This window comes from Lagenorhynchus albirostris, chromosome 9 (assembly GCF_949774975.1).
Source record: "Lagenorhynchus albirostris chromosome 9, mLagAlb1.1, whole genome shotgun sequence".
In the NCBI taxonomy this organism is placed as follows: Eukaryota; Metazoa; Chordata; class Mammalia; order Artiodactyla; family Delphinidae; genus Lagenorhynchus; species Lagenorhynchus albirostris.
The window spans coordinates 46607564-46723153 of NC_083103.1; the positions used below are offsets into that span (position 1 = coordinate 46607564).

Sequence of the window (115590 nt, forward strand, 5' to 3'; positions counted from 1 at the left end):
TGAGAACATTTAAATTCTAGTCTCTTAGAAAATTTCAATTATGTAATAAACACAGTGTTAACAGTAGTCACCATGTTATATATTAGATCCTTGGACCTTTTTCATCTTATAACTGAAAGTTTGTATCTAATACGTGAGATGGTGAATGTGTTAATTAATTTGATGAGGGGGAATCCTTTCGCATATACGTTTATCAAATTATCACGTTGTGTATTTTAAGTACCTTAAAATTTTATTTATCAATTTTTCCTCAGTAAAGTGGGAAAAGAGGAGTATTTTCTTTTAAGCATCCTGGATGGAGCACTGCTGAGTGTTCATGCCACAGTTCTCTGAGTGGTTCTTCTTCTCTCCTAGAGTTTCTTGGCAATGTTGTGTTTTCTGGCTGCCTTAGCTACATGTGGGCCCATTTACTCACTCTTCACCTATTATCCTCTGATTTAATGAGTGGGAAGACAGACAGACTTCTGTTTTCTTACAGTGTCTTTTCTTTCTCACTTAATTTAGCTTTTTCCTTTCTAGCTGAGCACTACTCCTCCAGCCTGGCGCCTCATCCCCTTCCTCCTCCTCACTATCACCCTGCGCCTGTGGTAGAGCTTGGCTGTGCTGCTCTGTTAAAGGTGAAATTCAGATTGACCGAGGTGAGTTTTGGGGCTGTAACCAGTTTGGCCTGCTCTGCGGTAGGAAAGCGGGATCCCCATTATAAAATTGAAACCTCCACAGTAGAGGTGAGGTCACCTATCACTTCGGTTCCTTTAAATGTCTGCTCCATCCACCTCAGTTGATCATTAGGAGTGATTCATCTTTGTAGACTTTTAGGACTAGGAACCTCAAGACATCCTAGTCTATGCTTACGTATCATCTATGGTTTCTTGCTAGCTGACCTTCCAACCTCTACCTGGACACTTGTAGTGATGGAGATAGTCTTTCCTTTTATCTTTGACAGTTCTAAATGTTAGGAAGTCCTTTGTATCAGCCTTAAATTCGCATGCAGGCTCTTTGAATCGTGCAGAACTCTAATTCCCGTGCCTAACCCTCTTCACATCTATGAAGGGAACCCTGACATTCCCTTTGAGTTTTTCCTCCTCCACATGACCCCCTCCTTTCTTTGATAACTCTTCTGTACACCTGCCTATTTTTCTGCCTAAGTGATTTGTGATTTTGGCTCTTCCCCACAAAATGAACACTCAGAAATTTTCGTTGAGTGTCTATTATGTACAAGGATAATTCTGAGCTGGCATAAATGTCCCTGACTTCAGGTTGCTTATAATGTATCAATACATGGGGAAAAGATACTGGATAATAACAGGAAAGAATCAGGGAGAGGGTCTCTCCAGCCTCTTTTTTTTTTTTTGCGGTATGTGGGCCTCTCACTGTTGTGGCCTCTCCCATTGTGGAGCACAGGCTTCAGACGCGCAGGCTCAGCGGCCATGGCTCACGGGCCCAGCCGCTCCGCGGCATGTGGGATCCTCCCGGACCGGGACATGAACCCGTGTCCCCTGCATCGGCAGGCGCCACCAGGGAAGCCCTCTCCAGCCTCTTTAAGCCAAACTTTCTTGGTAAAATCTCTGTTCTTACCTTAAACTGTCAGGATGGGGACCACATTTAAGATTGTCCCTTCAGATTAGAGCTTAATCAGTGAGGAATATTATGCAAATTAAAATTTAAAAACTGATAGCATGCATTAGCTGTTAAACATTTTTTAAATGTCTGAAATAATGTAAAATTTAAACATACTGTAGATCCTTTCATAAGACAACACAGACCGGTTTCCCTAATCATGACCTTAATGGAAATAGTAAACAAGTGCTCGTCTCATTTAAAATTAACAACACTATGATCTAGAAAGCTCATTTGGCCCCTATTTCGGTTCTGTAAGCATGTTATGAAAACAAGTAGTTGAAAAGTGAATATACAGTCATTCTGCTTGGTCTGCATCGTCAGACAATCCATAAGGTTTTTTTCTTCACTTGAATAGAACACATTTTTTACTGAATTGACTGACAGTTAGGTTCCTTGTAGACACAGTCTTAGCAAAGAAAACTAAAAAATTGCTTTTGGGGAAGAAAATTGTAGCTAGTTATATCTCATAAAACCATTCTTGTGTTCATTTTCTTGAGGAAATTACTGTAAGTGTATCTTAGAGGGCCAGTGCGTAAGAGACCTTTTTATGCTTAAATGAAAGCTCAGAGAGTTTCCATATCAGAGTTGTTCCATTGATTTGTCTTACTCCTGAAAATAAAATGAAAACCTTAGCCAAAGGAGAGCTCACATGTTAGTTAAGCATTGACATGATTTGACCTTATTTTATTTATTTGCATATGTTTAATACCTATGCATGTCCAGTCTTTGGAGACACAAAGAAACACTATTATGTTAGAAGTTTCTTTGGTTTTCTGATATTTTTTTTATATCAAAAGTCCTGTTTAAATGTAATTCCATGATTCTATAGAAGAAGAGCTATTCATCTTTGTGTTTACATAAAGATATGCTAAGTTTGCAATACCTGATTCATTTTATGCCCCTAAAATATGAATGACATCATTTGGCCTGCTCGACAGTAGATTTATTTTAGTAACAAATCTTTCAGATAAATTCATAAATGAAAAAGAAAGAAATGTGAGTAAACGTTTGTTCTATTTTGGTTTTTAAGCTAAAATAATTGGAATTCAGCCAGCCAAAAAGAAATTAAATTCGAAATCCAATCCTTGTCAAGAAATTTTGCATGCAGCTATTCAACCTATTGTTTTAGACCTGCTGGGGTAAGAGAGTAGAACATTACGCTGGGAAATGTAATAGTAAGTTGGAGAGTAGAAATGTAGCTTGTCAGTGAGTACCAGGAACTCCTATGCTTTCTGAATATAGCTACCAAATACTTCTAGGGCAATGGATATGTCAGAAACTGAAGCAAGAAAGTACTCGTCAGAGGGCGGAGTCAAGATGGCATATTAGGAGGATGCGGAATTCGCGTCTCCTCACAACTAGGGCACCTACCAGGCACTGGTGAGGTACCACGGACACCTAAGGGGACAGGAGGAAACCCCAGTGACCGGGTAGGATGTGGGGTGTGGGGGGAGTGAAGGGGGAGGAGAAGTGGGGGCGGGACGGGACTGGCGCCCCTGAGGGGTGGCTGGGGGAGGGGAAGGGATCCCACGCCCGAAGGGGGAAATTGGGTAACCACTGGGAGGGCAGAGGATCAAAAGGGAACGTGGCCAGGTTTCCCCTGACCACCTAGCCCCCTTCAGCCACGCGCGTCCTGAGGGAGTGGGAGGGAGTGAAGGGGGAGCAAAAGTAAAGGGTGGACCTCTGGGACAGCACCCCTGAGGGGTGCTGGGGGAGGGGAGGAGTTCCTATGGCCAGCGGGACCCACCCACGGTTAGGGGCCTAGTGAAGTAGGGGGAGACCCAGGGGGAGACGGTGCAGGAGGGGCGCAGAGGAACGGAAGGGAATGGGCCAGTGCTTTCCCTGTCCACTTAGGCACCGGGGAGCCTGTTGGGCTCCCGGACCTAATCCTCTGCCCTCAGAGCCTCCCTCCTGCCGTGCAGAGCCCAAGCCCTGCCCCTACGCCCTCACCCAGGGCCCTACCTCCAAACTCCGGAACTCCACACTTCAGAGGCCCTCCTTTCCACATGCTGCCTCTCCCCTTCCTCACAGGTCCAAGGCAGAGGCCCGGCTCCATGCTTCAATGTTGCCCCGCCTAGGCCCCGCCCCCAAGGCCTTTTCGGCTGCGTGGGTCCTGAGCCTAGGCCCCGCCCCAAGCTCAAATATCAACCCCCCGACTGGCCTAGGTCCCACCCCACCCTAAACCCTGCCCCTGCCTAAGTTCCACCCCCCCCAGCCTAAACTCCACCCCTGTAGCTAAGACTTTTTTTTTCTTCCTATTTTCCTCTTAGATTGGGGTTCTGTTTTATCTTGATTCATTGTTGTTGATTCATTTATATTTTTATTTTTCCTAATAAATTTTTATTTTTATAATTTTGTTTTATTCATTATGCTTTGTTATTGTTCTCTCCTTTTGGCTTGTTCCCCCACTCCCCCCCCCTTTTTCTTTTCTTTTTCTGTTGTGGTTTTATTTTACCTTGTTGCAGTTGTTTCAATTATACTTTTACTTTTCCTAATATATTCTTTATCTTTCAACTTTTATTTGTTTTTTACTCTTTGATATTGTACTGCTCCTTTTTTCTTTTCTTTTCTTTTTTTTCCGTGCCACGCAGCTTCCGGGGTCTTGGTACCCAGGCCGGAGGTTGGACCTGAGCTCCTATGGTGGGGGCTCTGAGTCCAAACTGCTGGACTAACAGAGAACCTCAGACCCAAGGGAATATTAATTGGAGTGAGGCCTCCCAGAGGTCCTAATCTCAGCACCAAGACCCAGCTCTATCCAACTGCCTGCAAACTCCAGTGCTGGGCGGCTCAGGCCAAACAACCAGTAAGGCAGGGATACAGGCCCACCCATCAAAAAAATAAATAAATAAACAACAAAAAAATATGTTACAGATGAAGGAGCAAGGTAATGCCTACAAGACCAAATAAATGAAGATGAAAGAGGCCACATACCTGAAAAACAATTCAGAATGATAGTAAAGGTGATCCAAAATCTCGGAAGCAGAATGGAGAAAATAAAAGAAACATTTAACAAGGATCTAGAAGAACTAAAGAGCAAACAAACAGTGATGAACAACACAATAACTGAAATTACAAATATTGTAGAAGGGGGCTTCCCTAGTGGCACAGTGGTTGAGAGTCCGCCTGCCGATGCAGGGGACACGGGTTCATGCCCTGGTCCGGGAGGATCCCACATGCTGTGGAGTGGCTGGGCCCGTGAGCCATGGCCGCCGGGCCTGCACGTCCGGAGCCTGTGCTCCGCAACGGGAGAGGCCACAACAGTGAGAGGCCCACATACCAAAAAAAAAAAAAATTCTGGAAGGAATCAATAACAGAAAAACTGAGGCAAAAGGATGGATAAGTGAGCTGGAAGATAGAATGGTGGAAATAACTGCCAGGGAGCAGAATAAAGGAAAAAGAATGAAAAAAATTGAGGACAGTCTCAGAGACCTCTGAGATGACATTAAACACACCATAATTCAGGTTATAGGGGTCCCAGGAGAAGAAGAGAAAAAGAAAGAGTCTGAGAAAATATTTGAAGAGATTATAGTCGAAAACTGCCTTAACATGGGAAAGGAAATACTCAGTGAAGTCTAGGAAGTGCAGAAAGTCCCATACAGGGTAAACCCAAAGAGAAACATGCCGAGATTCATATAATCGAACTATCAAAAATTAAATACCAGAAAAAATATTAAAAGCAGCAAAGGAAAAGCAATAAATAACATACAAGGGAAACCCCATAAGATTAACAGCTGATTTTTCAGCAAAAACTCTGCAAGCCAGAAGGGAGTGGCAGGACATATTTAAAGTGAGGAAAGGGAAGAACCTACAACCAAGATTACTCTACCCAGCAAGGATCTCATTCAGATTTGATGGAGAAATTAAAACCTTTACAAACAAGCAAAAGTTAAGAGAATTCAGCACCACCAAACCAGCTTTACAACAAATGCTAAAGGAACTTCTCTAGGCAGGAAACACAAGAGAAGTAAAAGACCTACAAAAACAAACCCAAAACAATTCAGAAAATGGTAATAGCAACATACATATCGATTATTACCTTAAATGTAAATGGATTAAACGCTCCAACCAAAAGACATAGACTGGCTGAATGGATACAAAAACAAGACCCATATATATGCTGTCTACAAGAGACCCACTTCAGACCTAGGGACACATACAGACTGAAAGTGAGGGGATGGAAAAAGATATTCCATGCAAATGGAAATCAAAAGAAAGCTCGAGGGCTTTCCTGGTGGCGCAGTGGTTGACAGTCTGCCTGCCGATGCATGGGACACAGGTTCGTGCCCTGGTCCGGGAAGATCCTGCATGCCGTGGAGCGGCTAGGCCCGTGACCCATGGCTGCTGAGCCTGCGCGTCCGGAGCCTGTGCTTCACAACAGGAGAGGCCATGACAGTGAGAGGCCTGTGTACCGCAAAAAAAAAAAAAAAAAAAAAAAAAGAAAGCTTGAGTAGCAATACTCATATCTGATAAAATAGACTTTAAAGTAAAGAATGTTACAAGAGGGCTTCCCTGGTGGCACAGTGGTTGAGGGTCCACCTGCCGATGCGGGGGACGCGGCTTCATGCCCTGGTCCGGGAGGATCCCCCATGCTGTGGAGTGGCTGGGCCCATGAGCCATGGCCGCTGGGCCTGTGCGTCCGGAGCCTGTGCTTCGCAACGTGAGAGGCCCGCGTACCGCAAAAAAAAAAAAAAAAAAATGTTACAAGAGACAAAGAAGGACACTACATAATGATCAAGGGATCAATCCAAGAAGAAGACACAACAATTGTAAATATTTATCCACCCAACATAGGAACACCTCAATATATAAGGCAAATGTTAGCAGCCATAAAAGGGGAAATTGACAGTAACACAATCATAGTAGGGGAGTTTAACACCCCACTTTCACCAATAGACAGATCATCCAAAATGAAAATAAATAAGGAAACACAAGCTTTAAATGACACGTTAAAAAAGATGGACTTAATTCATATTTATAGGACATTCCATCCAAAAACAACAGAATACACTTTCTTCTCAAGTGCTCATGGAACATTCTCCAGGGAAGATAATATCTTGCGTCACAAATCAAGCCTTGGTAAATTTAAGAAAATTGAAACCATATCAAGTATCTTTTCTGACCACAGTGCTGTGAGACTAAATATCAATTACAGGAAAAAATCTGTAAACCATACAAACACATGGAAGCTAAACAATACACTACTAAATAACCAAGAGATCACTGAAGAAATAAAAAAATACCTAGAAACAAATGACAATGAAAACAGGACGACCCAAAACCTGTGGGATGCAGCAAAAGCTGTTCTAAGAGGGAAGTTTATAGCAATACAATCCTATCTCAAGAAACAAGAAAAATCTCAAATAACCCAACTTTACACCTAAAGCAATTAGAGAAAGAAGAACAAAATCCCCCAAAATTAGCAGAAGGAAAGAAATCTTAAACATCATATCAGAAATAAATGAAAAAGAAATGAAGGAAACAATAGCAAAGATCAATAAAACTAAAAGCTGGTTCTTTGAGAATATAAACAAAATTGATAAACCATTAGCCAGACTCACCAAGAAAAAAAGGGAGAAGAATCAAATCAACAGAATTAGAAATGAAAAAGGAGAAGTAACAACTGACACTGCAGAAATACAAAGGATCATGAGAGATTACTACAAGCAACTATATGCCAATAAAATGGACAACCTGGAAGAAATGGACAAATTCTTAGAAAAGCACAACCTTCCGAGACTGAACCAGGAAGAAATAGAAAGTATAAACAATCACAAGCACTGAAATTGAGACTGTGATTAAAAATCTTCCAACAAGCAAAAGCCCAGGACCAGATGGCTTCACAGGCGAATTCTATCAAACATTTAGAGAAGAACTAACACCTATCCTTCTCAAACGCTTCCAAAATATAGTAGAGGGAAGAACACTCCTAAACTCATTCTATGAGACCACCATCACCCTGATACCAAAACCAGACAAAGATGTCACAAGAAAAGAAAACCTCAGGCCAATATCACTGATGAACATAGATGCGAAAATCCTGAACAAAATAGTAGCAAACAGAATCCAACAGCACATTAAAAGGATCATACACATGACCAGGTGGAGTTTATCCCAGGAATGCAAGGATTCTTCAGTGTATACAAATCAATCAATGTGATATACCGTATTAACAAATTGAAGGATAAAAACCATATGATCATCTCAATAGATGCAGAAAAAGCTTTTGACAAAATTCAACACCCATTTATGATAAAAACTTTCCAGAAAGTAGGCACAGAAGGAACCTACCTGAACATAATAAAGGCCATATATGACACACCCACAGCCAACATCGTTCTCAATGGTGAAAAACTGAAACCATTTCTTCTTAGACCAGCAACAAGACAAGGTTGCCCACTCTCACCACTATTATTCAACATAGTTTTGGAAGTTTTAGCCACAGCAATCAGAGAAGAAAAAGAAATAAAAGGAATACAAATAGGAAAAGAAGAAGTAAAACTGTCACTGTCTGCAGATGACATGATACTATACATAGAGAATCCTAAAGATGCTACCAGAAAACTACTAGAGCTAATCAATGAATTCGGTGAAGTTGCAGGATACAAAATTAATGCACAGAAATCTCTTGCATTCCTATACACTAATGATGAAAAATTTGAAAGAGAAATTAAGGAAACACTCCCATTTACCATTGCAACAAAAAGAATAAAATACCTAGGAATTAACTTACCTAGGGAGACAAAAGACCTGTATGCAGGAAACTATAAGACACTGATGAAAGAAATTGAAGATGATACAAACAGATGGAGAGATATACCATGTTCTTGGATTGGAAGAATCAATATTGTGAAAATGACTATACTACCCAAAGCAATCTACAGATTCAATGTAATCCCTATCAAATTACCAATGGCATTTTTTACAGAACTAGGACAAAAAATCTTAAAATTTGTATGGAGACACAAAAGACCCCACATAGCCAAACCAGGGAAAAAAACAGCTGGAGGAATCAGACTCCCTGACTTCAGACTATACTATAAAGCTACAGTAATCAAGACAAGGTGCTGGCGCAAAAACAGAAATATAGATTGATGGAACAGGATAGAAAGCCCAGAGATAAACCCATGCACCTGTGGTCAACTAATCTATGACAAAGGAGTGAAGGTTATACAATGGAGAAAAGACAGTCTCTTCAAGTGGTGCTGGGAAAACTGGACAGCTAGATGTAAAGGAATGAAATTAGAACACTCCCTAACACCATACACAAAAATAAACTCAAAATGGATTGAAGACCTAAATGTAAGGCCAGACACTATAAAACTCTTAGAGGAAAACATGGGAAGAATACTTTTTGACATAAATCACAGCAAGATCTTTTTTGATCCACCTCCTAGACTAATGGAAGTAAAAACAAAAATAAACAAATGGGACCTAATGGAACTTAAAAGCTTTTGCAAAGCAAAGGAAACTACAAACAAGACGAAAAGACAACCCTCAGAATGGGAGAAAATATTTGCAAAGAAATCAACAGACAAAGGATTAATCTCCTAAATATATAAACAGCTCATGCAGCTCAATATTAATAAAACAAACAACCCAATCCAAAAATGGGCAGAAGCCCTAAATAGACGTTTCTCTAAAGAAGATATACAGATTGCCAGCAAACACATGAAAGGATGCTCAACATCACTAATCATTAGAGAAATGCAAATGAAAACTACAATGAAGTATCACCTCACACCAGTCAGAATGGCCATTATCCCAAAATTTACAAACAATAAATGATGGAGAGGGTGTGGAGAAAAGGGAACCCTCTTGCAGTGTTGGTGGGAATGTAAATTGATACAGCTGCTATGGAGAACAATATGGAGGTTCCTTAAAAAACTAAAAATAGAACTACCATATGACCTAGCAATCCCACTACTGGGCATATACCCTGGGCATATACCCTGGGCATAATTGAAAAAGAGTCATTTACCACAGTGTTCATTGCAGCACTATTTACAATAACCAGGACGTGGAAGCAACTTAAGTGTCCATCAACAGATGAATGGATGAAGAAGATGGGGCACATATATACAATGGAATATTATTCAGCCATAAAAATAAACAAAATTGAGTTATTTGTAGTGAGGTGGATGGACGTAGAGTCTGTCATACAGAGTGAAGTAAGTCAGAAAGAGAAAAACAAATACCATATGCTAACACATATATATGGAATCAGAAAAAAAAAGTTCTGATGAACCCAGGGGCACAGGCCAGGGATAAAGATGCTGATGTAGAGAATGGACTTGAGGACACAGGGAAGGGGAAGTTTAAGTTGGGACGAAGTGAGAAAGTAGCATTGACATATATACACTACCAAATGTAAAATAGATATCTAGTGGGAAGCAGCTGCATTGCACAGGGGTATCAGCTTGGTGCTTTGTGGCCACCTGGAGGGGTGGGATAGGGAGGGTGGGAGGGAGACGCAAGGGGGAGGGAATATGGGGATATATGCATACATATGGCTGATTCACTTTGTTGTGCAGCGGAAAGTAGAACAACATTGTGAAGCAATTATACTCCAATAAAGATGTTAAAAAATAAAAAAATGGACAGTATAAAAAAAAAAGTACTCGGCGGTCTGTGTCAATGTCAGTGATACAGTGATAATATGACTTAGTGAGAAATTGAGAGAAAAACTAAAGGAAATGCTTTCTGAACAGAGCTAAGAAAAAGATAACTATTTTTGATGTTTTTAATAAAGTTTTTTTCTGTTTTTAATAAAGTTTTCTTTTAAGTACAACTTTGCTTTCATTCTGTAAGGTTCATGGTCAAAAGTCACATGGCCATCTGCAAGCTGCAAGGGATGCTAGGAAATGGAGGATTTTAATTAGCATACTGCTGTCCCAGACAAAAATGAGGATTCTGTTAATTAGGAAGAATGGGGGAATAAACATTGGATAAACTACTAGCAGTATCTTTCATAAAATCCTAAAGGCCTGGGAGATTTTCCTGTAGATTCCCATGCTATACAGATTGTTACAAAGCATTGCGAGATGGAAAGATACCCAATTTATTTTATAAAGCTGCCAGGATCTTGTATCAAAACCTGACAAAGATGAGTGAAAAGGAAAATTATAGACCAGTTTAACTTATGAATATGACTGTGAAAAGTCAAGATACAAACATTTCAACTTCTCAGCACATTGAAAGAATCATCCATCATGATCATGTAGGGTTCATACTATAAATGTAAGAATGCTTTAATATTAGGAAAGCTTTTAATACAATACAGCATATCAAAAGATCTAATAAGAAAAAATATGGTAATCGCAATAGATAAAGATTTGATCAAGGTTAGCCCTTGTTTCTGATTAGAAAATCAGTCTTAGACAATTAAAACTGGAACTATATTTCTTTAATGAAATAAAGATATCTAACTCCTATTCTGGTCAAGTTTATTCCAGTACAAAGAACAAAGGTATAGTCCATATACCCCAGCCTTATCAATCTATGACTTCAAAATACACTTTTAAGTAATACCTGAAGTAGGATGGCACAAAACCATAACGATGTACTCCCAGTTCCTTCTGGAAGTGTCTCAAAGTATTCTCTTTCACGTGCTGCAGAACACATCCCCCTCCTTCCTCAGGTCACATCTCTCTGACTTGCCACCATACAGCTGCAGTAACTCTAGTTAGGTAGAATGATGGGCGTACCTGTTCTTCACTCAGGGGAAAATAGTACCCACTCGTTCCTATTTTTCTGTTTGAGAATAAAAATGAGGATACTTCTAATATTGCCTTTGAACTTTTAGAATTAGATAGTTTTATAAAATCAAATTATCTACTCCTTTGTAAAGTGTGTGATATGGCTTTGCTCTGATAATAAGTGGACTAAGGCTTATTAACTTCTGAAGCCACAGTAGTGTACGTTTTATATCAGTATTTTTAAGTCTTTTTTCTTTTTACCACAACCCACACTAAGAAATACATTTTAAACTGTGACCAAGTGTACACACACGCACACACACACATTCTGTACATTCATATCTATAATTTTTTTAAGTTTCACAAAACTTACCAAGGATCTATGCAAAATACTCTCATATATATCTATTCTATTCTAATTCATTAAAAAAATTGATATCAACCCACCAAATTTCCTTAGACCATGCTTTTTTAACAGTTTTATGATTCTGTGCAGAGGGTGATTCTTTCGACTCTTAAGTAAATAAAATGTCTAGAGTTCAAGAATTCAATTTTGGAAGATGAGAATGTATTGGTTTTTAGAAATGTGTTCTAATTTTGTTGTAAATATTAACTTTCATGTATAGGCAGGATGCTTTTGGTGCTAGTTGCTAGTTTTTCTTTGATTTCTAGGAGGGTGATTGGATAAGAAAGAATTTTCTAAATGGTGATTTCTTTTCTGCCTGCAGCTCTCACGTGTGACTGTAAGTCTAGTGCATCATTAACCTAAGGACCTCACCACTTGGAAGTTACACTTTTCGTCATCAGCTTACCTTATCCTTTTGGTCTGGTTGTTTTCCTTAAACACTGGAAACATCTTTCTTTCAAGTTGCTTTTGTTGAAGAGTTAGGCAAATGGCTGATAGCAGCTGTGGTAAAAAATCCACAAAATGCCCCAACTGTTCATCTGCTTCTCAGAGAAATGTGCTTTGTGTATGTTCTTGTAAAACAAAGCTTTCTCCAATGTCAGTGGTGGAAATGTCACAGACATCGAGCACTGGTAGTTCAGAATTTACAGTTTCACCAGAGAGAAAAAAAGAAAGACAAGCCAGCAAAGATAGTACCTCTGGAAAAGATTTGGTAAATATTGAAGATTCAACACAAGTGGATGTCCCATTCCCTGATCCCATCCCTAGATTCATCCATATCCCATGGACCCTTGTCAGCCAATTCATTGCCTTCTTAACTATTAAAGTAACATTTCTTTCTTACATAAGAGGTGAGAAAAGTTGGTTGGTAATTTCTTTTATGCTCTTTCCAACAACTGCCCAAATTAATGATTTCTCAGGATTATGAATAATTCAGAATGTTATTCCAGCTTCTTTTTTAAAAAATGGTTTATATGGAAATGAATTGGTTTTCAAATTGAATTCAATCTGAATTTTGGGGCATTTTCTTCAACTGATGCAGAATGAGATTTATGGTTGTGGTTAAATATAGGGTGGTTATTACTTAAGACAGTTCCTGGTTATCTAGATGGAATATCAAGTATACCTTACAAAATTGACTTGCATTAGTTACAATCTATGACTACCCAGTTGGACAGGTTTTCGTATATTCGCCTTTATAGAGGAGAGGCACTATGGAAGATTGTCATTGATATAGCACAACTTTGGAGACAGAGAGCAGTAAGTTTAAGAAAAGTTAGGTTCTCAGCCCTCAAGTTTGTACCCTTTTCACATTTTCACCCTAAACTGTTATTTCTGATTTGTATTATGGTATAGTTTTTTCCATATAGGTGTCTCTGAGTGAATTATTGCTATGTTATCTTCATTCAAAGCATATTTTGTGAATGTCTGGCCAGTAATTTTTTGTGTATAACCTATTTGAGATGACTGTTATGTTTTGAAACAAGGGTGATTGAGAAAGCTGTGAAGTTGCTTTCTTTTGTGGTGTTAAAGATTTTAAGTCCTGATTTATCTTCTATGCAAGTCATCATGTAGACTTGCCTGGATAGAGGAGATTAGATTGAATAACTTCTTAAGGCCTCTTTTAGCCTAATGAGTGAATGAATTATATAGGGCTTAGAATTTGAAAAAAACAGTAAACTGTCTTGTACACAATAAATATCTTGACACACATTAAAGATTTGTCAGATTATTATATCTTAAAGTTAATATTAAAATTTCTTTTTGGTCCAAGCCCTCAGAAACCTCAAGTGTAGAGAGAAAATCATCTCAACAACAGTGGGGTCGAGGCAACTTTACAGAAGGAAAAGTTCCTCACATAAGGATGGACAATGGAGCTGCTATTCAGGTATATAGAGAGCAAACTGAAGCTACTAGAAATTTTCCAGTTTCTTCTAAGTCAGTGTTAATGGCAAAAATGATTTAAAAGTAAGTCTCTAAGGAAAGGAAAGAGGAAATTTACCATTTTTAAGTATGTCAAAGTCTTTACTAAAGAAAATGCAGATTAATTATTTTTTCTGTTCATAGAGGTGCAAATGGACTTTAATAATTAAAGTGGAGAGCATTTTTATTAGACAAAATGAGAACATTTTGGTCTCCAGGTCTTGCCTGTTGCTGAGGGCAGTTGTGGAGTCTTTGTATAGACCTATTCAGGATGCAGACAGAGACCAGGTGACTTAGATGGTTTGGCTGTTCACTTCTTTGATGACCAGTAGTGAGGCTAGAATTTCCCTCATGGACCCCTCCATATTTTTCCAGCCTGTGACTGAGTGAATACCAATATTATTATTCCCAGGATTCTAATTCTTATATACAAATATGACTTAAATATTAGTACCATTTTAGAAATTAAAATGTGTTCCTTTAACACCAGATTAAAGGAACTGCAACAAGAACAACAAGAAGAAAATTGTGTTAATGTTAAATAACTTTAAAAAATTACTTTAAGAAATATTTGGCAATTTACTTGAAGAGATCAGAAAAACTTTCTGAGAACTTCTGACCTGAAAAGTTTAAATCTTCCCCTGTAAACAAAAGACCTGAATTTTAAAAAAATCCACAAATTTACTGAGTTTTAAATTTAACCATAAGAGCTTTTATAAAAGCAAAATGTATGTGTTTTGAAAAATTAGGAAAATATAGATAGAAAAGTGAAGAAGATAAAAATCATGAGCCAGACATAACCAATTTTAACATTTATTGTCTTTACTTCATTTTTCTAGGCATGTATAAGTCTTACCCTATTTTTTGTTTTTGTTTTTTTCCTGGTTTAAATTGTAAAATATTTCAAATATACACATATTTTTAAGAAATAACATTAAATGGTATAGTGGAAGTTTCTCTTCCCCTATTAAATAGACAGGCTCATTTTAAAGATATCAAACATTTCAGAAGAGTATAAAAAAGGAAGCTACAGTCATCCAAAGTTCTACTACCTAATGATAACTATTCTTAATATTTAGATGAACAACTTTCCAGACATCAATGTAAGCACCTCCACATATACAGATTTTTCGTAATGGGATCATATCATGCATGCTTTCACACTCTATACTATATCATGGATTTCTTATATGTCAGTAAAAAGAGATCTACGTTACCATTGTAATAGCATCCTCTTAAAATTATTACAAACAAGAAGTCATTTTCTCCTTATTGTCATCACTATGTAATGATGCCAAAGCAGTTAGTTGAAGAAGAAGATTAATTTATAAACAACTAGTTGGGCAGTTGGACTATTTTTCTACCCATTCTTCATTTTAAAAATCCTATAAACAGTATTAAAATACTGTGTCCAAATTGTGGTTCTATATGTCTAGAGATGAAATGAGAGGTTAATTTTTAAAGGACAAGAAAAGTTGGGGAAGTGGTTAGGGATTATTGAGATTATTTTGTTCTGTGGGAATAAAAGGTTTAAGTGGAGATTTAACTCATTTTACATAGTGTATAGTTGGGAGTTGCAGGTACATATAATAAAATGTTTTGTCTTATTTTAATCATCTTAGTTTTTTGACTTTAATTCTCACTATCAAGTGGTAATGGGAAGAGGGAAAAGCCAAAGTAATTATAAGTCATCAGAAGGCAGTGTCCTGAGGACAATCGCCTGGACAGGATGTGCCCTGCCTGAGTGGGGGTCACCATTCACAACATTCAAGACCTCAGATCTGGAGCTCCTTCTCCAGGGTTCAACTCCATGTACCCAGTCTCTCACTTCTCTCAAATATGCATATGTATAGAAGGTTCCTGACTGGCTGGCTTGCTGACTAGATTGATTTATTGATTCAGTTCATTTATCAGCTCACTCATTCGTTCCACATTTGCACTGCTGTTCCTTTGAAATGCCTTCCTTGCTGTGATTGGATTATAGAAAAATATTCTCAGTTATTTTTTTTTGCCTTTGTTCCCTCACATGCCTGTCTCAGAAGCCATGTCTTTCATAACGTTTTCCCTTATTCTCCCAGTATTTTAGCTCTGGTCTCTGGCCCCAGTGTCATTTTGTATTTTTTTTTTAACTTAAGATTTTATGACTTAAGTAATAATCTTGTCTTTTGAGTAGACTACAAATTATGAGAAAACAATAATTATGTTTTATTCATCTTTGTAGCCCCCAAAGTATGTATCACAAGGAAATATCCAAGGAAAATCTAACATGTTGAAGCTGAATATTTTTCTTTTCTTTTCCTTTTCTTCTCTTCTCTTCTTTCTTTTCCTTTCTGTCTCTCCCCATCCCTCCCTCTATCTCTTTTTTCTTTCCCTTTCCTTCTTTCCTTTCTTCCTCCCTTCCCCTTCTCTCCCCTCCCTTCCCTTCTTCCTTCTCCCTTTTCCTCCCATGCACTAAGCATGAATATTTTGCCTACAAGGTTTCAGGCAGGCTTTTTAAAGGATACAAAAGAAACAGCTTCTTCATAAGGTGTTTCTAGACCATCTTGGAAGGAAAAAAATGAGCCAAAATGTTTGTAAGCAAGAGAGTAATAATAGTGTTTGAGGACCAATGCATACATGTTGAAGGAAGTCAAACAAACAATTACCATGGTGCAGAGTTAGGCAGAGAAGCCCTTCATAAGGAGGTAAGTAATTAGTTGGATACGGATCTTCTTTTACAAAACTAAGAAAGGAATGTAAGCAGTAGAAAACATAAAGTCTAGCAGTAACTTACCTGTTGCATGGTGAAGATGAAAGTAGTCACGCAGAGGGAACATGGCATCTCTAAGGCAGGCTTTGGCTGGCTAACCCAACAGAGGCTTCCCCGAGCAGCATTAGCTCAGGTGTTCTCTCCTGTTCTAGTCCCTGTGCATCATGGGTCGAGAAACTCTTGCTACTGCCCTGGAGTTGATTCAGATCAAGGAGACTGACTCCCTCCAACCAAATTCACAAGAAATGAAAGTGTAAATGAGTTACCTGCTTGTTATTTTACGACATGAAGAGGAATGCTGGTTGCAAGACCACGCATTCTGTCCTTGTAAGCAGGAGTAAAACGATAAGCAGAAGGATCCTTGGTCTGGATAGTGTTACTGTGGAAGGTTTTCATTTTTTTTACAGTGCTGATTTATATTAATATTTTGGTCATATATTCCTTTTCCTAAAACAAAAGGAAATAAAACAACAAAAGTGATTTTTTTAATAGAAACAGTGAAGATAAAGAAAAAGGGTTACTTGGTAAACAGGAGAGCAGTTGTTCAGTGGTTAATATGTGCTGATTTTATAGTGTAGCTCTCAGAGTTTGGTGATAATTTTTTGGTTGAATGTATCTTATACACACACATATATATTTGCATGTATGAATGTTCCATTCCTCCTTTTTCTTATGAAGACATTTCATTAATATTGTAGTTTATAAGAGGTTCATTTTTTATGCTTTTGAAGTTTTTTACATTTCTTTGTAAGGATTTTTATGGTTTTCCTCTAAAGGATATTTAATAAAATTCATCAAAACTTATTTTTGTTTAATTAAGATGTGTTTATTAATATTGAAGCAAATATGGGGTGTCTTCTGTTTGATTTTACCCTGGAGCAGAATCACTCTTCCCTTGGGTGGATATCTGTCAGTATTATATGTTTATTTGTAATCCTGATGAATGGCAGAGAGAGACAAAGGAACTCATGTTTTTTATCCAGGAAATCTATACCTTTGGAAGAATACTGGGAAAAGGGAGCTTTGGAATGGTCATTGAAGCTATTGACAAGGAGACAGAAACTAAGTGGGCAATTAAAAGAGTGAGCAAAGAAAAGGTAAGGCATATCGGCAGCGTCCTACCGAGAGCACAGTGCCAGTGCAGGGTGGGGTAGGCAGTACAGTTTTTCACACTAACACAGCTGACCCTGAGGGCCAGGGCCTAGGCTGTTCCCCTGGAGAAATGTGGATATTTCTCTAGCCTTCTGGGACGGGACCAGTTCTTAAACTCAAGTAGACAGGTACTAAAAAGTAAATGAAAGGATTACCTAACATAACCAGCATAACCAAATATAGATAAAGTTTACCAGAGTGAGCTGAAGGTGAGGGCTGATCATCAGTATGTGTAGATGGAGGGCTGTGGGCTAGCGATGTCTTAGTGAGAAATGGGTCCCGGTAGTCTCTCCCAATGTGGTTCTGATATACTTTGTCCCTATCTTTGCCTTTCCTTTGATTCCCTATTTCCTCATTGGTAGCTAACTCTGTTTATTCATCCTACCTACTCTTTCAGTTTGAACCACTTTTCCCCCAACTCTCTTCTGTACTGTTTACTTGTAATCACTGTATGTCTCACTAGATTTCATTGGAGTGAAGAACAACTGGGCTTCTTTTTAAGGGAGAATCTAAGTCCTCAAGCTTTATATCTGATCGTTTCATCAACTTTAAAACACTTTCTATGCCCGAGGAAAAACAAAAGACAGCATTAGGTGTTTTCCCCTTGGATTTGCGATGATAAATATTACACTTACAAAAGGAAATACTAGGTTTTATGTATTCTTTAAAACAAGCCATAGGAAATTATATACCATTTCCCCCTAAAGTTTAATACAGTAACATTAAATCTTAATAAAGGGAGATCCAAAAAAATAAAGGGAGATCCAGAGCCCTTCTAGAAATCTTTAGAATTAACTAAATGAACTGTCGGGGCTTCCCTGGTGGCACAGTGGTTGAGAATCCGCCTGCCAATGCAGGGGACACAGGTTCTATCCCTGGTCCGGGAAGATCCCACATGCCACAGAGCAACTAAGCCCGTGCGCCACAACTACGGAGCCTGTGCTCTAGAGCCCGTGAGCCACGACCACTGAGCCCACGTGCCGCAACTACTGAAGCCCACATGCCTAGAGCCCGTGCTCCACAACATGAGAAGCCACCGCAATGAGAAGCCCACGTACCACAACAAAGAGTAGCCCCCGCTCGCCACTACTAGAGGAAGCCTGCGCACAGCAATGAAGACCCAACCCAGCCAAAAATAAATAAATTAAATAAATACATTTATTAAAAAAAAAAAGACTAAATGGGATGTTATTTCCTTTGCTTTGCTCCTATCCCAGATTGGGTTAGGGGTTAGGTTTTAGGGTTATATAGTCAGGATACCTGCTTGCAACTTTAGGAATTCATAATCTTGCACATACCTATTGATGCTGAGAGTTTTCAGGACACTAAGTAAAATAAAGTTATATAGTCAGTATATGAATTGGACAGTATCTTACTGCATTATATACAGGTCAAATCATTTGTGGAGGGAGGTAGGAAGAGGATTGAGATGGATATTGTTATAACTCTCCATATCTAGTCTGTATAGGAATTCACTCCTCACAATCACTATTTCTCTTGACCCTCTAGGATAACCTTAAACTGTGACTTTCATCCTCCATGGGTGAGGCACAAAGGGTGGGCAGTTTCCTATCCCTCCTGAGATGGTAATGGTTGAAGGGTAAAGGTAATTGGAAGCAGGGATGACACTAGGAAAAATTTTAACTAGGTAAAATTTGCCTTATGATCAATCCCTTTCCAGTCCTTCAGGAACTATTATGTCTCTCCCAAACTTGGTGGGGGCAGGGGTTAGGGGTAAGGAGGGAGGAATAAGAACTTTATTATCCCTTTCAGGGATATTTTCATGTGAATGAGGACAATGTTTATCCTTGAATAATGATGGTAATTTAGATATCAAGAGGGGTGATGACTGGGTTGGTGGTAGTGGTGGTTAGGGTGGAGAAAGCCCTCCTGGAATTTCTTAGATGACATTGTAGACAGTTACTTACACCCTGAATGAAGGCCTGGTCAGGTGTGGTTAAGGGTTACATGTAAGGAGATAAATTGGAGTTAGGTTGGTCTGAAGGCAAAATCTCCATCTCCATCTTGATCGAGCGTGCTCTCTCTCCTCTTTCTCTCTCTCTCAAATTTTTTTTTTTTTTTTTTTTTTTTTTTTTTTTGCGGTACGCGGGCCTCTCACTGTTGTGGCCTCTCCGAGACGTTGTGGAGCAACAGGCTCCGGACGCGCAGGCTCAGCGGCCATGGCTCACGGGCGCAGCCGCTCCGCGGTATGTGGAATCTTCCCGGACCGGGGCACGAACCCGTGTCCCCTGCATCGGCAGGCGGACTCTCAACCACTGTGCCACCAGGGAAGCCCTCTCTCTCAAATTTTTGAGGCTGGGGGACTAGGAAGTAATATAATGCAGGGCTAAGTGTAGAATCTCACTGCCTGTTGTTTCTTTTGATATGTATATAAATATAATCAAAACAAAACAACAATAAAACAAAAACATTTTATTTTAACAATTCTAACATTTAATGAGACAGATGCTTTATATCCGTTTTCTAATTGATGTCCCGGGAAAGTAGATTTTGTTTTTATTATGCTAACATCAAAGGATCAATACGATTTTGAAGGAAATTCCAAAAAGGCTATTAAAAATTGCAATAATTTTGTGACATGACAGAGACCATGTTGTAGCTAATTTATAGAAACAGTCCAAGAAACGTGGTTTGAGGCCAAATTATGTATCTTTTAAAATTGGACAAAGGATAAGATGGGGCATACTTTAATCTTAACACATAGGTAAGTTGCATGTTATCTTTTGAAAAAGGAACTTCTAAAGAAAATGTAGGAAAAATATTAAATAACTTTAACTTTTATATTGAGGTATGCAGTAATGAAATTCATATGTGAAATCTATGTTTCCTCATCATTGAAGGCTGGAAGCTCTGCTGTGAAGTTGCTTGAACGGGAAGTGACCATCCTAAAAAGTGTGAAACACAAACACATTATACATCTAGAACAAGTATTTGAGACGCCTAAGGTAAAGCTTTGTTAGGTGCTGCATTTTGAAAATTGTTGTTATTACAAAATGAACATCATTCCCTTGGGAAGTAATCCTTTTGGGACACAGTGGCTCATGTCCTTGGCATGAGTCTGTCACTGGAGATTGATGAGAGCATTCTGGAGGACTTTTTATTGTTGATTTTATAGTTAGGTGTCTGATGATTAGATTGACGTTTTTAGTGAAATTTCTGGTGGCATGTTGAAAACAAATGTTTAAAATTGAAACAACCTCAGATATAACCCATTTGTGACCAGAGCTTCCTTAGAAGTGTCTTTCTTTTTGCTTTGGTCCTTGGTTCTCCATTAGAGTCTCTTGGAATATTGTCATAATTTTGCAAGTCTAGCTTCATAGTAGAGTTGGTATGGGCATATTTGGCACTATGTAGAAGATATTTTGTCATCTGTGTCTTAAACTAATATGTTTAATCTTCCTTCTTTCCTAGATGTTTTCATTCTTGTCTTTCAATGCTTGTAATTTCCATTTAGAGTTGTTCTGAAGCCTGGGTTATTTGCCATTCTGCCTTCAAGTTGTTTATGCACGTGGGCTTGGGTATTTCTCTGCTCGGAGGCAGTATGATACAGTGGTTATGCACGTGGACTCTGGGATCAGATTGCCTGTGCAATATAATCCTGGCTCTAACACTTATTAGCTCTGAGACCATGGACAAGTTACTCAACCTCTCTATACTTAAGTTTCCTCATCTGTAAGATTGGTTTAATGATAGTATCAAACTCATTTGGTTGTTGAAGGATTAAACGGGAAAGCGAATATAAAGCATACATCTCATCGACTGTTAGCTATTGTTCTTTGTTTCCTTCGACAGTCTCTAAGGCAGCAATAGTCAACTTGCGTTATGCGTTATGCTTGATTCATTAGAAGTGCTTGATAAATGTTAGCGACCACAGTTACCTTTTATGGGAGCAGTATATGGCAGTGGTGCCAGAAGCCTTCTCTACCTTTTCAGTTTTAGAGCTGTGACTTATTTTATCCTCAAATCTGCTTAGAATAGTTTTGCTCTTTATCATCAGTTTTAACCAGTTTCATTATGTTGTGCCTTGGTATAGTTGTCTTCATGTATCCTGGCTTGGGGTTCATGGAACTTCTTGAATCTGTGAGCTTATGGTTTTCATCAAATTAAGGAACATCTTGGCCATTATTTCTTCAAATATTTTTTCTGCCTTCTCCTACTTTTAGGACCTCAAGTACACATGAGATTGCCTGACATTGTACAAAGCTCACTGATGCTCTATTCATTTTTTTCCAATCTTTTTTCTCTCCCTGTTTAGTTTTGCAGAGTTTCTATTGTGATATCTTCAGATTCAGTAATCTCTTTTTCTGTAACATCATATGTGCTGTTTATCCCTTCCAATGGAAATTTGCTTTGGATCATTTTTCTATCTTCCATGTTTCTACTTAACGTGCTCACTGTTTCCTCCTCCTTAAATATAGTTACAATAACCTTTAATGTCCTTTTCTCTTAATTCTATCGTATGTGCCATTTCTAGGTCAGTTTTAATTGATTGATTTTTTCCCCTTCGTTATATGCCTGCTTCTTTAGATGCCTGTTAATTGTTGATTGGGTGCTGGCTATTTTTTATACTCTTACAACTATTTTTGAGCTTTATTCTGGAACATAGTTAAGTTATCGGAAATGGTTTGATACTTTTCAAGCTTGCTTTAAGCTTTGTTAGGTGGCACCAGAGCAGCCTTTGGTCTAGGGCTAATTTTTCCAGACTAATGAGGGAAGACCCTTTTGAGTATTCTACCCCATGAATAATGAGATTTTCCACTCTGGCTAATGGGAATACAAACCCTTCCTGGCCATGTGTAAGCGCCAGTGATTGTTTCTTCTGATCTTTTCACATGGTTCTTCTCCCAGCTTTGGGTAGTTTCCTCATACATATGTGCTAGTTGGTACTTCGCTGAAGAGTCGAGGGGGGGCTGTCTGCAAATCTATGGAGCCTTCTCTCCATAGATTTCTCCTCTTTGGTAATCTTCTCTGTGAACTTCAGTTGTCTTGGCCTTCAGGGACTCCCAGCACCATCTCCTCAGTTCATGTAGACTGCTGGGCTCTGTTTGGATTCCTTTTCCCTTCTCTGTGGCTTGGAAACTCTCCAGACAGTAAGCTAGGATAATCACGGGGCTGGCCTCCTAGGTTTCCCCTCTCTCAGGGATCACTGCCCTATGCTGTCTGATGTCTGATGTCTGAAAATTGTTATTTTATGTATTTTGTCCATTTCTTAAGTTGTTTCAGGAGGGAGGGTAAGTCTGATCTGTTACTTCATCAAGTGGGAGTCCAAATCTAGGATAATTTGAAGGCCAAAGAAACCATCATCTGTGATTGTCTTTTTTATGTATTGTTTGCCCTTGACTCACATAGGTCACATCTGACTCCCCATCTTCCCAACTCACACAAATGCCTAGACCTTCCGTTGAAGCCATCTTAAGGATGAATGGAAATTGCTACCTGAAGGGTTAGGCTAAGATAGTAATGCTGATCATGCAGTTTGACTATGTATGGTTTCCTGTGAGTCTAAATGTTCTACACAATTACTTTTAATAATTGTATAAAGAGTTGTAAAAAACTTCTGTTGATATAACTTTTATCAACGTACACATTTTAAAATGACATCAATTTATATTGTAAGCACTGCTAATATAACTTTGCCTTCCAAATAGTTCACTTACCATTTCATTTCATGATCCTACAGTGTTGTCAGTGGAAAAACTACGGCCTAGTTCAAAAGCTTATTTACGTGTTAGACTTGGCAGCATTCTGTAGTTACTTTTGAAATTCTAAACATCTTGAGATTGAGTGAGTCAGAATTTTGACTATAGGAAGAAAGGTTGTTAGCCTTGTCCTCCTGTATTCGTGCTTGCTGCCTGAACACAGAAGTTGCACTAGTAGTGGTAATAGAATAGGATCAGATTCCAGAATCTTAAAAACAGCAGTGAAAATGTGGTATAGGATAAAATGGAGACATGGAGGGTAGTCTGTGTCTGAATAGCATAGGTATGAAAAAGACACGCATTTTAGTTGACTGTGAATCTTTTTGACTTAATAGATGACTTGGCTATCGGAATACCTAAGGTGATCTTAATATGTATGCACAGAAACAGAAAATATGGAAGAAGCATTTCATTTGTGGCTTTTTACGATTTATACCCAATTAGTCACTAAGTCCCACTATTTCTCCCTCCAGGTATTTTCACATCTTTTTCTTCTTTCTTCTTTTCTCCATTCTGTGCCTCACATCTACCCTCTTATAATCAGAGGTCAGCTTACGCAGCATGTGAGCCAGTGGCATGTGGCCTGTTTTTTTATGGCCCATAAGCCAGGTTTTTTACATTTTTAAATGGTTGGAAAAAACGTAAAAGAGTAAAATTTCATGACATGTTAAAATTATATGAAGCTAAATTTCAAAGTCCATAAATAAAGTTTCGTTGTATTGTTTATGGATGCTTTTATGCTGTAACAGCAGAGTTGAGTGGTTGCAAGAGATTGTGTATGTTCCTCAAAGCCAAAAATGTTTACTACCTGGATCTGGCCTTTACAGAAAAAAGTTTGTTGAACTCTGCTCCTCATTACTGTTAGAGTGTTCATTTAGAAATGCAGAATTGATAGTAGCACATACCTTTCCCCCCACTCCAGACATCAGCTTAAAAATCTTCAGTGGCGGGCTTCCCTGGTGGCACAGTGGTTGAGAGTCCGCCTGCCGATGCAGGGGACGAGGGTTCATGCCCCGGTCCGGGAAGATCCCACATGCCGCGGAGCAGCTAGGCCCGTGAGCCATGGCCGCTGAGCCTGAGCGTCCGGAGCCTGTGCTCCACAACGGCAGAGGCCATAGCAGTGAGAGGCCCGCGTACCGCAAAAAAAAAAAAAAAAAAAAAAAAAAAAATCTTCAGTGGCTCCTTATTGCATATGGGAAAAAAGAAAAAATCCCAGCTCCTTTGTGTGACATCCAAGACTCCTTACAGCCTGACACCAACGTGTTCTTTCTGGCCTCACCCCTCACCATCTCAGTCTTCTCTGACTTACCAAACTCCCAGTGCTATTAACACTGAGATACTTGTTATTCTTTAACTGCCAGCACTGGTTTCTTTCTTTCTTTCTTTCTTTCTTTTTTTCTAGTCTTGCAGCGCTGGCATGCGGGATCTTAGTTCCCGACCAGGGATAGAACCCGCACACCCTGCAGTGGAAGGGCGGAGTCTTAACCACTGGACCGCCAGGGAAGTCCCACCAGTGCTGTTTTGAGCTTTGGAGTCTGCAAATGCCATGTGCTATGCCTGTTCTTGCCCATATTCTCTACCCATAAATCCCTATTCAGTCATCCAGACGTGCCTGTATGTTGCCTCTTCAGTGAGCATTCTTTAGGCAAAGGCTCCCCTCCTCTGTAACCTCATCACATTTCGGACATTCCTCTTCTGTTAGCCATTACCCCATGGTATTGTGATTATAGCGAAACTCTGAACTCCTTGAAGGTAAAGACTATGTGTCTTATGCTTCCTTTTTCCTCTAGTATCCTGCATAGTATCTTGTACATGATAGATAACAAATAGTTTTGAATGAAAAGATCGATTGTAACCATATTTCTGCTATACATATACCATATATAACATTTTAAAGATCCTCAGCTAAATAATTTGTGCTCTCTGTCTCTCTTTTTAAATTTATAATGTCAGAAAATGTACCTTGTGATGGAGCTTTGTGAGGATGGAGAACTCAGAGGAATTCTGAATAGGAAAGGTCATTTCTCAGAGAATGAGACCAGGTGGATCATTCGAAGTCTTGCCTCAGCTATAGCCTATCTTCACAATAAGGGTAAGAAGAGGATCCAGCTCACTGACTCCATGAGCGCAGACACCACTTTTGTTTAAGGGCAATTGTATTCAGGGTTCATAGTCACAGAAATAATGCCTACTAATATGGAAGATATTCTTTTAAAAATTAAAAAAATTTTTCCTTTTTAACTTTATAGATATATTTTAATTAGAAGCAAGGCAGGTATGCAATTACATTGTACACAGACAAGACGAAATTATGAATGTTTCTACAGAACAGTTTGAAAAGAAGCTAATATTATCAAATCAAACATAGAAAATCAATAATAAAAGTGAAATTTCTAAAAACACATATATTAATAATGTTAAAAGTCTATATATTCTAGGCATTTAAAATTTTTTAGATTAATTATTAGAGCAGTTTTAGGTTCACAGCGAAATGGAGAAGTTACAGAGAGTCCCAGATACCTCTGCCCGTGCATGCACATCCTGCCCCGTTATTAGCATCCCCCATCAGAGTGGTACATTTACTACAATTGATGAACCTACACTGACACATCATTATCACCCAAAATCCATAGTTTGGATCCATAGAATCCAAAATTCTATGGATTTTGACAAATGTATAAAGATACATATCCCCCAGTATAGTACCATATGGGAATCGTTTCACTACTTTAAAATCCACATTTAAATATTATTCTAATTCTTCTAATTGCTTTACTGTTCTTTGGTGTTATTGCTACTGTTTTTCCTCATGCTCCTGCTTTTTTTTCTTCAGTGTTAGTTTGGCTTACATGTGACTTTAGAAACTTCTCATTTTATAGATGAGAAAAAGCTTTGTTCCAGAGAGGTGAAGTGACATGGTTAGGTGTGGCAGATCCGGTACTGGAACCCAGGGGTTCATTCAGCAGATATTTCTTGAGCACCTACAGCATTGTGGTTAGTTCTAGAGTTACAGAAGTTAAAAGACAAGGCACCTGCCCCTCAAGGAAATTGAGAGGCAGATGGGTGATGGAGTACAGAAAACAAACTGTAATGCAACATGATAATTTCTGAAAGCCATATAAAGTGCAAGGAGCATAGGTATATTAAGCGCCTCATTTGATTTGGAAAGTCAGGGAAGAATTCACAGAGGAAGCAAAACCTGAGCTGAGGAATACAAACTCAGACGAAAAAGGGAGGGCTTTCCAGGCAGAGGGCAACAATTTTTGCAAGGGCAGGAAACCAAAGGCTTAATATTATGCTAATGTCGATTCTCCCACATTAAGCTGTAAATTCAGTATAATTTCAAACTAAATCTTAACAGGATTTTTCATGGAACTTGATAAAATTATTTTGAAATGGGTGAGACTAGTAAAGAAAACAATGAAAAAGAAGAACAGCGGAGGCAGCAGAGAGACTTGTCCTGCCAACTACTAAAACATAAAGATAAATTAATATTAAAATTTTGTGGTATTTATGTAAGAAGAGATAAGGAGAACAATAGAAACAATAAAAATTCCAACACAGGCTGGAACTGGGTAAGGGAACTGTAACTAATTAGGTATAATTGCCAGTCCAGGGCTCATTCAGCTTCATTTTTCCAGAAATTATGCCTATAACTTTTTAAGTTTAGGGAAATGATTGCTATGGATATGAACTGAATCAGTTATTTGCAAAGGAAATATTTGGTACATGAGAGTATTTGCATGTACATAAAAGTCCTACCTGAGCTCTGACATGTTCAACTGGAGATTTTGTGTCTCAGGGGTTTTTGTTTTTAATTTTGATGTATGGAGTAGGAAAGTGGTACTGATGTTGTAGAAAAATATACTGAAGTAAGTGTAGTTTATATACGTGTTGCCAGGTTGCAGTATGTTAAATGTTTATACTGGCAATAACATATGCATAGAAGTAAAGAAGTAATCCTCTATTTGAAGAGCGAAGGACATGGGAAACCTTCCCAGGCTTGTAAGTATACGTGTCTCCCTCCTCCAGGGAATACCTAACCTTGGACAGGATCCTCTTCCATACTTACCAGGCCACTTGTCATGAAGAGCGGCCAGTTGGAGCAGCAGGGGATTGGGGAGAGGTGAGGGAGCCAAAGAAAATGGCTCCTTAAGGTTAGAAACATGGAGAAAAGGGATCTGAATATCAGGGAATAGAAGAGGGCAGGGTTACACCTGGCCCTCCTCAAATTTTTCAACAGTGGATGTTAACTGGTCAAGTATATTTATTTGTTCTATTTGTGTCCTCTCTATTTTTTCATTATCTATTTCATTTGATTTGTTGTTTATTTTCTTGGTAGATATAGTACATAGAGATCTAAAACTGGAAAACATAATGGTTAAAAGCAGCTTTATTGATGCTAATGATGAAATGAACTTAAACATAAAGGTAAGATATTAGAAATGGTCGTAATTTTTTGCCTATAAACAATTTGATAGCGAAGTGGCAAAGTACATCCCCTTTTTAGATACATTTTGAAAGCTTTTAAACAGCCAAAACTAAGTGCTTGTGCTAAAAAAATTAAAATTTCACAAAAGAGGTGGTGACTGACAAGAATAATTTTACAAGTTAAGTGGTGCTATTGAATTTTTCTAAAGTACATATTCATTTTGATAGTTCTAAATCATTAGTTAATAGCAAACAAACAGATGCTCTGAATTCTAATTAATTTCAAAATTATGCCTGGTAATTTGATGTAAATGTGTTACAGATCTAGAGAAAAAGTACACCTTGGCTGTGCCTTTGATACTAAATTAATGCTAAAGTCTGTATTTCTCATTTAAAAATACCCAAACTTAATAAGTTGGGTATTAATATTTATGTCCTAAGAAAAATTAATGTGCCAAGTATTTATTCTTGAAGACTTTATTCAAATTAAGTGTTCCTTAATGTCAAATAAATGATAGGATACATTATTTATTACTTAGCACTTTAAAAGTGGCTGCTTTCAAAATATATGAATGTGTTAATTTAGGAATAAAATGTTGTCTGTGAATAACTTGCTCTGTTGCATTTAAATAGGTTTAACAGCATTGTTGTTTTACCCAAGTAAAGTAAATGTTCTTAAATATTTCCACTGTAAACTCTACGAGAACAGGAATTCTGTGTGTCTCATTCACTGTTGGTACCTGGAGTAGTGCCTGAAGCATAGTATGTGCTCAATTAATATTTGGTGCATAAAGGAATAAATGCTCTCCAAAGAACTGAATTGGATCATGAAAGCTTTTATATATTTGATACCTGTATAAATTTTCCGTGGAGAAAGATATGTATCATAATGCTCCAAGTAGGATCGTTGTGAACACTCCTGGAGAAATTTATTAATCTCTTTAGAAAAATAGTGATATTACATTGTTGACAGGAATATTTTCTTACTCCATGCGGTACTGGAAACTTTCCATTCAGTGTCTGTGGACCAAAAGCCTATCTTTGATTGTGTGATCAATAAATGTGCCTGTTTTTCTGCTTTCAGCCCAAGGCTGTTCCAACTTGGGAGACAAGACCAAGGGCACGTACTGAATATGTAATAACCAAATGTTTAATGACCAAGATTTAGAACTGAGCAGAAAGCCTGCAGTTGCAGCAGTAGGCCTCCTGTGTATTTGTAGCTATATTGTGTTTTTTTTCCTGTTAATTTGCTTCTCGTAGTTTTTAATAGTGTAATAATTTTTTAAATTAATATACTCTAGAAAACAAAGGAAATATTAATAAAGAAAAGATAGCATTTACTAGAGATAATGTTTTGTAAATAATTATTAAAGGGGGGAGTTTCCTTGAGTGCTGACAAGGATAATGATTTGCATTTATAACAGCACTTTAGACTGGAACATAGCTTGAGCATCAGAAAAATAGATGATAAACTTACTAAGGCCAGAATGTATTTTACAGTGAAAGAACTTTATAAAAATAACTTTTTTATTTGAAAAAAAGTTAAATGCCTTCTTGCAAGAACAACTTCCTATGTTGAACTGGTGAATTTAATTAGAAGGAATGAACAATCAACGTCATGGGTGTTTTCTCAAGATTGGACAAACCAAGCTTCTCTTTACCAAGTTTCTTCTTCAAAAGGAGGGGTGGGTGGAGAGGGGAAGCAAGGTCCTTATTAGTAATACAAGCAAAGCCCCTCCATCCTCAAGAATCCCTGAATTAAATGCAATACAATGCGGTGAAAGTCCTATTTGCAGAATGAGTGAATTCTGGGACTGGAACACAGGTAACTCCGTATGAGTTTCTTCTTTTAGGTGACTGATTTTGGTTTAGCGGTGAAGAAGCAAGGAAGGAGTGAAGCCATGTTGCAGACCACATGTGGGACACCTATCTATATGGGTAAGTTAGTAGACTTAAAATGATTCTTTTTCTATATGAAAAAGTAGAACAACTAGTATGGATTAAAACTTGAGCAGTTCAATTTCACGTCATGACTTAATGGCCCTGATCAAGCTACCTTTTCTTAGGTCAAATAATTTTAATTGTTTTAGCAGATTTCTCGTAGTTCTTATCTTCAAAGATTATAGTTTTCATTATTTCTCTGGGCTCTTCTTATAGCTGTTTATGTCTCTTAGGTAATCATACACCCAAACTTAATTATTGTTTTATTAATTCATGCTAAAATCATGAGTATGTTTTGCTTCTTTCCATTTTTTATCCAATTTCATTGCCATCCAGTGGTTTTTCAGAGTACTGATTAAATATATTTTATAAACCAAGTTGCCCATTTTCCTAAAGGTGATTTTTAACAGCTTTCCTGAAGTATAATTTAAATACCATAAAAATGTACCATTCAGTGATTTTTTTCATACATTCATAGAGCTGTGCAACATCACCACAATCCAGTTTTAGAACAGTTCTACCCCCAAAAGTTGCCTCATGCCCGTTTGCACTCAATCTCATTCCCATCCCAACCCCAGGTAACCACTAATCCTTATCTCTCTAGATTGGCTGTTTCTGGACATTTCATATAAATGGGATCATGCAATATGTAGGCTTACATGCCTGGCTTCTTTCACATAGCATGATGTTTTTGAGGTACATCCCTGTTGCAGTCTGTTTCTTTATATTGCTGAACAGTTGTCCGTTGTATGTTGTTTATATATTTATTAGCTGATGGGCATGTGGATTGTTTCCAGTTTGGAGCTATTATGAATAATCCTGCTATGGACATTCGTGTACAAGTTTTTTTTTTAAGCTTTTTGTAAAATTTATTTACTTTATTTTATTTATTTTTGGCTATGTTGGGTCTTCATTGCTGTGCACAGGCTTTCTCTAGTTGCGGCGAGGGGGGGCTTCTCTTCATTGCAGTGCGCAGGCTTCTCATTGTGTTGTCTTCTCTTGTTGCAGAGCACGGGCTCTAGGCGTGTGGGCTTCAGTAGTTGTGGCTCACGGACTCAGTAGTTGTGGCTCGCTGGCTCTACAGAACAGGCTCAGTAGTTGTGGTGCATGGGCTTAGTTGCTCCATGGCATGTGGGATTTTCCCGGACCAGGGCTCGAACCCATGACCCCTGCATTGGCAAGCGGATTCTTAACCACTGCGCCACCAGGGAAGTCCCTCGTGTACAAGTTTTTTTTGTGGACGTGTGGTTTCATTTTCCTTGGGTAACTACCAAGGAGTGAAATTGCTGGGTCATATATTATTTATGTTTATACTTTGTAAGAAACTGCCAAACAATTTTCCAAAGTGGCTCTAATATTTTTCCTTTGCACTAGCAATGTATGAGAGTTCCAGTTTCTTCACATCCTTGCTAACTCTTTATATTACCTATCTTTTTAATTATAGCCATTCTAGTGGTTATGAAGTAGTATCTCATTGTGATTTTTAATTTGCATTACCTTAATGACCAATGATGTTGAGTATCTTTTCATGTACTTATTAGTCATTCATATATCTTCTCTGATGAAATGTCTATTCAAATCTGTACCTATTGAGATGATCATATATTTTTTCTCTTTAAATTTATTAATGAAATAATTACATTAATAGATTTTTAAAATGTTGAACCATCCTTGTACTTTTGGATTAAACCCCACTTGGTTTAAGGTACTGCCATATTCAATTTGTCACCACTTTATTTAGGAACTTTGAGTGTAGCTTTCTTTCTTTCAGCTGCCCTTGTCATTTTGATGTTAGGGTTATAATATCTTCATTTTAAAAATAAAATATTTTCACTTTTTTTATGCTCATGAACCACTTAAGCAATAGAAATTACCTGTTCATTAATTATTTGATGAAATTTCCCCTTAAAATTTTTTGGTCCTGATACCCTTTGGGGGATAAAGTTTCTATTATTAATTTATATTAGGTTATTCAAGTTTTTCACATCTTCTTGAGTCATTTTGATAATTTGTTTTTCAGAAAATTTCAAAATATCCAGTGTAACATTTGCAAAAATGAATCCTGTGTTCAGTCACAGAGAAAACTCCTAAAAGTTGGAAACCTTTAAGTCACAATTACCTAGTATAATGAAGAAAGCTAGACAGAAAAACCAAAAGGCTAGATAAATTAACACACATTCACATGAGCATCAAACACATCCCAACCACCTAGAAAATTTAACCCCCCCCACCCCCCTGGCAACCACCCATTTGTTCTCTATATCTATGAACCTGTTTCCATTTTGTATTATATTGTTCATTTGTTTTGTTTTTTAGATTCCACATATAAGTAAGATCATACAGTATTTGTCTTTCTCTTTCTAGATTATTTCACTTGGCATAATAACCTCAGGAACCATCCATGTTGTTGCAAATGGCAAGATTGAATATTTTATGGCTGAGTAGTATTCTATTGTATATGTAAACCACATCTTCTTTATCCATTCATCTAGCACTTAGGTTGCTTCCATATCTTGGTTATTGTACATAATGCTGCATTGAACATAGGGGTGCAGACATCTTTTCAAATTCCTGGTTTTTTGTTTTTTGGGGGGTTTTTTCCAGAAAAATACCCAGAAGTGGAATTGCTGGATCGTATGGCAGTTTTATTTTTAACTGTTTGCAGAATCTTCATACTATCTTCCAGAGCGGCTGCACCAATTTCCATTCCTACCAACCAGTGCATGAGGGTTCGCTTTTCTCCACATCCTCACCAACATCTGCTACTTGTTGTCTTTTTGGTGGTAGCCATTCTGACAGGTGGGAGGTGGTATCTCATTGTAGCTTTAATTTGCATTTCCCTGATAGTTAGAGATGTTGAGCACCTTTTCACGTGCCTGTTGGCCCTCTGTATGTCTTCTTTGGAAAATGTCTATTCAGGTCCTCTGCCCATTTTTAAATCGGGTTGTTTGGTTTTTTGATGTTGAGTTGTATGATTCTTGGTATATTTTGGTTATTAACCATTATCAGATATATCATTTGCAAATATCTTTTCCCATTTAGGAGGTGGCCTTTTCACTTTGTTGATAGTTTCCTTCTCTGTGCAAAAGCTTTTTAATTTGTTGTAGTCTGATTTGCTTATTTTTGCTTTTGTTTCCCTTGCCTGAGGAGACACATCCAAAAATTATTGCTAAGACCTGTGTCAAAGAGCATACTGCCTATGTTTTCTTCTAGGGGGTTTATGGTTTCAGGTCTTACATTTAAGTCTTTTATCAATTTTGAGATTATTTAAATTGTATATGGTATGAGAAACTAGTCCATTTTGAGTCTTTTCCATGCAGCTGTCCAGTTTTCCCAACATCATTTATTGAAGAGGCTGTCATTTCTCCATTGTATATTCTTGCCTCCTTTGTCATAGATTAATTGACCATATAAGTGTGGGTTCATTTCTGGCTCTCTATTGTGCTCCATTGATCTATGTGTCTATTTTTGTGCCAGTACCATACTGTTTTGATTACTGTCACTTTGTATTATAGTTTGAAATTGAGCAGCATGATATCTCCAGCTCTGTTCTTTCTCAATATTATTTTGGCTATTCAGGAGGGTCTTTTGTGTTTCCATACAAATTTTAGAATTATTTGTTCTAGTCTGTGAAAAATACCATTGTTATTTTGATAGGGATTGCACTGAATCTCTAGATTGCCTTGAGCAGTATGGTCATTTAAATAATATTAATTCTTCCAGTCCATGAGCATGGTATATCTTTCCATTTGTGTCATCTTCAATTTCTTTCATCATTGTCTTGTAGTTTTCTGAGCACAGGTCTTTTACCTCTTTAGTTAGATTTATTCCTAGGTATTTTATTCTTTTTGATGCAATTGTAAATGAGATTGTTGTCTTTTTTTTAATTGACATATAGTTGATTGATTTACAGTGTTGTGTTAATTTCTGCTGTACAGCAAAGTGATTCAGTTATACATATGTATACATTCTTTTTTATATTGTTTCCTTTATAGTTTACCATGGGATATTGAATATAGTTCCCTGTGCTATGCAGTAGGACCTTGTTGTTTATTCATTCTATATATAATAGTTTGCATCTGCTAACCCCAAGCTCCCAATCCACCCCTCCCCTACTCCCCTTCCCTCTTGGAAACCACAAGTCTCTTCTCTATGTCTGTGAGTCTGTTTCTGTTTTGTAGATAGGTTCATTTGTGTCATACTTTAGATTCCACATATAGGTGATATCCTATGGTATTTGTCTTTCTCTTTCTGACTTACTTCACTTAGTATGATAGTCTTTAAGTCCATCCATATTGCTGCATATGGCATTATTTCATTCTTTTTTTTACTGCTGCAAAGTATGCCATTGTATATATGTATGACATCTTCTTTATGTATTCATCTGTCAATGGACATTAGGTTGTTTCCATGTCTTTGCTATTGTGAATAGTGCTAGTATGAACATAGGGGTGCATGTAGCCTTTTGAATTAGAGTTTTGTCCAGATATATGCCTGGCAGTAGGATTGCTGGATCATATGGCAGCTCTATTTTTAGTTTTTTGAGAAACCTACATACTGTTTTCCATAGTGGCTGCACCAATTTACATTCCCATTAACAGTGTAAGAGGGTTCCTTTTTCTCCACACCCTCTCCAGCATTTGTTATTTGTATTTGTAGACTTTTTAATGATGGTCATTCTGACCTGTGTGAGGTGGTACCTCATTGTAGTTTTGATTTGCATTTCTCTAATAATCAGCAATGTTGAGCATCTTTTCATGTGCCTGTTGGCCGTCTGTCTCTCTTCTTTGGAGAAATGTCTATTTAGGTCTTATGTCCATTTTTTTATTGGGTTGTTTGTTTTTTTGTTGTTGTGTTGTATGAGCTGTTTGTATATTTTGGAAATTAAGCCCTTGTTGGTCGCATCATTTGCAAATATTTTCTCCCAGTCTGTAGGTTATCTTTTCATTTTGTTTATGGTTTCCTTTGCTGTACAGAAGCTTGTAAGTTTGATCAGGTCCCATTTGTTTTTTTTTTTTCTTTTATTTCTATTGCCTTGGCAGACTGACTTAAGAACAGTTTGGTATGATTTATGTTAGAGAATGTCTTGCCTATGTTCTCTTCAAGGAGTTTTATGGTATCATGTCTTATATTTGAGTCTTTAAGCCATTTTGAGTTTATTTTTTGTGTATGTTGAGAGGGTGTGTTCTAACTTCGTTGGTTTACATGTGGCTGTCCAACTTTCCCAACACCACTTGTTGAAGAGACTGTCTTCTTTCCATTGTACATTCTTACCTCCTTTGTCAAAGATTAATTGACTTTAGGTGTGTAGGTTTATTTCTGGGCTCACTATTCTGTTCCATTGATCCACATGTGGGATTGTTTTCTTAATTTCTCTTTCTGATAATTTGTTGTTAGTGTATAGCAATGCAATAAATATCTAAATATTAATTCTGTATCCTGCAACTTTACTCAATTCATTTATTCTAATAGCTCTTTGTTGTCATTTTTAGGATTTTCTGTATACAGTATCATGTCATCTGCAAACAGTGATGGCTTTAATTCTTCCTTTCCAGTTTGGATTCCTTTTATTTCTTTTTCTTATCTGATGGCCATGGCTAGGACTTCCAATACTATATTGAATAAAAGTGGTGAGAGTGGACATCCTTGTCTTGTTCCTGCTCTTAGAGGATATGCTTTCAGCTTTTTACCATTGAGTATGATGTTCACTGTGGGTTTGCCATTATGGCCTTTATTATATTGAGGTATGTTCCCTCATACCCACTTTCTGGAGAGTTTTTGTCATAAATGGATGTTGAATTTTGTCAAAAGCTCTTTCTGCATCTATTAGGATGATCATATGATTTTTACCCTTCAATTTGTTAATGTGGTGTATCACATTGATTGATTTGAAGATACTGAACCATCCTGAGTTCCTGGACTAAATATCACTTACTCATGGTATATGATTCTTTTAATGTATTATTGAATTTGGTTTGCTAAGATTTTTTTGAGAATTTTTTACATCTGGTTCATCAGTGATATTGGCCTATAATTTTCTTTTTTGTGGTATCTTTACCTGGTTTTGATAGCAGGTTGACACTGGCCTTGTAGAATAAGTTTGGAAATCCTCCTTCCTCTTCAGCTTTTTGGAATAGCTTGATAAGGATAGGTGTTAATTTTTCTTAAGTGTTTTATAGAATTTACCTGTGAAGCTATCTGGTCTTGGACTTTTGTTTGTTGGGAGTTTTTAAATTACTGATCCAATTTTATTACTGGTAATTGGTCTCTTCATATTTTCTATTTCTTCCTGATTCAGTCTTGGGAGAGTGTACATTTCAAGGAATTTATCTGTTCCTTCTAAATTGTCCATTTGATTGTTATATAATTGTTCATAGTAATCTCTTACGATACTTTGTATTTCTGTGGTGTTGGTTGTAACTTCTCTTTCATTCTGATTTTATTTGTGTCTTCTATCTTGTTTCTTGATGTGTCTTGCTAAAGGTTTATCAATTTTATCTTTTTGAAGAACTAGCTCTTAGTTTCATTGTTCTTTTCTATATCTTTTTAGTCTCTATTTCTTTTATTTCTGATCTGATCTTTATTTTTTTTCCTTCCACTAATTTTGGGTTTTGTTTGTTCTTCTTTTTCTAGTTCCTTTAAGGGTAAGGCTAGATTGTTTATTTGAGGTTTTTCTTGTTTCCCGAGGTAAGGCTTGTGTCTCCATAAACTTCCCTCTTAGAACTACTTTTGCTGTGTCCCACAGATTTTAGATCATTGTATTCCCATTTTTATTTCTGTTTAGGTATTTTTGATTTCCTCTTTGACTTATTCAATGGCCCACTGATTGTTTAATAGTATATTATTTAAACTTCATGTGTTTGTGCTTTTTGCGGTTGTTTTTCATTTTGCCCAATTCTCTGTGTCTATTTCTATGTATTAGGTATGTTGGTTGCATTTTCTGATCTTGGAGAAGTGGCCATATATAGGAGATGTCCTGTGGGGCCCAACAGCATGCTCCTCTCTGGTCACTGGAGCTATATGTTCTCGGGGCAACTCCTATGTGGGCTGCATGCACCCTTCTGCTGTGGTAGGGCTGACTACTGTGAGCACACTGGTAGGTGGGACTGGCCCCCAGCCTGGTTGGCTTTGAGGCTGTGTCATGTCCAGTGGCTCTGGGCCTGCTAGAAGGTGGGGTAGGCTTACTGCAGGGTTAACTGCATGGGGCTGCTGCTGGCCTGCTGGTGGGCAAGGCTGGGTTCCCACATGGCGTCTGAATGGTGTGGGGGGCTTAGTGCTGGTGTAAGTCTGCTGGTGGGTGGGCCAGGTCTTGGCAGCTGCCTACCAGGGGGTGTGGAGCTGGTGTGTGCCTGCTGGTGGGTGGGGCAGGTCCTGGCGCTAATAAGCTAGGGGGAGGCATCCAAAATGGTGCTTACCAGCACCAGTGTCCACGTGTTACAATGAACTCCCCAAAATGGCTGCTGCCAGTCAGCAGGGGGAGTCCTAGTTGCTCCCTCCCTCTCTGGGAGGTTTTCCAAGATCAGCAAGTGGGTCTGACTCATTTTCAAAGTACTGCCTCTGAGCTGGGCTTCAGAGTGGATGAGATTTTGCGTGCACCCTTGAAGAGTGGAGTCTCTTGTTTGCTGTAGCGCTCCAGCTCTCCCAGACATAAGCCCTGCTGGTTTTCAGAGGGAGATGTTCTGGGGGCTTTGTATTCCTGGTGCAGGACCTCCTGGGCTGGGGAGCCTGATGTGGGACCAAGAGCCCTCACTCCCTGGGGAGGACCTCAAGACTGTGACATTCCTCCTGTCTGTGGCTCGCCGATCTGAGAGCGTAGGTCCTAACTCTACTGTGTCTGCGCCCCTCCTATCCATCTTCTTGTAGTTCCTACTTATGTCTTTAGTTGTGGAAATTGTTTTCTGCTGGTTTTCAGGTCATTCCTATAGACAGTTGCTCTGTAAGTGGTGGTAATTTTGGTGTGTCTGTGGAAGTTCACGGTCTTCCTGCTCTGCCATCTCGGCCACCTAGTCAATACTGTTAATTTAATCGTGCTTGCTTCCTCTGTTGATTTCTAAGAGAGTTATTAAAGTCACACACCAGCGCAGAGCTTTGATAGATTCTTTTTGTACTTTTAGTAGTTTTCTTTAAAATATACTTTATTGAAACATAGTTTACATATAATAAAATGCACAGATTTTAAGTGTAAAGTTTAATGAGTTTTGACAAATACCTATACTTGTACAATTACCGCCCCAGTGAATATATAGAACATTTCTATCACCCCAGAAATTTCCTTTGTGTCCCTCTCAGTCGATTCCTCATCCAGACCCCAGCAACCACTGATGATTTCCATTACCTTAGTTTAGTTTTGCTTGTCTAGAATTTATATAAATTGAATCATAAGTATATATTCTTTTGTGTCTGTCTTCTTCTGTTCCATGTAATGATTTTGAGACTTACCCGTGTTGTTATATCAGTAGTTTATTCATTTTTATGGCTGCGCAGTATACCTAGTTCATTGTTTCTTTGTCTACTTGATGCATAAAGCTTCTAAATTGTTTTATCTTATTTGAGAAGAGGCTACTTTAGATTCTGTTCATATCCTCCTGTTGGCAAAAGACATCTGGTCTGTAGTTACATGGGAAAATATATCCAAGCACCCTGAGTTTTATGCCTGCTTATTAGTTGTCTGCACTGTGAGACAAGTGAGAGAACAAGAGAGAAGGCAGATGGTTTGTGGAGCTTTGCTGACTTCCTAAATGGCTTCTTGGCCCAGCCAGTCTGGCCTTTGCCTCCCTGTGAGAGCTGAGATGACAGTGCAAGTAGAAATGCCCCTGATAATTAAGGTGACTCCGAAAGAGGGAGTGAGGGCTCCAAATTCCGGGCTCCTGCTGTGTGATGCACCTACATGGAGATCTGTCAGGGAATCGGATCACGGAATCTGCCCTTGTCGTAGACATGCAGCCATAGAACAACTTGAGCTTTAATGATTCCATATTTTAAAAGTTTAAGTAGAGTTAAAGAATACAAGTAATTGCTTAAAGGAAAATATTAATTTTAATTTTCAGTGATTTAGAGAAGAATTATTCAATTTGTTAATTATCTACAGTTGAGCCTGTTCTCTTTCTTCTGTTTACCTTTTAACTCCTTTGTTGTTGCTTTTTAGTTCCTTTAACAATAGGCAGAGGAAATGAAATTTCATTTGCTTTTAGTAGTTATAAAGGCTGTGTGTATGTTGGGGGGGTGATTGAAACTGTTTTCTAAAGTAAAAACACCTTTTACATGGGAGGCGCTGTGTAACAGTGTTGCTTTAGGTGAGTCGCTTCATATGTGTACCTGAACCTTAATATCCTCGCTGGCAAAGTAAGTCATGACTACATACCCGTCTCACATGATTCTTAACATAATTTACACAAATAACATCATCTATACAAAAGTGCTTTGGCAATTTTAAAGTTCTATTCAAATACACGCAGTTGACCCTTGAACGACGCAAGGGTGAATCCACGTATAACTTACAGTCGGCCCTGTGTGGTGCTACCTAGCTGTAGAAGTATAATAGACATATTCCTGGAATATCATATGTGACTTTTTAGAAAGCCAGCCATTATAAAAAACCTAATCATTAAAAAATGTGCTACCTCAAAGTAAAAAAAAAAGTTCTACTTTGAGAAGATTGTTTAAAGGAACCCTATTGTGGACACATTGTAAGTAAGTAGCCCAGAGTTGGGGAGTCAGGAGTGCCTGCATCCTAGTCATCATCCTGGGACTAATTGGCTTTTTGATCAAGTTATGTTATAGGAGCTCTCTGTCTTAGTTTTCTCATTTAGAAAATATGGAAGATAATTCATACTGCCATAGGAGTGCTATGATGTTATTATTACTACTGTTATTTTACTGAAGTGATTTATAACCGTTTATCTTAGTTTCTCTGTAAATCCAGATTTCTACCTATTGGGCTTGTTTTAAATTGTATCTATTTAAGGTATGTTTTCAGTTCTATTTTTGGCAAAGAACTGAGATATTGTTGTCTTCTACTATAACTACACAATCTTTGCAAAATCATTTCTTAACAATTTGAAAGAGATAAAGAGTTGTACATCTAGCTATACAGTGTGTGCCATTGTTCCATTAGAAGCTGAATAGCAGGGGTGAGGATACAGCGACGTCAGTTGTTAAGCCTATACATTATTCACTTAACATCTGCTGTTGGTTCTCTTTTTCCCTGTGGGGGAATAAATTACAGCACATCAGCACATTTTTCATGCTTTGTGTTTAAGCATTTAAGAGTCATTTATTGTATTATTAATATTATTTTATTTCTGCTTATTTGGCAGCCCCTGAAGTTATCAATGCCCACGACTATAGCCAGCAGTGTGACATTTGGAGCATAGGTGTCATAATGTACATTTTGTAAGTACCCTGCTAAATGTACAACTTAAAATGAATGGATGATCCCTAACAGTAGAATTACATAGACTTTAAATTAAAACTAAACCATATAGTTTTAAGAAAGCGACTAAAGAAACAGTTGGGAAGTCATTCTAAAAGGTGTCTTATTAGTTGTCAGGTACATCCATTAGGTATTTTTTTAATACAATCAATTTATAACTTTCAGCTTTTCTTTTCATTGATCTATAAATGCTACAATGCACTGTATGATCTGAGCCACATGAAAAACTTGCCTCAGCACCTCCCTGATCCTTTGCTACAAAACAAAAGCTTCTTTGTATTTTCTCAAGAGATTCACTTATAGAGCATCAGGTAGAGGGAGGTCCTGGGACCTGGCACTAGAGCCACCTGATGGACAGGGCACGTGTGAGGAGCGGGCAGTAACCAGATAAAGGTTCAGCCCAGGGTCCAGAGAGTATTCTGTTGTTTCTACTTCTCTTCATGCTACTGAAAATGTTGGCCTTTCTTGCTCTCTCTTCTGTCTCACTCTCAAGATTCAGTCAAACCCCATGGCCTGTATTTTTCCTTTGAAGTGTCCTCACCTATTATTTCATTTCTCTTCACTTGTATCATTTCTCCTTACGATCCCTTTCTAGAAGATTACAGTGTCTTTCTGTCGGTTCTCCTGCCTCGGGTTCATCCTTCACACAGTTGTCAGAGTTGTCTTTCTAAATCACAAATCTGATTGTACTACTTTCCTGATTAACAACCTCTGGTAATTCTCCCTTGCTGTAGAAAAATCTCAGAGCATCCCCGCATGGCATAACACAAAGCTTCCACTGCCTGGCTCCAGAGTGCCTTTCTAATCTTGGTCTGCATATGTGTTCCCATTCACTTACCCTGTGCTGATGGACACTCTAGGCCACTCCTTATGACTCAGGCACCCTGTATTGCATGCTTCTGGGTCTTTGCTCATGCAGTTCATTCTGCCTAGATGTTCTTTTTTCTTCTCTACTAACCTCTTTCCTGGGTGTGTCCAGCTCACACAGTAAAGACTTCTATTTCCCTAAGTCCTACTCTACCCCAGCAGTTACTACATTCATTATGTGTATACTTTTTGGAATTTAAGGCAGTAGACGAAGATGCATGTAAAACAGTAATGTAGAAAGAAAAACAAAATAATAAGTATATTTAATCAGGAAAGTTTGCACATGTGTAAATATGATAGAATAAATTGTTCACTTTTCTGTGTTCTCATTGCACTTTTAAAAGCTAGATTATAATGGAATATAATTATTGTATTATGTGTAGTGTACCTTTTTTTCTTACTCTAAATTCCATGAAGGACAGAGATATGATTCATCTTTGCACCCCTGGTATCTGGTACAATAGTAGACATGTAGTCAGTGCTCAATATTTGTTTGTTAAATTGAATTAAAGTGAATTGTCTAAGAGATGTTCTGCAAAGTTAGTGGTCACTGTTCTGCCTGTTGGTGAATATGAACATTTTTATGTTGATGCAACATGAGTTTTATGGTCATATTGAAGATTTCACTGTGCACTACCTCTTCCAGATCGTTTCTAAATATTGACATCACAGTAGTTATATTTTCACAGTCCTGTGAAATGGAATACACGGGCAGTAGAAATTGGATGTTGTGATCGTAGTTGTAACTCAGATAGCTGACATGTCACTGCTTAGATTGCATAAAGTATAAATGTATTCACAAAGTTTTTGATCATTGTTCTGTGCTGATTAGAATCATATTAAAATTCTGAGCCTTAGTTTTAAATTAAAAATACAACTATTTAAAATTAGTGTTTTATACTCTCACGACTCTCTGGACAACACAAGTCAAACATAATACATGTGAACTATTATTACACCATTCATGTGGTATTTGCTGCCTTCTTAGTTTGAATTTGGTGTTAAGGGAAGTGATAGTGTATTACATACCTTAAATTTTTTTCTCCTACTTAAAGATGTAATTTTAATTTTTCTGCTTCTGAGTGTGACTGCATATCATAATGACATATTTTTTTCTTTACAGTAGACTCTTAGCTAATCAGTGCCTATTCATTAATCTGCCTGAGCCCAGTGGTCTTACAGATAATTTCCTTCAACAAGGGCGCAAACATATTACCTTCTCCAGGGGGGTTATTTTCTTGTTTATCAGTTACCCCTGTTTCATTGCTACTTAATTGGACAATGATAACATACTTTCTCAAGGTGAAATTGACATAAATACTCTTTATGGGCACTATCTTTTGCTGTTTTGATTCCTATGAAGCAAAATAATCGGAAGGCTTTAAGAGGCATTTTTCATGTCTTGGATTCCCTTTTCTGGATGTGCAGAAAATTGCTGTCATAAAATTTCATACGCTGCTGATTGACCAACCATTAGATACATTTTGTGTGAATAAAATTGTAAAGGACAGAAAAAAGTGGAATTTTTAAAATGTAGCCCTTGAGCTATATAGTTGCATGCTAGTCAGGCAGTGTGGGAGCAGCTAAGAAATTGGTGAATGTGCATATCACTGGTTGTTAACAGACTCAATGAGCCAGGCTTTTGCCGGCCTGTACTTGCTATAATAGATTGTAATTGTCCATAAGACCATTTTTTTTGGCTTTTTTTTTATTGCATTTTAAAACTAAACAGTAGTAAGGCAAGTAAGATCAGAGAGAGGAGGGTCAGAATGAGCTGGAGAAATAAAAAGTATTAAAATGAGAGTTTGCAGAACAATTTAATAAATATTTATCACTTAACAAGAACCTATTGGTAAATGAAAAGCTGTGTTATCCAGCCTAGTTTGATAAATTACTAGGATGAGAACAGCTCTCCCCCTCCCCCCCCCAGAAAATCATTGTCATGTAAGATATTTACCAAATTTAGACTTATTCAAAAAATATTCATGGGAAAGGTTTTTAAAGAACTTTAAGAAAAATATGACTAAAAACAAAAATCAGTAAAAATCTGTTAAGAGACCTGGAGATCATTATACATTATACTTATGTACATAATAGACCAGCATTTGGGAAGTGTAATGGAATTCTGCCGTTTTACTGTTTCCATAATAAAGTGGAAAAATATAATCCTGAGAGTTGAAGAATAGACATACAGAGTTAGAGTTGCCTCTGTGATGAGTCCAGGTCCAACTTCTCTCTGGTTGTCATTGGGAAAATCTGGTTGTTGTCTACAGGGTTGCCCTCAGATGTTGGGGTTGATGATAAAGATGATGGCTAACGTTTGCAACTTTTAAGCATGTTCTTGTAGTTTTGGACTAGATCACCTATTGAAGCATAGGCTTGCCATGCTCTTTGTAAAGTATAGCACGGTGCTTCCTTTAAAAGATTCTAAAGACTCATAGTCCCCGTACTACAGAATTTACAAATAAGCCCATGTTTACTGTATACACATGGCTTTACTGATATTGGTTGTTACATATACTCAGCTTTCGCCCTTCCAGACTGATTTTCCTCATTCAGATTTTCTTCATTTTATGTATCATTTTTGAAGAGTTGTGGCCATTTTAATGGATTTTTGGTTTTGACTCAGAGCCTGTAGACCCCAGGGTTATTCTTACTATCACTAACATTCGTGTAGCATTTTACCACAGATAAAACTCTTACATGGTCATTAGACTCTGATAACTCTCGTTAGACTCTGATAACTCTGTATATCTTTCTGTAAGTCCAATGTGAATTATGTACCTTAAGGTGTTACCTTACCTTTGCTCACGTTGAAGTGTTTCTCCTCTATCATCCACCACTATTACTGTGCACTTAAACTCACACACCTTTCTGTATTTTAACCCTTTAGTGTTTCCCCACCTGGAAGAGCTTTGGGTCATTTGCAAATGTGGAAGTTCCAATGTATACAAGAGCCTAGCACAGATCTTGCAAAAGCCCTTCGCTTCCATTTCTACATCCAGAGAAGTTCCCACCTCTTTCTCTCCTTTACTTAAATATGAAGCACCACTACTTCCAAGTCCTGTGGAAACTTAATTTTTAATAGCCTCATTCTGATTATTTTTTTAAAAATCTTAACAAAACAACTGTCTTTGTTGTAGATTATGTGGAGAAGCACCCTTTATGGCAAGCTCAGAAGAGAAGCTTTTTGAGTTAATAAGAAAGGGAGAACTACATTTTAAAGGTTCAGTCTGGGATTCCATAAGTGATTCTGGTAAGTATAGATTAGTTATTATTTACTAAAGCAAGTATACATAATATAAGAAAGACAGCCAGTAACTCAGATACTTTAGCTCTCTGGTTAGTCATTAAATTTACTTGTAGAAATACACTATTTACTTGTGGTAATAGTGATATCTTCACTGTGCTTGTTATAGTTGAAACTTTCAGCAAAAACAGAAAATGCATAATAAAAATTGAAGAGGAAATTTGCTGATTATCTAGCTAATTTTTTACTATAGACCATAAACCAGGTAATCCAGGCAATAAAACCTCACTTTAGGCCTTAAACTTTATTTAATATTAGCCATTGGTACTGATGATACTTATTTTATAACTGAGAAGTTTCCTTCATATCATACAGACCTAATCCTAAATAAACTGGAAAATGTGTGGTACTAATTATAGTTGAGATAAATAAGACTTTCAGGATTTTTCCCTTATTTGCAGCTAAAAGTGTTTTGAAACAACTTATGAAAGTAGATCCTGCTCATAGAATCACAGCTAAGGAACTACTAGATAACCAGTGGTTAACGGTAAGTTACAGTATTACTTCTTTTTTTTCTTTTTGGCATGCCGTCATTGCTTATTTCTTCTCATTTGGCCTTGTAGTTTATATATAGTCTTCTTAAAACAGTCATTTAGTTTCATCTTCTGACAAGTTAAAAAAATTATTGAGTGTTGCCACATTTCTGAAATGGGTATTTTCAAACTGTTAAAATTACTACCACAGTTGTTTCTATATGTTTATAGAGGTTTAAATGAACTTTTCTTTTGTATCAAATCCAGTAAAATAGAGCTGAGAAATGTCCATTATTAAAGCTGTGGAATATTGAAGCAGTCTGTATAGTTTAGTGATGTAAAGCACTGGAACCATCTACTTCTCTTTCAACTCTTTGGATACAAGGAATCTTCAGGGATTCAGAAAAGCCAAGGTCTTCTAACAGTGTCTGTTGCCTGGCTTGAAATCTTGAGTAGTTATTCATGTACATATTGCTTTCCCCCATTGGACTAATGCCTTGAGCAGTGACCCTATGTCTTTTTTTTTTTTTTGCGGTACGCGGGCCTCTCACTGTTGTGGCCTCTCCCGTTGCGGAGCACAGGCTCCGGACACACAGGCTCAGCGGCCATGGCTCACAGGCCCAGCCACTCCGCGGCCTGTGGGATCTTCCCACACCGGGGCACGAACCGATGTCCCCTGCATCGGCAGGCGGACTCTAAACCACTGCGCTACCAGGGAAGCCCTTGTGACCCTATGTCTTACTGGTCTTTGTATCCCTGTATCCAGAACATTACCTGGTCACAACAGGAACTTTGGAAGAGGATGCTACTACCTCTCAGTATTTATTTTCTCTTTCTTCTGCGGAAATGAGGATCCTGGCTTTTAGCTGGTAACATTGCTATCTTGTCTTCTTTGCTAGTTCTTCCCCATCGTTGCTAGTTATGGTGCTGGTCAATGAGATCTAAGTGGAGGTAGGAGCAATTTCTGGGAAGTGTCCTTAAATGGAGGGGGTATGGCCTTCCTCACATCCATCTTCTTCCCTAGTGACTGAAATGCAGCTGTGATGGGTGGAGTTTAAGTAGCCATATTAGATCATAGAGTGGAATTTATAAACGGGATAGCAGAGCAACAAGATGCAAGGAACCAGGGCTCTTAGCATATAGAGCTGCTATGCCAGCCCTTGATTGCCTACCTCCAGACGTTTTTATATGAGCAGGAGACAAATATCTGTCATCTTTGAGATACTGTGAAATATGCAGTTAAACCTAATACCAATTAATACAATAATAAATAATTGCTGGATGAGTAGATGATTCAGTAAATGAATATCTGTAGGTATGTCAGAAAATGTCTGAGAATGGAAATTAGAGATTGTCTTAGAGACATAGGAATATTGCTAAGTAATATTTATCTATGCAGAAAGTTATTTTACATCTATGACTCGCTAGACACTGTGTTAGGTACTGCAGATACATGATATGCTTATAATGCAGTAGTAATGTTGAGAGATGATGGTGGCTTGGACAGGGTGGTAGCAATAGAGTTGAAGAGAAATAAATGTAATATATTTTTTAGGTATATTTGATAGGGCTTGGTGATGGATCAGATAAGAGATAAGGATAAGGGAGGTATCAGGATGATTTTTAGATTTTGCTTTAACAGCTGGTTGGATGGTAGTGCCATTTGCTGAGATGTGGAAGACTGTAGGAGAAATAGATTTTTTTTTTCTGGGGGAAGAGTGGTGAGTCAAGAGTTCCATATGAGACATGCTAAATTTGAGATGCCTATGTAGCATTCAAGTGGAGATTTCAAATAGATCATTGAATGTATGAGCCTGGAACTCGAGAATAATGAGCTGGAGATATAAATCTGTGAATCCTGAGTATATAGATGCCATGTAAAGCCATTGGGCTGAAGAGATAAGTTAGGAAGAAAATACAGATAGAAAGGACAAGAGGCCTTAGCACCCTGCCTTAAACACTACAACATTTAGAAGAGGAGAAGCTAGCAGTGGAGGCTGAAAAGGAATAGCTGATGAGGAAGAAGGAAAGTCAGGAGGGTGGTACCAAGGAAATTAAGTGAGAAGAGTGTTTGAGAAAGCAGGAGCAGTCAGCTCCCAGGTAAATGCTGCTGAGGGGTCAAGATGAGAATGAGTTTTCATTAGAATGGCCAACAGAGGGGTTGATGGTGACCCTGAAGGCCTAGATAGGTTTAGATACCATAAATTTATAGTGATAGCATTCTGATTTTCTTTTGGCAATTTCTAATCATTTTTTTTGAGTAACATTTTCTTTAAGGACTAAAGAAATTGTCTTCACTCAAAAATGGTTTATATCTGCCCTCTTCTGTGAATGTGTTGAACTCTCAAATGATTCTGTGCAATAAGTATTTCTGGCCTAAAGTAATTGTGCAAATGAGTTAGCAGCTAGATCATTGCAAAACTACTGAGTAGATTTGCAGTACAGCAAAATAAAAACTGTAAAACAGATGGTATGCTTTAGAAATCTATCTCTTTTCAGCATCACACAACATTCGGGTTTGGCCATTTAATTATTTGTTTTCTAATTAGTACAACTTTATTTCTGGCTTTGGTCATTTTTCCAGAAGTCTCCATTTTTGAGCCTCTGTAACATTTGTCTCTATGTAGTCTTTGCCAAATGGATAGAGAAGTGACAGATAGCGTGTACTATATCAGACTATCCTAAGGAGTTCAGTGTATGAAGTTTAGAATACTGGCATTTTGTAAACTTCTGAAAGGCAAAACTCTTTTCTTCTTAACCACTAGAAGTCTTGCTTCCTGTAATTCATACCCTGTTTGAAATAATCTAAAGAGAACACATTAGTTCTCTCAGTGCCTTACTGCTTTATAAGCAGAACTGATCTTCCAATACCGAACAAATAGTAACATTCTTTTCAAAGAGCTTTATTGGATAAAAAGTTTCTATGGTTTACCTATATATTGTGCATTTTGAAATACAGTACATATCTGAAAAGTATTCTGAGAAAAATAATAATTGCTTCGCTATGTACATTTAAGTGAATGGGTCTTAAACAGATATTGTCATCCTGATTTAAAAAGTCAAAGATCGGGACTTCCCTGGTGGTGCAGTGGTTGAGAATCCACCTGCCAATGCAGGGGACACGGGTTCGAGCCCTGGTCCGGGAAGATCCCACGTGCTGTGCAGCAACTAAGCCCATGTGCCACAACTACTGAAGCCCGCACACCTAGAGCCCATGCTCTGCAACAAGAGGAGCCACCGCAGTGAGAAGCCCACGCACCGCAACAAAGAGTAGCCCCCGCTCGCTGCAACTAGAGAAAGACTGTGCACAGCAACGAAGACCCAACACAACCTAAAATAAAAAAATAAATAAATTTATAAAAAACAAAACAAAAACCCAGGTATTTAAAAAAAAAAAGTCAAAGATCAGATGCAAGGAAAAACAGCCAGTAATGACTTTACTACAAAGGAAGAGTTTGATGATGACTCCCACTGCCAAGAGTGTGCCTGTTATCCTCTTTATCCTTTTCTTCTTTTTTGCCCTTTTCATTCTCAGCAGTGGTTCAGGACTTCATTCCTTATTAGATAGTTATGGTTGCCCCTTGGTATTAAGTCCCCTGGTAACAACTAACACCAAGAATTTGCATACTTAACAAGTTTCCCCAGTATTTTTAATGCCTGCTTATATTTAAGAACTCTGTCATAAATTAACAAAAGCATTTTTCTTTTACGGCTTGTCAAAAAGTAGTTTCCGGAGTTGAGCTCTACTGGTATTATTCAGTAATTCCTTCAACAGATTCTTTGTGTGTGTGCCTACCATGTGCCAGGCCCTGTGCTAGGTAATAAAATATAGTTAAAGACATATAGGACCTAGTCTCTGACATGAGGAACTTACAATATAATAAGGAAAACAAGCTATGTATAAGATACAAAGCAAGGAAGAAAATGCTAAATGACATAAGAAATTGCCAGATGAACAGAGAGATACAGAGGCAAACAAGTGTGAAATCAGGAGTTCAATTTGACTGACAAATAAGATGCCTGAAGGAAAGAAGTGGAAATAAGACTTTAGAAAAGGAAAGAAAATTGTGAGGGCACTTGAATCCCAGGCTAAAGAGTTTTAACTTCCTGCCATAGATAGTGGGGAACAATTGCAAGCTCTTTGACGGAAGGAAATTATTATTATAGTGCGTCAGTCTTGCAGGGTGGCTTATTTTAAATGGGACAACAGTCATTTAAACGTCTATGTTGATTTTAACAAGTGTCTTTTGATTTTAATTCATCGGGCACTATGTGGGTACAAAGATGAATAAAACACAGTCTCTCCCATTGAGTGATTTACCACAAATTACAGTGTACTTTGCTTTTTAGTCACACTTTACAAATGCTCTTGTAATGAACTGTAGGGTCTAACTTCAGAACACTCTTTCCTATGTGTGAACAGGGTCCTTGTTCACTAATTCACAAACTGTTATTTAGGCTTTGGTCATTAGCTTTTAACCTTTAGCCTGTACACTCTATGTAAAAGAATTGGAATTTTCTGATACCTAACTAATTATTGGTAATTATTCTAATGCCTAACTATTTTTTTTCCTACTGTATATTTTCTTCCTAAATATATTGAGTCTCTTACCTTTATTTTATTATTGATATATTTACTTATTCTTAAATTCTGAATTATCTTACGTATATGAATACGCTTTGAAAGCCCTCTTTAATGAAGGTTTTTTAATAAATAAGAATTATGTTTGGAAGCTCATGAACCAGGAACCTTGGGCATTTACTCAAAATTCAGTCATTGATATATACTTAATAATTCAAACAAATATTTATTGAATAACTACTATGTGCTGTGGAGGACACGAGGATGAGTCTGGCATAGTCCCTTCCTACAGGTTGCCCAAAGCATAGTGGAAAGTTTAAAACAAAAACACAGGCAGAGAATGAGTATATGATGTGTGTGTGTGTATACATATTTTATATATATATATATATATAAAAAAATATACTGTATAAAATATATATTCTATAAAATATGTATTATATTTATAACATATTTGTACTTATTAATGTATATTAAATATATATTATATTTAATGTATAAAACATGTATTTATATAGTATAGTAGTAGGTACTATTAGGTTTTTAAGAAGAGAGCTATTATTCCCTTTAGGGGGTTACAAAAACCACTTAAAGTGAAGGTAATATGTGATCTGACTCTAAATAAATGGGTAAAAGTAGAAATTAAAGTTGGAGTCATGGTAAGAAGGCAGGGGATTCTAGATAGAAAGAACTTTACAAAGATATAGAGAAAGAAAAAATGAAGTATATTAGTAGTTCTGGTTTTTTAGAATCATAGAAGACATGTAGGGAAGTAGTGGGAAATTAAGCTGTAAAGGCAGATTAGGGCTATTTTGCTCTAGACCTTGGCCTACATAGAGAAGACTTTGTATTTGACTTGTTTGACAATGGATTGCTACTGAAAGGCACTGAAGCACCAGATCATAGCTGAACTTATGTGAGTTTTGTTTTCTGCTTTGTCCCTTCAACCCTTGTGGAGTGATTTGAGTGGACTTGGATGGGGTCTGTGGGCTATTCTGAGGGGGGAGCTCCTCTTCTAATGCAGTATCCTGGCTGAAATAGTGTGAAGCCAGAAGGGCCCTAGGAATAAATTTGAGGGATCCTTATGCACAGATCATGGCTGAAGGGCAGAAACAGGATCTTAATGGGGAGATAGAACAGGATAGGCATTGGAGCAGGTTGGGAACAAGTAGCAAGTGTCTAAGATTCTTCACAGGTCAACTCTATCAGTTAGTGGGTTGGTGGATGTATTGCTGGCCAGGGCAGACAGAACTTCAGGAAGAATAATCTGGCAACAGTATGTGTGATATGGTTTGCAGAGTGGCAAGTAAAGTTGGAGAACTGAAATAGGACTCAGGTGAGATAATAAAGATTGGAACGAGGGCAGTGAGAACGGAACAGAGGAGAGGAGAGAAATAGACATTAGAAAGACAATCAACACAATTTTTCAACTAAGAAGAAATGTTAGATAAAAGAGTAAAAGGAATAAAAACTTTTTCAGGTGACTAGGAAAATGGGGTAAGACAAAAGTATAGAAGACTTACTGGTTTTGTAGATTGGAAGAAGAATGAGGTGCTTTTTGGAACAGTATATTCAAACATCTGTGCTTGAATAATTTCAGAAAGACTGAAAAGTAACGAATCTCTTCAGATATTTTTAGGTTGAGCTTAAAAGTTTTTCATCATAAATGTAAATAATTACAAAGGATATAATTTCCTATATATTGTAAATGTTGGTAATTAAAAATAAATCTTTTTTTACATATATAACACCTCCATCTCATCCAATTTAAAAAATATATGAACAAATTATCCTTTAACAGACACTTTAGAGTTCTGTCTCCTCAAGCACCACCAGGTCCTCTGCTTTGGGACTCGAAGGGCCAGTGTCCTTGCAACAGGAGTTCAGTCTCCATAGGACTTGCTGGGATTTGGGCTTCAGGACAACCTGGGGCTACATCCATGTGGACAGGACCTGGGTTTGCTCAGGATCCTCCCAGGGAGGCACAGCCAGGAACTGAAATGTTTAGAAATGCAGTTGAGAGATAGGTTCAAGATGGCAGAATAGAAGGATGTGCGCTCACTCCCTCGTGCGAGAGCATCAAAATCACAACTAACTGCTGAACAATCTTCAACAGGAAGGCACTGGAACTCACCAAAAAAGATACCCCACATACAAAGACAAAAGAAAAACCACAATAAGACGGTAAGCGGGGCGCAATCACAATAAAATCAAATCACAAACTGGAGAACACTTATACCACAGAAGGCCACCCACTGGAGTGAAGGTTCTGAGCCCCACGTCAGGCTTCCCAACCTGGAGGTCTGGCAACGGGAGGAGGAATTCATAGAGAATCAGACTCTGAAGGCTAGTGGAATTTGATTGCAGGACTTTTCCCTGGGGGAAACAGAGACTCCACTCTTGGAGGGCACACACAAAGTAGTGTGCTCATTGGGACCCAGGGGAAGGAGCAGTGACCCCATAGGAGACTGAACCAGACCTACCTGCTAGTGTTGGAGGGTCTCCTGCAGAGGCGGGGTGTGGCTGTGGCTCACCATGAGGACAAGGACACTGGAAGCAGAAGTTCTGGGAAGTACTCCTTGGTGTAAGCCCTCCCAGAGTCTGCCATTTGCCCCACCAAAGAGCCTGTAGTCTCCAGTGCTGGATTGCCTCAGGGCAAACAACCAGCAGGGAGGGAACTCAGCCCCACCCATCAGCAGACAAGCGGATTAAAGATTTACTGAGCTCTGCCCACCAGAGCAACAGCCAGCTCTACCCACCACCAGTCCCTCCCATCAGGAAGCTTGCTCAAGCCTCTTAGATAGCCTCATCCACCATAGGGCAGACAGCAGAAGCAAGAAGAACTACAATCCTGCAGCCCGTAGAACAAAAACCACATTCACAGAAACATAGACAAGATGAAAAGGCAGAGGGCTATGTAACAGATGAAGGGACAAGATAAAACCCCAGAAAAACAACTAAATGAAGTGGAGATAGGCAACCTTTCAGAAAAAGAATTCAGAATAATGATAGTGAAGATGATCCAGGACCTCCTAAAAAGAATGGAGGCAAAGATCAAGAAGATGCAAGAAATGTTTAACAAAGAACTAGAAGAATTAAAGAACAAACAAACAGAGATGACCAATACAAGAACTGAAATGAAAAATACACTAGAAGGGGGCTTCCCTGGTGGCGCAGTGGTTCAGAATCTGCCTGCTAATGCAGGGGACACGGGTTTGAGCCCTGGTCTGGGAGGATCCCACATGCCACGGAGCAACTAGGCCCGTGAGCCACAACTACTGAGCCTGTGCATCTGGAGCCTGTGCTCCGCAACAAGAGAGGCCGCGATAGTGAGAGGCCCACGCACCATGATGAAGAGTGGCCCCCGCTTGGCAAAACTAGAGAAAGCCCTCGCACAGAAACGAAGACCAACACAGCAAAAATAAATAAATTAATTAATAAAACAAAGGACTAGTCTTAAAAAAAAAAATACCCTAGAAGGAATCAATAGCAGAATAACTGAGGCAGAAGAACGGATAAGTGACCTGGAAGACAGAATGGTGGAATTCACTGCTGCAGAACAGAATAAAGCAAAAAGAATGAAAAGAAATGAAGACAGCCTAAGAGACCTCAGGGACAACACTAAACGCAACAACATTCGCATTACAGGGGTCCCAGAAGGAGAAGAGAGAGAGAAAGGACCCAAGAAAATATTTGAAGAGATTATAGTTGAAAACTTCCCTAACATGGGAAAGGAAATAGCCACCCAAGTCCAGGAAACACAGAGAGTCCCAGGCAGGATAAACCCAAGGAGAAACATGCTGAGACACATAGTAATCAAATTGACAAAAATTAAAGACAAAGAAAAATTATTGAAAGCAGCAAGGGAAAAATGACAAATAATATACAAGGGAACTCCCATAAGGTTAACAGCTGATTCCTCAGCAGAAACTCTACAAGCCAGAAGGGAGAGGCACGATATATTTAAAGTGGTGAAAGAGAAGAACCTACAACCAAGATTACTCTACCTGGCAAGGATCTCATTCAGATTCAACAGAGAAATCAAAAGCTTTACAGACAAGCAAAAGGTAAGAGAATTCAGCACCACCAAACCAGCTCTACAACAAATGCTAGAGGAACTTCCCTCAGTGGGAAACACAAGAAAAGGCCCAACAAAAACAAACCCGTAACAATTAAGAAAATGGTAACAGGAACATACATATGGATAATTACCTTAAATGTGAATGAATTTAATGCTCCAACTAAAGACCACAGGCTCGCTAAATGGATACAAACAAGACCCATATATATGCTGTCTACAAGAGACCCACTTCAGACCTAGGTACACATGCGGACTGAACGTGAGGGGATGGAAAAAGATATTCCAGGAAAATGGAAATCAAAAGAAAGCTGGAGTAGCAATACTCATATCAGGTAAAATAGACTTTAAAATAAAGAATGTTACAAGAGAAAAGGAAGGACACTACATAATGATCAAGGGATCAATCCAAGAAGAAGATATAACGATTATAAATATATATCCACCCAACATAGGAGCACCTCTATACATAAGGCAACTGCTAACAGGTATAAAATAGGAAATCGACAGTAACACAGTAATAGCGGGGGACTTTGACACCTCACATACACCAATGGACAGATCATCGAAACAGAAAATTAATAAGTAAATACTAGCTTTAAATGACACAATAGACCAGATAGATTTAATTGATATTTATAGGACATTGCATCCAGAAACAGAAGATTACACTTTCTTCTCAAGTGCACATGGAACATTCTCCAGGTTAGATCACATCTTGGGTTACAAATCAAGCCTCAGTAAATTTAAGAAAATTGAAATCATATCAAGCATCTTTTCTGACCACAACGCTATGAGATTAGAAATCAGTTACAGGGAAAAAAATATAAAAAATACAAACACATGGAGGCTAAACAATGCGTTACTAAATAACCAAGAGATCACTGAAGAAATCAAAGAGGAAATCAAAAAATACCTAGAGACAAATGACAACGAAAACACGATCCAAAACCTATGGTGTGCAGCAAATGCAGTTCTAAGAGGGAAGTTTATAGCAATACAAGCCTACCTCAAGAAACAATAAAAATCTCAAATAAACAATCTAACCTTACACCTCAAGGAACTAGATAAAGAAGAACAAACAAAACCCGAAGTTAGCAGAAGGAAAGAAATCATAAAGATCAGAGCAGAAATAAATGAAATAGAAACAAAGAACACAATAGCAAAGATCAATAAAACTAAAAGCTGGTTCTTTGAGAAGACAAACAAAATTGATAAACCATTAGCCAGACTCATCAAGAAAAGGAGGGAGAGGACTCAAATCAATAAAATTAGAAGTGAAAAAGGAGAGGTTACAACAGAAACCACAGAAATGCAAAGCATCCCAAGAGACTACTACAAGCAACTCTATGCCAATAAAATGGACAACCCGGAAGAAATGGACAAATTCTTAGAAAGGTATAACCTTCCAAGACTGAACTGGGAAGAAATAGAAAATATGGACAGACCAATCACAAGTAATGAAATTGAAACTGTGATTTAAAATCTTCCAGCAAGCAAAGTCCGGGATCAGATGGCTTCACAGGTGAATTCTATCAAACATTTAGAGAAGAGCTAACACCCATCCTTCTCAAACTCTTCCAAAAAATTGCAGAGGAAGGAACACTCCCAAACTCATTCTCCCAAACTCATTCTATGAGGTCACCATTACCCTGATACCAAAACCAGACAAAGATACTACGAAAAAAGAAAATTACAGACCAATATCACTGATGAATATAGATGCAAAAATCCTCAACAAAATGCTAGCAAACAGTATCCAACAACACATTAAAAGGATCATACAAAAAAAAAATAATAAAATAAAAGGATCATACACCATGATCAAGTGGGATTTATCCCAGGGATGCAAGGATTCTTCAATATACGCATATCAATCAATGTGGTACACCATATTAACAAATTGAAGGATAAAAACCATACTTGATCATCTCGACAGATGCAGAAAAAGCTTTTGACAAAATTCAACACTGATTTATGATAAAAAATCTTCAGAAAGTGGGCGTAGAGGGAACCTACCTCAACGTAATAAAGGCCATATATGACAAATGCACAGCAAACATCATTTTCAATGGTGAAAAACTGAAAGCATTTCCTCTAAGATCAGGAACAAGGCAAGGGTGTCCACTCTTGCCACTATTATTCAACATAGTTTTCAAAGTCCTAACCACAGCAATCAGAGAAGAACAAGAAATAAAAGGAATACAAATTGGAAAAGAAGAAGTAAAACTGTCACTGTTTGCAGATGACATGATACTATACATAGAGAATCCTAAAGATGTCACCAGAAAACTACTAGAGCTAATCAATGAATTTGGTAAAGTTGCAGGATACAGAATTAATGCACAGAAATATCTTGCATTCCTATATACTAATGATGAAAAATCTGAAAGAGAAATTAAGGAAACACTCCCATTTACCATTGCAACAAAAAGAATAAAATACCTAGGAATTAACCTACCTAGGGAGACAAAGGACCTGTATGCAGAAAACTATAAGACACTGACGAAAGAAATTAAAGACGATACAAACAGATGGAGAGATATACCATGTTCTTGGATTGGAAGAATCAATATTGTGAAAATGACTATACTACCCAAAGCAATCTACAGATTCAATGTAATCCCTATCAAATTACCAATGGCATTTTTTACAGAAGTAGGACAAAAAAATCTTAAAATTTGTATGGAGACACAAAAGACCCCAAAGAGCCAAAGCAGTCTTGAGAAAGAAAAATGGAGCTGGAGGAATCAGGATCCCGGACTTCAGACTATACTACAAAGCTACGGTAATCAAGACAGTATCATACTGGCACAAAAACAGAAATATACATCAATGGAACAGGATAGAAAGCCCAGAGATAAACCCACGCACATATGATCACCTTATCTTTGATAAAGGAGGCAGGAATATACAATGGAGAAAAGACAGCCTCTTTAATAAGTGGTGCTGGGAAAACTGGACAGCTACATGTAAAGGAATGAAATTAGAACACTCCCTAACACCATACACAAAAATTAGCTCAAAATGGATTGAAGACCTAAATGTAAGGCCAGACACTATAAAACTCTTAGAGGAAAACATAGGCAGAACACTCCATGACATAAATCACGGCAAGATCCTTTTTGACCTACCTCCTAAAGAAATGGAAATAAAAACAAAAATAAACAAACGGGACCTAATGAAGCTTAAAAGCTTTTGCACAGTAAAGGAAACCATAAACAAGATGAAAAGACAACCCTCAGAATGGGAGAAAATATTTGCAAATGAAGCAACTGACAAAGGATTAATCTCCAAAATTTATAAGCAGCTCATGGAGCTCAATATCAAAAAAACAAACAATCCAATCAAAAAATGGGCAGTAGACCTAAATAGACATTTCTCCAAAGAAGGCATACAGATGGCCAGGAAGCACATGAAAAGATGCTCAACATCACTAATTATTAGAGAAATGCAAATCAAAACTACGATGAGGTATCACCAATTAGAATGGCCATCATTAGAAAATCTACAAACAGCAAATGCTGGAGAGGGTGTGGAGAAAAGGGAACCCTCTTGCACCGTTGGTGGGAATGTAAATTGATACAGCCTCTATGGAGAACAGTATGGAGGTTCCTTAAAAAACTAAAAATAGAATTACCATATGACCCAGCAATCCCACTACTGGGCATATACCCAGAGAAAACCATAGTTCAAAAAGACACATGCACCCAGTGTTCATTGCAGCACTATTTACAATAGCCAGGTCATGGAAGCAACCTAAATGCCCATTGACAGATGAATGGATAAAGAAGATGTGGCACATATATGCAATGGAATATTACTCAGCCATAAAAAGGAGCGAAACTGGGTCATTTGTAGAGATGTGGATGGGTCTTGAGACTGTCATACAGAGTGAAGTAAGTCAGAAAGAGAAAAACAAATATCGTATATTAACGCATATTTGTGGAACCTAGAAAAATGGTACAGATGAACCAGTTTGCGGTGCAGAAATAGAGACACAGACATAGAGAACAAACATATGGACACCAAGGGGGGAAAGTGGCGGGGAGGGGGGTGGTGTGATGAATTGGGAGATTGGGATTGACATATATACACTCATAAGTATAAAATGGATAACTAATAAGAACCTGCTGTATAAAAAAATAAATAAAATTTAAAAATTTTTTTAAAAAAGAAACTTTAGATTATTCATTCATTTCTTTGAATTTGCTTTTTTATTGCATTTCTTCCACCACATTTATCCCAATGTAATATATATTTTTGCATGAAAGACTTTTTACTAATCACCCTATCATTTGTTTCATTTTGCAAAAAACAGCTCAAATATATATTTATATTTTTGTTTTTATTTCTCGTGACCCTAGGGCTCTAAATTTTTAAAAATTATTTAAGAGTGACTTTAATTATTTGTTTATAATTGATCAAGGGAATGTAATTATAATTGTTAATAATTATCAAACATAAGTCAAATTGTATTGGAAAAATATCTGTTTAGTGGATGGATAGGGCTACATTTCCCCCCAAATAGCCATCCATCCATGATTGAATGTTACTTAATGTTAGAGAGAGACAGTGTTCAGCATCAATTGTATTATTGTTTTCAGTTTTCATAGATGTAAGCACTGAGAACCTTATAAACAAGTAGAAGGAATTTTGATGTAGCAGTGTCACTCATTTCTTTAAATCTGTTTGGGTTATATGTCAAAAATCACCTAGTGAAAGGCCAGCTGGAGGAGGCTCTGGTTCCTGACAAGGTACTGAATTAGCACAGACTTCTGCATGTTCTCTGAAGATTAAACCTAGAGTAACTTTAGAGAGAAACCTCATGATACCAGGATTCAGAGAATAGTGTGCAAAACCCCTGGGAAGATAAGGAGATATTCTGAGCTGGCATGTATGATGAGTGAGGTTACAGCCAGGGAAGGAAGTAAAATAGGAAGACAAAAACAACCCAAGTTCCCCTTTGCCTCGGGACGCTGATGCCTGTCCTCTCACAGGAGTAGAAAGTAAAATCAGAGCAGCACTGAGGCCCGCATGAGTGAGAAGCTAAGGAAAATGGGTGCGAATTGGATTTAGGCATTGACTTACCTGTTGGCCTCCACACCCTAGGACAGGTGGGTTATACTTTTAGAAGTGCCTCCTCCTTGGGGGAGAAGTTTGATAAGGTTGAAACCCTGAACTGAGGAGTTGCTTTGTGGGGTCAGATCTTTGGTGCCTAGGGATTTTGAGCTCCTGGGGCTGAAGGCCTGGTTCTGGTCTGTCCTCCTGAGGAGCCAGTACTCCCTGTGGAGTATGAGCTAACAGGCCACATTTCACACACCGTTAGGAGAGTTTAGAATAGGCAGTTCAATAATTTAGAAGTCAACAAAATGAACATGCTACAAGAGATAAGGGAAGATGTTAATAATATGAAGCAAGAAATGATAAAGCAAAACCAGGTAGAACCATTTAGGTATAATAGTTAAAATAGAGATACAGTTATATAGGATAAGTAGTGAAATGGGTGCAGCTGAAGAATGAACTAAAAAAACTAGATGATCAGATTATGGGACTTTAATAGAACTTTATAGAAGGGAACAGGTGAAGATAAACAAATTGAAAAAATAAAAGCTATAGGGAATTGAAAGTAAAAGTTACAAAATCCATATAATAGGAGTCTCAGAAAAAAAGTAAAAAGAGGGAGAAGGAAATCTTTTAAAAAATAATAGAGATAATTCGTCAGAATTAAAGAAAGAAGAAAGACTTCAGCTCTAAATAGATGATAGACTACCAAATAGGAGAGAGAAGGAAAAACTGACAAAATAGACATAATGAGATTTAAGAACATCAGAAACAAAGAGGAAATTCTAAATGTTCCCAGAGAGAAAGAGCAATATCATATAAAAAAGAACAAGAGTCACATTGACATCTTACTTTTCAGCAGCAACATTGGATGCAAATGTAAATGGAGTAATAATTCTAAATGTGTTACAGGGAAAACAACTTTAAACTTAGAATTTTATATCCATCCAAATTGTCATTCAAGTGAAAGGGAATGATAAAAATATTTTCAAATATACAAGGCCTCAGGTTTGCCACACAAATCCTAGATTTAAAACACTTGATAGAAGTAATTAAATAGGAGGTCAAAGAAATCCAGTAGATACTGCAAGAGCTATGTGTACCGAGAGTCTTCAAATACCTTAGTAAAGTGTGTTGGTGTCCAAAAAAAGAGAAAAAGACCAAAGAAGAAGAGGAGAAAGTACATTCATAATAACCCAGACTTAAAATGTGAGATAATATACACATGACAAGTGTTGAGAACGGAGAGAGAACATGGGTACACAAGAGGGGGCTAAAATGGAAGATGTAGACAATGGATTTTCAAAGTAATAAGATTAACAAAGATACAAAGAGTGAGACAGTTGTAGTAACAAACTTAAATGATAGAAACAGTTTCAAATAAGTTAATGGGTTAGAAATACCTGTTAAGGGACTTCCCTGGTGGTGCAGTGGTAAAGAATCCACCTTCAAATGCAGGGGATGTGGGTTTGATCCCTGGTTGGGGAACTAAAATCCCACATGCTGCAGGGCATCTAAACCCACGTCCCGCAACTACTGAGTCCACGTGCCACAACTAGAGAGAGAAAACCTGCGCGCCACAACTAGAGAGAAGCCCACGTGCCACAACAAAAGATCCCGCATGCCGCCACTAAGATCCAACACAGCCAAAAATAATAAATAAATAAAAATAAATAAACATGAAAAAATAATATTTTTAAAAAAGAAATACCTGTTTAAAAGACATAAGGTCAGGTTGACTTTTTAAAAATCTAGCTAAGTGCTATTTACAAGAAGCACATTTGAAGCATAAGGACACAAATATTGAAAGAAAAAGAATGGAAAAGAACATACCAGGCAAACACTAACCAAAAAAAGCCTGAGTAACTGAATTAATATCAATTAAATATACCTTGCCACAAACAAATCATCGTTAGAGATAATGAAGGTCACTTTATAATGATAAAAGTTCAGTCCAAACAAAATATATAAGTTTAAACATGTATGCAACTAATAAGATAACCTCAAAAATGACAAAATTACATGGAGAAATTGGAAAATTCACCATCATAGTGGGAGATTTTAATGCACTTCTCTCAATTATTGATACGTAAAGCAAATGAAAACAGAAACAAGGGTATTTTAACAACACAGGTAACAAGCTTATTTTAGTGGACATGTATACAATTCTGCATCCATCAATTAGAGAATATACATTTTTCTTAACCACATGTGGAAGGAACATTTACCAAAATTGAACAGGCCAGGAAGAAAGCAAGTCTCAATAACTTTCACACAGATTATGTTATCTAACAATACACAATTAAGTTAAAAGTCAATGCCAATAAGATTAAATATCTGTATATATTTGGAAATTAAATCACATGCTTCTAGATAAGTCATGGGTTAAAGAATAAATACTAATGAGAACAAATTTTTAATTTGTAGAACTAAATGGTAATAAAAATACAACATATCAAAACCTGTGAGATGCAGTAAAAGTGTGTTTCAGCAGAAACTTATCACCTGGAGTATTCACATTAAAAAAGAAGAAAAGGGCTTTCCTGGTGGCGCAGTGGTTGAGAGTCCGCCTGCTGATGCAGGGGACACGGGTTTGTGCCCGAGTCTGGGAAGATCCCACATGCCACGTAGCGGCTGGGCCCGTGAGCCATGGCCGCTGAGCCTGCACATCCGGAGCCTGTGCTCCGCAACAGGAGAGGCCACGACAGTGAGAGGCCCGCATACCGCAAAAAAAAAAAAAAAGAAAAGAAAGAAAAGAAGAAAGGCTAAAAAAGGAACTACATATCCAACTTAAAATCTCAGGAAAAAATCCCACAGAATATACCCAAATAAAGTAGTAGGAAAAATAAAACAAAGTAAGAGTGAAAATAAATTAAATGGAAAGGAAAGGTAGAAAAGAGAAGATCAATGAGACCAACACTTGATTCTTTGAAAAGACCAACAAATAGATAAATCTTTGGCAAAAATAAGAAAGAAATAGAGAAGACAAAAATAGTGTTAATAGGAAAAAGGGAATACAGGCACAGATAAAGCAGAAATTAAAAGGATAAATATTAAAAAGGTAAGGGAATACCACCAACAACTGTATACTAATAAATCTGAAAACTTAGGAAAAATGGACAAAATTTCTTTTCATAAAAAATATTTTCCTCAAAAAATACAGCTTCATAAAATTGTCTCAAGAATAAATAGAAGGGACTTCCCTGGCGGGCCAGTGGTTAAGACTTTGCCTTGCAATGCAGGGGGTGCAGGTTCAATCCTGGTTGGGGAGCTAAGATCCCACATGCCTCACGGCCAAAAAACCAAAACATGAAAGAGAAGCAATATTGTAACAAATTCAATAAAGACTTTAAAAAATGGTCCACCTCAAAAAAAAAACTAAAAAAGAAAAGAATAAATAGAAAACTTGAATTGTCCTATATAATTACTAAGGAAATTGAAGCAGTAGTTTAAAATCTTCCACCAGGAAAACACCAAGCCTAGATGATTTTACAGATTAGTTCTACCAAACTTTTATGTCAAACTTATAACTCTCCTCCTGTGCCCCCAAAGAGAGAATTTTCCTGATTTATTTTGAGTCTAGTATTAATTCTGTATACTCTAGTATAACAAAATTAGACCAAACCTATGAAAAAAAATGGTCCATATTACTTATTAATATAGATGTAAAACCTTAAACAACATGTTAGCAAGTTGGATCCAACTGTGTTTATAAAAAAGGTCGTGATCTAGTTGGATTTTCCCTAAAAATACAATGATGGTTTAATTTTGGAAAAAAATCTGTAAATATAAATTCACACATTAATATATTAAAGGAGAAAAAGCATATGATAATTTAATGGAAACACTTGTAATAAGACTCAGTATACATTCATAATTTAATTAGGAATAGAAGAAAACTTCCTTAACCTGATAAAAGTTTACAGCAAATATCGTTTTAAATGGGAAACGTGAGAAGCATTTCTTTAAAATAAGAAGCTAGTCAAGGAAATCAGCTTCCAATAGTTTTTCCCAACATTGTTGATCTTAGTCAAGTTAAGACAAGGAAAATAAAGTCATGAGAATTGGAAAACAGAAAGAAAACTTTTATTATTTGCAGTAATAGACAAATTATTAGACAAATTATTAAACTATTTGAAATAATAGAAGAGCTGAGTAAGGTAGCTGGATTTAAGGTTGATACTCATCGATATATAAGTGTATCAAATCAACACATTGTCCACTTTAAACTTACACAATGTTATATATCAATTATATCTCAGTAAACCTGGAAAAAAGAGATTGACATTGTATTTCTTTTCACAGCAAGCAACAATATAAAATGTAAAAAAATGAAGATGTAAAATAATATTCAAGAATATATCATTTCTAGAAATAAATTCAAGATAAGATTTGGGGAAAATTATGAAACTTTATTGGAAAACATTGAAGAAAAGTGTAAATGTATACCATAATCATAGGTCAGGAGACTTAATATCATAAAAACTGATTTCCTCATGTTGATGTACATACATGATGCAAATCCAATCAAAATTCCACAAACTTTCCTGACCCTAAAATTTGTATCAAAGCTTAAAGGGTGGAAAATAGCCAAAACATTTCTGAATGTTTTGCTCTACCAGATATTAAGACTTATGAAGCTGTATTAGTTAGCATAGTGTGATCATTTGCAGTAATAAGCAAATTGACCAGTAGAATAAAATAGAAGGTGCAGAAACATATCCATGCATATCTGGAACTTTTATGACAGTGGTAGTATGGCAGATCAGTGGAAAAAGGAGAGACTATTCAATAACTGGAGCTGGAATAAATGGTTGTCCATATGAAAAAAAGAGAGAGATTGGGTTCCTATCTCACACTGCAGACAAAAGTCAACTGCAAATCAATCAAGGACTTAAATAATAAAATTTATATTTAACTTTTAGTAGAAAATATAGGTGAAAATCTTTTGGACCTTGGACTGTGTAGAAAAGGATTTTATAAGCAAGATACCAAAGGCACTAACATAAAAGAAACGGTGAATAAACTTGACTTAATATGAATCTTCAGAACTTCTGTTCATAAAACAACACTTTAGGGATAGGTTATAAACTAGGAGAAGGCTTTTATAACCCAAAAAACCAAAAAAGGGTTAATATCATGAAATCTCAATAATTCTTACAAATCAATGAAAAGTGGACAAACAACCTAGTAGAAAATGTACAAAGAGACAGGGCCAGGCATTTTTTTAAGTTAATTTTTATTGGAGTATAGTTGCTTTAGGGCCAGGCATTTTTACAGAAGAGGACCCACATTTGGCTGGTGAACACGTGACAAGATGTTCAGTCGCATTAGCGATTGGGGAAATACAAACCAAGACCTCAGTGAGATAAACCAAAAATTAAGCAGTCTGGGGCTTCCCTGGTGGCTCAGTGGTTGAGAGTCCGCCTGCCGGTGCGGAGGACACGGGTTCGTGCCGCAGTCCGGGAAGATCCCACATGCCGTGGAGCGGCTAGGCCCATGAGCCATGGCCGCTGAGTCTGCGCGTCTGGAGCCTGTGCTCCGCAACGGGAGAGGCCACAACAGTGAGAAGCCCGCGTACCGCAAAAAAGAAGTCTGGCAGTAGCCGGTGTTGGAATAGATGTGGGTAAATAGTATCTTTTTTTAAAATTAATTTTTACTGGAGTATAGTTGATTTACAGTGTTGCGTCAGTTTTGCTGTACAGCAAAGTGAATGAGTTTTACATATACATATATCCACTCTTTTTTAGATTCTATTCCAATATAGGTCATTACAGAGTGTTGAGCAGAGTTCCCTGTGCTATATAGTAGGTCCTTATTAGTTATCTATTTTATATATAGTAGTGTGTACTGTCAATCACAGTCTCCCAATTTATCCCTCCCCCCCATTTCCCCCTTGGTAACCATGAGTTTGTTTTCTATATCTGTGACTCTGTTTCTGTCTTGTAAATAAGTTCATTTGTACCATTTTTTAAGATTCCACATATAAGCGTTATCGTATGATATTTGTCTCTGTCTGACTGACTTCACTCAGTATGACAATCTCTAGGTCCATCCATGTTGCTACAAATGGCACTATTTCATTCTGTTTTATGGCTGAGTAATATTCCATTCTATATATGTACCACATCTTCTTTATCCATTCCTCCGTTGATGGACATTTAGGTTGCTTCCAGGTCTTGGCTATTGTAAATTGTGCTGGAATGAACATTGAGGTACATGTACTTTTTGAATTATGGTTTTCTCCAGATATGTGCCCAGGAGTTGGATTGCTGGATCATATGGTAGTTTTATTTTTAGTTTTTTAAGGAACCTCCATACCGTTCTCCACAGTGGCCGTACCAGTTTATATTCCCACCAACAGTGTAGGAGGGTTCCGTTTTCTCCACACCCTCTCAAGCATTATTGTTTGTAGATTTTTTGATGATGGCCATTCTGACCAGTGTGAGGTGATATCTCATTATAGTTTTGATTTGCATTTCTCTAATAATTAGTGATGTTGAGCATCCTTTCATGTGACTCTTGGCAGTCTGTATGACTCACCAGCAATGTGTAAGAGTTCTAGTTTTGCTCCCCATCCTCTCCAGTGCTTATTATTATCAATATTTTTAATTTAGATACTCTGGTAATATATAATGGTATCTCATTGTGGTTTTATTTTTTTAACATCTTTATTGGGGTGTAATTGCTTTACAATGGTGTGTTAGTTTCTGCTTTATAACAAAGTGAATCAGTTATACATATACATATGTTCCCATATCTCTTCCCTCTTGATCTCCCTCCCTCCCACCCTCCCTATCCCACCCCTCCAGGTGGTCACAAAGCACCGAGCTGATCTCCCTGTGCTATGTGGCTGCTTCCCACTAGCTATCTACCTTACGTTTGATAGTGTATATATGTCCATTCCTCTCTCTCGCTTTGTCACAGCTCACCCTTCCCCCTCCCCATATCCTCAAGTCCGGTTTTAATCTGCGTTTCCTGAATGACAAATGAAATTGGTCACTTTTACTTTACTTATCCTTATTGGCCTTCTGGATATCTTCTTTTGTGAAATGTCTGTTCAAGTCTCTCCTCCATTCTTCTATTAGTTTTTTTTTTATTGATTGATTTGTAGAAGTTTGTTGTATATTCTAGATATGAGCCTTTTGTCTCTCACACACACACACAAATAAATATATGTACAATAACAAGCATTGTAAGAAGCTGACTTAAGAAAAGAACATGGAAAGAATTACTGCAGATCCTTGCTCAAGCAGGTGACTTTTGAAAAAGAGTAGGTCATTGGAAATTGAGGGTCTTGAAATTGACTCCCTGCAAACCATCCCTGCCCATACAGCCCTTAGGAAGTCTTCGTTCTTGGTGTACAGTGAGTTGTACACATAACCATTTTAAGAATGTTGGTTTGGAATATATTTTGTTTTTATTTTTCCAGCTTTATTGAGACATAATTTGACATATAACATTGTATAAATTTAAGATGTGTAACATAGTGATTTAATATATGTGTATATTGTGAAATGATTACCACAATAAATTTAGTTACTATATCCATCACCTCACATAGTTTAAATTTTTTTTCTTGTGGTGGGAAAAACTCTTTGAGCAGTTTTCAAATATACATTACAGTATTGAAGGCTCAGCAGCACCTCTACCTAGAAATTCTTAGCAGACAATGGAAATGCACTTCTGGAATAAGGGTAAATTACTAAATTTCTCAGTTTGTTTCCTCTTAAAGAATAAGAATATCAACACCAATTTTCTCTATTCTCATTATTTGCTATACTTTTGAAAGCTAAATCACTGAGATGCCTTTGTTAGGAAAAATTTTAAAGTGGTGCAGAGTTGCTTACTTCAGCAGCCCTTACTACCTTTCTATGCTGCTGCCTTGGCCTCACTGAGACCCATGAGAGCATGTTTGGTGATCTTACTGGGTGCTATCAGTCCTTTGTGAGTATCTGCAACTTACATTATTTCTTTTCCTACATAGTTTATATTAATTTTTAGTCATATAATAGTTGCCATTACCCTTAGTAAATGATTTAAATGGTAAACAAGGCAGGAAAAATAACTTTCTCCCTCTATTCCCTCATTCCCAGTTACTAAAGATAACCATTGTTAAGTCTCTTATGTATTCTTTCAAATACATTCTGAACATTTTTATTATTCACTTTTCACAAATGGGTTTATATTATGCAAACTATTCTTTTTCATCTAATGTATTTTGGGAAGATACACTTATTTTTTTGAAAAACAGTATTGTATCCAAAACTATGGATACACTATTATTTTGCCCCTATGAATATGGAATATTTAAATTGTTTCAGGTCTTTTCTGTTACAAACAATGGTGCAACAAATGTTCTTGTAAGTATATGTTTGCATACTGTGTCAGCATATCTATAAAATATATTCTTAAAAGTTGAATTACTGGTTTGTGAGAATGTGCATTACATATTTTGACAGTTTATTGCCGATTTATCCTCCCATAAAAAGCAAGTAAATGAGAGAGCCTGTTTCCCCATACCCTCACCAACACAGTTTTATCAAACTTAAATTTATGTCCATCTATTAGGTGAAAATTGCCAACTCATTGTTTTTGATTTGGATTTTATTAATTTTGTGAAGTTGAGCATCCTTTTATATCTTTTTTATAAAGATATAAAAAATTTTTCTAATTAAAAAAATTTATTCCTCGGAACATTACAAAATAAAGAGTTCTAGCTACTTACGAAAAGTAGAAAATGATGACCGTAAGTTAAAGACCCAGAATGTTTCCTTTTTTGCTTTGCTGATTTTATGTTTTATACTATCTTACCCCAACTCATACATATCATTCATTCATTCATTAAAAAATACTTGTAAAAGACTTATTGTTTACAGAGTACTGATAGGCACTGTCCTTGAAAAGGCAAATTTTGTTAGATGAGGATGTATGTTTGGGTGCCTATTTGCAGGACCTGTCTACTAAGATTAAATCCAAATCTTAGTATTTGACCAATGCTTCTCCTCTGTGAGTGTTCATTTTTCCAGTTTTTCAAAATGAAGTCGTCTCAAACTGTTAGTTAAACAAGTGGAAATTTATTAACAAAAAGGTTTGTTTTCTACTTATGATAGCCTCAGATTATCAGCCTATTACTGCTGCCTTCTTGCCATTTGCTGCTTCATGGTTGAGGAGTTCAGGGTGTGACCCCTCTTAACACAGCCAGTAAAGGGAGTTCAGAGGTTACTGTTCTGGTGGTGAGGTGTCTCCACAATCTCCAGTGTCCACCCTAACAATTCCACCCATTTTTGTTTGGTTGGTTCATGTGTAATTTCTCTTGAGCCTAGAAGACTCATGACACACAGCTCTGGGCCACTTATTCATTGGTCAGTCCAAGTATCTGATGTAATTCTTCCTCCAACTGTTAGCAGGCAAGAAGGGGCTAGTCTGGTAAGTTATTGGCTGGACTTCAGACAAGAGGGAAAGTCTGGAATCTATACCAACATTTGTGCCCTGTTTGATATCACAAGGGAATATAGGAAGCAAATAGTTAAAAATTTATAAATAGTAGAGTGTTTTTGATGGGATAATGACCCTATTCTAGATCTTTTGCTCTTCTCCCCAGTCTCTTTGCAATAAGAAATAGAGTCATTTGCAGCGTGTCAGTCACCATGCTTTTGTGTGTATATATTGATATATGTGAACCAAGCACTTGAAAGCTGTCTAGAAATGCAGATTCAAGATAGTACAGGTAATCCTTGCTTTGCACAGGAGTGCAGAACCATAAAAATAGTGCAGACTGAAGCTGTGCAAAATGATTTTAATAATCAATGGGAAAAATTGTGATTTTTCCATGCCCTTTAAAATTTTTTGTTAAACATTAAAAACTCCCTAACTGTTGGTTCTAAATACAGAGAGAGAATGAAATAAAAGTAAAGCTAAATTTTTGGTGCTGTGATTTAATATTGAGAGAAATATTGAGAGTTAAAGTATCTTATTTTGGGGTTAAAAACTTATCAAGATTAGTTTAAACAGTGCTTGCCTTCTTATCATACAGAGGGGAGCACCTTTTTTATGCCTTGGTGAATTGTCATACTGTTTTACAAGTTTGGATCAACTTCTAACATTGTATCCTTTGTCTTTTCAATGTCTTGAATATCTCTGTAAATTCTTTAAATGTCAAGTTTTTTTGTGGGTGTCATTTTCTCTGAAGCATCTTCATCCTTCCTCATTTATGTTGATAAGTTTGCCTTCACTAAGTTCCTTTGGTTGCGCATCTAGATTCTCACAGTGGCAGTGGCAGCATTCCCATGGTCAGCTATTTCTTCTATTACTGCATTTACATTTGATTCAAATTTTACTCCCAGTATTATCACTTTTAATTTCTTTGTTGCAGTTTCATTTTTGTTGGCAAATTCCCTGCGAGACAAGGAGGGAACACAACTGCACACATTGCTGTGTGTGTGTGAACTGAATTGCACAGTGTCCAATCACCAACAGACTGTGAAAGAAGTGATGTGATTGGTCACTGATTGTGATGCAGATCTGTAATTTACCTGGTGATCGTGGATTGAAGAGCTAGCAGTGAAGTTTGAACTTTATGCAATTATAGTTAATGTACCATGGTGACTGAAATTTGAACTGTGTTGCTGAGGGACTGATATTATTTAAGTCATGATGAGTAAAATTCATGCATATCAGGACTGTGCAAAGCAAAGACTGCCTACATAAATTGGCTATCACATGGTACTGATTGCATATGATTTGTGTAGTAATTACAACTTTGTTGGGTATGCTGATTATATAGTGGGCTCACTCTTTATAAAGCTTTTTGGAGGTGACTTACAGAGTGTAAATATTTAATCTTCTGTCTATATCAGGACAGGCTAGATTATGCTCTGGTAACAGGTGACCCCCAGATCTCAGTGCTGTTTATGCCTTCCATTGCACATTGGCTGGGAGGAGGGGAGCAAGCTCTGTTTTACTTTGTCTTCACTCAGGGACCCAGGCTGATGGAGGCTCCATCTCTGTGCTTCTATAGTTACTAAGGCAGAAATTGAGAACATGTAAATTACACGCTCTTTCTTCAAGTTTCTACCCAGAAGTGATACACACTATTTCAAATCACATTTTACTGGTCAAAACAAGTCATATCATCATGTTCCAAAAGAGGTGGAGAAGCAAAGTTCTACCATGTGCCTGGAAGAAATGACTCTAGATCCAAAGAGTTAACTTGTAGAGAGTTTATCAGGGAAGAGCAATTGAGGACCGGGATTACAGACATAGATGTCAGATTGTCTCTGTTTTCTAATGAAAGAATTAAGTTGAGGCAAAGTTGTGTGTACTAGTATTCCAGGAGCCTGGACACTGTGGGTTAGTGTTCAAGGTCATGATGAAGCCAGGAAGTTATAATAGAGGCTAGATGAATCACTGGGGTCAAGCAGAGCTGTTGACAGAGCCCTGAAGATCAGAACTCATTTAGATGAGAGCTCTGAGACTATCTGCTGTTCTAAACAATTTCAACTACTTTTTGCTCTCTGAGACTTCATCTGTGCTTCATTTAAGTTGACAACATCTTTGGAAGTTCTGGGATACTTGACGGAGATGACTGTCAACTTGAGCCTTGACGGAAATGTAGGCTACGGGTTGGCAGAAGGCATAGTAAAGGCATTCTGGGAGTAAATGGGTAGAGGCTGCAGAAGTGCAACCAAAAGTAGGATGCTATAAAAGTAGTAAGAATATAGACCTTCTTAAAACAGGATGACGTAGAAGAACCACAGGGAACGAATAGCATAACGATCCTCATTTAATTATTACTATTCCATGCTTAATATTTGTCTGTGTCTTTAACCACGAATATATTGAACTCTACAAATCCTCAACAGTGTACTCAGATGGCTGCCCTTAAGATGCCTGGCCTCATACTATTCTGTATCACTGTTGCTTAATGCTTCAATCCACCCACATATCAAATTAACTTAGATCACTCCATAGTTGTTCCCACACCTAAACGTCCTGTTTTAATCTAAATGTGATCCAAACTTCTTGTCCAAACTTTCTCTACTAGTCTGAGTTAGGAGCAAAACTATTTAAGGCATACCTAGTCTAGCAGGAGGCATTTAAGAATGCATTCATGCATTTCTTGGCATTAAATGGAATATTATATTTGAGAAAAATATAGTTAATATAAAATGGTCAATTTTAGTATGGTATAGCCACATCTGGGGTTAAAACAGTGCACGGAATCCATTATAATCAAATGACCACATTATATCGAAATCTTCCAGTCAACCAAGAGCTTTCAAGTCAAACATCTATATTCTTGGACACGGCACTGGACTAATCAACTGAATTTAGATTTTTTACCTAAACATTTTGATGTTATATAGGCTTACCCAGTAGACTTTGGGCAACTTCTTTCATTCTTTCAGCTTCCCTATTAATTTTCTAGGAACGGCACTGTAAGGGGGTCTTTGGATTCCAGGAACTTGCCCTATGTAGTGGTTCTTTCACACAGCATGCTGCACTATTCTTTTAAACCAGAATATTCTCCCATCCCTAAATTTTGGCATATTGTAAAAGTATTAGTGAAGAGGTCTGAGACATGCCAGTACAAGGAGTATGCTCAAAAGGGCATCCAAAGTTTTGCTATTTATTCAGCGTTATAATTTTTCCATGTGACTTACTGAATTTGTGAGACTATATTACTAAAATATGTAAGAGTCTTCCGTTTTCTAAACTGTTTATAACACCAAAAATTCATTGTTAACATTAGGGCAATATACTTTCTTCGGCGAGACCAACCAATGTGCTAGAAATGATGAAAGAATGGAAAAATAACCCAGGAAGTGATGAGGAAAGTACAACAGATCAAAAGAACAACTGGTCCGGTCAAGAAAAGCTGAAAGGTTACCAACCCAGCAGAAGTATCCATGTCAGGAACTCTTCAGATGAAGAGGAAGGAAAACAGGTAGGAAGAACCAACAAAACAAGTAGGAAGAACCAATTGTTCCATTTCTCCAAACTGTAAAATACCTTCACAACACTTGGAACATTCTTTTGCAACTCTTTTTTATTGTTGGTCTTTAATGGTTTGTAACAAAGGAGACCTGCATGATAAAGACCGTAAAGTTCTTTCCTCCCTTGAAACTATCATGATTTAGCAATGTGGCCTACATGCTTATTTTAGGATCCATGATTATATAGGGCAGGAGTCTGCAAATTTTTCCTGTAAAGGAACAGATAGTACATATTTTAGGCTTTGTGGGCCGTAATAGTCTTTGTCACAGCTTCTCAACTCTGATGTTACAGCATGAAAATAGGCATAGGCAACAAATGAATGAGCATGGCCATGTTCCAGTGAAACTTCATTTACAAAGACAGGTGGTGTGCCAGTTTTGCCTAATGAGTCACGATGAATAATTTTTGTATTTTACCAGGCTACACGATTTGGATGGGTTTATGTATTACCTAGAAAAAGACTTACTAAATTATCCAGTTAGTCGTTTCCAATTTTATGGTAGCTAAAACAGTTTGTATAGTTTTATTATTTACCTTATTAGATCTGAATATAGTTTTATCATTTTTGGTGAATAAAATTTAGTAACATTTTGATTAATTCTAGATTGTGTTCTGCTAAATTGATATCCTGACAATTTACCCAAACCCTTTTTTTTCTTTCATTTCTGTGTTTGAGGAAAAATTGTCTGTATGTTTGTTCTCTTTCTTGTCTTGAGATCTAATCAGCATATTTTCGCTCTTCTTTAATGATTGAACATGCTGCCAGTGGGGGCTGTATTTACCTCCGGAGAGCCCAGACTTCTTGTGAGGAGTTACTGCCTTTCAGTTCTCCAAGGCCTAGAGACGGGCAAGTGGAGAAAGGAACTGAGAGGGTAAATCCTGACCCCCAGCCAGGAAGGTGCAGCGTGGCTGGCCCACTCCGTGCCATGCTAAGAATCCTGTCAGAAATTTGCAGAAAGAGACCCAGTAGAGTGATCTGGTTGATTTTTATTTACTCATTGGGAACTTCTTTGTCTACTTGATAGCAAATGTCTAGATAATAAGCTTGACATTTAATTATTCAGATATTTTGAAACAACCATATTTTTACCATAATATAAACATAGGTTTATTGACTCCCTTTCATCCTCTCTAGTCTGTTAACAACTCCTGCAGTGCTTAGCAGATGTGTGTATTTTATATTCTTGTTAAAAATATCCTAAAAACCCAATGTTTGCATTTCCCGTTAGCTGACTTGGCATTTTATACACACATATACATGTGCACACGCACACATACGTACACATACTCACACACATATACATACACACATGTATATATACTCACACATGTATACACATACATTACACGTATTACATACATGCATCTACTGTATACTCACATATATACAAACACAAATCCATACATACACATGCATATGCACATTGTCTTTTGTAGTCTTGGATTCTGTTTGGCACTGAATCTGACATAAAATATCCTTGTGAACCAAATGTTTGGTTGTCTTCCATCTCCTTTTTCATTGCTCTGTCACTTGTCTCCACCATCCTCCTCCTCTTTCCCCTGCAAGTCACAGAGTGATGGGACTTGCCATGCTCTTCTCAGCTACTTCCAATTAGGGAACAGAAGAATTGGAATTTGAGGTTCTTGTGGATGCTAGAACTATACTCAGTGGATTGAAAATTTAAGAATATAGATTTCTACTCATCAACAAGAAGAACTTTTCCACAATCAGAGCTCACCTGCAATAGCACAGGCTGGGCCATGGATAATAAACCCTACCTTTCAATCATTGGAACCATTCATGCAGACTCTGGAAAGCTACTTGTTATAAATGCTGTGGCAGGAATTTCTCCAAGATGGGTAGGAGTTTGCCCTGGATGTCCTCTAAGGGACTTTCCTATGCTTAGGTTTTGGCTGTGATATCTTGGGAGGAATACCTTACCTTATTTGGGAATTTTTCTGAAAATTGTTACCCCTTAAAAGAAAGACTTCTCATCCATATTAAATTTTTCACTGATTTTTATGAATAAATATTACTTTGTTAATTATATTGAAGTTGAGTTTATGTTAAGAAATTACTTCTTTTATTTTTTTCAAATCTTCATTAACAGTAAATTGTAGAGTATAAGGCCTAACGTGATAACTGAAAATAGCGTAGGCCATTTAGTCTTGAGTCCACACAGGATTCATATAGTAACTAATATTCTTAAGGGTGAAATTTTAATTTTATTAAAAATCATTCTATGAAGGTAGCTCAGTGGTTAAGAATCTGCCTGCCAATGCAGGGGACATGGGTTCAAGCCCTGGTCCAGGAAGATCCCACATGCCGCGGAGCAACTAAGCCCGTGTGCCACAACTACTGGGCCTGCGCTCTAGAGCCTGCAAGCCACAACTACTGAGCCCATGCTCCTAGAGCCCGTGCTCTGCAACAAGAGAAGCCACCGCAGTGAGAAGCCGACTCACCGCAATGAAGAGTAGCCCCCGCTCGCCGCAACTAGAGAAAGCCCAAGCACAGCAACAAGGACCCAACACATATAAAAATTAGTTTTTTAAAAAGAGAAAAAAAATCACTCTATGAATATTGAAATATTTCTCATGGGAAAAATTTATTTGTTAAAATTAGATTATATGGATAATTTGATATGATAAATAATTTATACTTACGAAATTAAAGAGGTGTATATGACTCTTTTTCCATTAAAATATTTGAAATTTGGCTTTACTTTAAATGGAAATCTGCCAGCAGTTCCTGCTTTCCATTGTATCATTGTTCTCTCTTCTGAAGAATCTCATAAATCCATTTAGAGCTCCTGATTTTGTATTTCTCACAAGCCAGTGTCATCATATTTTTTAGATAAGTGGCAAAACACTTGAAAAACCAGCAGAGAAAGTGAGGAATTATTAAAAACCAAAACAGTTGAACTAAGCACCTTCCTCTTTCTCTGAGTAACTGTTCCTTAGTTCCAAATGCCCTGGGCATTATGGAAAAATACAGTGTGTATCTCCTCATTTTTCATGTTTGGACTAAGGTATCACACTTCACTTTTTCAAACTTATTTTTGACTAGTTGACATTTGTTAATGTCCTTTTTTTTTCTTTTCATTTTCAACCTTTAGTCTGTTTTAGGTAATTGCGTTTTTTGAAGATAGAAGTGTTCTCTCTTATATATCGTGTTTTTTACAGGCTGAGTACATCTAGATAACGTTTTGTGTTATTGGTAACCCTCTGAATTCCCTACAATGGGTTCTTAATCTATTCTGTCAGACAGACCCTAGACTTAATTCCTACAGCAGCATTTACTCATCTTCAAATGAGACACTTAGCAGACCATTGCTTATTGCAGGAACATGCCTTTCGACGTTCGATTCTTAGTGATTTCCGATAAGTAGTACGGTACTTTCATTGTTCATTAAGCTCAGAAGACAATTGAAGAGAAGTGAATGTCTGTAATTAAAATGCACCCCCCCATAACCATAGAGGGAGGGACTAGCAACTCTGGATGTGATAGAAGTATATTTGCATTACAGAATTCTTGCTTCATAAAGGAAAAACTTCTTAGTTGTTAAATTGTTTATTGAACACAGTCTTGAATATACTTGTTTAGTGAAAATGGAAGATTTTTGTGATCATTTTTCTTGACTGAAAAAACATGGCCTTTACAGAATCATAGGAGATGGTATGTGTAGCAGATACTTTATCTAGTCTAGAAAGTAGAAAGGCAAGCTGGCTTAGAAGCTTTGAAAATTATTTTGATCAATGAAATGTATTCATTAGCAGTTCTTCAAAGTCAAGGAATATTTGAATTTAAATAAGATTGAAATTAAACGGTTGAACTATGTGGTATATTGACCTGTTGCTGTGAGGAAAAAGTCAAGTTTTCTTAGTATTTTAGTTGAGTAAGATAAAAATTTTCTTTTCTTAACATATTAAATCTTAGTTCCCCGAGCCCATGTGAATCATGTGAAGATTTGGTGCTGCTTCCATGTTTCTGGCACACCTTTACACTCCAATATTGAAGCATCGTAATCTAGCGTATATGCCCAAGCATTCCATTTAAAATATCCTACTGCTTAAAAGCACAAGCTCCAGATCTAGGCTTCCTGGATTCAAATCCTGGCTTCACCACTTATAAGCTTTAGGACCTTGGGCAAGTCTCTAGGCCTCTGTTTCCTCGTATCTAAAATGGGAAAAATAATGACATCAACCAAGGACTAAATGAAATCATGCATGTAACACTCTTGACATATAGTAAGCACTCATTAATGTTAGCTATTATTAATTTTATTATTATGTTGCTAAAGAACCTGCATAGAATATTGCTAAAATTCCATGTTCTTTTTTGTCTGCTTTAAGGCTCCTTTGGGCATAGGTGTGGGAATAAACTAATGAACAAACTAAGAAATATCATTTTCAAAAGTGGTAAGATGATGCTTCCAACCTCATTTGCCCTCTGAGTTTGGTGAGATCCCTAGGGCACTGTGGTAGATTGGATTATTTTTCCCAATTATTTAAAACCTCTGTAAGGGATCTGTACATTCATACCCTTTGCCATGTGGTTTTTCTCCCTATTAGAGTAGATGTATATTTTCTCACCTCACTAATGTTGATCTTAGCTATATGACTGACTTTAGCAAATGAAATGTTAAGAGGTGTGATGTAAGCAGAGACCTTAAAATTGTTTGCATGATTTAGCTTGCTCTCTTGTATTTCTGCCACCTGACGTGAGAAGAACATGACTGCAGAAGCCACAGTTCCTGGAATTATGAAGATCTGTGAACAGACTTGAACCCAGTACAAAGCCTGAAGTCTAGCCTAGCACCACCAAGCAAAAATTAATGTTTATTGTTATAACATACTGAGACTCTTACAGTTCTTTGGTAGGTAGTTGTACAGAAAAGAGTTAACATAGCAGGCCTAAACTGCTATCCTTGAAAAGGCCTGCTTGCCAGGTTGGCCCTTGGCTGGCTTTTGGGAACTTAGATTTTGGAACAGTGGCTACCATTAACTGATAAGAATGATTAATTGTGCCTAAACTGTGCAAACAATATGGTTTATGCTGAACACCTGCTTTCCTTCTGGGAGTCTGGGATTTTGCTAGGTGCTAGGCAAAGGTTGCCTACATGACCAGCTCCCAATAAAAGCCGTGGGTGCTGAGTCTCTTAGAGCTTCCCTGGTTGACAACATTTCACATGTGTTGTCATAACTTGTTGCTGGGGTAATTAAGTGCATCCTATGTGACTCCTGGGAGAGGACTCTTAGAAGCTTAAACATGGTTTCCACTGGACTTCTCCTCAAGTGTCTTTTCACTTTGCTAATTGTGCTCTGCATCCTTTCACTATAATAAATCATAGCAATGAGTACAACTATATGCTGAGTTCTGTGAGTCCTCCTAGTGAATAATGGAACCTGGGGACCTCCCAAACACAGTAGCATAGCTGCAGCAATAGCTGACTAATACAGGTACTAGTTATTCGTTGTGCTAACATGAATTTTGACCTGTTGTTGTTTGATCTAGTGCTATTGGCAATTCCCGTTGCTAGTTTGGATTCATAGGCTTCCGTAAACAATAAGGCTTTTGTCTGTACTTCTATTCCCAGTAGAATCTCCTGTGTAAGGCTTAGGTTTCACCACGGGTTTAGCCAGACGTCTATGGTTGAAGGGATATATTAGTGAATCCTTTCAAATCATTTCCCTGCTCTCCCAAGCCTGGCTTCTGCTCAGCTCCCCTTAGAGATTATAGCTTCTAGTATATGCTATGTATATTTTCCCCTGTGGAGAACCAACCCATTGGGTTGGGTTATAAAAAATATTGCTTCAATTTCAAATGTATTAATTTGGTTCCACTCATCTCTTATCCTGCCTTTATGCTATAATTGTCACATGTATTACATCTATGTAATTATAAACCCTACAAAACAATGTTTTAATTTTTGCCCTAAATAGTTGTATTTCCAAGACATTAAAAGGAAAATTGTCTTTTATATTTACCCAGATATTTACCATTTCTGATGCTCTTCTTTCCTTTCTGAAAATCTAAGCTTCCTTTTAGTATCATCTCCCTTCAGCCTGATGAACTTCCTTTGCATTTCTTGTATTGCATGTCTGCTAGTGATGAATTCGCTCAGTTTTCTTTTATCTAAAAATGTCTTTATTTTGTCTTAATTTTTGAAGGACGTTTTCTCTGTTTACAGAGCTCTGGTTTGACAGGTAATTTTGGTCCACACTTTAAAGATGTTATTCTTCTGCCTTCTGGAACCCAGATTCTCTGATAAGAGGTCACTGGTCATTTGAAATGTTCTTTTCCTATATGTAATGTGTCACTTTTCTCTGAATGTTTTCGGGATTCTCTCTTTATCTTTGGTTTTCAGCAGTTTGACAATCATATTGCCAGGAATGTGCTTCACATTTATCTTGCTTGGGATTTGCTGAACTTCTTGAATCTGTATTTCTGTCTTTTGCTAAGTTTAGGAAATCCTGTGATTACTTTTTCCTTATTTTTTTCTGAGAGTCTTAATTACTGGTATGTTAGACCATTTGATATTGTTGAATAAGTCCCTGAGGCTGTATTGATTTTTTTCAATCTGTTCTTTAAATTGGATACATTCTATTGATCTGTCTTCAGTTTTACTGTTTGCTCTGTTGTCTCCATGTTCCTGTTAAACCTATCTGGTGAATATTTAATTTCAGATATTATATTTTATTCTAAAATTTTCATTTGGTTCTTTTTTATTATTTCTATTTCTTTATGGAGAGCTGCTTTATTCACCAAATAAATTTTCACTTTACATCATTGATAATAGTGATGATAACTGCTTTAAAATCCTTGTTTGCTAATTCCAATATCTGGGTCATCTCAGGGTCTGTCTCTATTGATTGTTATTTCTGTTGAGGAATTTGAGGAATTTTGGATTGTATCCTAGACATTGGAAATGTTGTGTTGTACCGGCTCTTGATTTGACTATGTTCCTCCAAAAAGTGTTGACCTTTCTGTTTTAGCAGGCAATTAGTTGATTGGATAAAAACTGAAAATTGCCTCTTAGCCAGCAGTTCAAATCTTAGGTTGGTTCATTTATCTTTAGCTGAGCAGAATTTAGGATTCCCCCTTTCTGGCTATCTCCTTTAAGGAATTCCCTCACTATTCTTTGGTGTCTGTGGTTGCTTTGAATTCCATCCTTTAGTTCTTTAGATCAGAGAGAGAGAATTGTGAAAGCATCTGGGGTAGAGGGTGGGGGCACGTTGTCATCAAAGGAGCAACTTTTGACAGCCCAACAGAAATAATGGAAGCCAGAAGACAAAGGAATTATATTGTTAAACTGCTAAATGGAAAACAATACAAAACAAAAAACCTGCCAACTTGGAATTCTGTATCTGGTGATAATTTCCTTCAAAGATAAAAATAAAAAGGTTTTCAAATATGTAAAAGACGAGAGAATTTTTACCAGCCTATCTTACTATAAGAAATACTAAAAGAAAAGTATCAAGGTGAAAGAAAATGATCCCAGATGAAAGTAACTGTAGGAAAATATGAAGGGCATTGGCAAAAGTAAATATGTGAGTAAATATAAAATAATGTTGACTGTTTAAAACAGTAGCAATAATAATAAGAACTAAGCTTTCATCTCAATAAGCTAGAAACAGAACATCAAATTAAGCACCCTCCTAACAAAAATAGTAGGAAGGAAATAATTTTTAAAAGAACATATTATGACTCATTTAATGCTAATACATTGGAAAACTTATATGAAATGGTCAAATTCCTTTAAAATACACCAAAACAGATACACAAAAATAGAATATTTAAATAGTTCTATTCTTATTTTTTAAAAACTGAATTTGTAATTGAGAACTTGCAGGTGTAGAAAACTCCAGTCCCAAATGATTTCACTGTTAGTTCTTCCAAATATTTAAGAAGGAAAGAGGAGAAAGCTTATGACACAAACTGTTGAGACTATTTCCCAACTCATTTATAAGGAAGGCATAACATTATGATCAAGTGTATAGTATATTCCAGGAATGTAAGTTTGGATTAACATCCAAAAATCCATCAATGTAATTTACCATATTAATAAGTAAAGGAGAAAAGCCATATAGTTATCTCAATAATTTTGAAAAAACCATTTGATAAAATTCAACACTCAAGCATGAGAAAAACCCTCAGCAGATTAGGGACAGATGGGCACTTTCTTTTACATACTAAGGGATTTTTACCAAAAGAAAAGAAAACCCCTCTAAAGCTAATATAATTCTTAATGGTGAAATATTGAACACTTTTCCACTGAAGATAGGAGATAGACAAGGATGTCCTTTCTACTTTTTTTTTTTAACATTGTACTACAGGTCTTAGCCAATGCAACAAGGCAAGTAAAAGAAATAAAATTATATAGATTGGAAAGGAAGAATAAAACTGTGGCTACCTGTAAATGCCATGGTTGTGTACATAGAAAATCCCCAGGAATCTTCAGAAATTGAACTTAAAGTGCAAGATGCAAGATTTGTATACAAAACAATGAATTGTATTTTTATATACTAGCAATGAACAATTGGAAAACAAAAGCTTTTTAAACCATTTAACATATTATTGTAAAACATAAAATATTAGTGATAGATCTAACAAAATATATGTGAAATATATATACCAACCCCCACACCATATTGCTGAGTGAAATTGAAGAAGGCTGACATATATGGAGAGATATACCATGTTCATGGATTGGAAGATTTGATACTATTAAGATGTCTCCCCAAACTGATTTATAACTTTAAAGCAACCCCAAGTGAAATCTAGGGCTTTTGCTTTTCTGATAGAAATTGACAAGTTGATTCTAAAATTTATTGGGGAATATGTAAGACCTAGAACAGCCGAAATAACTTGAAAAGAACAAAGTTGGAGAACTTATATGATCTGATTTCAACATTTACTGTGTAGCTTCAGTAATCAATACAGTGTGATATTGGTTTAAGAGCAGATAAATAGGTCAATGAAACAAAATCGAGAGTCTAGAAAGAGACCTACACTTACGAGGTCAGTTGATTTTTTACAGATATTTCAAAGCCATTCAATGGAGAAAGGATAGTTTTTTCAATAAATGGTGCTAGAATAATAGTACATCTATATGGGAAAATAATAACTTTGACCCCCCCCCAGCTTACACTGTATACAGAAATTAGTTTAAAAGCTAAACTATAAAGCTCTTATGAGAAAACATAGGATAATATCTTCCAACCAGAGAGTAGTCAAAGATTTCTTAAAACACAGAAAGCCCTTTAAAAATGGACAAAATAGACTTCAGCAAAAGTAAACATATTAGCTCATCTAAAGCATATTAAGAAAAGAAATAGGCAAGCCACAGACAGGGAAAAAATATTTGCAATAAACATATCTGACAAAGGACTTGTATCCAGAATATAAAGACAATTCCTACAACTCAATAATAAAAAGACAACTAATTTTTTAAATGGCCATAAGACTTGAACAGACACTTCAGATAGAAAGATATATCAGTAGTCAATAAGCATATAAAACAAGTGCAACATCATTAGTTATCAGGAAAATGCAAATGATATCAGGGAAAGTTACAATGACATATCACTACAATCTTTCTAGGATGCCCAAAATTTAAAAGGACTGACAACTCGAAATTTTAGCAAATGTTGGAGCAACTGGAATTTTCCTACATTGCTGGTGGGAATACAAAATGGTGCAGTCCTTTTGGAATACAGTTGGGCAGTTACTTATAAAGTTAAGCATTTACTTAGCATTTACCCAGCAATCCCAAATGTAAGTTCAAAAAAGGATTAGTAGAATATGTTTATAGCAGCTTTATATAAAAAAAGCCCCAAACTGGGAACAGCCCAAATATTCATTAATAGAAGAATGGATAAACAAATTGTGACATATTCATACAATGGAATACTGCTTGACAGTAAAAAGGAATGAACTACTAATACACAGATGAATCTCATAAATGGTATAATACTATGAGAATCTATAACTATCTCAATAAAAATTTCAATTAAAGCATGTTGGGGCTTCCCTGGTGGTGCAGTGGTTGAGAGTCCGCCTACCGATGCAGGGGACACAGGTTCGTGCCCCGGTCCGGGAAGATCCCACATGCCGCGGAGCAGCTGGGCCTGTGAGCCATGGCCGCTGAGCCTGCGTGTCCGGAGCCTGTGCTCCGCAACAGGAGAGGCCACAACAGTGAGAGGCCCACGTACCGCAAAAAACAAAACAAAACAAAATTTAAAAAGCATGCTAAGCAAAAGAAACAAGGCACAAAAGAGTACATACTGTATGTTATTTTGTTTATATGAAGTTTTAGAAAAAACAAAAGTAATTTATGTTGAAAAATGTCAGAACACTTATAGCCCCAGGATGGGAGGGAATTGACTGGAATGTGGCATGAGGGAACTTCTTGGGTAATTGTTCTATTTCTTGATTGGGGTGTTGGTTATATAGCTCTATGCATTATCAAAACTCATCAAACTATACTTTTGAGATTTGCACATTCTACTGTATGTAAATTATACTTTAATTAAAAAGAAAAGAGAGATATTTATATCTTTCTCTAATTTACAAGTTAGATTTTGTTTTCATTAACGCCATAGAAGGCCCTGCTCTTTATGTGGGTAGGCTTATATAAGAAATCTATGTTTGGAAGTCAATTTCTCTTCTTCCCTTTGCTTTTTTTTCCCCCTTCCTCTTCCTTCCGAAAACCACAAGAATGTGAAAGAAAGTGGGTGACCATTGCAAGTAAAACTATAGCTGAAAACTTATATCCGAATATTCTGTCACTTGGACCTTGTGCAGGCCTATAATTTGAATGTGTGACTCTAGAAATGGTTGCTATGGTGATAAACCACTTGACTTAAATAGCATGTATTTTACTCAAAATTTAGAGAAATGGTAACAGTTTCTAGTAACTGTGCACTGGTATTAACTTGCAGGGATATGCCTAGAGCTTACAGGTTTTGCGTCCATTATCACCAGATGAGTTCATCAAGTTGAAGTTATGCCAGTGAATAATGAAATATGTGTGTTTAGCCCATTTCTTCTGGTTATATATCTCCCCTTGCACACATGGAACCCCCATTTCAAGATTAATAATATCATCTGGAGAAATCAGGCCCAGGGTGCTGAACCACAAAAAGATGGAACCAGAGGGAACCTTGTAAGGTCATCTTTTCTATCATTGTGCCTCTAGTAGGAATGACTATTCTTCAGCAGTCCCACATGGTAAGAGTCTGTCAAAGATGAGGAACAACTGAAATGCTGCTTGGGGGAACCCCTGGTGTAACCATCCTGACTGCAGCACTCAGAGATGCTGTCTAGCTTCCCAGCACTGAAATCTTACCCCTTCTGCATTTTAAAATTGTGATTATGTGTGTGTGTGTGTGTGTGTGTGTGTGTGTGTGTGTGTGAGAGAGAACCTCCACTAGCACATCAGTAGCCTGTCTGTAAACCTTCTCTGGTCCCTTTATATCTATTCAGACTGGTTGTAGTATTTCAGATATGAATTCTTCATGATAAATAAGGATAGAAGAATTTTTTTCTTTGATTTCTAAGATGCTTTCTGATGATAGCCAGGTTCTCTTGGTCACTGTGAAATGGTATATTACAACAGTATCTTTAGAGAACAGTTTACAATGATTTTTAAATCCTCTCTTGGAAAACAGTCTACAGTGTTTTTTAGATCCTCTTTTGGACTGATAATTATGACCAACAGTCTGATAATGATCATTTAGATAGACTCTTTCCCCCTAGAACTGAATATTGAAATTTCTCTCTCATCTTTCTCCCGCTTTGTACAATCTTATGGGAGCTCATCACCTTCTATACGCCTTTCATGACCCGGAAGATCTTAGTAACTTCTGTAGCCTTGGCAATTTCACTTTCAGTTCTCTGGAAATTTCACTTTCCATTTCTTACAAAACTGTAAAATTGCATCAGTTACAGCAAAGATCCCTGAAGAATCCCATCAACTATGAGAGAAGAAAAATAAAAACTTAAAATTTAGGTAGCCTATCACTTACAGAAGAAATCCTTTTAAAAATCCTAGAGAAAAGCCTGGAAGTTGGAATTCACCTTGGCTGTTTATATTCCAAGGAGATGAGAGGCTTGGCTCTTGGTGAAGAAAGCTGTAACTTGGCCTGAAGGGCATCATGTGGGCCAGCCTTCATCCGTGTTTTATTAGCATCAGAGAACGGTTTTAGTGAGGGGATATTTAAGTAGGGAGACTCAGTCTTTAGGAAAGCTCTTAGGATTCTGATTCCTAAATAATGGTACCCTAAACTTAATGAAACTGCAAATTAGCAAAGAGAAATGGTAAAGTACATACATAATATTTTACAAGGTACACACATATACACAGAAGCTTTTAAGCATTTGCAATAAGTATTTGCATTTAGGTAAATAGGCTTGCATTGATGTTACCAGGGAGTTAAGGAACAAACATTGTGATTTGTTTCCATGCAGCCAGTTTTAGGCTGATTTTGAAGCTCAATTAAGATATGGTTGACTAAAAATATTTGCAAGCAATGCTACCAACAAGGGATTAATTTCCAAAATATACAAAAAGCTCATATAGCTTAATACAAAAAACCCCCCAAAGAACCCAATCATCAAAAAATGGGCAGAAGACCTAAATAGACATTTCTCCAAAGAAGACATATAGATGGCCAAAGACACATGAAAAGATACTCAGTATCACTAATAATTATTAGAGAAATGCAAATCAAAACTACAATGAGATATCACCTCATACCAGTCAGAATGGCCGTCATTAAAAAGTGTACAAATAATAAATGCTGGAGAGGGTGTGGATAAAAAGGAACCCTCCCACACTGTGGGAATGTAAATTGGTACAGCCATTATGGAGAACAGTATGGAGGTTCCTTAAAAAACTAAAAATAGAGCTATCATATGATCCAGCAATCCCACTGCTGGGCATATATCCAGAGAAAACCATAATTCGAAGAGATGCATGCACCCCTGTGTTCATAGCAGCACTATTTAAAATAGCCAAGACGTGGAAGCAACCTAAACGTCCATCAACAGATGAATGGATAAAGAAGATGTGGTTCACACACACACACACACACACACACACACACACACACACTGGAATATTACTCAGCCATAAAAAAAAAGAATGAAATAATGCCATTTGCAGCAACATGGATGGACCTAGAGATTATCATATTAAGTGAAGTAAGTCAGACAGAGAAAGGTAAATATGTAATATCACTTATATGTGGAATCTAAAAAAATGGTACAAGTGAACTTATTTACAAAGCAGAAATAGACTCACAGACATAGAAAACAAACTTAGGGTTACCAAAGGGGATACTCGGAGCAGGGGGAGAGACAAATTAGGAGTTTTGGATTAACACATACATGCTACTATGTATAAAATAGGTAAACAACAAGGACCTACTGTATAGCACAAGGAACCATACTCATATCTTGTAATAACCTATAATGGAAAAGAATCTGAAAAAGAATATATGTATAACTGAATCACTTTGCTATACACGTGAAAGTAACACATTGTAAATTAACTATACTTCAATTAAAAAAATAGATTCATAATAACAAAAAAGTGGTTGACTATATTAGTTTTAATATGTATTAAATACCAAACTGAAAAAGAAATAAGAAAATAGGTACTCATAATGTTGCTGGTAAGAGTATAAGTTGGTACAACTGCAGTAGAAGGCAATACAGTGATGTCTTGCAAAATCACAAATCCATACAACTTTTAACTCAGAAGTTCTACTTCTAAAATGTATATCCTGTAGATATATTATTTACACATGTACACAATGACACAAGTACAAGGTTATTCACAGCAGCATTATTTTTACTAGTTAAGATTGGAAACAACCTGAATGTCCATTCTCAAGGAACTGGCTACATAAATTATGGTACATTCAAACAAGGGAACACTGCATAGCTGAAAGAAGAATGAGAGCTCTTTTATGTATTGACATGGAATGATGTTCAAGATAATTGTTAGTTTAAAAAGATCAAGGGGGCTTCCCTGGTGGGGCAGTGGTTGAGAGTCTGCCTGCCGATGCAGGGAACACGGGTTCGTGCCCTGGTCCGGGAGGATCCCACATGCCGCGGAGCGGCTGGGCCCGTGAGCTATGGTCGCTGAGCCTGCGCGTCCGGAGCCTGTGCTCCGCAACACGAGAGGCCACAACAGTGAGAGGCCCGCGTACCGCAAAAAAAAAAAAAAAAAAAAAAAAAAGCAAGGTGTAAAAAAGTGTTTACAGTGGGCTACCATTTGTGTAAAAAAGTGAGAGTAAAGTGCGTCAATATATGGATTAGATTGAACCATATGAAATTGCCATTATTAGGCTGTTTTGACCTGCAAAAATGATGACGACTTCCATTTGGTTCCGCCTAATATTTGCTTGAAGTTCCATAAAATCTCTTCAGAAATGTGCACTGTAAACTGATAGTATTCGTTGTCTTGGATGGGAGGCAGAGCTGAGTTAACTAGGGGGCAAGGAGGAGATTTTGAACACTGTGAATATTAAATCATGGGGATGTACTACCTATTTAAACTGATTCACTTAAAAATTATATATAAGTAAATAAAATAGATAAATGTGGCTGAGTAATATCATTTTCTCATCTTGCTCTAGAATGAAACTGAGAAATACGTTCCTACACTGACGCTTAGTTTAGTTTAGTTTCCTTTTTCCTTCCGCTGTGCCAGAAGATGCTGCAAATTATCTTAAGATATCTTATCCAGGAAGAAATCAGAGCCTTCAGTGTTTTTGAAAAAAAGAAGACAATATCTATATCACTAATCCTGCCCATAGAGACTTTCTGAGTATTTCTTCCCAGTGACTTCAACTTCTGAGTCTACTTTAATGACGCAAGTACATTAATTAGCAAATGGAACAGTGAAGAAGAATGGAAATGTTAAACCAGATATGAATATGAACACATTAAAAAGAAAATGACTGAGTCTCTATTCCTATTCTATAGATTATTTGTTGTAGTGGACATGATGAAAACCATTTCCCCAACTACTCAGGTGATAACTCAAGAGGTGGAAATGTCAAAAGAGAGGTTAAACTTAGATTCACCTTTTCAAATGATTTGTATGTCAAGTGACTTAAATTTTTATGAATTGAAATGTCCAAGCTAGGGACCAGTTCTGTACTAAACAGAGCAGCTTGTCTTTAGCTGGACACTGGAACATGAGGGGTGTTGCTAAACGTAAGGAGTTTTCAAGGAGAAGACACAACCTGTATTACTGAAGGCTAACACATTTTGTTTTCTGTTTCTTGAAAGAATACACAGAGAAGCAACCCAGAAATTTTCCTGAGAAAATGCATCTATACAGAAAAGGACCTTTTTACTTTTCCAAATATATACAAATTAATTTTTCAATGTGCAAAATTACCAGCTCAAGAATTAGCATATACTGTTATAAGGTCATACAAGAATGATAGTTTGAAGAAGCACCTATTTAAGGACTGTCTGCAGTAAGCAAACATCTGGTAAATTTTCTCTTTTCTCGAAATAGAGGTACCAAAAATCCATAAATGACCTGAGGTTTTGCTGCAGCCCTGGGAGTTCATTTATTCATTGGACAAATACGTACTGCTACTGCTACTGTGTATAAAACATGGTCACTTGTATCACAAGAGTGATCAAAAAACAACAACACACGCACACACCAGGCTTATTTGTTTTGTGTTACATGTAATCTTTTCACATTCTTTGAAAATCGTTAACCTGGTTATTAACTCATGTGTATGCTTTCAGTTAACCAGAGTATTAAACTTATGAGCCCTTTCCGAGCTCATTCTGTGTAAATGAGAACTCGCTGCATCTATAGCTCCTGTCTCATCCCCCATCCTGCTTGTGCCGGTCTCCTGAGACGTTCTCTGCTATTTTAGAACTCTATGCCCAGCTTCATTTAATGGGAAGTGAGCATTTCTAAAATGGGTCTAAGGTCAAAATGGACTCTGCTTCCCTCACAACAGCAGGATTAGAGACCGTTTCCTCCACTGTGGGGTGCAGTGACCTGAGAAAACACAGTTGCCTGTTAAAATTCCTTCTACTTGTTTCGTGCTTTAAAGCTCACAGAGTACTTTCGTGGCCACCACCTTAGTTCATTCTCATAATAAGCCCATGTAGTAAATGTGCAAATACCATTTTCCTCATTTAACAGTGAGGCATCAAGACTACAAAAGGTCTTCAGACCTGCCCAAGTGGTGTGACTGGGGTTAGAAGCCAGTCCCTGGAATCAATGCAGAGAATGGTGAGCATGTGAGGAGTGGGCCACATGCAGCAACTTTATACCCAGGTTAGAAAGAATAATCATGATGTGCTTGTCAGGGAATCCACACACATGTCAAAGCTCATCTAGAAATCCGGAAAGATGAATGATTACAACTGTGTCCAGATGGACTTGCCTATGTGAATGGTACCAGGTATTTACTTTCATTTTGCAGGGCAGTGGATTTGAAGTTGTGCCTGTAGTTTGCTCTATCCCAGACACTAAACAATTCCGTTTTCTTGAAGATGCTAAAGGAGCTTTCTTTGGCATTCGATAACAGTTTCACAGTGTGATTAGTTTATATCTCACGTCCGAAGAGAGCTCCAACTTGCACATCCTAGACAACTTTGTAGCCCCTCGCTTCTTTGAATTGATGTAGATTGCTTTGTGTCTGCAAAATTAATCCAGGCCTTTTTTTTTTTTTTTTTTTCTAGCCCACTGCTTATGAAAAGACTTCTGTGCCCAGTAAGAAGGAAAACATGGATGACTCGGACATGAGTTACTCAAGTTACATATCTAGCAGACTCCCTTCAGTTGAACTCAAGGGAGAAATAGAGAAACGCCCCACGACTTCAGGGCAAGGAACAGCACCCAGAGGCACTGCTAAATCCATTGCCCTGCCTAGAACCAAAAAGAAACTCAAACAACGCTGAACAGTACAGAAACAGAGCTGCTCTTTCTAGTGCAATGAGGGTTTAGGAGGGGAAAAGGACAATAGTATGCCGAGCTTTCAGCGTTTCAGCCGCTCTGAGCCCTGCCAAGTGTTTGCACCAGTTTTAAAATTGAAGCAGTCAACTCCAAAGTGGGGTTAAAGGACAGCCAGCAACAGGCCTGATGGCTTGTGCAGCTGAAAGCAACTCAAGGTGTTTTCGAGAGTTGTTCAGAGGAGTGGATGCCCTCAAAGCAAGGCTGTGGGCACACTTGTCCGGTTGTACTTCAGATTCTTACATTTAGGCACAATTATTTGTAGGGGAAACTGAGAGCCAGAACCTCAATGGAGGTTCCAAATGATTATGTGCACTTTGCACTAGAAGATTTGTTAGGAAATTACTAATAAACTTGTCTATAAGCGTAACAGCAGAAGTGCTTCAGCCATTCACGTGTGTTCTTGTAATTTTAGGTTGCTGTAGATGGTTTAAGACAGCTTATTTTAAATGTAGAAAAATAGATTTTGTAACTGTTTGCCATTAACATGCTGCTAAATTCCCAACGTATCGATCGAATCAATAAAAAACCAGATGTCACCCACGCACGTTAATTTTTACGTGAACAAGAGGTGACTATAATCAGGTCCTCTAAGCCCTAAAAAGCAAATTTTGAGCTTGGCCTGCTGCTGCAAAGGTAGGCACACATCTTTGGGGATGGTCATGAGGCTGGACACAGGGGAAGGTACATCATTCCTCTTAGTATTATAGGTCTGTCCTTTGCAGCTGGACAAATAGTTTTGTCATTCTAGGTCACACTGGGTGAAGAGATGCTTCCCTTGGCCTCACAGACAAGCTCTGAGGAAGCAATTTGCATCTGCTTTTGCCTTTATAAAGTAAGTAACCTAGGTTCATTCCAGCTCCTCGTGGGATTGTCACTTAAGCCTCCAAAATGCCCCACACCTGGCCAGCTGAGCAGGTCCTAGTTGCACATAAATCCCCTCAATGGCTGAAGGTAGTAGACGTGCTTCTAGTGATCAATTTGGAAGACACCGTCCAGCCTCCAAATGGGTCAGAGAGAACACTGACGTATGTTGCCCCTGGCTGAGTAGTTTGGCCAGTATTTTCTCAGTGCCTTCAATGTGCTTCCCCGGGGGAATCTGCCAGCTTTACTTTAAAACTGGAGTTGAAGCTTCTTCAAGGTCTTTCTCCTTCCTGACTATTACTTCCAATCCTGCCAGGAGCCCGTAAACCATCTCTCCGGGATTAGTGAGCCATCTTTGAGGAGCGTATTCTGTTCACCTACAGAGAAGCCAGTCTCAGCTGAGTGGAGATTTACGTTTCCCAGAGGTGCTCCCAGAGGCAGAGGTGAGGTGACTGGTCTCCCGGCAGAAAAGCCAACCGAGACAGTGGCTTGGATTCTGTCCTTCCCCTGGGCCCGAAAATGGGATAGTTCCTGTGTTCAAAACTGCTCTTACTTTCATGGTGATACCTTCTTCTCTATCATGTATTGGAGAACTCTTGTTAAATTGAATAGTATCCAAATTTCTATCCACATTTCTCTTCAGTCTTTTTGTTTTTTTTAATTGGGGTATAGTTGTTTTACAATGTTGTGTTAGTTTCTACTGTACAGCGAAATAGAGTTCCCTGTGCTATACAGCAGGTTCTCATTAGTTATCTCTTTTACACTTATTAGTGTGTATATGTCAATCCCAATCTCCCAGTTCATCACACCCCCCACTTTCCCCCCTTGGCGTCCATACGTTTGTTCTCTACATCTGTGTCTATTTCCGCCTTGCAAACCGGTTCATCTGTACCATTCTCTTCAGTCTTAAATTAGTGATTCTGCTCAGTAAACTTGAGCAAAGGTCCAGAACTAAGCACTAAGTGAAAGGTGAAGTCATTTTATAACGTTTTAGTACATCTGTACCTTTTCCCACCCCAGCACCAGGCCAGGCCAGCTGTCCATCTACCAGAAAATGCGTTCTATTAGCTGTCCTCTGTGCAGACCTTCACTTGATCTACATGGAATCATTTTGACCGGGACTTAGCTCACTCTTTCTAAAGAGAATATTCGTATTATTTCTATTTGTTATTTATTTGTATGGAACACACTTGGGCCAGGCCATATGTGAGCTTTGTTTTCCAACTGTGTACCTCTTTACTATCTGGGGATCTGTGGCCTTGCTTTCTCCATTTACTTTCATGGCTGTGAAAATAGTTACTCTTCTGTTTCAGATGTGTTTTCAGTGACTGCTAGGCCCACTCCAGGGCACTGATAATCACTCTGACACCTCCTGTGCACCACGGCATGGAGGGCTGGGCTTCGTTATGACCCACAGGGACACAGTCTGCCCAGGACAGTGCAGAGCAGGTGTTATTTCCAAGGAATGCAAATGCCAGTCAACACTCTGACTTGAGTAAAAGACAGGTCAAGGCAGTAGGAATATGATAAAAGATAAATGCCAGCGGGGGGCTGGGGAGAAGTTCAGCCGAGGAGAACAAGAGGATGGCAGAGACGGACTTAAATCACAGAAGACAGGAAAATGGGTTGGGGTCAGGGGAGCAAAAAGAGAACAAAGTGTAATTAATAAGGAAGACTGGTTGGATAACAGCACATGGTTCTGCCAAACCCGGAAGCAGGAGTCAGAGGACGAAAGTGCTCCTGGGGTAATTAGAGAGGTCCCTGTCCTAGGCCAGTCTGCATTAGGACTGGCCTCTCGTGGCCTGGTCAGCAGCACACCTGGGTGAGGACACAGGCTGAAGAACAAAGACCCGGGGAAATGGCAGCTGAGAGAGGCCGGTTGTAAGAGGCCGCCACAGAATAGTCCTGACATTTTGAGTAGGAATGTTATGCTGCGTAGGGAGGGGAGAGGAGAAAAAATTCAAAACGCTTCGTGCTTATCACTGAAATGCTTTGTTTAAATAATTCTGTTTGACTCCAAAATGTAAGTTCCAGGTTAGAAAGATTGAAAGCAGCCAGTCTTGAAAATGAAGCTTTTTAAATTCCAGCCCTGCTGTTGGAATAGAGAATAAAGGCTTTGTTCAAACACGCATTCCCAGCAGTAAGCAGAGCTTTGAAATTGGCCAGGGAAGTTGTGTTCCATAATGGCTGCACTTGGCTGGAGACCAAGAAGCTGTGGCCTCTGGGAAATGACCCTGGGCTGGATATTTTCCATCTGCCCCCCCAGAACCACTCTGCCCTGCTCTGCCCTCTCCACTCAGAGAAGTGATCTTTCAGGAGTGAATTAACAGGCTCCCTTGGCCTCTGGCTTCGCTGGGCTTCTGTCAGTGGGGGACACCAACAGGCACTCAGGGAGGGGAGAGGTCTAGGCCTTGATTCCCCCAGTGCTGGGCCACTGGGAAGTCACTGCATTCTCTTTCTATAGACCTGAGCTCCTGCCGGCAGCGCTCCCTCACAGCTGTGTTCCCTGCCCCTTCAGGCTAAGACCAGGGCTATTGCCTTGGGGACTGTGTCTTCCTTCATGGGTTTCCCTAAACTCTCTGGTACCTTTACAAGTGGCCTCTTTGTTAGATTCTCAACTACCCCGTTTGAGTGAGTACCATCTGTCTCCTCCTGACACCCAAGGTGATCCAGACCCTTGTCAGTTCTGCATTGTTTTGACCTGGGGCAGCTTTGTCTATGGTTGCCAATCTCCTACCAAATGACAGTAAAGTGAAGAGCAGAGAGCATAAATGGGTTCTTCCTGAAACAAACTGATGCCCTTGGGTGGTCACTGGGGCTTGAGCGAGGGGGTGACAGGGGAGATACTCCTGAGGTTGGAACCTAGACCCAGTGAGATAAATCTAGCATTGCCCAGGTGGATCTGAGATTGTGTGGACCCAGAAGGCTGAAATTTAGGTCTTAAATTCCAACCATGGCCTCTGGGAGCCTAAAAGAAAGCCACACTTGACTTGTAACAGCCAAGAGGACCTACAGGCTGGGACGGGAGCTACCCTCGCCGTCTCCTGGCTGTGGACTCAGGGCTCAGCAGAGGCTTCCAGGGCAAGCACAGGCAGCCTGAAGACAAGACGTCTCCCTGGGCTGTGCATTTGTTTCTTCTCTACAAGTGCTAAGGTCCCTTTACAAAGCATTTTAAAGTAAAACCTTTCGCTATTCAGAGGCCTCGCATAGTTCAGTTTTATTCTTCAGGATCCTGTGCTTTCCTGGGTGAGCAGGCTCAGGCTTGGGATTTCTGCTCAGCACATGGTTACCGCTTCATTCTCTCATGGGTGAGCCAATTTTCTTTGCTTTTGTTCTTCAAAGGAAGACCATAAGCAATGTCTGTCTTGCTTTTTTGTGGCTGCCTTCCTCAGTTGCTGGTATAATCTGCTCTCTCTGTTCCCTAAATTATCCGGAGCAGCCCTCAGCCGGAGCCATGAGGATTCCCACCACTGCCCCAGTGGCCTCACTTCAAGCAGCAACACACAGGAGACAGTGGAACACTGGGAGGATTAATAGGGCTATGGCAGTGTCACCACTGGCTCTCTTAGAGCCTTCCCCTCTTGGTTGCCTGGTGCCACCCCAGACATCTTTGAGGGACCCAGCGAACTCAAGGTGAAGACCTCAGAGGACCTTCTCCGCAAAACATGCAGTGGTTCCTGGCCTGGCACAGAGGACAGACCCACAGATGCAGTGCAGACCCCTCCCCCCAGCATGAACTTCTCCTAAGTGGACTCTGCAGCATCTCCAGACCAGACATATCCTTGGCATTGATACAGAGGTTACATAAATCTCCCTGCCCTTGGGGGACTGAGACAGCTTTGACCCTCTCACCCACAGCGGGGTCTGCAGACAAGATCCTGACATCACCCTGTTGTTTAGGAGAGACTCTTTTCATCAGCACAGCAAGCTGTCTCCATCCCCGGGGCAACTGTACCGTCCCAGGAGTCGGCATTTCCAGTCTGACCAGGGGCAAGGCAGCAGCCAGTATTTCCTGGTCCAGGCACTGGTTCACACTGAGTTTACTAGAGATCAGAGTCCCCTTGTTAGCTGGACTTTGAGCTGTATTAGTGGAAGCAATCACTGTCTCTTAACTAAAGCCCCTCTTCAGGGTCATAATGTAATAATAGCAGCAACATCTACAGAGCACTTGCCACATGCCAGACACCATCCTGAGCCCTTTACACGTATTCTTCTAATTCTTTTATCTCTAAAGAGGAATAAATTAAGGCACAGAGAGGTTGAGAAATTTGTCCAAGGTCACACAGCTAAGAAGTAGCAGAACCAAGATTTGAACGTAGGCAGCAGGCTCAAGTGTGTCTCCAGGCATTTGTAGTTCAGGCCTGAGACTGCTGTAAAGTTCAATCTCAGAGTTCCAAAAGGCCAAGTGGTTCCTGAACATTCTGTCTTCCAGCAAAAGTCGAGGTAATTTTGTGAAGTTTGGGCCTTGAGGTTTCGGAACAGAGTAGGATTATTTTGCATGCTAATAAATTTGAGTAAGACCCACCCGCAGCCAGGGAGAGCTGCATTCTGCAGGACTTTGCATAATAAAAATAAGTTCTAAATGCTCTAACAGGTCATTGTCAGGAACAGTCTTTAGAAGCCTTTGAATATGTTTTTGACAGAAGAAAGAAAAGGGGCTCCATTGCCTCCTCGGGAATTCACGCCCTGTCTGTGCAAACATGATAGATTGATGCTTACCAGGCGCCAAGTGCTGTAATTCCCATCGCAGGGCAGTGGGGGTTAAGAATCACTATAAATGTTTTGATTTCCCATATTTCTTCATCAGGTAGTGTGTGTAGCTGTGAAAATATGGAGTTCACAAGTCAGCTGCTGGACCATTTCTCCACCTCGCCCTTCTCCAGTATCTCTAGCATTTGCCATCACTTACCACTTTAAGATAATGCCAGGTGGAGTGATGATTTTCCTCGTCATACAGACAGCTCCCTAGTTCAGGGAGCACAGACTGTTTCTGAAGGCTCGGACCCCTTCTGTGGTACAGGATGAGGCAAACATCTGCTCTGGAACGAAGCCCAGCAGCTAAGGGTGACGCCACCTGCCAGCCGCCACCCATCTCTGAGTCTGCTGCCGGCGGCTGGTCCCCGGAGGAGAGAGGGAGTTCTTACACAGGATCCTCATTGCTGTTTTGGAACTTTGATAGAAAGGGCTTCTAATGGAAAAGATCCCAAAGCCCATTGAAATGGGTAATTTTTTACAAGAGTTGTTTTCCCTCCAGAAGCAGTTACCTGGTTGTGGCTTGACATCCTTCCTCCCATCAGTAGAGAACTTAGTCGTCCAGCCACTTGAATTTTATAGCAACTTTCAGCTGACTCTCTTTTTAACACAGTCCCTGACCGTGAACCGTTGTTGGGTGCCCCACCCCGTATTCAATCTCAGCAGGGATGTCTTGCCTGCAGTACACTCTGCTTGCCTGGAGGGGAAGAGCAGTCTGACCACTGCCCACGTCTCCTTTTTCCTCCATGTTGACCAGCACCACACTCTGCAGCACCAGCACGAAGGACCAGGAGTTGCACAAAGAACTCAGTAGAATTGGATTGAGAGACTCAGTCCTTCATCCAAGAAGTGTTTATTGACCATCTACTATGGGCCGGGCACTGTGACAGGCACTGGACAGAAAATGATGTAAAAGACTGTCAAGGTCATTGCCCTTAACGAGCTTGCAGTCTTGGAAGAGGGAGGGAAAGATGATTGAGACCTATACAAATAGTAGAATAGCTGTGTATTGTGATTAGAGCAATAAAGGAAAGAGTAATGTAATAGAGAATAACAGAAGAGAAACCTTATCTGAGAGCAATTCTGAAGATGCTTGAAGGCTAAAGGGAAGAATGCTTTAGGCAGAAGGAAAGGGGAAAGAGCTTGTTGGGTTCTAGGACTTGGTCCAAAGGCCAGAACAACACGGGTGAGGGAGAGGCAGAGGCCAGGTGCTGCACGACTTCAGGGGCCACGGGAAGGAACCTGTTTATTCTCAACACAGCAGAAAACCATCAACAAGTTTTCAGCTGGGGAATGGCATCTGATTAAAGGATCTCTGTGCCTTCTCTGTAACAAATGACTCAAGTGGAGCAAGAGGTGGGAGATTGGTTAGAGGACATGGAGTAAGATGGTGGCAGAGAAGATGGAGAGAAATAGGTGGATATGAAATATGTTTTGGAGATAGAATTGATGGGATCAAATGATGAGTAGATGTGAAGTGTGAAGAAAAGGGGGCAGGGGGTCAAGATTGACTTCTGGCTTCAGTAACCAGACTGATGGTGGTTTCACTCACTGAGGAGGACCGAGTCAGGGGTGGCAGTGGACCAAAGAGGGCTAAGCTGAGAGGCCATCAGACCTTGAAGTGGAGATGGCTGCTTGAGATGGACTTAAAGTCTGGAGTGGATCAAGGTGGATGGAGAGAGGGGAAAGTGGCCTAGAGGAGAGAAAGCATGTGAAGAGAGACCCAGAGTTAATCGTGAGTTTTTGCATAAGGGCTTCTGGACACTGGGCAGGGGTCACAGAACCCAGGGCCCAAGGGAGACCCAGGCATCCAGGCACCATCTTGGTTACCCAGCAGCCTGTGTCCCTCGCTCAGGAACTGGGCAGTGACTGTGCTTTGGCAAGAACAAGGATGAGAATGGAATGGGATGACATGAATGCCATTTGGAGAAGTATCCCTAGGGGATGTGGCCAAACCTCCTTATAGGTTGATTAAGCGAATCTGGATAGTGATAGGTAACACCCTCAATAGCTAAATCATCATGCGATAGCCTCCCATCAGCAGTGAATGAGAAGATGATGGACCAGATACTTTCCTGAAGCCCAAATTTGCAGAATCATGGACTATCTGCTCTATTTCTTCTGCCCAACTCTCCCCCAGGGGAGGGATCCCGACATGCAGCCTCAGGGGACACGCCCCCTGGGATGGATGGGCTCCCTATGTCTCAAGGCAGATGAATTCCACCGTGGAAACACACAAGTGCTAGAAGAGTCTTCATATTAACTGACACCTGCTCCTTAGTTGCCCCCTGGGAACTATTTAAAGTCTGTTCCTTCTGCCACGTAACGGCCCCTTAGGAATTGAAGGTATCCCCATAGCCCTGTGAGCCTTCTCTAGTCTAAATGTCTCCACTTCTCTTGGACTCCTCCTCAGATGACATGTGTCTTGGCCCTTCATTCTGGCTCATCCAAAATGAACCCAGGCCTCCAAGTGTGGCTGCCACCCCCAGTCCTCTGGACACGGGGCCCCCATCCCTGGGGCCCGTCATGTTCCTATTAGCAAGGATTTGTGGGCAGTCTGGTTTGAGTTTACTAGGACAGGCTTTAATGACGATGTGTCCCTGAAGCATTTTATTTTCCTATCGATGTCCTTGTGGCAGACTCTCGGTGACCACGAAAGAGCCCCTTCCCAGCGGGCTGCCAGCAGGGAGCGACAGAGAGTGCACCCGGGTTGAGTCTGCGGCACGGAGCCCTGAGATTAGCCGGGAAGACAGACTCACTTTCCTCAAGTGTCTGTCTATTTACCCACTGAGTTATACGGAGAGGGGGGAAGGCGCAAACTGAATCGTAAGGCTGCTTGCCCGAGGATGCGTTAGTGGCTTCCCACTACTGGGTGGCACTGTGGGGCAGGAGAGGCTCGCAGCCTCAGACGGGACCTGTCCCGGGCCCTCCCAACAGGACGAGCACAGGGACACAGGAACATCTGTGCCTAAATTAAATGGCTCTGAGCCGTCCCCCCGGTACCAGCAGGAACCTGAGTCTTTGTCCGAGGATTGCCTCCCCAGACCTCCGTGAAAATTCCTGGGGCTGCTCACGTGTGTTCTTGTTCACGTGCTGCTCTTTGCCTGAAGCAGAGGCTCAGACGTGACCCTCGAAACCAGGGCATAACTTCTGAGGCCCTTGCCCCTCACTTTTCTCTCCAGGGCTTTTGCTTCCCCAGCTTCTGTGCAGCTCCTGGGGAGCCAGGGGCTGTGGCAGCCGCTGCCCGGCAAGATGCTATGTATCCAAAGTGATGAGAGCCAGGCCCAAATCGCAGGTGTCCCACCGAGACGTGGTGGGACGGAGCAGCCCGGGCACCTCCTCGTGTAGCCCCTGCTGCGGACTCAGCCTTGTGTGGTGGTGGATGTGGGTGGTGATGAGTGCCGAGGTGCCTGGGATGTGGGATGGGAGCTGCTGGACGGGGAGGGGGTGGAGTTTGTGGGAGGAGGGTCACTGTGCACAGAGGGACTCGGTGGGAGGGCCCTCGGAGACCTCTCAGGCCTTCCCCTCTCCCAGGCCTCAGGGCGCCCCAGGTAATCCTGACACACAACAGCTCCGCTTCCTATCTGGGCCCCAAAGCGGGTAATGGGATTTGCAGGCTATTTTCAAATGTCAAGGAACGTCGTGGAGAGAGCATCTCTGTCTGTGATGAATGGCTCTGGCCACACTCATACCTGAAGTTTTTGGGTGACAAAATCTTTCAAAACACAGAGTCCATAAAAGAAAAGGCACCTTTGGGGTGAAAAGGGTAGGATGTGGTCCAGCCCCTCTCTGTACAGCAAGGCTCAGTGAAAGGGCTGCTCGGCCGCCACTGGATTAGAAGCCAGGCAGGTGTCCCAGTTGGAAGTGGGAGCTGGGAGCTGGGTGGTCTCTCAGGACTCTATATTCAGGATGTCTCCCATGGGACGAACCTTCCAGATCCAGGACAGGCAGAGCAGGCAGAGGCTCCAGCATCTCCTCAGCCAGCAGCTTCCCTCCTCCTTCCCTACGAGGCTGCAGCAGGAGCCTAACCCTCAGGGGGCGGGGCCAGCAGGAGACCCTCAGCTGACCTGGGTTTCTTGGAATACCCTTTATCAATCATGCACGGGTCCCCATCACTGCCTTTGGGGGTTAAGAGATTTAAAATGAGATTGAATGTTTTTTAGAGAGGATTTGTGAAGATTAAGGGGTCTGCAGTGCTCCCACCTTGGCAGCAGGACAACTGCATCAATCCAGGGCTGTGGGGTATTTACTGGTCATTCTGGGTTAATGAGGACACCATTTCTACCTTCCAGGTTTTGCTTTGGATTTGACGTGTTTAAAGGAAAATGGAGGATTTTACAGGGTGTGAAAGGGCACAGTCAGGTCACTGATTTTGATGAATGGACCACCTTCCGAGGGATATGGGACACCAAGGAGGAGAGAACAGACACTAGCAGAACAGCTTCAGATTCTGCCACGGAGGGGCCTTTCCTACCCGGGCAGAGTGTTGGGAACTTCAAGGACTGTAGGAGCCAGTGTGTGGCAGCCAGAAGACGTGATATGGCTTATTTAAAAGAGATGAAAAGCAAGGGCTGCCAGACAAGGCGTTAGGGCAGACCTCGTCCACTTGCAGAGATCCCAGCTGATGACGTAAGCACCCAGGTGGGAGGAAGGAGCTCTCAACTGTGCCTCAACTTCTGCCTTCTCCTGGCTCGGGCTAAAGGTTTTACATAACACCCCACAAACACACACACTCGTGTGCGATCTCTGACCCTCACTGCCTCGGGGAACGGGTTTGAGCTGCTCACATGACAGGCTCAGACACAGATGACTTACATTCACTGTCTGCCCCACCTGCCCAGGATCCAGGTGCCCGAGACTCAGCCGAGACTCCTGTTCCCAAGAGCCCTGCCCCAGCTGGGTATCACTCAGTGATGCCTGGGTTGGAACCACAACACTGACCCTGCTCATTCCCCCACGGCCTCTCTGGACACTTTTATGGGTGGCTGGCTCAGGAAGGAAGCAAGGGGGTGCACGTGTCCTGATGGAAGTCTGGAAATTTCAGTGGCCCGAGGGCCCAGGCAGTGGACTGTGTTCTCCAAGCTGAATTTCCCCCCAAGGCTCACCCACCTGCTTCCATTTTCTAGGCAAAGAGAATTCTCAAGTAAGTTGCAGACAGCTGGCTGCTGGCAGCATGTATGAACTGCATATTTACTATTAATGAATATAAGCTTAAACAGATTATAAAACAATTCTCTGTGAACTTGAAAATCATGCAGTAGTTCTATTATTCTTACCTTGATGGTGCACTGCTAGTTATTCAACTAATACAGATTCTAGGGGTTCATTACCAGTAATGAGTTTCTTTCTGTGCTGCAATGTGGGGAGGGATGGTGAGTAACGTGTACCTCCAAGGTAGGAACAGGACGGAAATGTTCCATGTTTGCACCAACGTGAATGCCCACCTCCAGCCCTCAGCAGTGGGAAGTTTTATGCCGGGAACCCTGTTTTTGCAACTATGTATCCCTACACATTGCAGGGTTAACCAACAAGCAACTGAGTGGATAATGATGAAGCTAAATTAATAGTAGCCTGTAGCTAATTAAAACCACAACCACTCAGGAAGGCTCGGACCCTGCAAGTGCACTCAGGTGCCGCGGACTCTCAGGGGGGCTGGGCGTCAGGATCTTCCACAGACTGTGGAAACGCACTAAGAAATTTCATTTAGGCTACGTGATGGGGAAGATGTTATTCGTTGAAAGTCCTCCACTTGTTTGCAAAACACTGCTTGGCGGGTCCTTGACTAGAAGAAGAGAGCGACAGGCCTGAATCAGAGGGAAGTGTTGAGGGAGCTATGGGGTCGGGGAGGCGCGCCCATCGCTCTGAGAGAGTAAGTTAGAGGAGCACGAGATGGTCGAAACCCTCCATTTGTAACGTGACCTCTGCATCAACATCCCTGTTATGGACTGAATTGTATCCCCCCTCCCAATTCATATATTGAAGCCCCAATCCCTAATGTGACTGTATTTGGTGGTGGGGTCTGGAGGGAGGTAATTAGGTTAAATGAGGTCATATGGGTGTGGCCCTGATCCAATGGGATGGAGGTCCTTATAAGAGGAGACATAGGAGAACTCCCTGTCTCTCCCTGCTGTATGAGGCCACAGTGAGAAGGCACAGTCTGCAAGCCAGGAAGAGGGCCCTCGCTGGGAACCAACCCTGCTGGGCCTTGATCTTGGACTTCCCAGCCTCCAGAACGGTAAGAAAATAAATTTCTGTTGTTTGGGTTACATGGTCTGTGTTATTTCATTATGGTAGCCCAAGCAGACTAATTCAATCCCCTGCCTTTATTGATCTACCCCTCCTCCCGACTTGCAAGGTGCCTGAGTGCAAGGGGTGGGGATGGAGCCAAACGGGCTGGGCTCTGTGCTCTGAGTGCCCCTGAGGTGGGCTCAGGTAGACCCAAGAGCAGAGTGAGAGGCGGTGGGAGCCCAGAGGCAGAGAGAGGCACGGGAACTTGGAGAGGGCTCTGGAATCCCTCCCACAGGCCGTGTAACTGAAATGTGAGGCAGCTGGGAGCTCAGGTGAGAGCCAGGAGGCACACATAAGTATTAGCCTTAGCAACCTCTAAGGCTTACATCGCTTCGCATTGGTAAAGAAGCCCGGGGTGAAGGAAGACAGGGAGGAGGGGAATGCATGTGATTCGTGGCTAAGAGCCAGAAAAGGGCCTGCGCGCTTGGACTGGTGGCAAGAGGAGGACCCTGAGCTCCCGAGGCTACAGCCACAGCCCCGCTTGACAACCACTGCTGGAAGGTAGGAGTCCCAGGATGTACCTAGGAGGGAAGCAGCTTGGGCTCTTCCAGCTCAGGACAGTTGTGCTTTTCCAGGGGCTCCAGGCCCCACTTCCTGCTGACTGAGCCTCTGCCGCTGGGATGAGCCACCTGCGAAGAGGGTCTGTCCCAGTGGCAGTGGAGCCAGTGAGACCTGGTGATGCTTTGAGCCATCGGACCTGAGGCCATCCTAGGCTCCTTGTGGCAAGCCCACCCCCCGCCCATTCCCTACCTTTCTTCCCTCATATTCTTCCCAGCCATGCCTGGCCTCAGCCCGGCCCTCACACTGTCACTGCCATCCTCTGCCAGGCACTGCCCCCCCTCCATCCCTGTGCCTTTATCCCCGGGGTTCCCAGGAGGGTGGCAGTAGGGATGTCTTACCAACATCACCTGGGAAGCTTTCTCAGCATCCATGTGTGGCTGGGCTCTCCACGTGTAGCCGCGCCCTCACAGCGTGGCTTTACTGTCTATCTCCCGGCCCCTGAGCCCGGGCTGGCCTGTGACGTGCTTCAGCCAGTCGAATGTGGCTCGAAGTGACTCATGTCATTTCTGAGCTGAAGCTTCCAGAGGCCTCGTGTGCTTCCATTCACACTCTTGCTCCCCTGCCTTCCCAACAGAACGAGCCCAGATCAGCCTCCTGGAGGATGAGAGACCACGCGGCATGGAGCCCAGTCATCTAAGCTGAGGGCCCAGTCAAGGTCAGTGGAGGCCCTCAGACTTGGGCCTGTCTACGGGGCTCTTGCGGGGGGGGGAGTGGCACACAGACTCTGCCGCTGTCAGAGCACTTGTGCAAACCCCCTGCTCTGGGGCCATCTTTCCCGCTGACCTTCAGGTTCCTGGTGAGCCCTCCTGGCTGCCTCCATGCCGGCCCTCATCTTCCCAAGGGCCGTGCAGGGCTTCCCAGAGTGACTGGCCAGTGAGAGGGTCCCAGAGCACGTGGAGGGGCTGGCGCCCAGGCTGGTCTGGCACGGTCTCCGCCTCTCTGGCCGCTTGGCCTGCATGCTCTCTGCAGTTACCAGAGCGAGCTCAGTTAGATGTGATCTTGGTGCGCCTTTCCCAGAGGAAGGTGTTAAAAGTGAAGAGGTGCTCTTGGCTGTGAGAGGCCATCGTAAGAGCCTGCAGTGGGTGACCCTGAGCGCAGCTTGGGGCAGTGGGGGAGATGGCGCCTGTCTGAGTCATGCAGACCATGGGCGCAAGACCGGCTGACCTTCGCCCAGGCCTGTGGGGTTGCAGCGACCGGGCTGCGTGAGGAGCAGGCCTCAAACCCCAATGCCCGGCACCAAAGAAAGGCACACTGTCTCCAGACCCCTCTTCCGAGTGCCTGCATTTCTACTAGTTTCTAACTGGGAGGCAAGGTGGCAAGGGTCTTCCTGACAGACTATGGTGTCTACTGCTCGCGTTGGAGCCCAGGCGTAGTGAGAATGCAAAGTATGGGGCAAGCTTCCCCTGCCCCACTCCCACCCACTCCTTCCCAGGCCAAGCATCAGCCCAGGTCAGAAATACCAGGTCTTGGTCTAATTAACCTATGTGGGTCACCAGAAGCCCCCACTCTTTCCAGAGTGGGCTCCTCCACCCGTACAATGGCCTGATGGTGTTCACAGAACTTGGCCTGAGCCCTTACGGCAACAGAGAGCTCATTACCTTACAGGACAATCTGCTTTTCTGTTAGAAAAGACTTTTTAAAATTTAATTTATTTTTCTATACAGCAGGTTCTTATTACTTACCTATTTTATACATATTAGTGTATACATGTCAATCCTAATCTCCCAATTCATCCCACCACCACCACCTCCCCTGCCACTTTCCCCTTGGTGTCCATACGTTTGTTCTCTACATCTGTGTCTCTATTTCTAGAGACTGTCATACAGAGTGAAGTAAGTCAGAAAGAGAAAAACAAATATCATATACTAATGCATATATGTGGAACCTAGAAAACTGGTACAGATGAACCAGTTTGCAGGGCAGAAAAGCCTTCTTATTACTCTAAAATCTTCCTCCCATCCATTCTCCCTGTATCAGTTTCCTAGGGCGGCCGAAGCAAATGACCACAAAGTCGGTAGCTTAAAAGGACAGAATTCTCACGGTTCAGGAGGCCAGGAGTCCAAATCAAGGTGCTGGTAGGGCCATGCTGTCTCTAGAGGAGGATGCTTCCTTGCGCCCCCTGGCTTCTGGTGGCTCCTGGTGCTTCTTGGCTTGTGGGAGCATCACTCCAATCTCTGCCTCCCTCTTCACTTGGCCTCCTCCCTGAGACTCTGTGTGTCCTCTCCTCTTCTTATAGGATTTAGGGCTATGGTTTAATCTAGAGAGCCTTCACTAATTACATTGCAAAGACCCTCCCTATTTCCAAATATGGTCACATTCTGAGGTTCCAGGTGGACATGAATTTCAGGGGTGGGGGGGATGCAATTCAACCCACTACACTCCCCCGTGGTCCATCCTCTGCCCCTGTCAGCCCAACAGAGATCTGACAACATCAGCCATGCCCCTGGCTTTGTTTCACAACAAGCTGCCCCATTGCTTCTCTCACTGTCTCCTCTCCTCATCCCAGTTCATGGTCTCCAGACCCATCACTCTCCTGTTCATCCCACTCTGGACCACCCAGGGTGTCAAAGCCTCTGAAAATATGGTCCTTGAAACTGAGCCCATCACTGAAGCCATGGCTGAACAGTGGGACCGAAGCAAACCTCCCAGCCACTCCTCATGGCTGGGCGCACTCTGGCACTGGATGCCTGTGGTCACGGCACACTTGCCCGGGGCTTCTAGGGTCTTTCTCCAGCCCCGTTTTTCACGTGAGCTGCCTGGTCTCCTCCGTCTTCAACTCCAGCAGTTCATTTTTTTTTATTGAAGTATAGTTGCTCTACAATATTATGAGTTACAGGTATACAATATAATGATTCACAATTTTTAAAGGTTATACTCCATTTATAGTTATTATGAAATATCAGCTACATTCCCCATGTTGTGCAATATATCCTTGTAGCTTATTTTATACCTAATAGTTTGTACCTCTTAATCCCCTCCCCCTACTTTATCCCTCCCTCCTTCCCTCTCCCCACTGGTAACCACGAGTTTGTCCTCTAGATCCGTGAGTCTGCTTCCTTTTTGTTATTCGTTAGTTTGTTGTATATTTTAGATTCCACATATGTGATATCATACAGTATTTGTCTTTCTCTGTCTGACTTCTTTCACTTAGCATAATGCCCTCCAAGTCCATCCATGTTGCTGCCAATGGCAAAATGTCATTCTTTTTTGTGGCTGCATAGTATTCCATTGTGTGTGTATATATATCTTCTTTATTCATTCATCTGTTCATGGATGCTTAGGTTTCTTCTATATCTTGGGAATTATAAATAATGCTGCTATGAACATTGGGGTGCACGTATCTTTTGGAATTAGTGTTTTGGGTTTTTTTTTTTTTAATACCCAGGAGTGGAATTGCTGGATCGTATGCTAGTTCTATTTTTAGTTTTTTGAGGAACTTCCATACTGTTTTCCACAGTGACTGCACCAGTTTACATTTCTACCAACAGTGTACTAGGTTTCCCTTTTCTCCACATCCTCGCCAACAATTTTTGTGTTCTTTTTGATGGTAGCCATTCTGAGCGGTGTGAGGTGATATATCTCATTGTGGCTTTGATCTGCATTTCCCTGATGATTAGCGATGTTGAGCATCTTTTCATGTGCCTCCAGCAGTTAATTTTTTGACCAGAAATTCAGGATGTTGCATTTGCCCCTGTGAGGTCCCACCTTTAAGGTCTGGATGTGGTACTTCGGCCTCAAGAATGGAGAATTTTGGCCGGGTGTTGCCCCGTACTTCTCCCTTAAGGCCTCGCTTGGGGAAAGCACTGAGGAGAGTTGTCTAAACGCTCAGCTTTTCATGCCTTGGGCCTGAATAGGCTGTTTTTTCTCCCCTCCCGACCCTTAAGTCTGCTCCAGGCATCCCCAAGCCAGCTCCAAACTCAGACCTGGCCTATGGGAGGGGCAGGTGGCCTGGGCTGGCCTCCTCCTGCCTTCACTGGCCACAGCTGCAGCTGGAGCCCGTGGGCTATTCTGTTCCTAAAGCTGAAGGACCCCAGTCAGAAATTCAGAGATGACAGACACCTGCCTCTGCTTGGCGTCCCCCACCCAGGGCTCTGAGTCCTCATTGAAGAAACCAGACACACGGGATTGAGTGCTTGGTCTGCAAGTCTGCCCGTGGCATTCCTCAGGCTTGGCCCTGAGGTTAAATAAACCTCCAGCCTCTCCGGCCTAAATGACCCTTGAGGCCTCCAGAGCGAGGTGGACCAGGCTTGACCCAAACCCTCAGCTGTTCAGGGGGCCGTCTGCTTCTCCCCAAGTCCTGGGGCCTTGCTAGGCCAGCCTCTAAGGAGTCTCCACGCTCTGAGAGTTCAGAATTTTCCAATTAAGAAACTGAGGTCAACAGAATGGGAACCAAGGCCTGCGAGCTCCAGCCCCGGGGCTTTCCCTCCCCGCACAAGCCAGCAGTACTCTCTCCCCTGCTGGAGTTGGGGGAGAGGAGGGACAGGAAAAGAGAGGCTGGGCCTGTTTGCCAGCTCCAGACCTCTCCTCCAGGCCCCTCCCGTCCCCCACCCCACCCTCTGTCCCAAATAGTCTTGCTTTCCACGCAAATGAAGAAGTTTCTTCTGGCAGGACTTGCTCAGCTCCCCTGCCCTCTGGAGGCTCCTCCCGGGCCCTCTTCAGTTAGAAGATCCCACCAGCCGCCCCTGGGGCCCCGAGTGCCTGCCTGTCTGCATGCAGCCTTTCAGTCAGCGCCCTCCATCAAATCAGTGCACCTCTGCGGGACTTTATGATTTGAATATATATATGTATATATAGAAATATAGAAATAGACATATTCAAATATATATTTCACCACAAAGAAATGGAAAAAAAGGAAATTAAAAAAAAAACAACCTGATTTCACCACTGAGAGATAATATCTGCTAACATTTTGGGAACTTCAAAACATCCGTCTCTTGAGCCTTCTTCCTTTCTCTCACTCTCTCTCAAAGAATAAGATTTTCTGTAAATGTCATATTATCAACGCACTTTAGTAACCTACAGCTTTGCCAAAACAGTGTATAAAGGACAGTTTCCATGGCAGTAACTGCGGATTTATGTCACTGTTATTGTGTCACTGTCTACAGGACTGTTTGCCTGTAAGAAGCCATCGCGTACCCATGGACGTAGTTGTGACTTTGGGTTGTGACAATCAGCTCTGTGCTGGAGCTCCTTCTACATGTTGCTCATTTGTGTGATCAGCTCCTTTCCATAAATTCCCGAATGTGGAGTGGAAGGTGAAAGGTCATGTACATTTCATGTCTTGATCTGACTGCCCGACATCTTGGGGTGGCTCGGGCCCCCACTGGGGGCCTGAGATGAATGGGAAGCTGCTGTTAAACAGGGAGTCAAGACCAGCTAGCCTGGGGTCCTTAAGGGCAGGGGCCAGGCTCCCATCCAAGGGGGGGCAGGGCTTTGGAACTGGAGGGGTTAATTAAAGAGGGCTTGAGAAATCTAAAAACACCCAGAAATGACTGACAGGTGCTAATTTCTTCTTTAGTATTCACAATGGCTTCCTGTTAATTAAGAAGAGAGAGAGCCCAGGGGAGGGATGGCAAGCCGGCTTTCTGGCACAGGCAGGCAGGGCAAGCTGTCCGGGGCCTTCTGGGTGTGAGGGTGCGGCCGGGGCACTGCTTGACCTTGAGGGCACAGGCTAGGGACAGCCTGGCCCTCAGGGAGCCTCCTTGGGCCAGAGAAAGCATCGTGCATGGGGCAGGCAGCAGCTTTAGTTTTTATCTTTTTGAACCTAGGTGGCTGCTGGCCCTTGAGGGGACTGGGGACATGTGAGGCTTGGGTGGGATGGGGGTTCCCATTTCCCAGAGAGTCCTTTCCACAGGCTTGGGCAGGGACAGGGTGGGCAGCGTTCTTCCCCCATGGCTGCTAGAGAAGGTGAGGCCATGCTGAGGTCTGCAAAGCAGGCGTGTTTGTTCGGGTGTGCTGCGTGGGGAGGACCCTGCCCTCCATTCTTGGGCTGCATGGGTAGGGTTACAAGGCAGAGAAAACCCCCAGGCACTTCCCTCTGGTCCTCCTTCATCTCATGCTCACCGCCTTCCTCCCCCCAGATGCCCACCCTGGCAAAGCCAGGGCTGAGCTAGAACTCTGCTCTGGTCTGGGTCACTCTGGACAGCTGGGGACACTGGACACGGCCTGGATGTGGACGTGTGCAATGTGTGTAGGTGCATAAGTGTGTGCCCAGCATGTGTGTGTGATCATGAGTGTGTGTCCATTGTCTCGTCTACATGAGCATTGTGTATATGTGCCAATGTGGGTGTGAGTGTGTGTCTGTTCGAATCCTGATTGTCCCACTTCTAAGCTATGTGTCTTTGGGCAAGCTACTAAACATCTCTTTGCCTCATTTTCCACATCTGTAAAATGGAAATAATGATAGTGCTCACTCCATAGGGTTGCTGTGAAGATTATATGAATGTGTGTGTAACACACTTAGAACATTTAGCCTGGAACCCCCTTCCCTCCTCTACTACTTGGTGAACTCCTATTCATCCTTCAAAACACAGACGAAGCTCAGGCAGCATCAGGTCCATGTCAGAGTGCAAGAAGATCTACCCTTGAGAACCCTGGGCTCAAGAGCAGAACCCCAGTCCCCAAAGAAGCAGAGAGGAGCCTCTGCCCCCTACCCCACGCCCATGCAGCAGAGGGGGGATCTGCTGGCCAGGGCCCCTCACAGTCAGCACACGAATGTACAAGCACACATTCACAGGCACGTGTACAGTGAGGCAGGCAGACACAGAATGCACCCTTACACACAATCCGAGTGGATACAGAGGTGCAAATCCTTTGTGTTCTTGGTGTTCACCAACATAGGACTCACACACAGAAACTTCACACACACACAATGCACACAGATAAACCTCACGTTATGTACAAACGTAATATAGAGGCATCATTTATATGCACATATTTTGTACACATAACAACGTACCGTACTTTGCACATATATAACGATTTACACTTTGTACACATAAACATTTTGTATACAGACAATGCACACATACAGAGTGCACACGTGTACATACATAAACCAGTAAAAGATGAACATTGCCTTTATACACAGGCAACGCAAGGGTAATGAACACACATGCTTATACACACATGCCACACAGACCAGCCTGTAACTCATCCTGGGGAAGAGCCACCCTGAGCCAGTGCCCCTCCCTTTAACCTTCAGCACTGAAGGCTGCAGGGGACCCACAGATGGGGAATTAATTGGTGTCATTAAGATGTGGTGATGATAATGGCTTCCCATTGATCCCAGTGGCAGACGTATGGCCACCCCGAGGTGGAGTTGGGAACTCAGGATTGGGAGGCAGGCCGGCCGTGCAGAGCCCTGACCTTTGGTGGCCACACCAGGCAGCCCTGGCCTCACCCAGGCCATGGTGAGGCCCTACCTTGCAAGGTTCCCTTGGAGCGCAGTGGGGAGACAGAACTGAAATCCAGGGGAGAGAAGCGACTTGCCCAAGGTCACAGGGCTGTGGGAGCCTGGGACCACCTGGGCTCTTCCCCTCTGACTTTCCTCCCCCCTCCCTCCCCCTCCCACCCCGTTTTCTCTTCTCTTTCTCCCATGCCCTCCATAGGAAAAGTCACTCTGTCTCTCCTTGCCCCCTCCAGGCTCTAGCTGTCTCCCATGGGGCTGGCTCCATCCCCAGTCTCTGGCCTCTGCCCCTGGAGCCTTCAGTGGGTCCGAGACCCTGCGGTGGAGGGGCTCAGCTGTAAGGAGGGGAGAGGCCTGGGCTGTAGCGAGAAGGGTGAAGGCACAGAGGTGGTGATCTGAAGAGCAAGCAGCAAACTCCTGCTCCTGGTTCAGATGCTGCCTCCTCCAGGAAGCCTCCCCTGACAGGTCCAACCCCTGGGGTCCTGGAGTCCCCTCTTCTGATGCGTCTGCAGTTTTTACTCCAGCCTTTATCCAGCCTTTACCTCACAGGATTGTAATGTCTGTTTACTCCTCTCCTTCCCGCTGTTTCATGAGTCCTTTATTAGGGACTTGACGTAACCTAGCTTTGTAGCTGCTTCAGACTTAGCCCAGAACAGGCAAATCATAGGTGCCTAGTGAATGTTGAATGAATGGAGATAGACTGAGACAGACCGACAGACAGAGCTGCGACCGGAGCTGGAGGGACGAGTGGAGAAGGGTTTAGAGAGCATGCGCCCCAGAACTCAGTGAGTGGACGGGGGGCACTTGAGTCTCCCAGGCTTGGCCTGGTGCCCAGTGTTGGGCAGAGAGTCTGGGCTCTCTGGGGTCCCTCGCGGCTTTGGGGTCCCCCTTCCTATCTTGGAGCCAGACTGCCTTCTCCTATGTGGTCCTCACAGGAGAGGAGCGCAGGGGAGGGTAGCTAAGGGTCCTGAAGCTGGGGGCAGGGCTGGAAAGTGTCAGTGGGCAGGTGGTTGGGGGAGGGGATATTTTAATGGTATCCAAGGACTAGGATTCAGACTGAGGATTCAGACATGGGCACAGTGGCTGAGCTCATTCCCAGTAGCCCCCCACTCTGAAGCCCAGCCTGGGTCACTCCCCTGGGGACACCCCCGGACTGCCTGGTTGCACCAAATTTGTTACTGTCACTGCATTCAGGGCTTCTAATGAGCTGCTAATGAGCTGTCAGCTAATTATGAAAATTAAATGGGGCAGCCAGGCCGGCTGAGCTCTTACTGAGAGCTTCTGGGGTATCAGGAGAAGGTAAGGTTCCCGTTTTGGGCCTCCCGGCCCCATACACCTGATTTGACCTCAGCCCCATGCGGATGGGATGAAGGTATTTTCCCATTGAGATAGAGAGAGTCCCACTAGCCCCAGAATAAGGCAAACTCTAGCTCCACAGCTGGGAGGGCTGACCCTCAAGGGCAGCCCTCGGTAGGGCAGGCAGGCCTCCTGGAGGGCAGGTTGAAAGGGGCCCCATAGATCTGACTCTGTGTGACCTCAAGCAGGTCCCTCTGGATCTAGAGTCTATCTTCCTATCTGTAAAATGGGTCTGGAAGAGGGGAAGGACCTCCCATCTCAGTGCAATTATGACCCTGTGACTCCTCTTTCTTTACAGATGTTGCTCAGATGCCCCAGCTCTGTGGGGATGGGGACTTGCCTGGGGACACATGAAATAATTGGGTAGAAAAATCTTTAACCAACCAAAATGAGTTCATATGTTGACAGAGGCAGGTGCAAGGATATTCATAGCAGCTTTATTCATAATAGAGGCAAACTGGAAACAACCCAAGTGTCCATCAACAGCAAGAGGAACAAATAAATTGGGACATAGTCATACAGTGGAGTAGTACACAGCAGTGAAAAAGAACCAACTATTTATACAAGCAGGCTTCACATGACACGGTTCCAATATGCACAAATTTCAGTTACCACAATTTAGTTAGATAATACCAGTTTCCCAATGACACAGTTCAGATTTTAGTTACCATGGTATATTAACTGTAACTGCGTAGAATACAAACTTCCCTACCTGGTCTTCAGTCTGCAAATCACGATCTGTGACCAGCCATGTCACTTCTTTGGGTGTCTGTGGGTGACTAGCCACTGGGCATCTGCTGTTTATTTCACGAACAGACAGCAAAGTGTGCCATTGTGTTGCCTCCTCATCTCCAAGTTATAAATACATGCAACACTTTACAAAACTCGTTAAGTGAAAGAAGGAATTAGTCACAAAGATGAAAGTGCAACAAAGAAATGAAAATCGATAATGATGGAATTGAAATTTGAATCAGATGTTAAGTGGAGCTACAGAAGAAATAGCTGATCATGAGAATGCTGACATAGCCACTGTTTGAACCTGATTGTGACTGAAAGGATGAAGATGGCCCAGAGAAAGTGAAGCTCACACAAAACTTCGAATTAAAGGAACTTTCAGAGATATTTCACCACACTGAAAGCACAAAGGCACAATGTTGGAAGCTGATCCAGACTTAGAAAACAGCAGGACAGTCTGCCAAGGCACAGAAAAGACGCTCGCTCTGTATTGTAAGTTACATAACGTGAGCAGAAGGAGGCGAGGACTGTTCAAACGGCTCTTGATAAGTTTTTTTACAAAAAATACAACACTTTAATTTTTAATGCTTTAAACGACAGGTTACTAAATATTAGTGTTCCTATTTTTTCATTTCCCTATACATTTATAACCAACAGGAAGAGAGTTTTTAATGTTTTGATGAAAAATTTTAAAAGTCACAGAACAATCATAATATTTCCCATTGATCATCAAGATTGCTTTGCATGGCTTCAGCCTGCATATTCATTTCACAGTCCTGCTGTGCAAAGCAAGGACTGCTGGTACATACAGCATGGATGAATCTCACAGATACAACGTTGAAGGAAAGAAGCCAGTGGCAGAAAAGTACATACTTTATGATTCCATTTATAAGAAGTGCAAAGGCAGGCAAAACTAACGTATGGGGATAGAAGCCAGAATAGTGTTTACCTAGGGGGATGCAGGGTTATTAATTTTGAGGAATCGTGAGGAAGGCCGCTGGGGTGCTGGAAATACGGTCGTCCTTCGGTATCTGGGGGGGATTTGTTCTAGGGCCCTCCCTTGGATACCAAAATCCAAGGGTCCTCAAGTCCCCTATATAAAATGGTGCAGTATTTGTATAAAACCTATGTACATTCTCCCGTATACTTTAAATTGTCTCTAGATTACTTATAATACCTAATACAATGTAAATGCTATGTAAGTAGTTGCAAATACAATGTAAATGCTATATAAATAGTTGTCAGCATGTGGCAAATTCAAATTTTGCTCTTTGAAACTTTCTGGAATTATTTTTTCCAAATATTGTCAATGCACAAATATTCTGAATCTGCGGATGCAGAAGCCATGGATACGGAGGGCCAACTGTATTCCATATGTCCATCTGGGTGGTGGTTACAGGCATATATAAATTTCTAAAACTCTCATCGAGCTGCACACTTCATATTTATGGACTTTGCTGTAAGACAGTCGTAATTTAAAATTTTTTTGATTGGAGAAATTCTGTGAATGCCTTGGAGTTTTATGTGTCTCCATCTTCTAGAATTTGACAGTATTTGACATGCCTGGTCTTTTTCTCCTGCTTCAAACTCTTCCCTTGCCTGACTTGTGTGATCCAGCTCTCCTGGTGTTCCTCCTTCCTCTGGGCACTCCTTGTCCACCACTACCTGGCTGTGGGTGTTGTTCTTCGTCTGCTGTGCTGCCCTGCTGGGGGGCACCACCCTCCACCTCGGAGCCCAAGCACACCCAGAACACTCCCTGCCCTCACTCTGTCCAGATGGCCAGTGGTTTGACCCTGCCACCCTGCCTCCTCACCCTCTCCCCAGAGGGAGGGAGGAAGGGGGGGAGGAGGGAGGAGGAAAGGAGGGAGGGAGGAGGGAGAAAGGGCAGGAGGAGGGAGGGAGGGAGGAGGGAGGAAGGAGAGAGGGAGGAAGGAGGAAGGGAGGAGGGAAGAAGGGTGGGAGGAGGGAGGAAGGGTGGGAGGAGGGAGGAAGGGAGGGAGGAGGAGGAGAGAGGAAGGAGAGAGGGAGGAGGGAGGAAGGGAGGGAGGAGGGAGGAGAGAGGAAGGAGAGAGGGAGGAGAGAGGGAGGAGGGAGGAAGGGAGGTCTGGCTCTGGGGGAAGAGGGAATGCCGGGAGAGGTTGTGCAGGCAGCAGCTGCTCAAGGTGGATTTGGGCCTGATCCCTGCTCTAAGGAAGCAGCACCCCATTAATGCCTTTTCAGCCACCCAATGCGTCTCCCTGATTGAGCCTGGAACTCCACACTATTAGCCACAAATGGCATTTTGAAATGGCTTTTTTCTTTTTTTGGGGCGAACCCCAAAGACATTGCTAAGATTTACATTTTCAAATATATGCTGACCTTTTTTTCCTCTTTCTTTGAGTTCATTTGTCATCAGTGTATAATTGAATCAATGTATTTCCCGATCAGCCCCAAGATTGAATAAGGTCACGGGGAGCCATGTGTGGGCATTAGACATCATTATTTCACTCTGAATGAGCGGCCATGGCACGGAGCATTCCGGGCGCCAAATGAAATTCTATTAGATTCTATTACACTTTTACAATTATAGAGACGTTCCAATATTACAAGGGGAAATGAAGTCATAATAAAAAGGCCCAGAGGTGTATTACAGAGAAATGGGCACACTATTTTTCTGGTTAAAAACTTGATGGAAGGCGCTCGACTGGCTTTCGGTTGCCAAGTTGTGACCTTGTGCTCAAGGCCCCTCAGCTGCTCCACCAGGCCCTCCCTTCCCAAGACTCTGCCAGCCAGAGAATGGTCAGAGCCAGAGCCCAGGGAGCTAGCTCACCCTCTCTGTTCAAACTGAGTCCAGGTCCTGAGTCCCAGGAGGTATAGACACTCTTCAAAAACACGTCACACCTAGGGAAACAGAGGCAGCCCAAATACTGAACCATTCTGGGCGGGGATCCCAGAGTGTGTGACAGAGAGCACAGCAGCCCGGGCAGGCATGTGAGAGGGTGGTGAGAGGGAGGGACACTGGAGGGGGCTGGTTATGGGGCCGTGTAGGCTTGGGGGCAGCTGCCCCTGCTGGACACCCCCTCGTGAAGGGCAGAGTATCACGTAGGGCAACACCGGCATTTTAGGGTGCTTACTCCCTTCCAAGGAACAACCTCCATATGTAACTGTGCTACCACTGGGCAGGGCTCCCCCCACCCTGTCCTGACCCTTCCAGAAGGAGTTCCACCCAGCCCTGGAGCAGAGTAAGACAGGGTCCAGGGGGTAGTCTGGTAGGGCTTCCTGAAAGAGTGAGTAAACTAGGCCTTGAAGGATTGGAAGGATGTGGGTAAAGGGATCAAAGAGGAAAAGCCCTGAAACTCAGCAGGAGGGGCAGCCAGCGTGATGAAAGGCCTGGAGGTTGCACGAGCCTGGTGCACAAGGGCACTGCAGAGAGCAAAGGCTGGAGAGAGGCAGATGGCCTGGGGACTAGGATGAAGGGACTGGACCTCAGCCTCTGTCCCAGCATGGGGGGAGTGTCTTGGGAGATCAAGGGGCCTAGTCAGGACTGGAGGGCCTGGCTCACCCAGGTGAAGTGAAGGCTGGACAACTGCCCGCAGTGAGACAGGATAGGGGGCCAGAGGAAGGGGGTTCAGAAGGGTCCCAGGGCCTGCGTGGGGCTCAGACACCCAAGTCCATCCTGGGAAGAGAACAGTGATGGAGCATCTTGGGAACAGGCCTGGGGCCCTCCCTTTCTGTGGGGTTCTGCCCAGGTACTGCTGAAGATTGTCTAGTGGTCAGATGAGTGGATTTGGAGAGGGTTTTTCAGGAACACGTGATAGATAAGATAATGGTTCAGTAACATTTCACTTGCCTCTCTGGGGAGGTACATATTTTCCCACCCATAGATGCTGGACTTGGCCATGTGTGCTAAGCAGAATTCTAAAGATGCCCTCCAACCCCCGAGTTTCCTGACCACGAGTTATTCAATGAAACACGAATCTAGCTGCTGCTATGGAGGGATTTTGCAGATGTAATTAAAGTCCCAGGTCAGCTGATCTTACAATGCAGAGATTATGCAGGTGGGCCTGACCCAGTCAAGTGAGCCCTTTAAAAGCAGAGCAATTTCTCTGGTCAGCAGCAGAAAGGGAAGTCAGAAAGGTTCAAAGCGCGAGATGAATTTGTTGCAATGTTGCTATATTGAGGATGGAGGAGGCCATGTGACAAGGAATGTGGGCGGCCTCCAGAAGCAGAGAACAGCTCTGGCTGCCAGCCAGCAAGGAAGTGGGGACTTCAATAGGCTCAAGGAACCATCCTACAACCACAATAGCAGGAATGAGCTTGGAAGAGGATCCCGGGCTCTAGATGAGAACACAGTCAGCTCACACCCTGATATCAGCCTGAGCAGAGAACCCGTCACGCCAAGCCTGGCTTCTGACCTACAGACTGTGAGCTAATAAATGGATGTTGTTTTAGTGGCTGGGTTTATGGTAGTTTGTTACACAGCAGGAGAAGACTAACACATCCACTGTCTGGACAGTGGAAGCGACAGTGTGTGGGCTCTGGGACAGGGCCCTGTGTTTCTGCTCAGCCTCCTGTTTCCTTTGATGGGGTAACAAGCACATGCCTAGGGAGCTATTACCCCTTCTGCTGGGCCCAAGGAGCAGGCTTAAAGCCAACAACGACCTGCAGCCAACCCAGCCAGTCTGCATCCTGAAGTAGCCACCCACCTCACCTGTCGACCTGAGAGAGAGGAAAGAAATGCTGCTGTCTCCGTGCACTTCTGGAGGGGGTTGTCACAGTGATGTCACAGCAGTTGTTGGCTGTTACAAGCATCTGTATCTGAGCAGCAGCTGGAACAAGCTGGGGTAGGAGGCAGGGGCTGTGTTAAGGTTCTGGAGCAGGACTCTCATGCAAAATGAGCCCTGGAGGCTGCGGACCGGTGCTGAGTAAGCACTCGCTTTGACCCATGGACTTAGGGCACTCAGAACTCAGCTTACTGTGTCCTTTCAACCACCCTGGGCTTCTGTGTGCCCTTCCTGTTGGAGTCACCTCCTGAAGTCACTGTGCTGTGCCCTGCCAGACAGTCTCCTTGGGGAGGATTCTTCCAAGAAAGCTGAGCCCTGTGACCTTTCCCTTGCTCCTAGGGACGCCCTCACCTTCGTCGAGCCAAACTCCACCAGCATGCCTGGACCACCCGGGGTGGTGAGTTCTCTTCTCTCT

General features: G+C 40.4%; 1 protein-coding gene and 1 long non-coding RNA gene across 4 annotated transcripts; both read left to right on the top strand.

Annotated features, from left to right (window-relative positions):
• The first annotated feature begins 12048 nt into the window (after positions 1-12048).
• Positions 12049-88818, top strand: STK33 (serine/threonine kinase 33). 3 transcript variants are annotated; one of them, XM_060159733.1, is made up of 12 exons: positions 12049-12433; positions 13496-13609; positions 17377-17490; positions 20407-20511; positions 25219-25357; positions 27608-27696; positions 29550-29634; positions 39954-40029; positions 44080-44192; positions 44648-44733; positions 71198-71392; positions 88178-88818. In XM_060159733.1, exons 1-12 carry the CDS (start codon positions 12209-12211, stop codon positions 88394-88396), a joined length of 1560 nt encoding a protein of 519 aa, XP_060015716.1. In that variant the 5' UTR covers positions 12049-12208; the 3' UTR covers positions 88397-88818. The 3 variants fall into 3 exon arrangements, with proteins under 3 accessions (XP_060015716.1, XP_060015718.1, XP_060015717.1); XM_060159735.1 differs by lacking the exons at positions 12049-12433; positions 13496-13609; positions 17377-17490; positions 20407-20511 and adding an exon at positions 22965-23062; XM_060159734.1 differs by lacking the exons at positions 12049-12433; positions 13496-13609; positions 17377-17490; positions 20407-20511 and adding an exon at positions 23637-23738.
• A 269-nt stretch (positions 88819-89087) lies between these two features.
• LOC132526035 (uncharacterized) lies at positions 89088-93567 on the top strand. Its single transcript, XR_009542432.1, has 3 exons — positions 89088-89283; positions 89629-89755; positions 92752-93567. It is a non-coding gene; the product is annotated as an uncharacterized LOC132526035 (long non-coding RNA).
• The last annotated feature ends 22023 nt before the right edge of the window (positions 93568-115590 follow it).

What these genes read in the sequence shown, in the direction of transcription:
- STK33 (XM_060159733.1), top strand. Translation starts at nt 12,209, where the DNA reads ATGGCTGATAGCAGCTGTGGTAAAAAATCCACAAAATGCCCCAACTGT. An exon ending in AGCCTATCTTCACAATAAGG is followed by an intron (nt 25,358 to 27,607) that starts GTAAGAAGAGGA and finishes TTTTCTTGGTAG; the next exon opens with ATATAGTACATAGAGATCTA. An exon ending in GGTGTCATAATGTACATTTT is followed by an intron (nt 40,030 to 44,079) that starts GTAAGTACCCTG and finishes TCTTTGTTGTAG; the next exon opens with ATTATGTGGAGAAGCACCCT.